The following is a 114,588-nucleotide window of genomic DNA, read 5'->3' as shown; positions in this document are numbered from 1 at the left end:
TCTTCTCCTAGAACACCATATAAGTATTGGATACTACATGAACTAATTGTAGTGTAATAAGAAAGAATAAAAAGAAAGCTCACATGACTAGACAAAGCGGATGCCCTACTTGGGTTCAGAGCTTCCAATCGCCTTTTCAAATCCTCAAGTCGAGCAAAATGGGAGTTACTACTTTCTTAAACCTATCAAATGAAAGAATCAATTTAGTACAGTGCAATAATGCAAGCTTATCCACCTCTGACAAAGAAGTATACCGATTTTTAAGTCCTCACATAACTTCCTTAAGTGCTTCCTCATCATTCAAAGCCTTCAATGTCGCTTCCCAAATCAAATACATATTAAAGAGCTGCAATAAAACTAAAGACACGAGGCACTATACTTGCTAGTAAAATGGATTGTAAAAGCGAAAAATTATTCAAGAGCAAGTCCCAAAAATCAATTTAAGCCTTAATTAATTAAAATGCAACCATAATTATCATGTATAAGTAAATTCCAGAATCTACCAGAGAGAGAGAGAAAATGCAACAAACCTTTCGTGCTTGTTCTTCCTTCTGCTTCGCAATACGTATTCTCTCAGTTGACATTTCGATTTTCTTTCTCATATGTTCAAAGGCTGATTACACAGATTCGTGGCCATTTTTCTTCTTTTTGCTTTGATTTGGAATTGAAATCGAAACTGGAAATAAAATGGAAAATAGTCTTTATGATCTACCTGGTATGATTTACAAACATTCCACATCGCATTACACAGATTAAGCAAATAATAAACATTCCAATAATGAAACAACACCATTCAAAAGATAAAAAGAACCAAAATTGATCAATCAAAATTCTCAAAAGCCACATGCAAACATATCTTCCACATCGCATTACAGATTAAGTAAATAATCATAACAAAAAACATACCCAGCGATGACAAGCGAAAACCACCTCGTACCTTTCTTTGAAAGACGACCGTCACGGGCCACCAAATAAGAAAACGATGGAAGAAGAAGCGAAATTACCTCGCAATATCGATGGAAGAAGAAGCGAAATCGATGGGGCGTAAAAAAAAGCGAAAATAAGAACGGGTAAGGAATCCCTAATCGGCGTTGAATGGGGGAATGCCTATTACGAGATGTGGGCGTATTAGGGACGGAATGGATTCGGGACGTAATAGCATTACGGGCAACCAAACGCCCGTTTGGTTGTGGGCCCGCTGCATGGGGGGAATGCATGCCTATTCCCCCAACCAAACGCCTTGTAAATGTTTTTTAAAAGCAATATTTTCTCCAAATTGGCTACACAATCCCCTATCCATTGCACGGTAAAAAAAGTGAAATTTAGATCGATATATATTCCGGGGTGGACCCTTTCTACCACGTGTCAAAAATGTAACTGATTTGACAGTGTTGTATATCCAAGGCCATATTTTCAGTTCCCTAAACCCTCGTGTAATTTTCCACGTCACTTTCCCGGTTTCCAAACAGAGAATTGCAGTACAGGTTTTGAAATGTTCTACGTTCCAACCTCCTCCTGAGAAGAAATGAAAGAGATAGTAAAAATGATGTTATCACTTTAAAATTGAAAGGAAATAGTGTTGAAAGCTGGACTGCAATGCAACATGGAGCCAGAAGCATGCTACTGTCGAGACCAGCAGCTATCGAGCTCAGCTCATCTTGCTTGGTGCGCACGAATGGTTTTCGGACCAAATGAAGCAACTGACATTGCTGTTTTGTTTTGATGTAATTTAGTTCAGTTTAATTGTAACTAGCTTTAATAGTTAGTAAGATTAAGTTTGTGATTAGATAGTTGATGTAAAAGCTGATATGTCAGCTCATTTTGTATTTGACTTAAGCTTACATTGGTTGTAAATTAGTGGAGGCAGTTAGATTAGTAGGTAACTGTCAAATGAACAAATTGTAACTCCTTTTATTTCAAATTTTAAAATGAAAAATTTGTAATGTTCAGTTACAACTTTGCTGAGTATTCAATTTTGTTCATTGCTTTGCTTTTTCTTTGCTTCGATTCTTCTTGCTTCAGCCTTGCAAATACAGTTTTGTAACTTTGTTTGATGTTTGCTGCTGCCATTGTTCCAACAAATGGTATCATGAGCCCGAGTCTTTGAGGGGCCTTTGTATGCAATTTGTTGTGTTCGAATCAAAACCAACAGCAAGTTCAAAATTTGGTAAGATCGAAGCATTTGGATTCAGTCTAGCAGGATGAGTTTCACTCCACCTCCTCCATCTGTGTTCACTGGAGAAAACTATCACATTTGGATAGTCAAAATGAAGACTTACCTCCAGGCACATGATCTCTAGAGTGTGATCGAGAATGATGCTGAACCACCTCTATTGAGAGCCAATCCCACTATTGCACAGATGAGGCAACATGCTGAGGAACGAGCCAAGAAGCACAAGGCTATGGCCTGTCTGCAGAATGGAGTGTCTGATGTGATATTCACACGCATCATGGCATGTGACACACCTAAGCAGGCTTGGGACAAGCTGAAGGAGGAGTTCATGGGGACTGACAAGACAAGGCAACAACAGGTGATCAACCTCAGGAGAGACTTTGAAAATTTGAGGATGAAGGAGTCTGAGACCATCAAGCAGTACTCAGACAGGATAATGGCCATTGTCAACAGCATTAGGCTCCTGGGAGTGGACTTCACAGAGAGTAGAGTTGTTGAAAAGGTCATTACAACTCTCCCTGAGAAATTTGAGTCAAAAATCTCTTCACTTGAGGACTCGAGGGACTTATCACCATTTCATTGTGCGAGTGATAAACTCCTGTATGCACTTGAGCAAAGGAGGGCAAATAGGCGGAAGAGAATCAAGTCGCTTTCCAAGCTAAAGCCGTGAAGGCTCGAGTGTGAGTGCAAAAGACAAGAAGCCTTGGCACAATAGAAGGGTCAAGTCGGGAAGAGATGAAGCAAAAGGGTGTTCCCACCATGTGTTCATTGCAAGAAGACAACACATTCGAAAAGTATTCTTGGTTTAGGCGGATATTGATGTAGAAAGTGCAAGCAGTTTGGCCATGTGGAGAAGGTGTCAAGGGCAAACCAAGGGAGGCTGCTCTGCAACAAGCTAGACCTGCTGAGGACATTCAAGCTCAGGAGGAGCAAGTGTTCACAGTAACTTGTTTTGTTGGCACAACCAAGGTCAGCAATGATTGGCTACTAGACAGTGGCTGCTCACACCATATGGCAGCAGGTGAGAAGCTGTTCAAGGGCCTAGACAGAAGCTTCCACTCGAGGATTAGAATTGGAGATGGCAGGCTGATTGAGGCTAAAGGCAAGGGCAGTGTGTTGATTAGCACTGGTTCAGGTAACAAGCTGATCTCAGATGTGTTTTTTGTACCTGACTTAGACCAGAATTTGCTTAGTGTAGGCCAATTAGTTGAAAAGGGCTATACATTGGTTTTTAAGGATGGTTGCTGTATTGTTCAAGACATGAATGGTCTGGAGTTAGTCACAGCCTCTATGACTGATAGGTGCTTCATGCTGGATGTTAGCCAAATAGAAAGAAAGGCATACACCAGCCTTGTTGAAAGCACTGACTTGTGGCATAGGAGACTAGGCCATGCAAATTTTAGATCCATCGATCTGTTACATAGGCTGAATTTGGTTGATGACATTTCAAAAATTGAAGTTAGTGGGAATGTTTGTGAGGTTTGTCAGCTTGGTAAGCAGGCTAGACTGCATTTTCCTGCTGACAGTGCTTGGAGAGCTCAAAACAAGCTCGAATTGGTGCACTCTGATGTTTGTGGCCCTATGAGAACACCTTCAATCAGTGAGAACAGGTACTTTGCCCTGTTTATAGATGATTTAACAAGGTTGTGCTGGGTCTACTTCTTGAAGCAAAAGTCAGAAGTGTTTGAAGCCTTCTGCAAATTCAAGGCTTATGCTGAAAATCAGTCAGGCTGTAAAATTAGAGCCTTGAGGACTGATAATGGCTCTGAATATGTGTCTGAGTGATTTGAAGCTTTGTGACATCTTTGGGATTCACCATCACCACAATCTATACTCCTCAATGAATGGAGTCTGTGAGAGAAAGAATAGGGCATGCTAAACATGGCCAGTGCCTCTTGTTTCAAGGCAAGCTTCCAAGTCAGTTTTGGGCTGAGGCAGTCAACACCTCAGTATATCTGCTCAACAGACTGCCAACTAGAGCAGTCAAGGATAAGACTCCTTTTGAGGCTTGGCATAGAGTCAAACCTGTGGTAACACACTTGAAAGTGTTTGGCTGTGTGTGTTATGCTCTTATTCAGTGGAAAAGAGGACCAAGCTCGAGAGCGGGCTACTCAGGAATCTTTGTTGGCTCTGGTGACAACAAGAAGGGTTATAGAGTGTATGATCCTCTGACAAAGAAGGTTTTAGTCGTGAGGATGTAAAGTTTGATGAGGAAAAGGTGTGGAATTGGAATGGTGTTGAGGTGACTTGTCGACTTGGACCGATTAGACTTGGTTCTTGAACTGCGGAAGAAGGACCAAGTAATGATCTTGTCGATGATACACCGGTGAGGGCACGAACTTTGGCTGATGTCTATCAGAGGTGCAATGTTGCTGTGATTGAGCCCTCAGACTTTGATGAGGCTGCCAAGGATAGAAGCTGGATGAAAGCTATGGAAGCTGAGTTGGAAATGATCAATAAAAATCAGACTTGGGTGTTGGTGAGCAGACCAGAACACAAGAAGGTCATAGGAGTAAAATGGGTGTACCGGGCCAAGTACAATACTGATGGCTCACTGAACAAGCACAAGGCCAAGCTTGTGGTGAAGGGCTACAGTCAGCAGTATGGTGTGGACTACTTGGAGACTTTTGCTCCAGTGGCAAGACTGGATACAATTAAGCTGCTGTTTGCTTTAGCAGCTCAGAAGCCGTGGAGAGTTCACCAATTGGATGTCAAATCAGCATTCCTGAATGGTTTTCTCAAGGAGGAGATCTTCATCGAGCAACCTGAAGGTTTTGAAGTTGTTGGACATGAAGACAAAGTGTACAAGTTGAGAAAGGCCCTCTATGGCCTGAAACAGGCACCAAGGGCCTGGTATGACAGAGTTGATGCTTACCTGACCAAACTTGGATTTGTGAAGAGCCTTAGTGAGCCTACTCTGTATGTTAAAAGGTCAGAACATGAAACCTTGCTAATTGTCTCCTTGTATGTGGATGATTTGCTTGTGACAGGGAGCAAAGTTGAGCTCATTGATGAGTTCAAGGTCCAAATGCAGCAAGTGTTTGAAATGACAGATTTGGGGATCATGACTTACTTCCTTGGCATGGAAGTTCACCAGTCTGATCGAGGTATCTTCATCAGCCAACACTCATTTGCTTTGAAGATCCTAGACAAATTTTGCATGCATAACTGTAAAGCAGTCAGCACACCTGTGGCCCAAGGAGAAAAGCTGACTAGCAGTGGTGATCAGCAGAGGGTTGATGAGAGGCACTATCGAAGCCTAGTTGGTTGTCTGTTGTATCTAATAAACAACCGGGCGGTTATCATGTTTGGTGTCACTGTTATCGAGATTTATGCATTGTTGCAATGAGGCACATTTGAAGGCGACAAAGAGGGTCCTTAGATACATCAAGGGCAATCGCTAGTTTTGGTGTAATGTTTGAAAGTGGGAACCAATTGAAACTAGAAGGCTACTCGACGAGTGGATCGGCGGGATCCTCGATGACATGAAGAGTACCTCGGATACTTCTTCACACTTGGATCGGGATGTTTTTTGGAGTTCAAAAAGCAAGCATTGCTCGATCCACGGTGAAGCGAATACATTCTTTGCAGGGAAGCGATTAATCGAGCCATTTGGCTAAGGAAGCTGCTTCATGACCTTAATGAAACTCAAGATGAAGCAACTGAAATTTGGGTGGATAATCAGTTTGCAGTTGCAATAGCCAAGAACCCTGTGTTCCATGGTAAGACTAAGCATTTTAAAATCAAACTGCATTTTGTTAGAGAGGCTGAACAAGCAAAGGAAGTCAGCCTTGTGCATTGCAGCTCAGGGGCACAATTGGCTGACATAATGACCAAGTCCTTAGGGGCTGCTCGATTTGAATCTTTGAGAAGTGCAATTGGAATGTGTTGCATACAGTCCAAGGAGGAGTGTTGAAAGCTAGACTACAATGCAACATGGAGCCAGAAGCATGCTACTGTCGAGACCAGCAGCTATCGAGCTCAGCTCATCTTGCTTGGTGCGCACGAATGGTTTTCGGACCAAATGAAGCAACTGACATTCCTTGTTTTGTTTTGATGTAATTTAGTTCGGTTTAATTGTAACTAGCTTTAATAGTTAGTAAGATTAAGTTTGTGATTAGATAGTGATGTAAAAGGCGATATGTCACTCATTTTGTATTTGACTTAAGCTTACATTGGTTGTAAATTAGTGGAGGCGATTAGATTAGTAGGTAATCATCAAATGAACAAATTGTAACTCCTTTTATTTCAAATTTTAAAATGAAAAATTTGTAATGTTCGATTACATAACTTTCTTTGAGTATTCAATTTTGTTCATTGCTTTGCTTTTTCTTTGCTTGATTCTTCTTGCTTGACCTTGCAAATACTGATTTTGTAACTTTGTTTGATGTTTTCTTCGCCATTGTTCCAACAAATAGAAGTAAGAAAAGGCCACGTTGATTTGTTTATCGATTCGTTTTTTCGCTCTTTATTCTTTAACTTCTCCTCTCAAACTCGCCTCTTTCAAACATTCTTTCGTTTCTTTGATCGGTCGGTGCTCACTCTTCACTTTGATCGATTTTTTATGAGCGCTTACGTAATTTCTGCATGCACGCATAGGCATGCATACACGTATAGGTATATGTTTATTGTATAAAAGTATGTTTTGGATAGCTTTTATAGGGCTGCTAGGGTGGATTCATTGATACTTTGATTGTTTTTCCAGCTGTCTGATAAAATGTCAATGGGAGTGCTTGGAACGCTCTGCCAAGAATAAAGATTGGTGTGGCATAGAAAGATGGATTTTACCTGTTGTTATAAGCATCCCACTATCTTTCATGGTGATGAAGGTACTAGATATAGGATACTGGATCCATTTAGGTGTAGAAACTTTAGTTACAATGTTTTCAATCCCAAGCATGGATCAAAAACTTGGTCCCTGAGAAAAATGAAGAGAAACATGGCGTATAGCAGTCGTTTGAGTTCAAATTTGGTTTTCAAAGGAAACTTTGATAGTATGGTACGTATTTGGCTACATCATTTTTTTGTGGTTTACATGATGTATCGAAAGTAAGAGGTGTTTGGTCGCATTGTCAAGGCAATGGTTCGTCACCGTATGCTGATGGGAATGATCACAATGCGAATTTGCTGAGAGTAGTAATGAGAGCTCAAGTGGTCTGGGAGAAGAAGTGAGAAATGTAAGTGGTGAAGTGGAAACACCTACCCTGGTTGAGTTGAGGGAATTGGTGCACAAGGCAATGGAGGAATTGAAAGTAGCTCGTCTTAACAGTAGGATGTTTGAGGAAAAGGCTCAGGAAATATTAGAAGCTGCAATAGCCTCGAGAGACAAAGCAACTAAAGCTTGGAATCATGTCAATAGCAGGCTTAATGTGATGCAAGACATTGTCAATGAAGAGTGCATTGCTAAAGAGGCTGTTCAAAAGGCAACGATGGCACTATCTTTAGCTGAGGCAAGGCTTCAGGTGGCAGTAGACTCATTTGAACTTCTGGAAAATGGAAATGGTTCCGTAGAAAGTTATGGAAAGAGTGATGCTCAAATGAATGTTAGGGAAGATAATGGAGTGCTATTGGATGCACAATATGAGATTAGAGAATGTCAGAAGAAGTTGGCAAATTGTGAAGTAGAGTTAAGGCAAGTGTGGGGTAAAAGGAGGAGTTGCTGAAAGAAGTGGAGAGATTGAAAGAGGTTGCAGAGAATGCACAGATGGATGCCTTGGAAGCTGAGGAAGATGTGGCAAACATCATGCTTTTAGCAGAGAAAGCTGTTGCTTTCGAAGTGGAGGCTACACAGCGTCTGAATGGTGCTGAGATTGCCCTAAAAAGATCTGAAAAGTCTCTTTCTAGTTTGACTGTTGACACTGCTGAATCCGCCCAGGGGCAGGTTTTGGGTGAAGGGAATATTGTCAAGGAGGAGAAGATCAGTCAAGGGGGTTATAGTGATGCTTTTCTTGAAATAAAAGGGGATGCTTTGAATAATGGTGATACTTTGATTGGTAAGCCTAAAGCAGACATTTTATCTGACGAAGCGAAAAAAAGATTTGAAAACCACAAACAATTCTTTGATTTCAGTAATCATGAGAATGTAATGTTGGGTTTAGATTCTATAAAAGAAGCTGAAGTTGAAGCAGAAAAGTCAAAAAATGTTAAACCAAAGAAGTCTGATTCTCCGAAGAATCTGACGACGGAGAGTTCACCCCTTAATACGCCAAAGTCATTGTTGAATAAATCTTCCCGTTTCTTATCTGCATCATTCTTTTCCTTAACTGTTGATGGGACAGAATTCACACCAGCATCAGTTGCCCAGGGTTTTGGAGTCTGCAAGGAAACAAATTCCTAAGCTTGTTGTAGGATTACTGCTCTTTGGAGCTGGTATGCTTTGAAAGTTGCTACCTTGTTTCATTAACTAATTTCATCATCACTTCTATAAATTTCCTGTATGTATTGGCTGAGCATTGTTGATTTCCCGCTTCTTGACTCAAACGACGTATTCAGTTAAGTTTTTGGTGGAAGATGTAGAAACAAGATGTGTTTCTTTAGAATGTTATGATCATGGCAGCAACAGTTAAAAGTTTAGCTATAGAAACTTCCCTGCTTGATCATAATGCAAACAACAAATCAAATCCTCAGAAAAGGGCCATTCTATTGACTTTGTTTATCAATAAATTTCCTTTTTGTAAGAAATCATGTTCAAAAAGTGTTTGCTTGCCTTTGATCACAGGGTTGCCTTCTATGCTAACCAGACAGAGAGGAGTGCTCAGCTGCTGCAGCAGCCAGATGCGATCACTTTTAGGGAAGAAGTTTCCCCAAATGCAAAGCCTATGATCCATAAAGTACAAAATTTTCCTAAAAGAATAAAAAATATAGTTGCAATGCTTCCTCACCAAGAGGTGTTTGATCCTGCACCATTTATTAATTTTCCATTTGATTGTTTTGATCTTAATCCTGCTCTATATGGCTGCTTGTCAACAGCTTATTTCTATGTTTGAATTTCCCAGATGAATGTGGAGGAGGCCTCTCTCTTTGATGTGTTATGGTTACTGCTGGCAAGTGTAATTTTTGTGCCTATATTCCAGAAAATTCCTGGGGGTAACTAAAATCTATCCTAATTTGAGTGTGTTCATCTTTAAAAATGTATGATCTTCATGACTTTTTGTGAAGATTTTTGGAGCTCATGCTTGAATTCTCTGTTTGCTTCTTATGATGTTTCCTCATGGTCCGTACACTACTATTTTGTGCTTTCATGTTCCTTATCATTATTTGTTCTATTTTTCCTTTTCCCCTTCTGGAAACCTTTTATATAACTGATGTTTGTGTTCTATCTGTTCCAATTTTTAGGCAGCCCTGTTCTTGGGTATCTGGTTGCTGGCATCTTGATTGGACCATATGGTTTGTCCATAATCCATCATGTGCATGGTACCAAAGCAATTGCTGAATTTGGAGTTGTTTTCTTGCTATTCAATATCGGCCTTGAGGTGGAATTTATTATTTAAATCCATATTTCCAGCTTTATTGAATCTCCATTATTGTGAGAAGATTGTTTATCTGAACCCTTATTTTTCTTTTGCAGCTATCTGTTGAAAGGTTAAGTTCCATAAAGAAATATGTTTTTGGATTAGGCTCTGCCCAGGTAACTGAGAAAATAGATTTTGTATTGTTGTCACTTTGTCTTTGAAAATTTTCTTCTAACTAACTATATAATACAGGTCTTGGTGACAGCAGTTGCAGTTGGCCTTGTTGCTCATTTTGTTTCTGGGCAGCCTGGTCCAGCTGCAATGGTGATTGGGAATGGCCTGGCATTATCTTCAACTGCTGTCGTCCTGCAGGTAACTAAGTAGACCAATTCCAGATTTCATTACTCGTAGCATTATATTACACCACTCTTATACGATATGAAGAAAGCGAATAAAAGTTTGTGAGATTAGATTCCTAGAGCTAAAGGTTTGAATGTCTTGCTCTTGTTGAATATGTTATGTATATCTGTTTTCCTCTTACATTCCTCTGCAGTATCTTAAAATCTTTGAAAGCTAGTAGATATCTTGGATTCTTTCCATGTCTCTACAAATCCATCTAATAGCAATATGACCCAATTGCATCAGACTTTAGCATTGGTTTGTATATATTTATATATATATATGCATGTATATTCTTTTATAGTAAAATACCTACCAGAGAAGATACTGAAACCTCATGGATCCATTAGACGAACATGCAATTGTTATCTTCATTTGCAGGTATTACAGGAGCGAGGTGAAAGTACTTCCCGCCATGGACGCTCTACATTTTCTGTCTTGCTTTTTCAGGTTATCCTATGATCTTGAGAAAGGGATTGGCTTCAGGATGTAATTTCTTATGAATTGAATTTTGCAGACAGATATGATAATTCTCTTGCAGATTATCCAAATGTATCTTGATAAATGATACATGTATCACTTTTTTTTTCTTTCCTTTTGGTTCTTTAATTTTCTTTCCCTCTCTCCATGTTTTAAACTGGCATCTGTACTTAAGTTAGCAAAAGATGAAATTAGAAATCTACTCAACATAAAGTTGTAATCTATGCCCTTAAGCCTTCCAGCTCCTGGAATGCTTAAAATAATTCATAAATGATTAGACTAAACCATCAATCAGGACAAATATAAGACCTGCTTGATGTGTTTGGAACCTCTTCTGTTAGTCTTTCAAGTTTTACATGGCATTTAGTTGATTTAGATGACTGTTGTTGGAAGAAAAAAATTTATTGACTGTTATCGGTTCTTCCAGGATTTGGCTGTTGTTGTTTTGCTTATACTCATACCTCTTATCTCCCCAAATTCATCAAAAGGAGAGGTAAGGTCTTCTAAATTCTAATTAATTCAACTTTACTTTTCCTTTTGTTTTCATTCGACATTGAAGATTCCTATGTTGCCTCACTTTGTGTTATGCAAATGAGAAATATGCTGTTAGGAGTCTATTAGTAGTCTGTTAATAGATGGTTAATTTGTTATAGTCTGTTAACATGTGGTTAATAGCAGAAACATGTGTTGGTGAGACTATAAATATAGAATTAAATGCAGATTGTAAGCATTGCTTTTCATTCCAGTAATTCAGAAATAAAGCTTAGTATCTCCAAGTCTTTCTATGAGTTTTATGCTTTCATTTACTATACTCTTCATTTCTATTTATCGATTTGTTGTATTTTCTGGTTTGATTACATGTTAGATGCTCGATCCATAGTGGTTTTCACTCTGATAGTATGTCTTTTACACGTATGTAAGTTCATTGTTCTAATTCTCCTATAAACCATAAAGATTACTTCCAAACTCAGATTTTGATGATTGGTTTCTTAATTTCTGTTTATGTTTCTTCCATTTAGCTTACTCCACTAATTTGCTTTAAGGGAATTTGTGCTTTCCCCAAAATCTTGGGTTTTGTGTTATTAGCTGGTACCTTCTTCTACATCTTATATTGGCACCTTTTAGTAATCTCATTTTTCTGGTTTTCAGATTGGTTTTAGAGCCATTGCGGAAGGCTGTTGTTAAGGCAGCAGTTTCCATCACTACAATTATTGCTGGTGGACGGTTGGCAAGTTTTATATCTAAGACATTCATAAATTTTGACTTCAGGATTTTCCGATAGCTTATGATTGTCTTATTGCAATTTCTGTCTTATTTTATCATGTAATATTGACTGATAAGAAACTTAAAAAAAAAAAATCTAAAGAGTGTAGAAATATATCCGGGTGGGGTGTAAGTGGTATCATCAAAGTGGAGGTAACTCAATTTCCGACAGGTTTGATGTACATAATGATGAATCTAATAGACTGATAGTATTGACTCAGAAGCATTTGACCCCTTAATCTTCTGAACTTTTACTTAAGATTGTCAATACCTGTGCCCAACTCTGAGAAATGAGTAATGCTTCAGAAACACAATATCTTCTGGTTCTCATATACCTTTAGTTTTTCTTGCAGTTGCTCCGACCAATTTATGGGAAAATAGCTGAAAATCAAAATCCAGAAATATTCTCTGCCAATTCACTCCTTGTTATTCTAGGGACAAGTCTCCTAACTGCTGGGGTATGAAAACTATACTTGTTCTTAATTTTTTTTTCTTCTTTTGTAGTAGTGATAATAATGCCTTAGATGCTTCCTTTTTTCTTTTACTCTTGTTGAACAGGCTGGACTTTCCATGGCATTGGGAGCATTTCTAGCTGGTTTGCTTCTGGCAGAGACTGAATTCTCTTTGCAGGTTGAATCAGATATTGCTCCATACCGAGGCCTCTTATTGGGTCTCTTCTTCATGACGGTTGGTATTTTATTTGTTGGTATCTCCATAATATGTAAATGATTCGGTGTTTGTTTCTTTGAATTACTTTCTGCTTTAGTCGTAAAACCTATTTGGTGTTCTTTTGTTGGATGTAAGGTCATTTTTGGTAGGTAAAAACGCAAGGAGTTTAAGATAGATATTTTTAAAAAATGACGCCATTTAATGCAAATATTATAGAAGTAATATCACGAAGATTCATTATTATGACTTTATAAGGTAGAGGATCATTTTATGCCATAGTTGAAGGTGACAAAGCTTTGGAGGGGTGGTTGTATCAAGTCTTCATATAATTTTTTACAATCCTGAGTTAGGAGAATGATAAGACATGCTTAATTGGCATGTATTAAGTTTTAGGTTATTGGTGCTTCCCCATATTGACGACCAAGACATCGAGGTATGTGCAACTTATGACAACTTTTTATTGAGTTTTCAGGTTGGCATGTCTACTGACCCCAAACTTCTTGTTTCAAATTTTCCTGTTATTATGGAGGCACTAGGACTGTTAATTGGTGGTAAGATTATATTGGTGGCATTTGTTGGTACACTTTTTGGTATTTCAATCGTCTCTGCCATAAGGGTTGGCCTTCTTCTAGCTCCTGGTGGAGAATTCGCATTTGTAGCTTTTGGTGAAGCTGTTAATCAGGTTTCTTTCCTTGTGAACAGACACCATTTCATCATGAGATTGTCTTATTTGTGTCTTTCTGTTTATCGTGCATTTTCTAAATCTTTAGTAGATCTTGGTTTTCACTTTCAATTTTCCTTTGTGCCCTAACGCATTGGGTGTGGTATATTCTTTCTCCGAAATAATAAGGGTCTTATATCGTAGCCTTTTAAGTTTTGCTAAGGATTACGTTTTTTCCAAATTCTCGACCTTAAGACACTAATTAATTAACTAGGTACCAATTTTGGATGTTACGAGGTGCTAATCCTTCCTAAATGCATAGCTCGACTCGAGATCCGTTTTTCTAAAACTCGTAGACCAAAGCTGTTTTTTTAGGTGATCTAATCACACCTCAATAAAAGATTGGTGGCGACTCCCATTTATTTTGTTTTTTTTAAAGTCGACAACCTAAAAATTTTGTTTTTCAAAAAAATGGTTTCGACACCATACATCTACACTCCAGAGTAGTTTATTACATAAGAACAAACATAATCTCAGAAAGATCAGCAAATTAAGATGATAATCTCGCTTCATTTTCCCCCCCTCTTTATATCACAGATAAGGGGCAGTCTGGACTGATTAATAGAACAATTTTCTAAAGGGAACCAAACATTAACAATGAATCAAAAAGGACTATAGTAGGTAGTCAGGAAAAGTTCTTGAGTTTGTAAACGCTCAAACACATGAATATCTTTTCCATTTTGATATGACACCCCCTTATCAATCCAATATATAACACAGTGATTGCAAAAATGGTCAGCAATAGAAAATTAAAAGCGAGCACACAATAATGAAAACCAATTTTATCGGTGACATGCTTATTTTAATGATTGTTCTAAAGAAGTTATCTTCTCCTAGAACACCATATAAGTATTGGATACTACATGAACTAATTGTAGTGTAATAAGAAAGAATAAAAAGAAAGCTCACATGACTAGACAAAGCGGATGCCCTACTTGGGTTCAGAGCTTCCAATCGCCTTTTCAAATCCTCAAGTCGAGCAAAATGGGAGTTACTACTTTCTTAAACCTATCAAATGAAAGAATCAATTTAGTGCAGTTGCAATAATGCAAGCTTATCCACCTCTGACAAAGAAGTATACCAGATTTTTAAGTCCTCACATAACTTCGCTTAAGTGCTTCCTCATCATTCAAAGCCTTCAATGCTTCCCAAATCAAATACATATTAAAGAGCTGCAATAAAACTAAAGACACGAGGCACTATACTTGCTAGTAAAATGGATTGTAAAAGAAACTGAAAAATTATTCAGTAGCAAGTCCCAAAAAATCAATTTAAGCCTTAATTAATTAAAATGCAACCATAATTATCATGTATAAGTAAATTCCGAATCTACCGAGAGAGAGAAAATGCAACAAACCTTTCGTGCTTGTTCTTCCTTCGCCCGCAATACGTATTCTCTCGTTGACATTTCGATTTTCTTTCTCATATGTTCAAAGGTGATTACAGATTCGTGGCCATTTTCTTCTTTTTGCTTTGATTTGGAATTGAAATCGAAGCGGAAATAAAATGGAAAATAGTCTTTATGATCTACGGTATGATTTACAAACATTCCACATCGCATTACACAGTTAAGCAAATAATAAACATTCCAATAATGAAACAACACCATTCAAAAGATAAAAAGAACCAAAATTGATCAATCAAAATTCTCAAAAGCCACATGCAAACATATCTTCCACATCGCATTACAGATTAAGTAAATAATCATAACAAAAAACATACCCAATGACAAAGCGAAAACCACCTCGTACCTTTCTTTGAAGACGACCCGTCACGGGCCACCAAATAAGAAAACGATGGAAGAAGAAGCGAAATTACCTCGCAATATCGATGGAAGAAGAAGCAGAAATCGATGGGGGCAGAAAAAAGAAACGAAAATAAGAAACGGGTAAGGAATCCCTAATCGGCGTTGAATGGGGGAATGCCTATTACGAGATGTGGGCGATTAGGGACGGAATGGATTCGGGACGTAATAGCATTACGGGCAACCAAACGCCTGCTTGGTTGTGGGTTCATTGCATGGGGAATGCATGCCTATTCCCCCAACCAAACGCCTTGTAAATGTTTTTTAAAAGCAATATTTTCTCCAAATTGGCTACACAATCCCCTATCCATTGCACGGTAAAAAAAGTGAAATTTAGATCGATATATATTCCGGGGTGGACCCTTTCTACCACGTGTCAAAAATGTAACTGATTTGACAGTGTTGTATATCCAAGGCCATATTTTCAGTTCCCTAAACCCTCGTGTAATTTTCCACGTCACTTTCCCGGTTTCCAAACAGAGAATTGCAGTACAGGTTTTGAAATGTTCTACGTTCCAACCTCCTCCCGAGAAGAAATGAAAGAGATAGTAAAATGATGTTATCACTTTAAAATTGAAAGGAAATAGTGTTGAAAGTCGGATCGCAATGCAACATGGAGCGAAGCATGCTCTTTGTCGAGACCGGCTGACTATCGAGCTCACTCATCTTGCTTGGTGCGCACGAATGGTTTTGGACCAAATGAAGCAACTGACATTCTTTGTTTTGTTTTGATGTAATTTAGTTCAGTTTAATTGTAACTAGCTTTAATAGTTAGTAAGATTAAGTTTGTGATTAGATAGTTGATGTAAAAGGCGATATGTCGACTCATTTTGTATTTGACTTAAGCTTACATTGGTTGTAAATTAGTGGAGGCGGTTAGATTAGTAGGTAATCATCAAATGAACAAATTGTAACTCCTTTTATTTCAAATTTTAAAATGAAAAATTTGTAATGTTCGATTACAACTTTCTTTGAGTATTCAATTTTGTTCATTGCTTTGCTTTTTCTTTGCTTGATTCTTCTTGCTTCACTTGCAAATACAGAGTTTTGTAACTTTGTTTGATGTTTCTTGCCATTGTTCCAACAAATGGTATCATGAGCCCGAGTCTTTGAGGGCCTTTGTATGCAATTTGTTGTGTTGAATCAAAACCAACAACAAGTTCAAAATTTGGTAAGATCGAAGCATTTGGATTCATCTAGCAGGATGAGTTTCACTCCACCTCCTCCATCTGTGTTCCTTTGGAGAAAACTATCACATTTGGATAGTCAAAATGAAGACTTACCTCCGGGCACATGATCTCTAGAGTGTGATCGAGAATGATCTTGAACCACCTCTATTGAGAGCCAATCCCACTATTGCACGAGATGAGGCAACATCTTTGAGGAAGCGAGCCAAGAAGCACAAGGCTATGGCTGTCTGCAGAATGGAGTGTCGATGTGATATTCACACGCATCATGGCATGTGACACACCTAAGCGGGCTTGGGACAAGTGAAGGAGGAGTTCATGGGGACTGACAAGACAAGGCAACAACAGGTGATCAACCTCAGGAGAGACTTTGAAAATTTGAGGATGAAGGAGTCTGAGACCATCAAGCAGTACTCAGACAGGATAATGGCCATTGTCAACAGCATTAGGCTCCTGGGAGTGGACTTCACAGAGAGTAGAGTTGTTGAAAAGGTCATTACAACTCTCCCTGAGAAATTTGAGTCAAAAATCTCTTCACTTGAGGACTCGAGGGACTTATCAGCCATTTCATTGTCTGAGCTGATAAACTCCCTGTATGCACTTGAGCAAAGGAGGGCAAATAGGCAGGAAGAGAATCCTGAAGCTGCTTTCCAAGCTAAAGCCAGTGAAGGCTCGAGTGTGAGTGCAAAAGACAAGAAGCCTTGGCACAATAGAAGGGTCAAGTCAGGAAGAGATGAAGCAAAAAGGGTGTTCCCACCATGTGTTCATTGCAAGAAGACAACACATTCGAAAAGTATTCTTTGGTTTAGGCGGATATTCATGTAGAAAGTGCAAGCGGTTTGGCCATGTGGAGAAGGTGTCAAGGGCAAACCAAGGGAGGTCGCTTCTGCAACAAGCTAGACTGCTGAGGACATTCAAGCTCGGGAGGAGCAAGTGTTCCTGATAACTTGTTTTGTTGGCACAACCAAGGTCGCAATGATTGGCTACTAGACGGTGGTACGTCACACCATATGGCGCGGTGAGAAGCTGTTCAAGGGCCTGAGACGAAGCTTCCACTCGAGGATTAGAATTGGAGATGGCGGTGATTGAGGCTAAAGGCAAGGCGGTGTGTTGATTAGCACGGTTCTGTAACAAGTCGATCTCGGATGTGTTTTTGTACGACTTAGACCGAATTTGCTTAGTGTAGGCCAATTAGTTGAAAAGGGCTATACATTGGTTTTAAGGATGGTTCTTTGTATTGTTCAAGACATGAATGGTGGAGTTAGTCACGACCTCTATGGTGATAGGTGCTTCATCTTTGGATGTTAGCCAAATAGAAAGAAAGGCATACACCAAACCTTGTTGAAAGATCGACTTGTGGCATAGGAGACTAGGCCATGCAAATTTTAGATCCATCGATCCGTTACATAGGCTGAATTTGGTTGATGACATTTCAAAATTGAAGTTAGTGGGAATGTTTGTGAGGTTTGTCGACTTGGTAAGCGAGGCTAGATTGCATTTTCCTCACGACAAGGCTTGGAGAGCTCAAAACAAGCTCGAATTGGTGCACTCGATGTTTGTGGCCCTATGAGAACACCTTCAATCGGTGAGAACAGTACTTTGCCTGTTTATAGATGATTTAACAAGGTTGTCTTTGGGTCTACTTCTTGAAGCAAAAGTCAAGTGTTTGAAGCCTTCGCAAATTCAAGGCTTATCTTTGAAAATCGGTCAGTTGTAAAATTAGAGCCTTGAGGATGATAATGGCTCGAATATGTGTGAGTGATTTGAAGCTTTGTGATCTTTGGATTCACCATCACTCACATGATCTATACTCCTCAATGAATGGAGTCTGTGAGAGAAAGAATAGGGCTGTGCTAAACATGGCAGTGCCTCTTGTTTCAAGGCAAGCTTCCAAGTCGGTTTAATGTGGCGATCAACACCTCAAGATATCTGCTCAGCAGATCGCCAACTAGAGCGATCAAGGATAAGACTCCTTTTGAGGCTTGGCATAGAGTCAAACTGTGGTAACACACTTGAAAGTGTTTGGTGTGTGTGTTATGCTCTTATTCGGTGGAAAAGAGGACCAAGCTCGAGAGCGAGGCTACTCCAGGAATCTTTGTTGGCTCTGGCAGCAACAAGAAGGGTTATAGAGTGTATGATCCTCTGAGAAAGAAGGTTTTAGTCGTGAGGATGTAAAGTTTGATGAGGAAAAGGTGTGGAATTGGAATGGTGTTGAGGTGACTTGTCGACTTGGACCGATTAGACTTGGTTCTTGAACCTGGAAGAAGGACCAAGTAATGATCTTGTCGATGATACACCGTGAGGGCACGAACTTTGGTGATGTCTATCGAGGTGCAATGTTCTTGTGATTGAGCCTCGGACTTTGATGAGGCTGCCAAGGATAGAAGCTGGATGAAAGCTATGGAAGCTGAGTTGGAAATGATCAATAAAAATCAGACTTGGGTGTTGGTGAGCAGACCAGAACACAAGAAGGTCATAGGAGTAAAATGGGTGTACCGGGCCAAGTACAATACCGATGGCTCACTGAACAAGCACAAGGCCAAGCTTGTGGTGAAGGGCTCTGATCGGCCAGTATGGTGTGGACTACTTGAGACTTTTGCTCCGAGTGGCAAGATGGATACAATTAAGTCATTGCTTGCTTTAGCGACTCGAAGCCGTGGAGAGTTCACCAATTGGATGTCAAATCAGCATTCCTGAATGGTTTTCTCAAGGAGGAGATCTTCATCGAGCAACCTGAAGGTTTTGAAGTTGTTGGACATGAAGACAAAGTGTACAAGTTGAGAAAGGCCCTCTATGGCCCGAAACAGGCACCAAGGGCCTGGTATGACAGAGTTGATGCTTACCTGACCAAACTTGGATTTGTGAAGAGCCTTAGTGAGCCTACTCTGTATGTTAAAAGGTCAGAACATGAAACCTTGCTGATTGTCTCCTTGTATGTGGATGATTTGCTTGTGACAGGGAGCAAAGTTGAGCTCATTGATGAGTTCAAGGTCCAAATCGACAAGTGTTTGAAATGATGATTTGGGGATCATGACTTACTTCCTTGGCATGGAAGTTCACCGGTCGATCGAGGTATCTTCATCGACCAACACTCATTTGCTTTGAAGATCCTAGACAAATTTTGCATGCATAAGCGAAAGCGATCGACACACTGTGGCCCAAGGAGAAAAGTCGACTAGCGGTGGTGATCGCAGAGGGTTGATGAGAGGCACTATCGAAGCCTAGTTGGTTGTCTGTTGTATCTAATGACAACGTGCCGGTTATCATGTTTGGTGTCACTGTTATCGAGATTTATGCATTGTTGCAATGAGGCACATTTGAAGGCAGGAAAGAGGGTCCTTAGATACATCAAGGGCACTGCTAGTTTTGGTGTAATGTTTGAAAGTGGGAACCAATTGAAACTAGAAGGCTACTCGACAAAGGATCGCGGGATCCTCGATGACATGAAGAGTACCTCGGATACTTCTTCACACTTGGATCGGGATGTTTTTTGGAGTTCAAAAGCAAACAAGCTGTTGTTTCGATCCATACCAAGCGAATACATTCTTTGCGGGGAAGCGATTAATCGAGCCATTTGGCTAAGGAAGCGCTTCATGACCTTAATGAAACTCAAGATGAAGCAAGCGAAATTTGGGTGGATAATCGGTTTGCGTTGCAATAGCCAAGAACCCCATGTTCCATGGTAAGACTAAGCATTTTAAAATCAAAGCGCATTTTGTTAGAGAGGTGAACAAGCAAAGGAAGTCGACCTTGTGCATTGCGACTCGAGGGCACAATTGGTCGACATAATGACCAAGTCCTTAGGGTGCTCGATTTGAATCTTTGAGAAGTGCAATTGGAATGTGTTGCATACAGTCCAAGGAGGAGTGTTGAAAGCTAGACTACAATGCAACATGGAGCCGAAGCATGCTACTTTGTCGAGACCAAGCAGCCTATCGAGCTCACTCATCTTGCTTGAGTGCGCATTTAATGGTTTTCGGACCAAATGAAGCAACCGACATTCTTTGTTTTGTTTTGATGTAATTTAGTTCGGTTTAATTGTAACTAGCTTTAATAGTTAGTAAGATTAAGTTTGTGATTAGATAGGCGATGTAAAAGGCGATATGTCACTCATTTTGTATTTGACTTAAGCTTACATTGGTTGTAAATTAGTGGAGGCGATTAGATTAGTAGGTAATCATCAAATGAACAAATTGTAACTCCTTTTATTTCAAATTTTAAAATGAAAAATTTGTAATGTTCGATTCTAACTTTGTTGAGTATTCAATTTTGTTCATTGCTTTGCTTTTTCTTTGCTTCGATTCTTCTTGCTTCAGCCTTGCAAATACAGTTTTGTAACTTTGTTTGATGTTTGCTGCTGCCATTGTTCCAACAAATAGAAGTAAGAAAAGGCCACGTTGATTTGTTTATCAGTTCGTTTTTTCTGCTCTTTATTCTTTAACTTCTCCTCTCAAACTCTGCCTCTTTCAAACATTCTTTCGTTTCTTTGATCGGTCAGTGCTCACTCTTCACTTTGATCGATTTTTTGTACAGAGCGCTTACGTAATTTCTGCGCATACGCATAGGCATGCATACACGTATAGGTATATGTTTATTGTATAAAAGTATGTTTTGGATAGCTTTTATAGGGCTGCTAGGGTGGATTCATTGATACTTTGATTGTTTTTCCAGCTGTCTGATAAAATGTCAATGGGAGTGCTTGGAACGCTCTGCCAAGAATAAAGATTGGTGTGGCATAGAAAGATGGATTTTACCTGTTGTTATAAGCATCCCACTATCTTTCATGGTGATGAAGGTACTAGATATAGGATACTGGATCCATTTAGGTGTAGAAACTTTAGTTACAATGTTTTCAATCCCAAGCATGGATCAAAACTTGGTCCCCGAGAAAATGAAGAGAAACATGGCGTATAGCAGTCGTTTGAGTTCAAATTTGGTTTTCAAAGGAAACTTTGATAGTATGGTACGTATTTGGCTACATCATTTTTTTGTGGTTTACATGATGTATCGAAAGTAAGAGGTGTTTGGTCGCATTGTCAAGGCAATGGTTCGTCACCGTATGCTGATGGGAATGATCACAATGCGGAATTTGCTGAGAGTAGTAATGAGAGCTCAAGTGGTCTGGGAGAAGAAGTGAGAAATGTAAGTGGTGAAGTGGAAACACCTACCCTGGTTGAGTTGAGGGAATTGGTGCACAAGGCAATGGAGGAATTGAAAGTAGCTCGTCTTAACAGTAGGATGTTTGAGGAAAAGGCTCAGGAAATATTAGAAGCTGCAATAGCCTCGAGAGACAAAGCAACTAAAGCTTGGAATCATGTCAATAGCAGGCTTAATGTGATGCAAGACATTGTCAATGAAGAGTGCATTGCTAAAGAGGCTGTTCAAAAGGCAACGATGGCACTATCTTTAGCTGAGGCAAGGCTTCAGGTGGCAGTAGACTCATTTGAACTTCTGGAAAATGGAAATGGTTCCGTAGAAAGTTATGGAAAGAGTGATGCTCAAATGAATGTTAGGGAAGATAATGGAGTGCTATTGGATGCACAATATGAGATTAGAGAATGTCAGAAGAAGTTGGCAAATTGTGAAGTAGAGTTAAGGCAAGTGTGGGGTAAAAAGGAGGAGTTGCTGAAAGAAGTGGAGAGATTGAAAGAGGTTGCAGAGAATGCACAGATGGATGCCTTGGAAGCTGAGGAAGATGTGGCAAACATCATGCTTTTAGCAGAGAAAGCTGTTGCTTTCGAAGTGGAGGCTACACAGCGTCTGAATGGTGCTGAGATTGCCCTAAAAAGATCTGAAAAGTCTCTTTCTAGTTTGACTGTTGACACTGCTGAATCCGCCCAGGGGCAGGTTTTGGGTGAAGGGAATATTGTCAAGGAGGAGAAGATCAGTCAAGGGGGTTATAGTGATGCTTTTCTTGAAATAAAAGGGGATGCTTTGAATAATGGTGATACTTTGATTGGTAAGCCTAAAGCAGACATTTTATCTGACGAAGCGAAAAAAAGATTTGAAAACCACAAACAATTCTTTGATTTCAGTAATCATGAGAATGTAATGTTGGGTTTAGATTCTATAAAAGAAGCTGAAGTTGAAGCAGAAAAGTCAAAAAATGTTAAACCAAAGAAGTCTGATTCTCCGAAGAATCTGACGACGGAGAGTTCACCCCTTAATACGCCAAAGTCATTGTTGAATAAATCTTCCCGTTTCTTATCTGCATCATTCTTTTCCTTAACTGTTGATGGGACAGAATTCACACCAGCATCAGTTGCCCAGGGTTTTTTGGAGTCTGCAAGGAAACAAATTCCTAAGCTTGTTGTAGGATTACTGCTCTTTGGAGCTGGTATGCTTTGAAAGTTGCTACCTTGTTTCATTAACTAATTTCATCATCACTTCTATAAATTTCCTGTATGTATTGGCTGAGCATTGTTGATTTCCCGCTTCTTGACTCAAACGACGTATTCAGTTAAGTTTTTGGTGGAAGATGTAGAAACAAGATGTGTTTCTTTAGAATGTTATGATCATGGCAGCAACAGTTAAAAGTTTAGCTATAGAAACTTCCCTGCTTGATCATAATGCAAACAACAAATCAAATCCTCAGAAAAGGGCCATTCTATTGACTTTGTTTATCAATAAATTTCCTTTTTGTAAGAAATCATGTTCAAAAAGTGTTTGCTTGCCTTTGATCACAGGGTTGCCTTCTATGCTAACCAGACAGAGAGGAGTGCTCAGCTGCTGCAGCAGCCAGATGCGATCACTTTTAGGAAGAAGTTTCCCCAAATGCAAAGCCTATGATCCATAAAGTACAAAATTTTCCTAAAAGAATAAAAATATAGTTGCAATGCTTCCTCACCAAGAGGTGTTTGATCCTGCACCATTTATTAATTTTCCATTTGATTGTTTTGATCTTAATCCTGCTCTATATGGCTGCTTGTCAACAGCTTATTTCTATGTTTGAATTTCCCAGATGAATGTGGAGGAGGCCTCTCTCTTTGATGTGTTATGGTTACTGCTGGCAAGTGTAATTTTTGTGCCTATATTCCAGAAAATTCCTGGGGGTAACTAAAATCTATCCTAATTTGAGTGTGTTCATCTTTAAAAATGTATGATCTTCATGACTTTTTGTGAAGATTTTTGGAGCTCATGCTTGAATTCTCTGTTTGCTTCTTATGATGTTTCCTCATGGTCCGTACACTACTATTTTGTGCTTTCATGTTCCTTATCATTATTTGTTCTATTTTTCCTTTTCCCCTTCTGGAAACCTTTTATATAACTGATGTTTGTGTTCTATCTGTTCCAATTTTTAGGCAGCCCTGTTCTTGGGTATCTGGTTGCTGGCATCTTGATTGGACCATATGGTTTGTCCATAATCCATCATGTGCATGGTACCAAAGCAATTGCTGAATTTGGAGTTGTTTTCTTGCTATTCAATATCGGCCTTGAGGTGGAATTTATTATTTAAATCCATATTTCCAGCTTTATTGAATCTCCATTATTGTGAGAAGATTGTTTATCTGAACCCTTATTTTTCTTTTTGCAGCTATCTGTTGAAAGGTTAAGTTCCATAAAGAAATATGTTTTTGGATTAGGCTCTGCCCAGGTAACTGAGAAAATAGATTTTGTATTGTTGTCACTTTGTCTTTGAAAATTTTCTTCTAACTAACTATATAATACAGGTCTTGGTGACAGCAGTTGCAGTTGGCCTTGTTGCTCATTTTGTTTCTGGGCAGCCTGGTCCAGCTGCAATGGTGATTGGGAATGGCCTGGCATTATCTTCAACTGCTGTCGTCCTGCAGGTAACTAAGTAGACCAATTCCAGATTTCATTACTCGTAGCATTATATTACACCACTCTTATACGATATGAAGAAAGCGAATAAAAGTTTGTGAGATTAGATTCCTAGAGCTAAAGGTTTGAATGTCTTGCTCTTGTTGAATATGTTATGTATATCTGTTTTCCTCTTACATTCCTCTGCAGTATCTTAAAATCTTTGAAAGCTAGTAGATATCTTGGATTCTTTCCATGTCTCTACAAATCCATCTAATAGCAATATGACCCAATTGCATCAGACTTTAGCATTGGTTTGTATATATTTATATATATATATGCATGTATATTCTTTTATAGTAAAATACCTACCAGAGAAGATACTGAAACCTCATGGATCCATTAGACGAACATGCAATTGTTATCTTCATTTGCAGGTATTACAGGAGCGAGGTGAAAGTACTTCCCGCCATGGACGCTCTACATTTTCTGTCTTGCTTTTTCAGGTTATCCTATGATCTTGAGAAAGGGATTGGCTTCAGGATGTAATTTCTTATGAATTGAATTTTGCAGACAGATATGATAATTCTCTTGCAGATTATCCAAATGTATCTTGATAAATGATACATGTATCACTTTTTTTCTTTCCTTTTGGTTCTTTAATTTTCTTTCCTCTCTCCATGTTTTAAACTGGCATCTGTACTTAAGTTAGCAAAAGATGAAATTAGAAATCTACTCAACATAAAGTTGTAATCTATGCCCTTAAGCCTTCCAGCTCCTGGAATGCTTAAAATAATTCATAAATGATTAGACTAAACCATCAATCAGGACAAATATAAGACCTGCTTGATGTGTTTGGAACCTCTTCTGTTAGTCTTTCAAGTTTTACATGGCATTTAGTTGATTTAGATGACTGTTGTTGGAAGAAAAAAATTTATTGACTGTTATCGGTTCTTCCAGGATTTGGCTGTTGTTGTTTTGCTTATACTCATACCTCTTATCTCCCCAAATTCATCAAAAGGAGAGGTAAGGTCTTCTAAATTCTAATTAATTCAACTTTACTTTTCCTTTTTGTTTTTCATTCGACATTGAAGATTCCTATGTTGCCTCACTTTGTGTTATGCAAATGAGAAATATGCTGTTAGGAGTCTATTAGTAGTCTGTTAATAGATGGTTAATTTGTTATAGTCTGTTAACATGTGGTTAATAGCAGAAACATGTGTTGGTGAGACTATAAATATAGAATTAAATGCAGATTGTAAGCATTGCTTTTCATTCCAGTAATTCAGAAATAAAGCTTAGTATCTCCAAGTCTTTCTATGAGTTTTATGCTTTCATTTACTATACTCTTCATTTCTATTTATCGATTTGTTGTATTTTCTGGTTTGATTACATGTTAGATGCTCGATCCATAGTGGTTTTTCACTCTGATAGTATGTCTTTTACACGTATGTAAGTTCATTGTTCTAATTCTCCTATAAACCATAAAGATTACTTCCAAACTCAGATTTTGATGATTGGTTTCTTAATTTCTGTTTATGTTTCTTCCATTTAGCTTACTCCACTAATTTGCTTTAAGGAATTTGTGCTTTCCCCAAAATCTTGGGTTTTGTGTTATTAGCTGGTACCTTCTTCTACATCTTATATTGGCACCTTTTAGTAATCTCATTTTTCTGGTTTTCAGATTGGTTTTAGAGCCATTGCGGAAGGCTGTTGTTAAGGCAGCAGTTTCCATCACTACAATTATTGCTGGTGGACGGTTGGCAAGTTTTATATCTAAGACATTCATAAATTTTGACTTCAGGATTTTCCGATAGCTTATGATTGTCTTATTGCAATTTCTGTCTTATTTTATCATGTAATATTGACTGATAAGAAACTTAAAAAAAAATCTAAAGAGTGTAGAAATATATCCGGGTGGGGTGTAAGTGGTATCATCAAAGTGGAGGTAACTCAATTTCCGACAGGTTTGATGTACATAATGATGAATCTAATAGACTGATAGTATTGACTCAGAAGCATTTGACCCCTTAATCTTCTGAACTTTTACTTAAGATTGTCAATACCTGTGCCCAACTCTGAGAAATGAGTAATGCTTCAGAAACACAATATCTTCTGGTTCTCATATACCTTTAGTTTTTTCTTGCAGTTGCTCCGACCAATTTATGGGAAAATAGCTGAAAATCAAAATCCAGAAATATTCTCTGCCAATTCACTCCTTGTTATTCTAGGGACAAGTCTCCTAACTGCTGGGGTATGAAAACTATACTTGTTCTTAATTTTTTTTTCTTCTTTTGTAGTAGTGATAATAATGCCTTAGATGCTTCCTTTTTTCTTTTACTCTTGTTGAACAGGCTGGACTTTCCATGGCATTGGGAGCATTTCTAGCTGGTTTGCTTCTGGCAGAGACTGAATTCTCTTTGCAGGTTGAATCAGATATTGCTCCATACCGAGGCCTCTTATTGGGTCTCTTCTTCATGACGGTTGGTATTTTATTTGTTGGTATCTCCATAATATGTAAATGATTCGGTGTTTGTTTCTTTGAATTACTTTCTGCTTTAGTCGTAAAACCTATTTGGTGTTCTTTTGTTGGATGTAAGGTCATTTTTGGTAGGTAAAAACGCAAGGAGTTTAAGATAGATATTTTTAAAAAATGACGCCATTTAATGCAAATATTATAGAAGTAATATCACGAAGATTCATTATTATGACTTTATAAGGTAGAGGATCATTTTATGCCATAGTTGAAGGTGACAAAGCTTTGGAGGGGTGGTTGTATCAAGTCTTCATATAATTTTTTACAATCCTGAGTTAGGAGAATGATAAGACATGCTTAATTGGCATGTATTAAGTTTTAGGTTATTGGTGCTTCCCCATATTGACGACCAAGACATCGAGGTATGTGCAACTTATGACAACTTTTTATTGAGTTTTCAGGTTGGCATGTCTACTGACCCCAAACTTCTTGTTTCAAATTTTCCTGTTATTATGGAGGCACTAGGACTGTTAATTGGTGGTAAGATTATATTGGTGGCATTTGTTGGTACACTTTTTGGTATTTCAATCGTCTCTGCCATAAGGGTTGGCCTTCTTCTAGCTCCTGGTGGAGAATTCGCATTTGTAGCTTTTGGTGAAGCTGTTAATCAGGTTTCTTTCCTTGTGAACAGACACCATTTCATCATGAGATTGTCTTATTTGTGTCTTTCTGTTTATCGTGCATTTTCTAAATCTTTAGTAGATCTTGGTTTTCACTTTCAATTTTCTCCTGTGTTAGGTGGTTTGAAAAAACAAAGATAATAATCACATATTTATTCCATTATAATTTGTGATAGTCATTACTTGTGTCACATGTTCCAGGTTTATGGCTGCATTTATTGCTAAAACACCATTCAAAGATTGCTAATCCAACTTCTTAGTGTTATATGAAATGTTTTGTCGCTTATGCAAGTATTAATGGTGTTTTTGTCAGGGTATAATGTCTTCTCAGCTATCTTCATTGTTGTTCCTTGTTGTGGGAATCTCGATGGCCCTCACACCATGGCTTGCTGCTGGAGGCCAATTAATTTCCTCTCATTTTGAGCTGCACGATGTTCGAAGTTTATTGCCTGTCGAAAGTGAGGTGCATGTCTAACCATCTGTAGGAGTTAAGAAATAAATCAAGAGATCACAGCAAAGTCTTGAGCTTGAAGCTACAGTGACTTGCTGAACAAACAAAGAAATCGGGCTTGAAGTAACAAGAACAGATTGCTTAACAAGAGCAAAAACAAGAAGAGGAATTAGCTGAAAGATTCATCTATCATTATTGAAAGCATTTCATTACATATAACAAGTAATCAACTTGTCTGAAAAAAAAAATGTGTTACCTAAACACATCTAACTCCACTAACAAAGTCTTTTTATAAAACATTGCTTGCACTCTTGGTTAAGCTAATTTATCAAATCCATCAGCACCAAATTACATCAAATACATTACATACTTAGTTCAAATGTAAGTAACTAAGTAGCAAAACATCAATTAAACAACAAAAGCAACAGCATGTTCTTCAGCTGCAACTTGCATGGCTTGAATAGAATGGTCTGCATGAAAGCCACATTTTAACACTCCTCCTTGGCTTCTATGCTGCAAACTCCCAATCTTGCTCTCTAATTCTCAAACCTTGATACACCAAGAGGCTTGACTGATTTCAGAACTGCAATGAACCAGTTTGATTTCTTGAGATTGTTTCACTTCTCTAACAAACTGAAACTTAATCTTAAAATGCTTTGTTTTGCCATGAATCACTAGATTCTTTGCAATTGCAACAGTAGATTGATTATTACTTCTAATCTCTATTGCTTCTCTTTGGTGTAAGTTCATATCTGCTGTGAGCTTTCTTAACCAAATTGCTTGATTAACAACTACTACAGCTGCAACCTATTCAGCTTCAGCTGTTGATTGAGCAACAATGGACTGTTTCTTTGAACTCCAACAAAAAACAGTTGATTCAAGGATAAACAGATACCCTGAAGTGCTTTTCATGTCATCAATGGATCCTGCCCAATCACTTTTGCAAAACCAAGAAGCTTCATGCTGTCAACCTTGGTGAACATAACTCTAAAGCTCAAAGTTCCTTTGATGTACCTCAGAACTCTCTTTGCAGCTTGAAAATGATTTACATTGCAGCAGTGTATGAACCTGGATAGAAGACTGACTGCAAAAATTATGTTAGACCTTATGGCTGTTAAGTAGAGTAGACTTCCCATTAGGCTTCTATAGGTTGATTCATTTACCTTCTCGAAATCACCTTGTCTAGTGAGCTTTTCTCCAACAGCAACTGGAGTACTAGTTGCTTTGCAATTTTGCATGGAGAACCTATTCAGAATTTTCAAGGCAAATGCCTTTTGGCTTATGAAGATCCCTTGTTGAGTCTGAGATACTTCCATCCTAAGAAAGTAAGGCATTTCACCTAATCAGACATCTCAAACATACTCTCCATTTTGCATTTGAAATCTGTCAGCATAGCATCATTCCCACCAATCATTAACAAGTCATCCACATATAATGAGACAATTAGTAATGTTTCACCACTTTCCTTCTTAACATACAGTGTTGGTTCACTAATGCTTCCCTCGAACCCCAAGCTTGACAGGTAGGTGTCAATTTTGTCATACCAGGCCCTTGGTGCCTGCTTTAAGCTATACAAGGCTTTTCTCAGCTTGTACACATTGGTTTCTTCACTAGCAACTTTAAAACCATCTGGTTGTTCAACATATATCTTTTCATCAAGAAATCCATTGAGGAAGGCTGATTTTACATCAAGCTGATGTATGTTCCATTGCCTTTGAGCAACCAACCACCAAAAGTCTGATGGTGTTAAGTCTTGCCACTGGTGCAAATGTTTCAAAGTAATCAATCCCATACTTCTGACTGAATCCTTTCACATCTAACCTTGTCTTTAGCTTGTTCAAAGTACCATTAGCATTGTGTTTGGCTTGAAACACCCATTTCACCCCCATGACCTTCCTGTGAACTGGTTTTGCAACTAACTCCCAAGTTTGATTTTTATGAATCATGCTCATTTCATCAAGCATGGTTTGCCTCCAGCCTTCTTGTGCCTGTGGTTTTTCAAAACAAGTTGGTTCAATAGTAGATACATCTTCCCTCTCATATATTTTACTAATCAGTCTGGTTCCTCTAATTGGAACATGATCAATGTTCAACTCTTGATCACACTAATCAACATCAATTTGCCCTATCACTAAGTCTTCAGTAGCACACTCTGGTTCACCTTTGTCCCAATTCCAGGTTGACATATCATCAAATACCACATCTATACTTATAAAGACCTTGTAAGTTGTAGGATCCAGAACTCTATAACCATTTTTAACACTACTATAGCTTACAAGGATGTCAGGTTGAGCCTTCTTTGCCAATTTGTCCATTTTAACTACATGAACATGTGCATAATAGATGCAACCAAAGACCTTTAGGTGAGCCACTGATGGCTTGAATCCAAACCAGGCTTCAAATGGAGTTTTTTCAAACAAGGCTATTATTGGTAGCCTATTTGGAAGATATACTGCAGTATTCACTACCTCAACCCAAAAACTTCTAAGCAAACTCCTTTCAAACATTAGGCATCTAGCCATATCTATTAGGGTTCGATTTTTTCTCTCATTGACACCATTTTGCTGAGGTGTGTAGGTGTTGGTGAGCTCGTGTTTAATTCCTGATTCTTCACAAAACCTTTGAAACACATCAGAGGTGTACTTTGTCCCATTATCTGACCTTATTATTTTGAGCTTGTAACCTGATTGAATCTTAGCTGCTGTCTTGAACTTCCAAAACAATAAGGCTACTTCTAACTTGAGCTTAAGAAAATAAACCTACCAGAATCTTGAGTCGTCATCAATGAAGAGAATGAAGTACCTACTGCCATTCAAAGATTGAGTCTTCATAGGGCCACACATATCAGTGTGGACTAACTGTGCCTTCAAGCCTTGTTTGCTAGAAATGGAAGCCTAACTTGCTTTCCTAGCTGACGCACTTCATAAACACTCTATTGTTCAGCTACTTTTGTGAAATTTTCAACCAAATCTTCTTTGGACAATTAAAGCTGTGACCAATAGTTAACATGACCTAACTTTTTATGCCACAATTTGGACTCATCTAAGACAGTTGTGTAGGCACTAATGTCACGGGGCTAGAGTTTTCTCTTGCAATCCGTGCAGCTTTAGGCGATCCGTTCGTCTAAACTCACCTAAGTCAGCCTTAACTCAAGTGAGGATTCTTTTAGAACTCCTCCAAGGCACCAAATTGAAGAGCGGAAGTGATTTATGCCAAAAGAAGCTAACCAAAGAACAACAGAAAGCCACAGAAAAGATTGCACACAAGGTGTTTGAGTAAATGCTCTTAGAATTCTATTACTCTTAAGAATTCAGAATACAATGGAATGAGTACAAATGAGGGGGAGGCTCTCTATTTATAGTTGAGCTCCCCCAAAACCGACGGTCAAGATACATTTACATCGACGGACGAGATTAACCATATCCCTTTATTTTAGGGATTTACAAGATAAAGCCATATCAAATCTAATCTAATCTTTACAAGATATGATTCACTCTATCTTCTAAGATTAGTTACCATATTAGCCTAAGTTGCCATCTCTTCATTATCGGGCCAACCAGGCTCCAATCTGATAGGCTTGTCCAATACCTCTTTGAATCGGGCCAATTTTTGTGGGCCAAATGATCCCCATCTGAGCAATAGACCTCTATTGGATGCATTTAGTGCGATGGTCACGGGCTTTGAACTTTGGCCCGTGACTTTTTCCCCATCCATTCTCGCAACGCCCTCGTTGCGACTTCCGAATGGCACTGACATGATTCGTCTTTGAACTTTCTCGTTGCTTTGGCTTCTCCCTGACTTGCGTTGCGATCAAGTTGTCCCTTCCTTCGGAACCTTTGCCTCCGCTTCCGTCGCGTCTTCCCTTGAACCGTTGTACTCGTTGGTACATCTTGTTGGCAAGAAGTCTCTGCTCTAACTTGCCTCGACTTTAACTTGTTCTCTCTTGAATCATCTTGATTCTCACATCTTGGCTTCGTATTGCCCACAGTCCCTTGGCCTCATTGCTCATGAACTTTGAAAGGGCCCCTACGACCTTGCCAAGCCAACAAGTCAGAATTTAAAACATTATCAAAATGTTCGTAATGTACCTTACTCGCAGCATTTACTCGTCCCGACTGTTTTCGCATCGCTCCCTTTTCCTTGAAGCCCGATGCACAACCCACATTTCCCAAAGGTGTTGGCTCCACAGTCAAATCTGCAGGTTTCATATCGAACTCTTGCGTCACTAACACTTTCGAAGGAGCTTTCGTATCTTTCTGTTCTATCGAGTCAATGTTCTTCCCATACGAAACATCCTCGACTAGTTGGATTGACGATAACACCTTTGCCCCCACCTTCATATCTCGACGCACCGGCACAACAATTCTTGTTAACGGACCGATGATAATATGAATTTGATCAGCCCATGGATATAGAACAGCTTGAATCTTGTCAAGGAAGTTTAAGCCAAGTACAAAATCGTAATCATCTAATTGGATTACCTCAAAGTCTTCCTTGCCCTTCCATTCGTTGATTTGTGGCTCCACATTCTGAACTACCCCTATAGTTGGGGCCTCCTCAGAATTTACTGTCTTGATCTTCTTATTCGATTTCCTAATCGGCAGACCAAGCTTCCCTGCAGCTTTTTCCGATATGAACAAGTCTGATGCTCCCGTATCAATAAGAACACCCCGCTTCTGACCCGCAATGTTGATGTCTACAAACATCAACCCTTCTTTACCATTCCTCTTATTAGGAATGAGCACCGTCGAATTGACCCTTGATGGCTTTTCCTCAATAGGCTTCGCCTCTTCCGGCTCATCATTTCTCTTGATAGCCGAAACTGAAGATACCTTTGGGCAGTTCCTCTTTATGTGCGGTCCCTTACAAAAGTAGCATCGTAACTTTCCCCTCTTTTTTTTCGGGCTATTAGGTCTCCACTTCCCATTTCGTGGTTTTCTATCACCATCGCTGCTACTACCGTTGCCACCATAGCTTTTTCCCTCTTCATCCTCCTCATGGTACCCACCATTGCCCATCCTGTTGGGCTTGGAAGATTCAAACCTGTCCCTTCTCGGAGCAAGTTCCACTATGGACTCCGCTACCATCATGGCATTGGTAAGTTCCCGAACTCCTCGACGTTGCAATTATTGCTTCGCCCATGGTTTCAACCCATCTGTAAAGGAGAAAAATGCTTCTTTCCCGCTTAAATCAGAGATCTGGAGCATGAGTTCACTGAACTCCCGCACATACTCCCTAACCGTGCCTCGTTACGTTAGCCGTCGCAACTTTGCTTGAGCTTCATCCTCGACATACTCGGGGTAAAACTGTGCTTTAAATTCACTTTGGAACTCCTCCTAAGTCCCAATTTCAGTCCCACCACGTCTCACATCAGTGGACCTACGTCGCCACCATAACAAAGCAACATCAGTGAAATACATAGCAACAGTATTTACCTTTGTGACATCATCCTCGATGTTCATCGCATGGAAGTATTGCTCCATGGCCCAAAGAAAGTTATCCACTTCACTTGCGGACCTTGCCCCTTTAAACGCCTTCGGCTTGGGCACATCTATCGTTTGTGGCTTCGGCTTTGAAGCCAACATTCCATTCCCTACGGCAACCTTGAAAATCTTGAGCTCCCCCTTAAGCTCATTGATCTCCTCCTTCAAAGCTATCACCATAGCCTCGAGAGCATCGTCCTTTCCAGCCAGCTTATTCTCCAGGAACCGATAGTATCCTACACAAATTCCCTAAGCTGCTCTTGCAATGTTCGCAACCCATCGTTGTGTCTATCATCGACATCGTCGATCCTCTCCTTGACGTCCCCCGTGGACTCCTCAAGAGTGACGACTCGATCCTCCAAAGCTGACAATAAGTCCCTTGATTGACTAGCTTTTTTGGCCCTTCCTCGGGTCTCCATTGGCTCACTCTGACCAACAACTTCTTTCGACATCCCAACAGTGCCTTCGAACCAAAAGCTTTGACACCAACTGTCATGAGGCTAGAGTTTTCTCTTGCAATCCGTGCGGCCTTATGCGATCCGTTCGTCTAAACTCACCTAAGTCAGCCTTAAATCAAGTGAGGATTCTTTTAGAACTCTTCCAACGCACCAAATTGAAGAGCGAAAGTGATTTATGCCAAAAGAAGCTAACCAAAGAACAACAGAAAGCCACAGAAAAGATTACAGACAAGGTGTTTGAGTAAATGCTCTCAGAATTCTATTACTCTTAAGAATTCAGAATACAATAGAATGAGTACAAATGAGGGGGAGGCTCTCTATTTATAGTTGAGCTCCCCCAAAACCGACGGTCAAGATACATTTACATCGACGGACGAGATTAACCATATCCCTTTATTTTAGGGATTTACAAGATAAAGCCATATCAAATCTAATCTAATCTTTACAAGATATGATTCCCTCTATCTTCTAAGATTAGTTACCATATTAGCCTAAGTTGCCATCTCTTCATTATCGGGCCAACCAGGCTTCAATCTGACAGGCTTGTCCAATACCTCTTTGAATCGGGCCAATTCTATCCCCATCTGAGCAATAGATCTCCATTAGATGCATTTGGTATGATGGTCACGGGCTTTGAACTTTGGCCTGTGACACTAACAGACCCCCTATTTCAATTGGCAATAAAGCTTCTGTCAGTCATGGCTACTGATATGAGCTTGGATCCCCTTGAATCACTGATCAATCACTCTTTGCCTTTGAATAGAACAAAATATCCCTTTTTAAGTAACTAAGCAATACTTATCAGATTTCTATCAATTTTAGGTGCTAAGAGAACATTGGAGACAAGTTTGGTACATGAATGAGTGTCAATCAGCACATCTCTTTTCCCTTCTGCTTTGATGTATTGACCATTGCCCACTTTTACTCTCGATTTGAAGTTTTTATCTATGCTTTTGAAGATAGCAGCATCAGGTGTCATGTGGTTGGTGCAACCACTATCAATTAACTGGCCTTTTGTGCTATTTCTTCTGATTACTGAACAAGAAACAACAAATTCTTACTTTTCCTGAGCATTGCTCTCTTCTGCCACTTGAGCTTCCGTTTTAAACTGCTAAGCTTGATGTTATTTTTGTTGGCCTCTATTTTTGCAAATCTTTTCAACATGGCCCAGCTGCTTACAAACCTTTCATTGCACATCAGGTCCATACCAGCAGTTTGCTTCTGGATGGCTAATCCTTTTAGAACGAAAGCAAGGTGGATATCTTTTTCTTGCTTAATCTCTTTTAAGCTTGTCTGACCAAGTTTTCTTCCTTTTGTAGCCAGAAGAGCTCGAGGTTGGTCTACTCTTGGCTTGAAATGCACCTTCATGATGCTCCTCCTGTCTGCTAGCTCTCCTTAGTTCCTGAGCATAAAGAGAATTAATTAGCTCAGGCAAAGAGATACTTGACAAATCTCTTGAGTCTTCTAGGGAAGATATTTTGGCTTCATATATTTCAAGTAAGGTTGAAATAACCTTCTCCACTATTCTACTTTCACTGGATTGGTCTCCAAGCAGCCTGATGTTGTTTATAATAGCCATAATCCTGTTTGAATATTGCTTAATTGTCTCTGACTCCTTCATTTTCAAATTTTCAAAGTCACTTTTAAGTTGATGAGTTGTTGTTGTCTTATTTTTTCAGTACTTCGAAACTCTTCTTTAAGCTTGTCCCAAGCCTACTTTGGAGTCTCACAGGCCATGATCCTTATGGAAATCAAGTTTGACACATTGTTTTGGAGGCAGGACACTGTCTTGTACCTCTTGGCTCTATAATCAGAGTGTTGCCTAATTTGAGCTACCGTGGGGTTAGCTCTCAAGGGTGGTGGTTCAAGATCAGCATTGACAACCTCCCATAAGTCAAATGTTTGTAGGTAGGTTTTCATTTTCACTGCCTAAATGTGGTAGCTTTCACCATTGAACACTGGTGGTGGTGTTGGAGAGAAAACGAATGAAGACATATTATTAAGAGTAGAAAAGAGAAAGGTTTTCTAAGAAGTTGGCTCTCGATACCAATTGTAGGAGTTAAGAAATAAATCAAGAGATCACAACAAAGTCTTGAGCTTGAAGCTATAGTGACTTGCTGAACAAACAAAGAAATCGGTCTTGAAGTAACAAGAATAGATTGCTTAACAAGAACCAAAACAAGAAGAGAAATTAGCTGAAAGATTCATCTATCATTACTGAAATCATTTCATTACATATAACAAGTAATCAACTTGTCTGAAAAACAAAAAAATGTTACCTAAACACACCTAATTCCACTAACATAGTCTTGAAACTTATAAAATATTGCTTGCACTCTTGGTTAAGCTGATTTATCAAATTCATCAGCACCAAATTACATCAAATACAGTACATACTTAGTTCAAATGTAACTAAGTAGCAAAACATAAATTAAACAACAAAAAACAACAGCATGTTCTTCAGCTGCAACTTGCACAGCTCGAACAGAATGGTCTGCATGAAAGCCACTTTTTAACACCATCCAACTCCATTAAGGTTTGTAGGTTTCCTATTTTTTCCTCTAAGCATTTTGTGAATAACTAAAGCAGCCTTACCATGGTTCTCTGAACCCATGTTTTGTTGCTTTCATGCAGTAATAGTTTGATATGGAAGATGTGATGCATGAGTGATATATGGATCCTCCATAAGTTATAGAAAGAAAGCTTGTTGGCACATAATTAAATTAATCTTGTACAAATAAATTATGAAAAGTTAAAAGAGTGAAGAGACTTGAATATGAAGAGTGAAGAGACTTGAAGATGAAAAGTTACACACATTATGAAGAGTGAAGAGACTTGAATATGAAAATTTATACACATGCATGAATAGTCATAACTCTTATAGTATTTAAGTTATGTAAATTAATAGTGACAACTCCTATCATTTAGTGATATAGATGAATAGTCACTTACAACTCCTATATAAAGAGTTGTATCGATGAAGAATTTAAGTAGAGTGATTGAAATAAAAGTTTATTATAAGGAATTTTATTTCTTCCATATAAATTTTTTTCTCTTTTCATTATACTTTTTTATAATTTTCTTTGTTTTATTTCTCCAAATATTGATCAATTTTCTACAAATTGGTATCAGAGCCTTGTTCAATCGAAATGAACAATTCTATTCCTCTTTCTTCTGTTCCCCAATTAACCAAAGAAAATTATGGCAAATGGAGTATTCAAATGAAGGCTCTTCTTGGATCCCTAGAAGTTTGGGAGATTGTTGAAAAATGTTATAATGAAGTTGAGGCTGAAGAGGAGGAAGGATTAGCACAAGTTCAAAAAGAGAGTCTAAGAAAATCAAGGAAAAAAATCAGCAAGCCTTATTTTGGATATATCAAGGAGTTCAATCATATGAAGCGGCTTGGGAAAAAACAGCTTGTGCCACCACGGTAAAAAAAGCATGGGAATTTTTACAAAATTTATTCAAAGGAGATGAAAAGGTGAAAAGAGTTCGGTTGTAAACTCTTCGAGGGGAGTTTGAAAGATTGCAAAAAGCAGTCGAATCATTTTCGACATCGTTCACGGGTTTTGTCCATAGTCAACCAATTAAAAAGAAATGGTGAAACTATGGATGATATTCGTGGTGTTGAGAAAATCCTCCGTTCTTTAGATTCCAGATTTGACTACATTGTGGTAGCCATTGAAGAATCAAAGGACTTGAGTACCATGACTATTGATGAACTCACAGGTTCGTTGCAAGCCCATGAAGAAAGATTAAACAAGAAGAAAAAGGAAGTAGATCTAGATCAAGCACTCCAGTCAAAGTTGTCTCTAAATGAGAAGAAGGGAGATTTTAAAAATCAAAGAGGGAGAGATCGTGGTCGTAGAAGAGGAAGATATTTTAGAGGAAGAGGCTCAAATGCTCATGAAAGAGGTGAAGATGCAAGCACAGAGAATGGATGGAAAGAAGCCAACCAAAGTCAAAATTTTAGAGGATCACAAAGAGGACGTGGACATGGAAATCAAAGAGGAAGAGGTCGTGGCTATTTTGAATGTTATCATTGTCGCAAACCTGGTCATTTGGCAAGTGAATGCTGGTACAAGAAAGAAGAAAAAAATGAAGCTAATATAGTACAAAATAATCAAGAGAAAAAGCAAGAAACTTTGTTGCTCGTATCTCATGGTGGAGAGATTGATGATGTCTGGTACATAGACAGTGGTGCTAGCAAGCATATGACAGGTAACAAAAATTTATTTTCAAAGTTCTTTGAATCTGATTGTGGAGAAGTAAAAGTAGGAGATGGAAAAGCTTACAAAGTTAGCGGTGTTGGTGAGTTGGAGTTCAAAACAAAGCAAGGAAGGGTAGAGAAAATGTCTGAAGTTTATTTTGTTCCTGGTCTTAAAAATAATCTGCTTAGCGTTGGGCATCTCTTGAAGAAGGGGTATGATATTCATTTTCGTGACATGGCTTGCTATTTGTCAAAGAAAAATCAGGTTGTTGCTAGAGTTAGAGTGGCATCAAATAATCTTTTCTCTCTCACCCTTCAAAATCAAAATATGTCTTGCTTTATTGGTGCTCATAAAGGAATTTCAAAGTTATGGCATGATAGATATGGACATTTGAACTATGGAAATTTGGAGATGCTTTCAAGGAAGATGATGGTCAGAGGTTTACCAAAAATCGATCGGCTTGATGATGTTTGTGAAGCATGTCAACTTGGAAAGCAACACAAAATTGTTTTTCCTTCTCAATCCTCGTGGAAAGCAAGAAGACCATTGCAACTTATTCATTCGGATCTTTGTGGTCCAATGACAGTTTCATCTTTGGGAGATAATCGTTACTTTATCTCTTTCATTGATGATTACTCAAGAAAGTTATGGGTGTATTGTGTCAAAGAAAAATCAGAGGCTTTTCAGAGATTCAAAGATTTCAAGGCAGAAGTGGAGAACTTTACTGGGCTGAAAATTAACACCTTACGGACAGATCGTGGAGGTGAATATTTTTCAAAAGAATTTGAGAAATATTACCGAGATAGTGGCACCCGACATGAAATGACAGTCCGCCATACACCTCAGCAAAATGGTGTGTGTGAAAGAAAGAACAGAACAATTATGGAAATGGCTAGATGTCTTCTTAAGAAGAAGAGGTTATCAAGAAGATTTTGGGCTGAAGCTGTTTCCTGTGCAATTTATCTTATAAACAGATCACCGACAAGAAGCTTGGAGAATTGCACGCCACATGAGGCGTGGTATGGTATAAAGCCTAGTGTTCGTCATCTTAGAGTATTTGGGAGTGTTGCTTACTCTCATATTCCAGATGCAATGAGAAGCAAGTTGGATGACAAGTCAGAGAAATGCATTTTCATTGGCTATAGTGAAAGAAGTAAGGCATACAAGTTGTACAATCCGGTGACAAAGAAGATTGTGATAAGCCGAGATGTTCGGTTTGATGAAAATTCCATGTTTGAAGAAATGAAAGTTGAAAAAGAAAATTTGCCAATTTTTCCTTTTGAACTTGAAGAAGAAGAAGAGGTAGTAATTGAGAATGCTGAAGATGATGCTCAAGTAGGAAATCCTCCTGCTTCCCCAAGTTCTTCATCAAATTCTTCTTCATCCAGCCCGATCCGAAAAACGAGAAGCATCCAAGAGTTATGTGATGTAACGGATGAAGTTGTAAAAAATGATGCTGTATTCTTTGCTTTCTTTGCAGAAGATCCAATTCCTTTTGATGATGCATATCAAGAAGAAATATGGAGGAAAGCCATGAAAGAAGAGATTTGCTCAATTGAAAACAATGATACATGGGAACTCACAGATTTACCGCCGCACAAGAATTCAATTGGAGTCAAATGGGTGTACAAGACAAAGATGAATCCGAATGGCTCTATCAACAAGTACAAGGCAAGACTGGTTGCAAAAGGATACAAGCAAAAGGAAGGAGAAGATTTTACAGAGGTATTTGCTCCAGTTTCAAGACTTGAGACAGTTCGGTTACTTATTTCTCCTGCTGCCCAAAACAATTGGAAAAGGTTCCAAATGGACGTAAAATCTATGTTTTTGAATGTTGTTCTCAAAGAAGAAGTCTATGTTGATCAACCACCAGGGTTTGTCAAAAAAGGAGAAGAAGAAAAAGTTTACAAGTTGAAGAAAGCTTTGTACGGGTTGAAGCAATCACCCCGAGCTTGGTACAGCCGCATCGATTCTTATTTTTAGAAGTGTGGATTCCAGAAATCTCCATATGAGCATACTCTCTACATCAAAGGAAATTCTCAAGGAAGATTCATGGTTGTAAGTCTCTACGTTGATGATCTTATTTTCACAGGAAATGATGTGAAGATGTTGAAAGAATTTCGGCACTCAATGATGGCAGAATTTAAGATGACAGATTTGGGAGAATTTCATCATTTTCTAGGCATTGAAGTTCATCAATCCGAGAAAGGAATTTTTATTTCACAAGAGAGCTACGCAAAGGAAGTTCTAAAAAAGTTCATGATGGAAAATGCGAATTCAGTCTCTACTCCATGCATTACAGGTCTGAAGTTATCTAAAGAGGGTGAAGGAAAGCTTGTCAATTCTACCATATTCAGAAGTTTGGTTGGGAAGTTGATGTATCTGACTTCGACAAGGCCTGACATCGTGTATGCTGTTAGCTTGGTGAGTAGATTCATGGAGAAACCTTACTCCAATCACTAGGAGGCTGCCGAGAGAATATTGAGATATGTGAAGGGAACCATTGATTATGGAATTTTCTATAAAGCTAATACATTAGTTGATCTCATTAGTTATACGGATAGTGATTTAGCAGGAAGCATTGATGATAGCAGAAGCACTTCTGGTTATGTTTTTCACCTTGGTAGTGGTGCAGTTTCATAGAGTTCAAAGAAACAATCAGTTGTGGCGCTTTCGACTATAGAAGCTGAATATATCGCTGCATCTTATGCAGGATGTCAATTGATTTGGTTACGTGGAATTTTGGAGAGTCTTAAGCAGAAGCAAAACAAGTCAACGATTTTGTTTTGTGACAATAGTTCTACTATTTCGGTCACAAAAGATCCAAGTTTCATAGAAGGACAAAACACATTCGCATTCGGTATCACTTCTTGAAGGAACTAGTGAATAATGGTATATTCAAGATGAATATTGCAAGACAGAAGATCAGATGGCTGATATCTTCACAAAGCCGCTTAGTGGACAAGTCTTCAAGAAAAATGTTGAAAGGTTGGGAGTTCGAAGCAAGTTTAATTTAAGGGAGGCATTGTTGGCACATAATTAAATTAATCCTGTACAAATAAATTATGAAAAGTTAAAAGAGTGAAGAGACTTGAATATGAAGAGTGAAGAGACTTGAAGATGAAAAGTTACACACATTATGAAGAGTGAAGAGACTTGAATATGAAAATTTATACACATGCATGGATAGTCATAACTCTTATAGTATTTAAGTTATGTAAATTAATAGTGACAACTCCTAGCATTTAGTGATATAGATGAATAGTCACTTACAACTCCTATATAAAGAGTTGTATGTGATGAAGAATTTAAGTAGAGTGATTGAAATAAAAAGTTTATTATAAGGAATTTTATTTCTTCCATATTAATTTTTTTCTCTTTTCATTATATTTTTTATCATTTTCTTTGTTTTATTCTCCAAATATTGATCAATTTTCTACAAAGCTAACTATTTTTCCATAAAATTATTTAGATTTTCATCAGTTCTAGGGTTAATTTAATGTGTATTTTATTAAATATTGGGGGCAATATAAAGTATCTGTATTCAGCAGAACTCTTTTTCAATATATTAAAGCATCTGATTCCTGATGAAGTGGGATAACTGATAATTACTTGCTGATCTGTCTCTTTGACTTGTTTTATTTTCAGACTGATGATTTGCAAGATCACATTATCATTTGTGGATTTGGACGCGTTGGGCAGGTGTTTATATATTCGTACCCTTGAATTTGAAATTTTGGTATAAATATGTTTGTAACAATGGCATATTCTCTTTTGTTTTTGTTGTTCTCAGATCATAGCTCAGCTTCTTTCAGAACGGCTAGTTCCATTTGTTGCACTTGACTTGAGGAGGTAACCTGAAATTTTATTTGCATTTTTACAGTTAGGTTTCATTTTTTGAACGTCAACCGATTATTGCAAACATCTAAATCCATCATCTTTTGCTAGAGCATAAATCCTAGTGCCCATGACTATGAGTTTTGTTTTCTTCACAAAAGGGGTCTAAAATGCCCTTACCAAAAAAAATAAAAAATCAATTCAGTCCCTAAAGAAATTACACCCAATTGAGCCTTCAGTGACAAAAAAGAAGAAGAAAATCTATTGGTGTTGTGAAACAGAAATGAAAACAAAGCAGAGTCTTGAGCAACAAGCTTCAATGACTTGCAGCACACAACAAGGAAATCAGGCTGTGAACTTAAATCAAATTGCTTAACAAGGACCAAAAACGAGAAGAAGAAATGCTAAAAAAGATTCATCATCTAGATAGCTGAAGTTTACAGAACTTTTAAACAAGCAAAACAGCTTGACTGAAAACAAAAACTGTCACCTAAACATACCTGACACCACTAATTTGTCTTGAAACATATAAAACTTAACTTGTACAAATAGAAAAGCTAATTTAATCAAGTCAATTAGCACCGAATCAAAACAAATACATTGTCAACTTAGTTCAAATTTAACTAAGCAGCAAAATACAAAATACAAAACATTAGTAGCATGCTGTCTAGCTGCAACATGCATGCCACAACAAAACCAAGCTACATGCAAGCCATTTCTTAACAAAATCAGTTAGCTCTTTCCGTTAATGAAAACTGTCATTGCCGATTTGACAAAAAAAGAAGTTGACGCATGGCATGATTTACTAAGGGCTCAGTTGATTTTTGGATTTTTTTTACTTAGGGCATTTTATATTTTTTGCCTTTTTTTACCCATTTTATGCAATGTATTGATATAACATTAAATATCCAGTTACTGTATATCTTGTATGTTCATGATTATGAGGTAGAAAGATTGAAGTAAATACATGAGGAAGTTGGCTCCTGGGTGAACGGTACCTGAGGCCTTACTCTTTGAGATGCTTTTCTAAAGGGAAAAAAGTGGGTAGCAGTACTTGCCCACAGTCGAGATGTCACTTGCCATGGAAATGACGCCAGACTGTTGTACTGTTATATGTAAGGGTAGCCCTATTTCCCGGCACATTTTTCCTTCTTTAATGCAAATCAATTACTTTCCTACTCCTATGTAATTGACATTTTTGTTGAAGAAGCTACGACATTCTAGGAAATGGACCTGACTCATTTTGGAAATGGTCGTAAAGTTATACTGTCCTAATCTATAACAGTGGTGGACATCACAAAGAATCATACAAGTAAACCCATCAATCCATCATGGTAAGATACTGATTTCTCTTCTTTCAGTGATAGGGTGGCCATGGGGCGCGCACTGGGTCTTTCTCTTTATTTTGGAGATACTGGTAGTCGAGAGGTACACGAAACTAGTTTGAAATTGGCTGAAGTTGTGGATCAATATTTGACATTCTTAATACTGGGAGACTAGGTCCTTCATAAAGTTGGTGCTGAAAGAGCATGTGCTGCAACAATAACCTTGGATACTCCCGGCCCCAATTATAGAACTGTTTGGGCTCTGAGCAAGTATTTCCCTAATGTGAAAACTTTCGTACAGGCTCACGATGTTGATCACGGCCTTAATTTGGAAAAAGCTGGGGCAATGGCTGTAATATTCTGATACCTTCTACTAAATTCTCCTCTGTGCGTATAATTGTTTTCCCTTCTTCTGGAGTTCCCTTGTAATTCTCTTCTTGCTTGTTGAGCATAGGTTGTACCAGAGACCTTGGAACCAAGTCTGCAGTTGGCAGGTGCTATTCTTTCACAGGTATTGGAATCTTGAACAACTTGTTTACCTTATGTTTTCCTTGGCAATGAAGGAACAGGTTCATAATTTTTCTGTAGGAAGAACCAGAGAGTTTAATTTATTATTTTTGTTATCCTGAACGAAAATGTTGCATATTCGTGGATCTGATGCTTCAGCTGCTATTCTGTTATTGATATGCTAAAACTTTTTGTCTCCCCCTATTTCTTTATGGTAAAGGCTAAACTGCCAGCACAAGAGATTGCAACAGCACTCGATGAATTTAGGTACCGTCATCTTGCAGAGCTAACAGAGGTACTGCTCCCTCTCACCCTCCTTTTGATGCCAAAGAATTTTAAATCACCAGACTATTAAACATTGAACCAACTAACTGATTAGATAGCCATTCACACTCTGACATCTCAAGTGTTTGAACAGCTATGCGAAGCTAGCGGATGCTCACTTGGTTATGGATTCGCTCGTGTCATGAGAAAATCTGAAACCCAGCCGTTAGATTATCCAGATGAAAACCACTTCACTGAAGGAACGTTGCCAATATGGCGAAGTAAGACGGAAAGAGGAAGTGTGCAGAATAACTACATGCGCCGTTGTTGCAAGTTGTACAATGTACATAAATAGAACAAAGGGGTAGAAGCAAAGGCATGGTGGGACATTTCACTGATAACAGTTACATTTAAGCGGTGGATAAACCTTCTTTTTAATTGTTTGTTTATTTGCTGTCTAAAGGGAAATTTTCCCATTATTTTTGTTACAATGGTAAGTTTAGGGAAAGCAACGACGGAATGTTGATAGATTAAATATATAACAACTTGAATCCTAATATTTGATGGATAAACAGATAGAAACGTCTAGTTTTTTTCCCATATCTTCTACAATATAGACACCATAATATTAGAACTACTCACCACTGAGGTATTGTAACACCCCTAAAATCACTATGCTTTAAAAAGTGGTATTAAGTTAAGATTGTACATAGTAAATTTCTTGGTAAAATGAAATAAGATATATAATTGATAAAAGAGAAGGTTGATGGATGCTAAAGGAAGTTAAATCAAGAAATATGTCGTGATATATTAACCTATGGCAGGGATTAAATTGTAAAAATATGAAAAATTTTAGGACTTAAGTATAATTATTTGAAATTTAAGAGGTTAAAATGCAAATATAAGAAAAGTTGAAAGATAAAAAGTGCAAATACCTTGAATATGGAAAAGGTAGTAAATAAAAATATAAAATTTTACTAGAGATAAAATGATCGAAAGAATTTTGGATAAATTACAAAAATATCCTTGACATGTGACCTAGAGATTAAGGAAAGAATATGGACCATTGGATCACAATGATGATGTTTGGTAATATATTGTTATTTAGAATTTTTATTAAGGATATTTATTTATGACAAATGAAGAATTTTCTTCATTCTTCTTCTCACTGGCATGCATGAGGAAGAAAGAAAGAAATTTGGCCTTTCTATCATTTTGGTCCTTGAAAACCTCAAGTTCTCATTAATTTTTTTGATTTCCAAGTGCATTTATAAGTAAAATCAAGTGGCTAGCAACATGAAATACTTAGTTTTCATGTTAGAGACCATAAAGTCATGAATGGAGAAGAAAGAAAGATAAGAGAAGTGTTAAGAAATTAAGGTTTCATGGTAAGTATTTGAAGAGAAAGAAAATAAAACTTTTATTATGTTTAGTTGAAGTAGAAATGTGGAAAAGAGATTTTTGGTGAAAAGTTTTGATTATGTTCTTAATGTGTTCTTGAAGAGAGAGAAAAGAAAAGTGATGGAAGTGTTGAAGAACAAATGAATGGAGAAGACAAAGGTGTGAAAGGAAGAACTGAAGCAAAGGAAGTGAAAATCTAGCAAAGATGGGTAAGTACTCATATGACTTCTATTTATTTTTTAAAGGACTAAATTGAGATAAGCGATGAAATGAGTGTATTACATGTGAAACTAATTAAAAATAATATTACCATAAAGGATTACATGAGAATTAATATCTAGAAATTATTAAAATTAAATTAAGCAAGTGATAGATTAAGCAACATGAAAGTTAAAGTATGAACAATTTTTATGTGTACATAACATGCAAGTTGTTTTGCAAAAAAAACAGTAGTAGCGGTTCAACTTCAAAATTTTCCAAAAATCGTATAGAGTGAAATAGAAAGAGAATTTTATATTCTCGGAAATCTTGATGAGTCTAGTTTTATACGAGACAAATGGAATTAGCTTCTGAATTTTATGGTAAGAGAATATCAGAATTTAGTGAAGAAGACTCAAGCTGCCAAGTAGTAATGATACGGGGTTGCGCACGGACCAAGATCGAGTTGCCAAGTCACGAAAAGCTCCTACGAAAACCCTAAACAATCAGATCTGAAACAAAACAGAAAATTAAAAGATTAGAACTTTGAATTTCCAGATCTGAAATAAAATCCCCAAATCAGCAAAGAATCAAATTGAGAATAGAAATAAGTATTAATAAGGGTTTTTGAAACCCTAAAGGAGGTTGCGATTCTGGCCAATTGAACACCAAGATAGTTTTCCCCAAATTTCGGCAATCTAATTTCACCCAAAAAGAGTATGGATGAGTCGACAAGAACCCTAGAAATTGGGGATTTTTTTGGCTGATTCTTGAGATAGAAAAAAGGCTGGAAACACAATAAGAACAACAAATAAATTAGATAAAGATTCGGCACAAGCAGAAATAAAGAAAGAATCGACAGCAAGAAAATTAAAAGATAAGTCCTAAGAAGCCTTGAAATCCCGAAAGATTTCACAACTCCCTTCAAACGGCTCTAATCTCCCCTCCAAAGAATAACGATGGCAAGAAGAAGGTTGAAGATGGCTCCCACAATCAAAAGATTGTTAAAACAACTTCTAAAGAAAGCTCAAGAGAGAATTCTTGGAGAAAAACCTCAAAGAAAATTCTGCACTTTAACAAAACTGAAATTTCAATGTATATGAGAAGTAGTTTACAAGGTGGCCAGCCATGCCTTTAAATAGGCCTTATAACTAGTCCTAATCTAATTAGAAAACTAAAATAAAAAAAACTCCTAATTATTTTAATATGGAAATTCGGCCAATGGTCTTTATTTGAGACTCTTGGACTGAATATTTACATAAAAATTAAAATAAGTAAAAATAAATAAATAAAAATAAAACTTTACAACTTGGGCCACTTTGACAATTTGGCCTGATTTTCAACTAAGTATGGGTGGATTTCTTGATTGGGCTTGGAATCTTCTTATTGGGCCTTGCCTTTGTGACTCGTATCATTCCCCCCTTCCTCAAAAAGATTCGTCCTCGAATCTGAAAAATAAAATGGAGATAAGTCAACCACATTGAAAGTAGAACTTGTAGTCCAAACATAAGCATAACAAAATAAGTATAACGCATGCGAATGGACAGATTCGGATTACCATGCAAACAAGCTAATTTACTCGCCAATGCCTCGTCAAATATTCGAAACAAAGATGGACATGTTTTAAGGCATTCAATCATCTCAAATTGTTTTCACAAACTATGAATAAATCGCGAGTAATAAATCAAATGGTAAACGTAATCATCACAAGTAGGTATTTGAAAAGGTTCACACGGTTCACAGAGTTGCACAATCATACCATGCATTAATCGACGGTCTATAGATTCACTCAGACATGCATTATAAAAAATTATCAAAAACAATAATCTTTTTACCAACCATCAAAACAGATAGATCATCAATAAATAAAATAGGACAGTCAAACATGTTTCGATCTAAGTGTTTTACAAAAATTAAATCATCAACATGATCTTTGTCACTATCCGAGGAGTACAAAGGTGTTTCAAAAGTTTCAAGCATCTTACCTTTATAATGAGAAGAATAAGGGTCGATTTTACCTTTTCCATTTAATACAAACCTTCGCTCATCGGGGGCATAGTGTAGTCGAAACTCCGTTGTTGAGTTAACCTTTGTCAAATGCAACTCAAACTTCATGTATAACCACGTAAACATTTAAGGCACGAATATAAATTGAAAACAAATTTGGTAAATTTCGTTACCTTATTCAAAAACCAAGTATCAAAACAATAGAAAGTATTTGCACACAATAGATGATGCTTGATTTTCCAACAAAATATACCAAAATAGATTCGTGTTTAAAAACTTGATTTTGATTAGTCATGCAAGTGTAACAAAGATTTCATTAAACCAATCAAGTTAAACCATGAGGGTTTTCACATACGTACCAACTTACATTCAAAACTTTTTATTCACCAAAATAGATTTGCACAAATTGCAGATTTTACACAAGGCAAATCAAGAGAATAACAACTCACGCTTCCTTTCTTAGTTCGTGGCAATCCTAGAATAAAATCCATGGATAAGTCTACCCATGGTGAAGTAGGAATCGGCAAAGGAGTGTAAAGGTCATGAGGCATTACCTTAGATTTTGCTTGTTTACATTTGATGCACTTAGAACATACCTTTTCGACATCCTTCTTCATATGTGGCCAATGGAAGTGTTCTATCCCACGTAAAGGTGGTAAACCTTTAGGGGACTCACTAAAAACATCCACATAATCCTGCAAAAGACATTGAAACACACTAGGCAAATATCCATTAATGTTAGATAGAGATAAATTATTTTGCCTAAACCTCACAAGGATACAAGGCTGTTCATTGAATAGGTCTCTCCGCACATCTTTTTTTGTGCAATTAAATTTTTCACTCTATTTTTACCACTTGCGGATTCACTCACCTTTGGGCCATTTAAATTTTGATTTTTTTCACTACTAGCCTCTTTTCTCTCTGTCTTTTTTATTTGTCCTTTCTCCCTCACCCCCTCACAAAATTTCATCATTTTTAATTGATCTTTATATACATCACTGGGATTTAAAGGAGCAAGAGTGAATTTTCGGCCTTTAAACACAAGAGAGTATCTATTAAGCTTGCCTTGGTATGTAACATCACGATCAAATTGCCAAGGCCGTCCAAGGAGCAAGTGTGCCGCATGCATTGGGACCACATCACACCATACCTCATCCTCATAATTCCCAAGCTTAAAAGTGATCAAGGACTGTTTTGTAACTTTAACTTTTGAGCATTCATTAAGCCACTGAAGGTGATACGGCTTAGGGTGCTCGATACAAGGTAACTTTAAGGAATCCACCAAATAGCTGCTAACTACATTCGAACAACTCCCACTATCAATAATAAGTGAACATAAGTTACCTTTTATAAAACACCTAGAATGGAAAATATTGGTCCTTTGGTTATCACAATCGTCTCCCATTTGGATGTTAAGGGTGCGGCAGACTACCATCTTATTTTTTTTTCTCTTTTTTTTTTTTTGAAATACCTGTAAAACAAATACTCAACACTCAAAAGAAAAACTAGCAAAAATCACCGTTAGTCACTCAAAAAGAAAAATCAAATTCTCAATGAGGTAGAATTCAGTCTTATGAGTTCTTTAGTAGAGTCTATATCAACCAATTAGAAAGTGTATGAACCGAAACTACCAAAGAGTCCTAATTTGCACTAGGATGCCAAAAACTGACGAGACACCAATTGATTTGTGTTGCACCGAGGAAGGATTGTGCACACGTTTAAATCCTACTAACACAAGAAACAAGAAGGTGTTAGATATTGTAAAGGGAGAATAAAAAGCAAACAAATGAAAACCTACAGCTAAGAATCAATAAAAATTGTTGAAAACAGAAAACCCGAAAAACTACGGAGTAACTTGACAACTTCGTTCGAGGTGTTCCCGATCTCAAAAAATCACGAAATTAAATTTGGAATGTCTTCAAATATTTAATTTTTGATCTGGAAAATTTGGGCACCAAATTCAACCCGCTGAATATTTTTTAAATTTTTTATTGGATTTCGTCTTTTTTCGATTTTTTTGACTTTTTCGACTTATTTTTTTGCGGAAATATTTTTGTATATTCAATAACAGTGCCAAAAATATGTATGTAAAATTTCAGATCAATCAGAAAATGTTTACTCACTCAAATGAATTTTTTTTCGAAAATTTTTCTGGGTAAAACTGCTGTTTGTAATTTAAAAAATAGAGATCAGTTTAGAAATCAACCAAGAACACCTAAAACGCCCAAAATCTAATACCAAATGATACGGTGTTTCCATATTAAAATAATTAGGAATTTTTTTATTTTAGTTTTCTAATTAGATTAGGACTAGTTATAAGGCCTATTTAAAGGCATGGCTGGCCACCTTGTAAACTACTTCTCATATACATTGAAATTTCAGTTTTGTTAAAGTGCAGAATTTTCTTTGAGGTTTTTCTCCAAGAATTCTCTCTTGAGCTTTCTTTAGAAGTTGTTTTAACAATCTTTTGATTGTGGGAGCCATCTTCAACATTCTTCTTGCCATCGTTATTCTTTGGAGGGGAGATTAGAGCCGTTTGAAGGGAGTTGTGAAATCTTTCGAGATTTCAAGGCTTCTTAGGACTTATCTTTTAATTTTCTTGCTGTCGATTCTTTCTTTATTTCTGCTTGTGCCGAATCTTTATCTAATTTATTTGTTGTTCTTATTGTGTTTCCAGCCTTTTTTCTATCTCAAGAATCAGCCAAAAAAATCCCCAATTTCTAGGGTTCTTGCCGACTCATCCATACTCTTTTGGGTGAAATTAGATTGTCAAATTTGGGGAAAACTATCTTGGTGTTCAATTGGCGAATCGAACCTCCTTTAGGGTTTCAAAACCCTTATTAATACTTATTTCTATTCTCAATTTGATTCTTTCTTGATTTGGGATTTTATTTCAGATCCGGAAATTCAAAGTTCTAATCTTTTAATTTTCTGTTTCGTTTCAGATCTGATTGTTTAGGGTTTTCGTAGGAGTTTCCCGTGACTTGGCAACTCGATCTTGGTCCGCGCGCAACCCCGTATCAAGTAACCTCTGAGTTGACTTAAAAAGAAACTGGTATTAATCTCCTTTAAATTAAATTCAGAAATTTTGATGGTAAAAAAAATTATTGAGTCTATTTCAAAAACAACAAACGCATCTTAATTTAAAAATTTATAGATCAAGATATAAATAATTTAGCGATTGCTACTCAAGTAGACAACCCTGTTCTTTGTATATGTGAAAGCGCTTGTTATGCCTACATGTGAAGATAATGAAAGATTAAGGTTAGTATCTGTGAAACTAAATAAAAATAATTGTGTGAAAGACTTCACGAAAGAATCTTGTGAGAAATAACAAGAAATTAATTGGGAAAGTGAAATAATAAGTGTCATGAAAAGTGGGCATGAAAAATAAATTCATTAGTATTTGATAATCAAGCTCGAGGTACTAAATTAAATAAAGCGTAGAAGTGTAATCAATCAGACTAAGTGTGAAATAATATTCGTGTAATAGTTGAGAAATGTATTCGCATTATGCTAAGATATAATTGCATTATGAAATAAGATCATGACATGATTTAAAAAGAAAAGTGAACAAGAGAGTAAAATCATGTAATATGCATATATGTATATATGTATATATTTTGGAATATAAAGTACAATTGAAATATGAATCATAATCATGAAATATAATAAAGTATCATGCTTAAATAAATAAAATCGTGCAATCATATAAAAACCTTGGTAAACTAGGCAGGACTCGTGGAATATATTTGGCATGCTATAGGAACTTGATCGCTTTCATGTTATTCGTGTTACTCGTGACACTATGATGCAAATAGTGTTATTCGTGATATTCATATTTGTTCTGTGTATCCTTCGTGGTTCTTCATCGCTTATTCAAGGTATTTGTGTAAGAAAGAAGTAAAATAAAGGTCATAAAGTGAATAAAAAATGAGTCGTGAATAAATTAAGTAATAATATGTGGTAAGTAAACCTCTAAGATCATGTATTATGTTTATGGTATTAAGTGATAAAAATATTTCTTGGTAATTCATCTATAAAATGACATATCATGAATAATCGTGATTATAAAGAAGTAATGTATTGAAAAAATTTTATATTAAATATCTAATTAGAATCAGAATTCATGCAAATACTTACTAACTATCATGAACGAGAAATAAATGATGAAATCCTTGAATAAGTGCTCAGGTAAAAAAGGGCTTTCTCACTAAGTTCTATTGAACTTACCCCTCTGTGTTTTATGTCTCAGGTAAGGGAGACATTAAGAGAGACAATGACAGGGTTGTGCCAAAGGAGTGGCGAAGTGGGCACTCATGCATACAGAGTGGGGGCTGCACGGGCGTGTTGAGTCTGATAGAAATGTTATTGTACAAGCCTCAAAAATTGATTTGTAGGCTTCATGGAGTGATTAGACTGTGTTAGGCAATAAATAAAATCAGCAATATTATTTAGAGGTTGAATAAGAGGGAACGGTACAAGCCAATATGATGTGTAACTATATTTGCAAGTTTCAAACATAGAGTACGCCCAAATGTAACCTTGACAGGAAATATTATTAAGTAAGATGTATTTTTTTGGAAATTCAAATTTTTTAAGCTTGTATAATTCTGTAATAGTAACGTAACACCCGAGATTAGGATTCAATGAATCAGGTCGGGTTGAGGGCGTTACAAGTTTTGATATCAGGGTCTAGGTTTAGGCGATCCTCAGACTATGAAAGATGAAAGAGCCATGTATCCATAGTGCGCCAAGCTTGGCTTAATTCCTTAGGTATGGTAGACTTTTCTTACCATAAAAATTGATGTTGTCATAATAGTTAAATGATAAAAAGGCTAAAGATGAAATTAAAGAATAGAGTAAGAACAACGGACCATTCTATCTATAAAAGATGTCCTACTAAAAGAGATGTACAAGGTAAGATTAAAAAAATATTATTTTCCTCCCTCTACGGATTGATTATCAGGCCCAACCGAAGCCTCATTTGGTGGAAGATAACCTTCAGGATCCACACCACACCCACTAAGTTTTCTTTCTTATCATTAATTTTGGGCGTAGAAGGGGTAGAGAAGACAATAAATTTCTTCCACATCTCCTGAAAGGCCTCTCACTCCTCACCTTCGGGATTGTAAACATCGAAGTCGATTGAGTATCTGGAAACACCCTTTAAATGCTAGAACTTACCTTGCTCAGGTTGACCGGACCTATGGCCACTTAGGCATACAGAATCAAATTTTCCCTCCACTTAGGAAAGACCTTGACAAGGTTTCACTGAGTATCTTCCTGGTACTTTTTAAGGACCTCGTCATGAAAATGGCGCTGGCTGTCTAGAGTTACTTGATGACTCATATCCATGAACTTAAGTTTCTCATCAAAGGTGAGCTTCTCATTCGTCAAGGAAATGACCTCCTTTAAATGTTCAATTTCAGTCTGAGCCTCTTCGTGTTTCTCTGTCAAGATTGAGAGTTGTATATCCATTTTTCCAATAAGGGAATTGGCCTCCCAGTGCCTCTAGCATAGTTCAGCAAATGAGTCTTCTCTAACTTTCACAACCTTCTCTAAGTCAGATAGTATGTTCCTATAACGCTGGCTAGCATTTCTGTAAGCCCTGCCCCAAAGACTTTTCTTAATGGATGAGATTTTAGAAACTTGGGCCATGACAGCGAAAGGATCCCCGTTTGAAACATATGAGAAATAAGAGGAGAAAGCATCCTCAATTGTGGGGGCAACGAACTTAACTATTGATGAGAAAGAACGTTCAGAGGCGTTGAGCTTGGCACAGACTCCAGAATGGCATGCCAATGAAAGATACTACTTGGCCTAACAAGGGAAACGTTAAGGGTTTGAAGAAATAACATGGTTGGATGGAACGCAGGAGTCTCTTCCATAGGACTTGAAGACCGGAAAAGACCTAAAGGAAGTATAAAAGAGCCAGGGCAAGGAGTAAAATCCCCTGGAATCGATGAGACCTCAAGAAGGGCAAGGGATAATGCCTTACTAAAGGAGGACACCCACTACTTTTTAACTTTAGGGTGCTCTCGTCTGATCTAATCCTCTTCTTTGATTTTTGTACTGCTGATTTTTTAGGCAAAGCAGCAGGAGTCCTTCTTGAACTATGAACTCGCTTAAGAATTAAGGTGACATCCATCTCTTGAGAACTGGAAAAAGAGAAAGATCTTGCACCATCAATGGGAGAGTTAGCCCGAAAAGAAGAAAAAGTAGAATCAGAAACCACACTAGTAATAATATTCCAGTTTCGTGCTGAGAAACAACAGATGCGGTAAAAGTAGGAAGGAGGCTTTCTTTTATGCCCTAGTAGTATTTTCACTAAGTCGTCATCTGAGTTATACAGCCAGGCCTCGTAAGCAGAAAGCACCCTCTGACCATTCAACTTTACACTAGGTTCATTCCTTTGTAAGCCATTTGGGCTAAGTTCTTAAAGGCAATATTGAAACATGTTTCTCACCGAAACCAGTTTCACTAAGTCCAACACCTATCCTTTTTTCAATCGCTCAATCTAAATCTTGAAGAGTTTCAAATCGATCGACTAGCATTATTTACAAGTGCTCTTCTTATGGAGAGACCACTTAATAGGAAAACCTAAATAAGACCTAAAATTACTGATAAGACATATGTATTTGCCCTTCTACTAATGAAGGTTTGAGATGTGGTTTTGGATGATTAGCTCACACCCCGAATGCACGCTAAAGTGAGCGCTTCCAGCAGAAACACCCTATCTAGTCAATTTTAGTTGATAAAATTTTTGGAAGACACGTAACATTGGTGGTTCCTTATGTATACAATAGTTAATGTAATAAGCCACCAGAGTCCACCAAGATGTAACCGATAGTTGCCCCGATATGATACAATATTCATTTAAAATGACATAGTAGAAATGATTTAGAGGCAAATGGAATCCAGCTTCTAAAAGGATCAAGGGTAAGATGAACCCTCTGGAATTACTACTCAAACAATTATGATCGAGTATTTGGAAGGTCTAGGTAAAGTTTGGGGTTTTGATGCCTCGAGCCTCTAAGTAACAGGTCCTTTCATCTCGGGTAGTGCTATAGGTAACTGGTGAGGTTTTTACCCTAGGAAAAGTAATTTTGAGATTCTGACGACCATACGGATTGAAGCCAGCCTGAATAAGGGTTTAATTAGTTTGGTTATGGCTTCTCTATCATGTGGTAGTGCAAACCATTGTGATGACAAGTAACGTAAAAATGAAAAAGAGAAAGAAATGATAAATGATACCTTGAACTGACGAAGACAAATAAGCAAAAAATGGGTTGAGCAGACAAGAGAATTTTAGGGATTTAAAGTATTTGCTAAAAATAAGGAGAAAAGGATATTGAAATGATGGGATTAAATAAGAGAAATCTTACACAGAAAGTTAAGGTGAGACAAACAATTTATATGCTCCAATAGGGTGACGACATTTGTCAAAAAAGGGGGTACAAAAATTTGAAAAATCAGGTGAGACCGCTCCAGTTTAAGTTTGCCAATACTACAGAAATTTCAAGGTCAATATTTTCTAAGAGAGGAAGAGTTGTAACATCGAGCCTTGGCAAAGTCCTTAGTTTGGGTGTGTAGGTCAAAGGAAATTTGGTTGGCGTGATCCTACTCACCCAATTAACGTTTTGGTGTGCTAGTGAGGTGTATAGAAAATAATGGAAAGTTAAAGGTAGGAATGTCCTCCGTAAATTATGTGTACATGTAGAAGGAAAAATTGGCAAAAGATGTCAAGGGTTTGTGAGTGGTATAGGATGTCGCCAAGATTAAGGTGCGCCTAGATAGTTTAATTGATATGTAGGTAATACACTGACAAGATAGTTAGAAATGAACAATTGGTTAAATTAAAAATATAAAAAGATTTTGGATTCTTATACACAGTTCCTCATAGCTGTAGGCCACCAATGAGAACATATTTGAAAGTTGAATGACATGTGTCAAGTCTCACAGTAAAAACAATGATTTTTACTAAGAAAACTTCTGAATAAAGGAAGAAAGGTTATCTTCTTCCTTCTATTTAAGGGAGCACGATGGCTACCTTCATATAATTGTTGATTAGGAGGTTTTCCTGCGACAGTAAGACTAGCGATTAGAGTTCAAGTATAGGGTTGTTTGTTCATCCAGGGTAAGTGTTCTAGACTCACATGAGTTTTTCTTACGGAAGTGAGCTTGCTTGAGTGTATATAGAAATATATAGAAATAAGGCCTTGCATAGATTTAAGTTTTGATAGCATTCTTATGTCATACGAATAGTGGCCTTCAAGAGTCCGTTTGTGGATGTATGAACTTGGAACCTAAGCTGCTATTAATGTTACCAGGTGGGTCTCTAGACTGACATTTACATGTATATTGTAGTCTAGATATTTCTGTGCTAATTAACTAATGTATGAAACTGGAACTAGTAAAGCATGACTCTATGACTCTGAAAAGGAAAGGAACGGTATACGTGTATGTATGTTTGAAAGCATAAATATCTGTTATGAGTTAGTCACTGTTTGAACAAGTCTGTTGTAAAAGAGTCTATTATGAGTAAGTCTATGCATGAAGTTTAAGGGAATGTGTTACATGTATGTAAGTATGAATGCATCTATTATGAAGAAGTCTAAAAAAAACAAGTTTGTCAAGTATGATTATGTATGATGAACATGTATATGTCTCTAGAGTCGTCTAAAGGAGTCCACCGAGACTAAAATAGGAATCTCTAATAAGAACAAGCCTATGGCCATGGAATTCTGAAGACCATATAGTGTAAGACATTGGCTGGGTCACAACATCATATGGAATATGTAAAGAACGGCTGGGTGAATACTATCAATAAGGGGCAAACCTCACGACGATAAGTATAGGCGAATACCTATCATTAAAAAAGTACCAATTTTTGTAAAAGGACACCTTTTTGGCTATCTCAATAAAAAGTGAGCCTTTGTGGTTATCTCTACTAAAGAAGTGACTTTGTGGCAGTTTCTGTAACAAAGTCTTTGTGGCTATATTTGTTAAAAAGGAAGCTCTTGTGGCGAACTCTATTAAAATGGAAGCCTTTATAACCATCTCTAATAAAAAGAATGCCTTTGTGGCTTTCTTTGTTAGAAGGATGCCTCGTGGTAAGACTCTAAAAGGAAAGCCTCCGTGGCTATCTTTGGAAGGGAATGCCTTTGTAGTGAAATCTGAAGAAAAGAAGCTTATTTTGACCATCTAAAGACAACGCCTTCGAGCGGACTCTGAACGAATGGCGAACATGAAATTTTAAGAATTGGCAAGTTCGGATTGCTTTGAAAGAAAAGCTAGTATGGAAGGTTATGGCGAAGTCTGTACAATCAATTGGGTCAAAGTCTTGAAAGAGAAACAAATAACGAAATCTTTGAATAAGCACTCAGGTACGAGTGCGCTTTCTCACTAAGTTCTATCTAACTTACCCCTTTGTGTTTTATGTCTTAGGTAAAGGAGACACCAGAAGGGCGATGCCAGGGTTGTGCCAAAGGAGTGGCAAGGTGGGCACTCATGCATACAGAGCGGGGGTTGCATGAGAATGTCGAGTCCGATAGAAATGTTATTGTACAATCCTTAGAAATTGATTTGTAGGCTTCATAGAGTGATTAGACCGTTTTGGTCAATAAATGAAATCAACAATATTATTTAGGGGATGAATAAGAGGGAATAGTACAAGCCAATGTGATGTGTAACTATATTTGTAAGTTTCGAACAAAGAGTACGCCTAAATGTAACCTTGATGGGCAGTATTATTAAATAAGATGTATTTCTTTGGAAATTCAAATGTTTTAAGCTTGTATAAGTCTGTAATAGTAACGTAACACCTGAGATCCGGATTCTGTGAATTAGGTTGGGTTGAGGGCGTTACATGAAAATTCTATGAAATGTGTAAAAAAATCTTTCAATTCAACCCAAACATAATAAAACATTTAATCGTGCTTGTTATTAATTGATAAATATGACATTTAAGACAAAATAATTTAATTAACTTCATAATTGCATCCCAAATAGGTTATTTTGTCATAACAAATTTTCTATAGTGTTTCATCCAAAAACAATACTATTATGCCCATAAATCATATCATATCCAACTCCTCATTCTTTCTTCAAAGTCTTAAGCCCCAAATCTATATAAGGTTTAGCTTTCGAGTCACATCAAGGATATTTATGCTTTAACATCTTCTCCAAAATTGGTAAATAACCTTGGTTAAAGCAACAATCAACATTTTACATTCCAATGCTATATAGATTCATCATGCATGAAATAAGTTTAAGAGTCTTTAATTTCATTTCAATGCCTATTTGTATCTTTGACTGGTCGGCTAAATAATTCATCTGATTTGGAGTCTTATCCTACCATTAATATTTAAACAAAATAAAATTATAAAACTATTTCATAAGGTTAAATTTAGTTCAAAATATACCACAAACACCTCAATGAAACAAAATAGTAAAACAATATAAAATTTCTAAATTTAAATGAAAATATAAACAAACATTATTATTAGAAGGTTTTGGGACGAGAAAGTTCAATATGGTGCAAAATATACCACACACATTAACGAAAAATGTCATACAACAATGAGAAAAAATGCGAATAACAATGAAAAAACCCATATAAGATAATATAGTGAAGCTCAATTTCCTTCTTTTGATTAGTAAGTTGAGTTTTGAAATTTATCCATTCATTAGACGGTTTGATATTTCTAATTAATTATATTTATTCATTTTCAATATATTTCATTTCATTAGTTCCTAATGCATTTAAGTTTCCTTCTATAGGACTCACTTACATTTCTCTCTTTATTAAGTTGTGTAAAAGGAAAAGTGCAATGATAATTGCATTTTTAGGTCTTAATGGGGTAGAATGCAAGACTTGTTAATATCATCCAATGTAGTTTCATCAAGTCAAAGTATCTTTCTATTATATTGCATGCAAAAGCATGCCTCATATTGAAAAATTGTGCAGTAATAGCAAGTTGACAGTCATACTTACACTCACTTAACCTATAATGTTGTCCCTTAAAAGTGGCTAAAAACCATCATATTTGGTATATCCTGCATCAACGAGGTAATTACAAATTATAAGTCTTACATTACAATTTAAGTTTTTTACACTACAAAATTTAATGTATAATTATCTTACCTTGTGGCACTTTTAAACCATTGGGCCTATTATTTGCATCTCGGAGGACTCTACTATTAGCAAAAAAATCTTCTCAACCAGGAAGAACATACACAAATTGCATATCAAGAATACAAACGCTTCTATAATAGGCCCAAATTTTTTAAATCACAATAATAATTAAACAATGTAATAATTAGTAATATAAAACTTAATATTATCTTGCTTTTATTATTAAACATACGAAAATTAAAACTTAATATTATCTTGCATTTATTATTAGATATACCAAAATTAAACTACCTTGAACCACTTCCATCTTTTATCTGTAATAGGCCCAAATCTTTTAAATCTAATTTTCCTTATCCAAGGTTGGTCCTCCTCTGGTGTTTTTGCTATGCAAGCAACTGACAACTAGGCCAAACAATCTACCTAGTCCCCCTTTTCACAACAACTACCTTTCTTACCCCTAATCTTGTGTTGGGTGACCCATTTTTCTTTCCTTCTTATTGTGAAAATAATTGAGCTTTTTTTTCCCTTTTCCTTTGTGTTGATGGTTCATCCTCCCTAATGTCTTATCCGACGATCACACAATTAGTCTCCCCATTGGGGTTTTCTCCCTAGTGATAGACTTCATTTTCTTGGGCTTTGGCTTTTGTCACGTCCCAAAAATTGAGGGTTAGTAAAATCGGATTTGTGAATCGAGAAAGAGAGTGGTCATGCCCTAATTTTTGAGATTATCTATGCCTAAAAGAACTCCATGGCCTCCTCTATCTTCTTGCTTGAGTAAGTGTCATTTTCTTTAATTTTTCTTGATGGATCTTTTAATAAAATACACAATTTTCCAGATCTGAAATTGCGGTGATTTTTAAAGATTTAATGAGCAATTTTACAACCTTTAAAGTAATTTTTAAATGTGATTTTAAATCTGCCCCAAATTAGCCACAGTTGGTGGTGGTGTATGCACCTAAAGGCTAGAAAGGGGGCTGTTGTTCCTTTAATTTGTTATCATCTTGACATCAACAATTTGAAGAAAAATTGAAGAGACATATCATGGTGTGTGAAGAAAAAAGTAGTACCTCTTGATTACTTCTGCCATTGATGATGTTAAGTGGAAAGACCCCTCTCTAGTCTGAATATGATGATCTAATAAATTAAAGAATATAATAATATTTTCATAGGCTTTTAGAGACATATATAGGCAATCCTTAAATACCATAAATAATAAGCTAGAAAATGGTCCCTACCCTTCAAACCAGTTTGTGGTACCTAAGAATCCAAATTCAATCAACAAGACGCTTCAAATCAACCAAATCCCCACGTAGCCGCCAACTGCCTTGTGGGGGCGTTTGGCACCAAATTTAGATAGCTCAGTTAAGCCTTTATGAATCACAGAAGTGCAAACAATCTGTAATAATTGAGTAAATTTGTATTATTTACTTTCTGAGTTTTATTATTTATATTTCTTAAAAGATTTATCACTACAAATTTAACTTTAAAAAACACACTAAAAATTAAAATTTTATGGGAAATATTTAATGCAAGATTCGTGATAGTCTCATGCACCATTATTTAATAATATAATGACACATTATTATCAATGTAAAACAAAAAAATATTAAAGAGTTTAAAATAAATATAAATAATTTTATTTTAAAAAATAAATATTAATTATAATTATTAAATATAAATAAATATAAAAACATCCAAAATTCGAAATCCAAATCTAAAAACATCAAATATTAATTATAATTATTAAATAATCCTATTTTAATTAATAATTATAATTATTTTTGAATGTATACGATTTCTTTTTTATTTTAACTAATATTTTTAAATTAAATAATACAGTTATTGTTAGATGTCCAACACCCGCACAAAACCGGCATGTGTGGGCAAAAATGTCAATTTCTAGCAGCGGGAAAGGACCTGCAGAAATTTCTCTTTTGTTCATAAAAATCAACTCCCACTAAAAGCAACCATCTTTGAGATAAAACTAAAACTAATATTGCCATATATATATATATATATATATATATGTGTGTGTTTAGGTTCAAAAGTTGGGCAATTCCCATATATTACAACTTATAACAGAAAATTTCAGATATAAAGTGGGAATTTACAGAACAAATTTGCATTTCGCAACCAGATTTGTTGTCCATTGTCATTTTACTGTTGCATTGCATCTAAGTTGAGATTGCATTGTTGCCGTCGTCGTGGTGTCGATCATCAAGGTTCCGGAGTTGCAGGCTCACCCTTCACAAAAAAGAGACCAGAAGGGCCACCTTTAGGCAAGAGTGCCAACTTAACAGGAGTCACAGCACCTTCTTCAGCAGCTATTGTACCAGTGTTGAGGTTTATATCAGTTTTGGCATATCCAGGGCAAACAGAGTTGATGCAGAAATCTGGGTACTTGCTTGCCAGAATCCTTGTATAAGCATTCAATGCTACTTTTGAGACAGTATAGGCAGAGATGAAGGTTGGCCATCCTTTACTTCCATGTAAACCCTCCTTAAAATCTTTTAGATACTCGGTTATTAAGTCATTCAGTTTCTCCTCTGTTGTAACACCTGTTAACACTCCTTTAAGCTTTTCACCTTTACCCTGTAACAAAGAAACTTTTCCATCAACCATTTTTGAAGCTTATGATCTGAAATGGGATTTTACAGGAACTCGGGATTCTACCTTCAGCATGACTATAGAGGAGGAAACGTTTACAATCCTTGGTAAGTCGGATAGTTGCAGCAATGGAATAAGTGCTTCGGCAGTTCTTTTAGCGCCATTGTAGTTTGTTTTTAGGCATTCTTCGGCTAACTCGTAATTGTCATCAGTCGCTTTACTCCATATATCACGCGAATTTACCTACATTTGTAACAAGCTATCATGACACAATCCCATCCAACTACGTCTTTATTGTTTCTTCGAGTACCTATAAATCTATCAAAGTTTTACCACTCTCATATGTACGAAGACGGGTTTTTACCACCCTCATATGCACGAAGACGGGTTTGATTCCACTCCATTATTTTTTTCATCTATTAACATTCAATGCATGTTTAATAGTACATTACAAATTGAGAGGGATGTCATAGCCAAAACTTGAATCCTAAACCTTTAATGCCAACATAGAGTTCTTAACCACCATCTCCTTTTGAGTTAAAGAGAAATAATAAGACAATTAGGTATCCATGACCCAATAGGTTAGGTCCTGACAAATGCTTTCTTAATAAAGGTAGTTTAGCCAACACACCTCAGTACCAGGAGCAATTGAAAAGGTTGCACCTAATATCCCAGCATTGTTAACCTGCAAAAGATTAATTTATTAAGAAAATCTTATCATAGAAAATTAGGGTTCAGGTAATTATGGTATTTAAGTTGGATAATTGGTACCAAGATATCCAACTTCCCAAATTGTTTCTTCACAAAATCTGCCAGAGATGCAATGCTTTTAGGGTCTGCTACATCGAGCTGGTGAAAAACTAGATAACCCGAGAGACCAGAGTGTTTTAGACTTTCAAGAGCTTCAAGACCTCTTTTCTCATCTCTAGCTGTTAACACCACCATGATCCCATTTTGAGCTAATTGCTTACATATTTCAAGTCCAACACCCTTGTTTGCCCCAGTGACAACTGCATACCTGAAATAAGCAAATTCATTTCAAACCATTAGTTCAAAGAGGAGGCAGTTAATACCCAAATAAAATGGACCTATATCTATGTAAACCTCAAAGATAATAGTTTATTTGTTTAACATAAATATTGTCAAATGACACATAATGAATTCATTTTCTTCAATAAATAGAAGGTGCTAAATAAGTAACGAAAACAAATGATAAATGTACTGCCAACATTGTTAAAGAATAAGAAAAGTTGCATAAACCATAGAGTAATATTTAGATCTTAGCAACCCGTAAATCTATTATAAATGTTAAGCCTATGACCACACACAAAAACACATTTTTACTCTATTATCACTTTTGTTGCAAAGTAGTCATCCGTGAGCACAAATCGCACATCTACGAGCTCATCCAAAATTGTAATTTCACCAAAGTTGCGAGCTTTGTTAGACGCAAGCCCTTTCTCTGCAAGTTGCCAACTTGCCAAATTGCTCTGAAACGATAATATTTTTTGACAAAATGTTTTGGTTGCTGATTAGACTAAAATCAGCCAATAGAGTGGCAAGTTGTACTGTACAAGTTCCAAGACTTGCCAAGTTGTAATTATTTAATATTATTTTCAGCTTATTTAAGCATGGTTATACATGAAAACTACAAGCCAAGTAATGAAAAAGAAGATCATAACTTGATTGCTTCATTTTTTATATGTTTTTTTTGCTTTCTGTCTCAATCCATTTTTCATCAAATATCCAATAGCTTTTAAATTTGTTTCTCTCTATGCTAAAACATTGATTTAAGTATCGAAAAATATATTGGAGCACAAGTTTTGATATCTCTTAACTCACTCATGTTTTATACTGAGCTCAACTCACTCCATTCTACAAGTCTAACAAAAAAATGAATCAACATTTGGCGCCATATATGGGCACTGATAAAAAAACTCCATTGCTAAAATCTTTCAAAGTTATTTCTTCTTCTTTGGATTCTTTATCTTTTAATATTTCTCATTCTATTTTTGAATTTCTTACTTTTTTCCATTTTGGGTTTCTTAAACTCAAAAATCTCATTTCAGTTTTTGGATTTCTTCAACTTTACCAACACATTACACCCTCATTTTATTTCTTAAAGTTTCATTTTATGAGCTTCCTCAACACATTCAATCTCCATATTTGGAATTTTCTAATTATCCCCAACACTTTAAAGTCTTTTTTTTTTTTATCTTTTGAAGCTTCTTCAATATTTATGTTATTCTTGGGTTTGCTTTTTAAGTTTTCCCCAATTTTGGCTCATTAAAATTTTGAAAATTATTAAAATTATATTAATCTAATAAATTTTAAATTGTTTATTCTTCAAATTATTTGATTATTTTTACATTTAACACTTTTTTAAATTTAATAATAAAAAGATATATATTTTTCTCTAAATCATTTTATATAGCCTAAAAGATATAAGTGCAGTCAAAACATTGATACACATCTCAAGTTGTTAAAGAACAATATTTTTTAAATTTTATATATTAATTGAATTTATAATGTCCATATTCTGGACTTAAATTTTAAATGATTTTTATAATTTTATTTTTGAACTTTTGAGTTTTACTCAATATTTTTATAAATTTTAGTAATTATTTTTAAAAAATTTAAGTTTAGAATGAATGATGGTCAAAACTCATCCCAAACATAAAAATTTAAAATATTTTTGAAGTGTTTAACTTTTAATTAAAATTTAATGCATTTCAAAGCTTTTTAACTTTTAATCTACCGTTTTACACCATTCAAGAAAACACATAAGAAATGGGTTGCTAACATCCCTAAATAATAGGAAATTTTGAATTAGCCAATTATGGAGTAGTATTCAAATTTAGGCAGCTAAATTTTAACATCTTCTCAATGACCTATTTTACATGTATTTTCAAGCTTCCTTTTTTTTCCTATCAAAATACTAAACGTCTTAAAACATAAGCTCTGATGCGTCTTAATTCACCCTATTTTGTAGTTTACATACAACAAAATCCAACTCCATATCCACATAACCCAGCCCACCAACCAAAAAACAGACAGTAGCAGCACGGAATTTGAAGAAAAAAGTAGTACCTCTTGGTTGCTTCTGCCATTGATGATGTTGAGTAGAAAGACCCTGTCTGGTTTGAAGTCTGAAAAGCTGATGATATAATAAATTAAAGAAGAGAAAAATGTTTTCATATGTTTTTAGAGATACATAGACAATCCTTAAAATGCAAAAGTTCCTAGAAAAGGCTCCTTATATTTCGAACGAAGTTGTGGTATCTAATCATAGTCCAAATAAACCAAATCCCCACGTAACCTACAACTGCCTTACGGGGGACGTTTGGCGCAAAATTTTGACAGCTCAATTAAGCTTTTATCAACAAGATAAGCCTAAAAGGTTTAAATGTGCAAAAGGTTTCTCTATTTTTTTTTTTTTAGATTTAGTCTTTATACTTTAATTTTGAGAGATTAAATTTTCGTATTTTTTTTAATTTTAAAATATTGATTCCTCCATTTAATTTTTTCGTTAAAGATAGAATAACTTTTAAGCCCTCAACAATTATAATTTTTGTTAATTTGATCTTTGTCCTTTAAAAGTACATAAAATTTTTAAAAAAATCATATTTTAAATAAAAACTTAAAGCTTAAAAAATTATATTTTTTTAAAATAAAAAATTATAAAAAAACTCCTTAAAATTCAAAAAAAATGAAAAATATTTTAAAAATATAAAAATTCCAAAATTCATTGTTATCTAAATTGATTGGTTGCATTGAGAATCGATATGAATCGGTACAGGCTGGTTAAGCCGAGTTAACAATCAATTGAATCGACAGTTGAACCAATTTTGAATTGGTCTAACTAATTGGTTCTGAAACAACTGGTTCGATCGATTCAAAGCAAATAAATTATTAAAAATAAAAATATTATAAAAATTATAAAAATCGGTTCAATTGATTTTTTAGCCCGGTTTAAATTATTTGTGCCAGTTTGTGGGTCAACTAGTTTTTAAAAATTTTAAACTATTACAACCCTCAACATTTATAGTTTTTTCTCAATTTGGTCATTATCCTTTAAAAGTATGCAATTTTTAAAAAAAATATTTTTTCATATTAAAAAAAAAATTAGCAAATTATATATATTTTTAAAAAATTTTGAAAAATAGGAACTCTTTAAATTTCAAAAATAAAAAATATTTTTTAAATGATATAAAAATCCAATGTTATCTTAGCCAGACCGAATTGGTTGGATTAAGAACCGGCTAGAGTACCGGTCCGATGAGAGGTAAAAAACTAGTTGACCTGCGAACAGATACGGACTTGTCAAACCAAGCTAAAAAAATCAGTTTCGTTTGTAACACCCCTTACTCGACCCGTTTGTCGAGTCATGATACTGAGATGTCACATTCATTACTGAAGTAACTACGATCACTCCAAATCAATTTAACAATTTTTTAATTCAAGTAGTTAAGCTTAAAATATGATTTAGACATTTATTTGAGCTTAAAATGAGCTTATGAAAGCTCCTAAGGTGAACGGAGGTCGTTTAGGGACCAAATTGTAAAGTTCAAACTATCGAGTGCTTGTCGCAACTTTATGGATTCCATGTCGCAATGTCACTCTCTGAATTGAGCTCATCACAACCTCACGATGGTACCATGCCGTATCTCAATCCTGCACTTTGAAAACTTAAGCATTTTACTTTCTATCACTTATGCAATTTTAATTCATAACTCCACAACATTGCTCCTATCAACCAATTCAACCAACATAGCATTCTTTTAAGCCAAATTCCAACCTTAAACATTACCCAATTTAACATTCAACTTAAAACAACATCAAACATATCCATGGTACAAAATTTACAAAGAAAATAAAAAGCCATCAATTTCTTCCATTGAATTCATCCACAAACATACTTAACATATTCCTATGTACATGCCAAAAGCTATAGCCAAAAAATTAGAATTCATACACTCTTCCAAGCTTGATTTGTGATGAGATGAGTTGGAATCGATCTTCACTCTAAAGCTTCAAACGATCTTCACCTACGCGTTTGAAAGAAATGCATTAAGTTCACGAGAGCTTAGTAAGCATATCAAGAATTAAACTTTGCATTTGAAATTAATTCATTACACATACACATATATAAACATATATATAACTATCATGAATCACTATCATCATACACAATTTGTTTATATAATAACTATAGTAAGGTACTAATTCAACAAGTGACAAGCTACTTACCAATGTCATTTTTAAGTTCACTTACCTTGTAATTCTGTTTCAAAAATGTAGACTCAATAGAACATATATGATATGCGGAATTGTCGGTAATTTTCACCGGAGTGTCACTATTATTTGCACGGATGTACGGATGTCACTTTGCACTGAAGTTCCATAAACACTTGCAACGTAGTGTCATCATCACTTGCACCATAGTGCCACAATCACTTGCACGCATTGAAATTTTCCTAATGGCATGTCGTTTATATCCTACTAGTTCTCATTTTGTCTACTTGGGCATTTAAAATATCCAATTTATTTACATTTTCTCAACATAGAAGACAATTCAAATTTTCCTATTTTTACAAATTAGTCCTTATCCATATAAAATCAATCATTCATCAAATTTCACTTGACATCTATTTTGTCAACATTCAATACTTCACTTAATTACTTCATGTCAATATCAATTTCACCTATCTAACTTTTACACTCTTTGCAATCTAGTCATTTCTCTAATTTCACTACACATACACTTTTCAATTCATTGTAGAAATACCATTTTACTTTCAAATAATTTCCAAAATACATATCATCATTTTCAACTGCAAATATATCTCATAAATGTTATTAAACCAAATTATCATATTCTTGTTTAGGGTTTAAATTAGATAAAGTAAAATTCTTGATATTCTTAAAACAAAATTGCTTGGAATAAACCCTACCTTCTTCTTACTTCCTTCACTCCTTGTTATTTCTTTGCTTTTATCACCAACTTTGTTAGAGATTGACCCGATTAAGTAAGGAACAAGTAAAAATAGCAAAAGAAATTGAGAAATTGAAAACGCAAATTTAATATGGAAAAACTCCTCCAAAGAGGATAAAAAAACCACGGGCAAAGATAATTTTACTACAATGGCAAAAGAAACGAATAGTACAAAAAGATGGAAATAAAAACTAAACCCCGAAAACCTGAAAACAAAAAACCCTCAAAACGTAAACACAAAATCCTCTAAATGTGTTATGAGTTCTAATATCTAATGGTGTATTTTCTAAGGTTGTAAAAGAGCCTATTTATAGGCCTAATTCATATATCAAATAATAGTAAAATAATCTAAACTAATCAGTGTTTGATTGAAACAAATAAACAAAGTTTAACTAGAAGATTATTTCTCAAATTTGACTGAAATAGGAGTCATACTTAACAAACTTGATGTTAACTCTTCTTCTCCTTCTCTTCATTAACACAACACATATACAAACATTGAATATCAAAACAAAAATCTCATACTATTTCATGCATTTTAAATGAAATAAACATGAAACCCCTTAAGGAAATCTTATCATCCTTACCTTAACCTTTTGAATCATTAACTTCTCTTTTCTCTCTCCTCAAATATGTATTCTAGCTAGCTCTACATAAAATTTAGCTTGCCATGAAGTTACTATTGTGATTTCACTAATATCTATGGTGAAAATTTAGAAGTTAAAGTTTAAGAGAGGTGAAAATGGTAAGAGGTAGGGGTGAGCAAAACTCAATTTGATTCGAAAAAATAAAATAAAAATTCAAATTTCGAGTTAATCGAATCAACTTATTCGAGTCAACTCGAATAACTGATTCAAGTTTCGAGTTTGAGTTGAGTTGAATTTCACAATTTGAATAATTCGAATAACAGATTGGTGTAAATACTCTTTTGGTCCCTGTCAACTTTGAAAATAAGCAAATTGGTCTCTCTCAACGAAAAATACAAAAAAAAATCAAAATAATTTTAAAATTCAAAATATTTATAAAAAATTTAAAATTTATATTTTTTAAAAAAATAAATTTTTAAAAAATTCTAAAATATATATAAAAAATTTAAAAATTTAAAATTTTCTAAATTAATAATTTGGGGACCTAATTAATGATTCAAATTTATCATACTCAAGTATTTTTTTTGTTTGCTTTAAAATTTTTTAAATATATATGGTTTCAAATTTATGTGCTCTAACATGAAATTAATTATCTTGTAACAATATTTTTATTTGATATATTTAATTTTTAAATTTTACTCAATTCGAAAAAATTTCAAATTAAGTTAGGATGATAAAATAGGACTTGTGAACTCGATTAACTCAAAATTTTTTTCACTCTATTCAATTCTACTCGATTGAACGCTCACCCTTAGTAGGAGGAACTAAATTGAAAGAAAATGAAAAATGAAACAAGAAGGGAGATGAAAGACTGTTTATTTTGATATTTTTGTTTTGTTTTATTTATTCCAAAGGTCCTTGTACTATTTCAAATTTTAACATTTAGTTTTTATACTTTAATTTTGAGAGATTGAATCTTCGTACTTTTTTTTTTGTTTAAAAATCTTGGCCCCTCTATTCAAGTTTGTCATTAAAGTTAATGGTGTCAAAGGCAAAATAATTTTTTTAGCTCTCAACATTTACAGTTTTTGCCAATTTTGTCCTTACCCTTTAAAACCCATAAAATTTTTTGAAAATTTTAAAATTTCTTTTTTTTCATATTTTAAATAAAAAAATTTTAAAAATAAAAATATGAAAAAATAAAACTCTTTAAAATTCGAAATATAAAAAAATATAAAAATTCTAACATTCAATATTATCTAATCATACCAATTAGACTAAGAACCGGTTGGAGTATCGGTTCGATGAGAGGAAAAAAATCGATTAATCTGAGAACCGATATGGATTGATTGAACCGAGCTAAAAATCTATTGAACTAAATTTGAATTAGTCTAATCAATTGGTTCCCAGAATAACTGATCTGACCAATTCAAAGAAAATAAAATATTTAAATAAAAAATAAAAAATTATAAAAATTGGTTCAACTGCCAATTCAATTGGTTTGTTTAGCTTGGTACAGCAAGTTCGTACCGATTCATAGGTCAACCAGGTTTTTACCTCTCATCGGACAATACCCCAACCAATTCTTGATCCACCTGATCTAGTTTGATTTAGATAACATTGAATTTTATATATTTAAAAAGATAATTTTTATTTTTTTATAAAGAGTTCTTGTTTTTTCATATTTAAATATATATATATAATTTACTATTTTTTTTTTGTAAATATGAAATTTTTTACATAATTTTAAAGGGTAAGAACCAACTTGACCAAAAATTGTAAATGTTGAGGGAAAAAATAGGTTAAAACTTTTAAAAATTGGTTGATTAGTTAGTGAACCGGTACAGACAGTTTGAAACCAAGTTAAAAAACTAGTTGAACCAATTTTTAGAATTTTTTAATATTTTTATTTTTAATATTTTATTTTCTTTGAATTTGTTGGACTAGTTGCTTTGGAAACCAATTCGTCAAGCCAATTTGAAATCAGTTCAATTGCTAATTCAATCGATTTTAGCTCGGTTCAACCAATTTGTATCAGTTCGCTTATTTACTTTCAAAGTTTTATTATTTCTATTTCTTGAAGATTTACCACTATAAATTTAAATTAAAAAAACTAAAAATAATTGTTTTTGGAAGAAAATTTTATGTACGACTAGTGTGCCAAACTCATGCATCATCAGTTAATAATAAGATAATACATAGTTATTGATGTAAAACAAAAAATATTGAAGAGTTTAAAAACAAATATAAATAATAAATTTATTTTTAAAAATAATATCGACTATTCTTTGTCTTTACGGAGACCTTGGTGTGATGGAGGGATGTAATTGAAATTGTTTAAACATTTGATGCCTATAGGCTTTGCACTTTAGTGTCTTGGTATGGTCTACTTTAATCTCATATGAGCCATCTTGGTGTGGTTTAGTTCACTCACGTATCCGAGTCCATTTTACTAGAATTCCATTGGACGAAACAATGTAATCAAATCTTGAAATCGAAAAATGAAATTAACCGAATTTTGGTAAGCTATTATGACATATGCATGGAACTAGGCTAATGAACATGTATAAGTAGATGATGTTTGACTGTTGAATGTGGTGCCTTTGAATGGCATATTTCCTATTTTAATTAGGATATTGAAATTGGCATTTTAATGTGTGTTTTGATGATGCTTAAATCTCTTTAAAGTGTGCTTAAATGGGTTGAATGATTGTGCATGAAATGGTATTGGAAATGGTTTGATTTTAGGTGAATTTTGGGTCTACACGACCTAAGACATGGGCGTGTGACTCAGCTGTGTGGGACACATAGCCTAGCGACACAGTCGTGTGTCATTTGAGGGTTCTTTTGTATGCAAGTCAGTGAGTCACATGGCCTAACACACAGCCTGGCACACGGGAGTGTGACACGGTCGTGTGACCATACTCAAAGAGTTATATGGGTGAGGACACGGGATGGGACACAGCGGTGTGTCCCTAGTTCGAAGGTTACACGGCCTGAGACATGGGCATGTGTCTTAGCCGTGTGAGGCACACTACCGTGTGACCTCTGTTTTCTAATTTTGCTACTTTTTCCCAAATTTTCTAAATTGTTTCCAATTGGTCCCGAATTGTTTCTAGGTTATTTTTAGGGCCTAGAGGGCTCGACTTAGAGACATTATCATGTTTATGAATGATTTATGTTATGATTAATGTAATACCCAATTTCCGCCCGGGCCCAAAATCATAGATAAATAAACACCAAATTAAAACAAAATAAAAAAACCAAATAAATGTCCAGTTTTTATTACAACAGTAGGCCCAATTAATTTATCCAAACCCAAAATACATCAGACCCACTAAGCCCCAATATCATAAATCCAATTATTAACCCAACTACCTAATTACAGCCCCAAAACCTAAGATTTACCCTAGCCCAACAAGATAACCAGAAAAAGAAAACAAAAGAACCCTAAGCCGCTGCAACAGTTTCAGCCACCATCGCCTCCGTCCGTCTCTCGCACGTGCCGCACCTTCCACGTGCGCCTCTAGCTGGCGTCTACCTGCATCACAACAAACCAGTAACAGCAAAAGAGAACGCACTAGAAGCAATAACAGAAAGGCCAGCGATTAAGTAGAGGATTATTTGTTTTATTATTTTTATTTTGCTGTAAATTGATAGATTTTTGGCTATAAAAAGCCGATTCATTTTCTGTAAAAAGGGATCTCCAAATGAATAAAAAAGGAGAAAAGAATACAAATAGGAGGAAAGGAAATTGAATAGCAGTTTTGAAAAAGAGGTGATTTTAAACTTTTATTCGCTTTTCTTTGTTTTTTCTTTACTCATTTTGTTCATTAATGGTACTAAAATAAAAGAGAAAGAGAGGTGAGAGAACAAGGAGTTTACCTGGCGATCGATTCCTTGCTTACTCCGTTGCAATCGGAGATCGAGTGAGGGATCTTAGAATGGCCAGTTTGAGAGCATGATTTTGAGGCAGAGGCATTTGATTTTGTTGATTCACTGGCGGCTGCTAACTTAGGGTTTCAAAATAGGTTTTGTACAGCAAAAGAAACGGCATCATTTAGGGCTTGCATCAGTGGCCCCAAAATGGCGTCGTATATGCTCAACCGTGTGCGACCCGACTTAACCGGGGGAAAATTTGCGCGTTTTGTTTCAATGGCCTATTTGTGTGCTTAGTCCTTCTCTTTTCTCGATTTGTTTGAATTTAATCCTTTTTGTTTTTTTAATTTTTCCACTTAATTTGATCTTGTTTTCAATTTCGTCCTCCGTCAATTGAGGAGACAAAAACGGCGCTGTTTCCTGTGATCTGACTTGATTATGAAACTTGTGCGTTTATTTTCTGTTTTAGTCCCTCGATTTTTAATAAAATACAAATTTGATTCTTCTTTTGTTTTATATTTATATTGGCTGCCTGTTTAATTTTGTTTTTATTTCAACTTAATCTTTGATCGATTATTTTATTTCATTTTGTTTTTTTTCCTCTAATGATGTTTCAACTTTAATTAAACTTTTATTAACTTAATTTCAAATTAAATTAGCTCTTATTTTGACATATTTATTATTTATTTTAGTATTATTTTAATATTTCAAATTAACATGCTTTAAATTTATCATACATTATTTTTTTAAAAGGTCTATTATATACTTTTATTTTCAAACTTGACATGTTATTATTTGATAAATTACTTATTAGTATATATGTTTTATGAGAATTTGATGTAATTTGTATATATTTAAATGTTTTATTTTATGTTATAATTTAAAATTCTTTTTATATATTTCTATATGTTAAATGTTTACATAATAATATTTTTTAGAAATACAATTGTTCTTATATATATAACTTATTAAATTATTCTTTTCAAGTATATATATTAATGTTTTGATTTTATTATGATTATTAATTTTAAGTGTTTTAATATATTTGAATAGGTATTTTAAATTATTTTATTCATATGTAATTATTTTCTTTTAAAATTTACTAATGTACGTTATATACCCCATTTTTCATGTATATTAGTATATATGTATTATTACTATTATATATATATATATATATATGTATATGCTTTGTTTGAATTTATTTCAATTCATTTTTAATAGTTTTTTCCTTAAGTCTATTTTGAAGTCTGTATGTAATTTATTGTAAAATTTTTATACATAGAACATATTTATCATATTTTTTGTCTTAGTATATCTTTTAAAATAGATGATAGATTTATTTAGTTTTAGTTTTGATATTGATATTTATATAATGTGATTAACATTATTGTTGCTATTCTTATTTGTATTTATTTATTTTTTGCTTATTTAACTATCTTTTACATCATACATTGATATTCAATCATATTACATTTGTTTTAAAATGGTGTTTCATTAAAGCATTAAAATCATTTTATTTTCATAAATTTTCAAAATATTCGGTGTTCATGATTTTCGAGAGGATTGTGCCCTAACTTACTGGGCTTCAATTCTTTACGATGAATTTAGATAGTCAAGTATTTATTTTACAATAAAATTATTCAATTTCTAAATAAAGTTTTTCAGAATTTCGAAATGTCGGACCCTAACTCACTAGATCTGACAATTTTGCTATCTCGAATTAAGGGTTTTTAAAATAAAGGCAATATTCGGTGTTTTGGAATTTCGAGAAATTGAACCATAACTTATTGTGTTCTAATTTTTCATTTGACCTAAATAACCAAGTATCCTTCTCAAAATGCATGAGTTTTAAAAGTTAAAAGATACACTTAATTTTGAAGATTAAATTATTGCACCCTAACTTACTGAGTGTGATAACTTATTTCTTTGAAATGAGTGCGTCTTATCACTCAATTTGATTTATTCAAAATTTCTTTTCAAAGGATCGTATTTTCGTATCTTTTCAAAATTTCAATATTAAGAAATTAAGCAATCAATTCGGTGCCAATTTTTGGGCGTCGCGAGGGTGCTGACCCTTCCTCGAACGTAACTGACTCCCGAACCTGTTTTCTCACGTTTCAAAGACCTAAATCGATATTTTAGTAAATCAATATGTTTTATTAAAATCTCAAGGTGACCCGATCGCACCTCGAAAAAGGGTTGGTGGCGACTCCATTTTCATTTTCAAAGTCGATTCCTGTTTTTCAAATAAAAAATGGTTTCGACAATTAAATTATTGAATGATTTAAAGTTTAAATGTTCCTGATTGTACGGTAATGCTCCGTAACCCTATTCCAATGATGGAAACGGGTTAGGGGTGTTACAATGACCCAAGTAGAATAGATCCTAAAATCTTTTATGGATTTATTCACTTGTAACATTCATAGTGAGGCATACCTAAATCCTGAGTGGATGGTGGGCTATGTATGCGTGACTCATACACTTTGACGTAAGTAAAAACCTAAGTTAAAATAGATAAGAAACCGAAAGCTAGTGCGTTGGGTGCACAACTTCTGTAGTATGTAGCGTTATTCACAACAGTGGAATTCATAGCCCAAAACATGAGTATATGATTTTCTCTCATTGGCATTACATGGTTGATGACAAGTAAACGTGGTCACAGGTCGTCCGTCTTTATGATGGATGACTTGATCACTATTTGCTAGTGGTTGACTTTTCATGAAGGAAGATGTATGGTTACCATGAGATAAAATAGGATCATATTAGGAGAAAAGATTTTATCCCAAAGAGATTAAGGATATCTTATGAGGGTAACACACTTATGACAAGGTCATTGGATGAGCACTGAGTAGTCACTTTTGTAATCGTATGTCGTTGGCAGAGCTTAGTCATGATACTATAGTGGAATGACTTTGTAACTAAATGAGTTTATAATTAATAGGAGAAAAGCTGAAACTTAATTATAAATCATTTGAGCCTCAACTACATCTGTCCAATCGGTCATTCTGCTAGTTTGTTGAAACCAAAAATGAATTGTTTGTTTTGAATAGAAATGAACAGAATGAATAGAAAAAAAGAAATGAGAAACATTTAGGAATGATTATGACCTTCGAAATGGAGAAATAGAATCATATGGAAATGAATGTAGGTTTCCAAAAATGGAAATGAAAATTTGCAATCTTATATGGATTACTTAAAAATGATCAGAAGAATGAGTTTATGTTTTTGGACTATTTCGAAGCCCAAAAAATGAAAATAAATCATTAGGTCATAGTGAACATGTTGAGTTGTGAAACGTTAAACATATTTTCTCGAATACCAGGGCAAATTCATCAAAATTTTATTGAGGGTAAAATCACCAAAATTTTGTTAGGGTAAAATAGGGATGAGAAAATTATTTTATATATAAATATTAAACTTTTTTTTGGGAAATAAAAAAATTAAATCGGGTTGGATCAAATTATAGAGTTCTCAGTCAAAAAGGCCCAAGAAGTACTCGTAATTGGACCCGATGTGAGAGAGTCCCAAAAACCTGATGTAATATGAAAGGGGCGGCAACCTTCGGAGGTATACTAGGGTGTGTCGTCCACCCCTCTCCTACTCTAAGAAGGAAGTTTTTCTATTTGAAATAAACCACTACAACTCAACAAGAGCTCTACTTTCTCCTCCTATAAATAGATGGCATCGGTAGAGCTATTTACAAAATTTTTGAGAGATTGTTATTCTGCTAAAAAATAGAGAGAATTAGTTCTTAACTATTAAGTATATTTTTCCTAAATAACAATTCTACTAGTTTCTATAAAGAAGAGAGAATTTTTGCTTTCACCCCAAAGGGAGAGAAAACTTTTTCTAGTTATGTATTTTGATTCAATTGGTTCAAGCCTACACTCGAAGTAGTTCGTGGCACGAGAATAGCAGAGAAGATCGTTTGGTTGAAAGTTAGTAAAAATGAATGTTTATTAAGCCGAAAACACATGTATGAATTTGGTTAAGGTTTATTTCTATAAATATCACAAACCGATTCAGTTTTAAAAATTTTAATTTTCCTCTCAAACCAAATTTTTACAATAGAGAGACCCAATGTCGATCATTGGTTAGCTGACATTTACTTCTTTGGTTTTCAAATTCTTATCCTCCCTATTTCCTGGCAAACTGCCTGCCATGGTTAGTCCTTAGTGGACTCTCTTTTTTGCTAGCACGAGTGATTTAGCCCCCGTATGACCTCGGCGGGCTTAGCCGCCTCTAGTTTCCCTTTTATCCCCAAACCCTTAAGTTTCGTTCCCTCATCTAGTACATCCTCCATTACAGGATTATTCGTTAAGATCTGTAACCTCATACCCGCGTGTACTTCATAATTTACATGGTAAATCCTCATAAGGGGGTTCACCTTATTCTGTCAGCCTTAGAGTTCATTCCAACTTCGCAACCTTTACCAATCCATCACCGAGTTAGGATCTTATGCCTTATGATTCTTATGTTCACCTTACCGGTTAATTCTTCATGATGCCATAGCAGAGTTATGGTATCTCACTCTTTTTCTTCGTATTAAATGTCTTGGCGGACGTTCCCCTGTCTTCTGTCCTGGTGGGATTTATCACACCTTCAGTCCTGGTGGATGTTACTCGTGCTTACTGTCCCGGTTGACTATTCCATTTTCCATAGCATAGTTATGCTCTTACACATTAGACATCTTTAGAGGTGTCATCTCGAAGGACCTTACCTGTAACACCCCTTAACCTCAAACCGTCGTCAGAACAGGGTTACGAGGCATTACCGAACATATCAAACAATTTACAAATAATTCTTCAATAAATAACCAACATATTAAAATAAATCATAAATTCATATAAATTTTACTAATTGACTTCATTCATTTTTTTTATAAATTTCGGCAGCATTTCTGCTTATTTTTACATAAAACCCCCTGCAAATTTTAAATCGCAACCAAACCAATCCCAGTAATTCAACCAATACATTTATATACTTAAATTATACTTGACATATTGACATAACAACTTAATTAATGAAAATCCTATTATCATTTCTAATTAATTCATAAAACTAATCAAGCCATTTCAATTCGATACCAATGCTATAAATAAATTTTACCATTTTACTAATATAATCATCAAAACATCAAATACTTTTTTTTACAACAAAATTATATAACATACCAAAATAATCATTATAATTCTTATGTACATACCACTTTCATTTAAGGAAGAAAACATCACCGAAATCTTTATGTCGGAGTCGGGATTGTCCTGGATGTTGAACCGAGACTCTGACTCCTTTTTAACCTGCGCACGGAAACAACCATACGCTAAGTATTTTATACTCAATGGTATTACCATAATTCAAATTATAATAGCAAAAAAGAAATAGAATTACCAAGCATGTAACTATCCATCTTCTTAATTATCAATTAATTCTTAAACTATCATCAATTAACAATAACAATAAAATATATAACTATTCTTCAATTTCAATCACATATCACATGTAACAAATTCATTTGATTTTCTCATTTCAATTATTCACCCTATTAACAATCTGGACTTTGACGGATACACAGATTCCAACCCAAACACACCAGTACGGCATATTGTGCCTAAAGCGGTACATAGTACACGATCAAGATATCGACACATAAGTGCACAAACGACACACGAGGTGCCTGATACGACACATAAAGTGCCTGAGATACGACACATAAAGTGCCTGATCGGCAAAGCCGATAAATCCCGTACTCTTCCAAATCCTATGGCATGCCAATTATATCCGACTCAGTCTGACTAGTTAATAGGTTATTTCAATTTCACAATCCAATTTTCACCTTTATTTCAATAATTCATTTTCAATATCAATTATACTTTTTCATTCACTAATCAAAACACAATTCAATACCAACACATACTTTTAAAATTCACATTTCATTTAAATTTTACTTTTCCATTTTCAAGTCAATATTCATTTCAATTCCACACATATATCCATTATTCAATTGAATTTCTTTCAACTTAATAATAATACTTACCTTATTATTTGCTTACCATACTTATAATTTAAATTTAACATTAAAATAATAAATAATTTGAATTATAGTAATAAAAACCCGAATTTGCTCGATTATTCCTCAATAACCTTCTCTTTTTGTTTGTGTGCCGATGCCTCGAGTTCCGTGTTAGCTACGAAAATAATAATTTACACTATTAATTACAACATTAATTTATAATAATAATAATAGAATTTCTATCTAATTTATACTTTAATTCCAATTTAATCCTAACTAAACTTATTTACTTTTCTAATTTAATTCACACTCTATTTCTATTCAAATTTCTTCTAAACTCAAATTTATCTACTAATTTTTCAGCATTTTCACTAATTTCGAATTTTCCTCAATTTAGTCCCTACAACATAAAACTTATAGCTTACTTTACAATTTAATCACTTCATCAATTCTAACTTAAAATTCATTCAATTAAATCCCTAATTCAACAATTTATTCAACATGAACCATGCTTAAAACCTATGAACTTACAAAATATCAACTTAATTCCATCAAAACTTTGTTTTAAAGCTTCTAAATCATCAAAACTAAATAAAAGGGCTTAATTGACTTACCAATCAAAGCTTTAAACCTTAAACCTTTAGTTTTTCCTTTTCTTTTCTTTCTTTCTTTTCTTGCTCTGTTTCGAATTCCGTTCTTTCTTTCTTTTTGTTTTCTTTTATTTGTTCACTAATTTAATTACTTTAATATAATAATAATTAAAACAAATATCTATTTAGTAATTAAATATAAGTATTACAAATTTATGTATTTTATTAATACACTTGTATTAAATTATCACCATACATTTGTCTTTATTTAATTTATTTCTTAATATAATATTTATAATATAGTTATTTAATAATATATTTTATAATTAATTTATATATTTATATACATAAATAATATAAAAATCTAAGATTTTACAATCTTATGCCGCCTCAACCTCCAAATGTGGCTTAATTGCCCATTTGGTCCCTATTATTTTCCTTTAATTTATAATTAAACTTTTACCCTTTATTTAATTTAATCTTTTTTGCTAATTACCCTTAATTAGGCTAAATTCACCTATCTAAAACCTAATTAAACACACAACTAGTCTAGTAAATATTTCTAATAATTATTTTCGAACTCAATTTACTAAGACGGAGGCTTGATATTATACTTTTCCGATGCTCGTGAATTTTTGGGTCATTACATTACCGTCATCGCGGTGTCACCCCATAGAGTCTGCTGACCGCCGTCACGGTGATGCTTTATGGAACCTAAATACCATCATCATGGTGTTGTCTCGAATGACCTATTTCACGTATCACATTGATGCTTGAACACCGAAGTGTCTCCCTCGTAATGCCCGGATCTTCGCGCATCGCAATTTACTCCCTACGATCTTAGATGACAGTATCTTATCGAAATTTCACTTTCCTTTTCCTTATTCACCCGTCCATTTCTTCATTTTTCGTCTAACATTGATGCTCGAACACCGTAGTGCTCCATCTGCAAGGCCCAGAGTTTCGCACATCACAATTTGCACTCAACAATACTATATGGCAGTATCTAATAGAACTACCCCTTTTTCCAATCCTAACTTTGTCTAACCCATCAATATTTCCCATCGTATTTCACAATTTAACACTAAGTATCAGCATAATAAACATAATAACGTGGAGCACGCCAATCTTATACATGGGTTAATATGGCCATTTAATGCATACTGACATACATGCGATGCTCTATTACCCATACAACCTTATACATGCATAGCATTCTCAGGCAACAACGATATTACAACATTGTAAGACTCATCCTAGACTCAACACAAATTCTTTCCATCCATACAACATCAAAAAATGGAGTATAGAATCTCACCTAAATTCCTTTATTCTTATCAATATAGCTTGTCCATACGTTAGAGCCTCATTTGTCCTAACAGCTAAGCATAACAATCATTTATCAATTATCTTAAAGGCATTCAAACCTTAAAACCCAAAATCCACAATTTCATAGAAGTGTTAAGAGTTTTACTCTACTTCTTCCCTCAATCCACAAGTTCCTAGTTTCTTTACTTCTAGACTCCAAATCACACGATGGCTACAACATGCAGAGCTTCTACACATACACACATATATATACTCCAAAAGCATGGTCTCCATAGACCATTTCCACCTCTAAATCCTAATCATTTTGTCCATACTAAGATTGGAATCTAATCATTCCCAAACCAGCCACTTAAGTTTCTAAGTATCTCATTAAAGTCCAATAATTTCTATTCCTATACAATCGACTCCCCTGCTCTTCCTTGAGTTTGGGTCCTTATGAGATCCAAGTGAGACACTCACCTAGTCGGATGGATACGGATCACACACTATCATCAAGATGGTAGAAACATGTTTATCTTGGTACTTAGAATTGTGGAATGTATATAAGGTCTTTGGTTATGTAATGGTCATTCCCTAAATGTGAATGTCAAGGTTGAATGTGTGGTTATGGTCATGATTGTATGTTAAGCTTGATATGTGGTCTAGCTAAGCTTAGATTTGTCCATGAGTTGTATACCATTTGAATAATTGGTTGCAAAGGTTGCATATGATATTATTGCATAAATTCGTATGCCATGATGAATTGATTAATTGAGATGAACCTATGTTTTGTGAGGATTTCCATTATAGGTCACAAAAATTGCCAAACTATGTTGGATGTTATGTTGAAATTTAAAAGGGTTATGAGTTGTAGTGGTCTATCGACCAAGTCACAACACCATTATATGGATGTCGATATGGATGTCGCGACACTGGTTGAAAAAGCAGATGAACTTGTAGTATACTATTTGCAAAGTCGTGACACCATCCCATGGATGTCGCGACACCAATTATCTTTATCATGACGTCCCCTGTTTGAGATCACCATGCCAACTCAGGTCTTCAATGTCGCGAAATTGCACCTCGGTGTCGCGACGCCAACTCGGTGAAGTTTAGAAATTTTACATTTTAGTCCCCAAGTTGTGATGCTTGCCCACTATTTTGGAGGTTGCAGCATCATTCCCATGATGTTGTGACATCAACCCGAGACATTTTGAAACTTTGCATTTTAGTCTTCCAATGGTCTTGAGATATTAAAAAAGCTTTTGTATGCTTGCATAAACCCCTGTTCAGATTATAAGTTATGATATAATGATGTAATGATCATGTTATTGATTATAAATTGTTGAATTTATATAAATTATGTTATATTTGAATGTAGTTGCTCCGACTGCGAATGTGACATATTGTAGCTCAAACCCGACAATCGGGTCGGGCAAGGGGTGTTACAATAGACAAAGCTTTTTTTTTTTAGATTTTAGATGAATAATCCAATTTCAATTTAGGTCCCTATAATATGCTCAAATTTTAAATTTAAATTTTATACTTTAATTTTTTTTATTCATCATATTGACACCTGTCCAAATTACAAACTAAGATTTTTTTCAAGAGATTTTAAATGAATGGTCCAATTTCAGTTTTGGTCCTATAATATGTTCAAATTTTTAAATTCAATTTTTATACTTTAATTTTACTTCTACTTTATAATATCATAGTTAGTCTAAATACTTCATCCGGATTAAAATGTTGACATACACATGTCTAAATACACAACCTTTTACTTTTTTTAGATTATATAATAATGATCAAATTTTAGTTTTGGTTCATATATTATGCTCAAATTTGAAATTTAATCTCTATACTTTAATCTTTGACATAATTTGGTACTCAACTTTTATAATGTCATTGTTAGTCTAAATACTTCATTCGATTAAATTGTTGATGTACATATGTCTAAATACATACCCTCTTACTCTTTCTTTTTCTTTTTTCTTTTTTGAGATTATATAACAATGGCCAATTTTCAATTTTAGTTACCATACAATGCTCAAATTTGAAATTTAATCTCTATACTTTAATTTTGACATGATTTAGTATTTCAATTTTAATGTCATTAGTTAGTCTAAATATCTTCTAATAATTAAAATATAGATGGAAAATTTTAAGAATTTCCAACACTTTTAAATTTCTTTGTTAAATTGAAGTTATTTTATTCTCATTTTTTTGTTACATGGCTATTAAATGAGTTTTTTTTTAATTTCCACATGTCCAACCAGTGAAATTAACAAAAAAAAATAATGACGTTAATGATTAAACCTAATTTTTTTTAAAATCTAAAAAGTAAATGACTAAATTTCTAAAAAACATATTGAGATTAATTAACCCTAGTGGAATCTATACTAGTATATTATTATAAGAATGATAGAAATAATAATATTTAAAGAAAGGAGGAATTGGTTTAAAACAATCCAGACCGTTCATCATAAACTTTGTAAGTTTGTTTAAAAATAATACCAATTGTTTCAAATGTTTTTAAAATAAAACGATGTGTTGATGCAATGCATTAAATAATATTATAAAATGTGAAAGTATTTTACATAAAAAGATATGAAATAATTAAATAATTAAATATGTATTAATAATATTATGGAATTAATTAAATGTATGTTTTAATTAAAATACAATAAAATACTCATACATCTGTATATAAGTATTAATTAATGACAAATAAATTATTTTATAACTACAATCATTATTACTATCTACTCGCATTATATTATTTAAATTTACTTATTAAATTCAAATTTTGATAGATTTCCATAGCACTAATTTTATTTTTTTACGGGAAATAGTTGGATTGCATTTATTAAACTGTTGTAGGAACAAGCATAGCATCCAACGTAATGAATGAGCTGCACCCCTCCTGAGTAGGTATCAAACATGGCAGAAATCAAAAACCCATTCAGAAAACACGAACCGCCTCTTCCATAGACGATCAAACTTGAAGCAACCATCTCCTCCGCCGTTAGTCCGACGATTCTTGCCATTGTTTATCTTTCTCCACTTCTGCAACAACGAACAAGGGGACTCCTACTATCAGATAAGTGTTCTCCCCTCTTCTAAGCCTCTCTGCAGCAAGAAGATGTACCAAACCATTTTATTTCCTGGATGCATGTTCAAAAATACACGTGTCAGAAGCCTCACTCAACGACTTTGAATCTTTAATATAGGCACTAATAATAGATATGTCTTCATGATCTGCATGCTGCTTTTTATGATCGAAAGGGCATCACCTTAAATCACCACGCTCCTGATCCCCAGATCCAGGCCCATTTGCACCGCCTGGAGACATGCAAGTGCTTCAGCCGCAAAAGGAGAAGGTATGTGAGAGTTGATGATCATTCTCGAGCACAAAACCATCCCTTCTGAGTTTCTACTCACACGGGTAAGAAATCTAGTAACTTATACTCAAATCATCCTAAAAATTAAAGTTGCGCCAATAAAATAAAGTCATGACATACAATTTTCTCTAATTAAATTTTTACAAAAATTAGATAGAAATCCAATTTTTTTTTCTTTTTTAACTCAATTTAAAAGTAAATAATATACAAACTTAATTAGATATTCGGTTATCAGATAGAAACACTTCTTTCTTCCAACCCTCTCATGCTTTTACTCTCTTCATTAGAGCTTTTCCTATGTGCAGCCACACGACGAAGAAGAATTATGGAAGAAATTCAACTTAAAGAACTCGAATTGCAAAAAAAAATCACTGAATCCCAAAAAATTGATGATATAGTTTTAATTTAATTTATTAAATTATTAACCTAAAAATCAAGTGTTCATATGCTAACAAATCCGTAAAAATTATGTTTATTTGCTAATAATTGACCTAACTTTTTCATAAGAATCAAATTTAATAAATTAATATAAGATGCCTACTCATCAATTTTAAAATCCATAATTAGACGATTTAAAGTCCTAACACTTTTGATATTCGAAGTTTACAAAATACCACTACTTGATCTTATTCAACTTTCTGATGTAACGTAGAGAAGTAACGAAATTGCCCACATAAGAGGAGGAATTTACGCAACAATTTTTTTCAGAGAAAATTACACTGGCACCTGCACCTGCACCTGCACCTGAAGACTGGATTATGAAAGCCACACATATTGCATCTATGATGAGACTGCATTATCCTCCTCCGATGTATCGATCATCAAGGTTTCGGAGATGCGGGCTCACCCCTTACGAAAAACAGACCAGAAGGGCCACCTTTAAGCAACACTGCTAACTTAACTGGAGTTGCAACACCTTCTTCAACAGTTAACTTACCCGTGTTGAGGTTTATATTTGTTTTAACAAAGCCAAGGCAAACATAGTTGATGCAGAAATCTGGGTATTTGTTTGCCACAATTCTTGTGTAGGCTGTTAGAGATGTGTGACTCAAATTCTAAGAAATTGATTGCAAGTTAAACTAAAAAAAATATTTTTTTTTCTAAAAAATTTAGTATTTATTAGTATAATATATTTAACATTTATTAGCATAGTTTATTTGACTTATTAATTTAGCCTACAAATATGTTCTTCTACAACCTTAAAAAATACATACATTAGAGATTAGAACTCATAACGCATTTAGAGAATTTTGTGTTTACGTTTTAAGGGCTCTTTGTTTTTGAATTTTTCGAGGTTTAGTTTTTTATCTCCATCTTTTATACTCTTCGTTCATTTATTATTATAGTAAAATTATCTTTTATCGCGGTTTTTATCCCCTTTAGAGGGTTTTTTATGTTAAATTTGTGTGTTTAATTTCTCAATTTATTCCGCTATTTTTTGTTACTTATTGTTTAACCAGGTCGATCCTAACAAGTGGTATCAGAGCTAGTTTAATTTTTATACATCAGCAGTTTCAGAGATAATAGCAACAAAGTTTAAAATTGAAAAGTTCAATGGTGAGACAAATTTCAATCTGTTGCAAGTTCGGATGAGGGCAATTTTAGTTCAAACCGGCTTGAAAAAAGTTGTTATTAAGAAAAAACCTGAGAATCTAAATCAAACAGAATAGGAAGAGCTTTATGAAAAGACCTTATATGCAATCCAATTGTGCCTCGCAAATACAGTATTGTAGAAGGTATTGATAGAGAAGACCTCATCTGCGTTTTGGAAAAGGTTAGAAACTCTTTATGCGACTAATCTTTAGCTAACCATTTAGTGTTGAAACAACTTTTATTTACATTTCGCATGAACGAAGGTGAGCTTCTTAGAAATTACATCAGTCGATTCATTACTCTTTTAAATAATTTAAAGAACGTTGAGTTTTATATTGACGATAAAGATCAAGTTATGCTATTATTGTGCTCTTTACCCCATTCATACAAGTCTTTCAGGGAGAGCCTTATTTATGGCAGAGACAAACTCTCGTTCGAAGATGTGAAGGGTCATTTGTTGAATAGAACTCGACAATGAGTTTGGTTTGGATAGCAAAGCAAATAGACAAGCTTTCGTTTTGGTAGCATCAAATAAGCGAGACAAAAGGTGTCGCTATTATAAGAAGTTAGGTCACGTCAAAGCAAATTATTATAAACTGCGAAATAAAAGAGCTGCTGAGAGTAACGAGGAAGATATAGCTGTTGCTAATTTGGCCGATGAAAGCGGTGATAATTTCTTGTTAGTGTCAACTAGTGATAATTCCAAACTTATGTATAAGTGGATTCTAGATTCGGGATGTTCTTTCCACATGTGTCCCAATAGAGAATGATTCTCCACATACAGTTCGGTAGAAAGTGGAGTTGTGCGCATGTGAAACGATTCATCTACTAAGATAATTGATATTGGTACTGTTAAAATTAAGATACACGATGAGACAATTAGGATACTCTCAGATTTCAAATATTTACTTGATATACGAAAGAATCTTATCTCAAAGTAGTTAATGTCATGTTAGAGTGTTATTATGGCAAATATAAAACCTCGATAAAGAAATTGCTACCTTTGCATGGTGTCTGTCATGTTGAGATGGCCAGATGGAGTTGACTAGCTAGACTGAAACAAATGGAAACCATAACACTATTTTCTTATGCCAATTATTGCACTGATGAACTGAAGAAGGAAACTCCTAATGAACATGGCTTTCATTGTCAAATTAAAACTACTTTAATGTGTGCAGTTGAGATCTCTTTTCAGAATTCTCTTTCATTTTCTCCGTACATGAGAGTCTATGTTACTAGTATTTGTGTCTAACAGTCGGATACACGTGTATATTCCATATAGATATGTTAATGTTATATGGGTAAACTACATTTAAAGTCATTAAATTATTAGTAAATTTACATTTTAGTTACTCAACTTTAAAAAGTTACAAAATGATCATTAAAGTCAACAAAACTTTTCATTTAAGTCATTGGGCTGTTAAAATCGTTGTTGTATAGCCTACTTTGTTCACACCACTTGCACCTATCGAAAGCTCTCCTTTCACTTTTCTTCTACAATCCAATTTTTTTACATGAAATAGTTTGATCGTCACAAATATATAAATTAATATCCAAACAATTTTTTTCTCAATCACTGACACTGACCGTCAGATTAATTTAGATCTAAGGTATATACTTCTACTCATCGATGGTACCAATTGTTGAATCATCTTTGGAGCTTGCTAGTCGAACCTATCCATGTATAATGGAGCAGGTTAGTCAAAACACATGTATTTAAAAAAAATTTGAGGAGTTTGGTGATGATGCTCTTTGATAATATTATTTCAATAGTTAATGTATCAAAATTTATCAACAACTCCAGATTATTTATCAGGTTTGTCCCACTCAATTGTGTTTAATCAGCCAGCTTGTCCCTCTCTTGTTTATGAAAGCAGGCCCTTGTTTGCATACAAAAAATGGAGGCATCAACATTTTGTTTCTTGTCCTTAATTTTGCTTGAGACATTGACGTATGCTCATTTAATTTTCACCTAATCTTTTAGCTTTCCAAATCAGAAATGAACAAAGAAACAATTATAGCATCTCATAAAATATTGTAGAACTTTCCCACGTGAAACATTATACCCTATCCGTAGGACCATGTTGTAACATTGTTATTGTAATCGATGATGAAGAGAGAATTGTGAACTAAGTTCCCGACCACTTTGATGGGATTTTATTTTTTTTTATTTTTTTTTTTTTTGTAGTTTCATTCAAATGGTATAGGTTCACCCTGAACGAAAAAGAGGCCGGAAGGGGCACCACCGTTCGGCCAAAGTGCTAACTTGACTGGAATCGCTGCACCTTCTTCGGGGGTTGAATGACCGGTATTGTAATTTATATCGGTTTTGACAAAACCAGGGCAAACACAGTTGATGCAGAAATTTGGATGCTTCTTGGCCAAAATCCTTGTATAGGCATTCATAGCTACTTTTGACACAGTATATGCTGAGAGGCAAGTTGGCCATCCTTTACTTTCGAGTAAACCTTGCTTAAAATCTTTTAGATACTCACTTATCAAGTCACTCAGTTTCTCCTCTGTTGTAAAGCCTGTTAATACTCCTTTGAGCTGTTCACCGACCATATCCTGTTACAAGAAGTTGAGTCGATAAGTTCCTTTTTGAAGTTTATTATCAAGGTTTTTAGGGTACTATATATTTCATATATCTACCTTTAACATGACTGTAGATGAGGAAATATTTACAATCCTTGGTGATTCAGATATTTGCAGCAATGGAATAAGTGCTTCTGTTGTTCTTTTAGCGCCATAGTAGTTTGTTTTCAGGCATTCTTCAGCTAACTCGTAAGTTTCAGTCGCTTTACTCCATATACTCGAATATTCCTGTATCTTTAACAAAAGAACTTAGGCTATCAGGCTATACTTTATGTCCCCAAAAGCTTTGATGAGATGACTTACCTCAGTACCTGAAGCCACTGAAAAGGTTACACCTGATATCCCTGCATTGTTAACCTGCACAAGATCATTGTTTTTAAGAACATCTCTTTTTTTTCATAGGGTTTTATTAATATGGTATATATGTTTTGATAATTGATACCAAGATATCTAACTTCCCAAATTGTTCCTTTACAAAATCTGCCAAAGAAGCGATGCTTTTGGGTTTTGTCACATCAAGCTGGTGAAAAGCGAGACGATCCGATAAACCGGAGTGTTTCAGACTCTGAAGAGCCTCAACACCTCTTTTCTCATCTCTAGCAGTTAATATCACTATGGTCCCATTTCGGGCTAACTGCTTGCAAATTTCAAGCCCAATACCCTTGTTTGCTCCAGTGACAACTGCATACCTGACAAAAATAGTTAATGTCATGTTAGAGTGTTATTATGGCAAATATAAAACCTCGATTAAGAAATTGCTACCTTTGCATGGTGTCTGTCATGTTGAGATGGTCCAGATGGAGTTGAGTAGCTAGAGTGAAACAAATGGAAACTATAACACTATTTTTTATGCCAATTATTGCACTGATGAACTGAAGAAGGAAACTCCTAATTATAAACATGGCTTTCATTGTCAAATTAAAACTACTTTAATGTGTGCAGTTGAGATCTCTTTTCAGAATTCTCTTTCATTTTCTCCATACATGAGAGTCTATGTTACTAGTATTTGTGTCTAACAGTCGGATACACGTGTATATTCCATACGGATATGTTAATGTTATATGGGTAAACTACATTTAAGGTCATTAAATTATTATTAAATTTACATTTTGGTTACTCAACTTTAAAAAGTTTCAAAAATGACCATTAAAGTCAACAAAACTTTTCATTTAAGTCATTCGGCTATTAAAATCGTTGTTGTATAGCCTTCTTTGTTCACACCACCTACACCTATCGAAAGCTCTTCTTTCACTTTTTTTGTACAATCCAATTTTTTTACATAAAATAGCTTTGATCATCACAAATATATAAATTAATATCCAAACATTTTTTTCTCAATCACTGACACTGGCCGTCAGATTAATTTAGATCTAAGGTATATGCTTCTACTCATCGATGGTACCGATTGTTGAATCATCTTTGGAGCTTGCTAGTCGAACCTATCCATGTATAATGGAGTAGGATAGTCAAAACACATGTATTTAAAAAAATTTGAGGAGTTTGGTGATGATGCTCTTTGATAATATTCACTACACCAAAACAGGCTTTTAGCGGCGTCTTTTTAGACCTTTAGCGGCGTTTTTTAGCGTCGCTAAAACTATTTGCGGAGCTTTGAGAAGCGCCGCTAATGACAGCGCCGCTAACATTAGCGGCGTTTTTATAAATAAATGCCGCTAAAGACCAAGACCTTTAGCGGCGCTTCTCCCACAAACGCCGCTAAAGACCAAGACCTTTAGCGACGCTTCTCCCACAAATGCCGCTAAAGACCAAGATCTTTAGCGGCGCTATTCCCACAATGCCGCTAAAGACCATGACCTTTAGCAGCGCTTTTAACACAAACGCCGCTATAGAATAGATCTTCAGCGGCGCTTTTCTAAAAACGCCGCTAAAAATATATCTTTTAAAAAAATAATTTTTTTTCAAATAATATTTATTTCTATGATAAATATTATATTATGTTTTAAGGATAAACAAAAATATTATTTAAATTAAATTTTCTACGAAAATTTTACTTTTAAAACTAAATATAAATATAAAAATTAATGAATTTAAATTTAGAATTTAAAATAATAAATTGATAACACAATTAAAATCCAAATTATTAGTAAATTTATATTTTAGTTATTCAACTTTAAAAAGTTACAAAATGATCATTAAACTCAACAAAACTTTTCATTTAAATCATTGGGCTATTAAAATCGTTGTTGTATAGCCTTCTTTGTTCACACCAACTACACCTATCGAAAGCTCTTCTTTCACTTTTTTTGTACAATCCAATTTTTTTACATAAAATAGCTTTGATTGTCACAAATATATAAATTAATATCCAAACAATTTTTTTCTCAATCACTGACACTGACCGTCAGATTAATTTAGATCTAAGGTATATACTTCTACTCATCGATGGTACCAATTGTTGAATCATCTTTGGAGCTTGCTAGTCGAACCTATCCCTGTATAATGGAGCAGGGTAGTCAAAACACATGTATTTAAAAAAAATTGAGGAGTTTGGTGATGATGCTCTTTGATAATATTATTTCAATAGTTAATGTATCGAAATTTATCAACAACTCCAGATTATTTATCAGGTTTGTCCCACTCAATTGTGTTTAATCAGCCAGCTTGTTCCTCTCTTGTTTATGAAAGCAGGCCCTTGTTTGCATACAAAAAATGGAGGCATCAACATTTTGTTTCTTGTCCTTAATTTTGCTTGAGACATTGACGTATGCTCATTTAATTTTCACCTAATCTTTTAGCTTTCCAAATCAGAAATGAACAAAGAAACAATTATAGCATCTCATAAAATATTGTAGAACTTTCCTACATGAAACATTATACCCTATCCGTGGGACCATGTTGTAACATTGTTATTGTAATCGATGATGAAGAGAGAATTGTGAACTACGTTCCCGACCACTTTGAAGGGATTTTATTGTTTTTCTTTTTTAGTTTCATTCAAATGGTAGAGGTTCACCCTGAACGAAAAAGAGGCCGGAAGGGGCACCACCGTTCGGCCAAAGTGCTAACTTGACTGGAATCGCTGCACCTTCTTCGGGGGTTGAATGACCGGTATTGTTATTTATATCGGTTTTGACAAAACCAGGGCAAACACAGTTGATGCAGAAATTTGGATGCTTCTTGGCCAAAATCCTTGTATAGGCATTCATAGCTACTTTTGAGATTGTATAGGCAGAGAGAAAGGTTGGCCAACCCTTGCTTTCTAATGAACCCTCCTTGAAATCCTTTAGAAACTCGGTGATTAACTCGTCGATTTTCTCTCCTGTATCAGCATCTCTTAATGCTTCTTTGCGCTGTTCGCTGGGTATGTACTGCGACAAATTTGAGAAAGTATGGTTTAGTTAATCCAGGTTCCAGTTTAACTCGGTTCTTATTCTCAAGCTGGTCTAAAACAGATCAATGTATTTACCTGTAGCTTGCCCATGCTAGAGGAAATATTGACAATCCTCGGAGAATCAGATAACTGGAGTAAAGGAATGAGTGCTTCGGCCGTAGTTTTAGCACCATAGTAGTTTATTTTCAAACATTCTTCTGCTAGCTCGTACGTTTCAATCAGGACTTTGCTCCAAACTGCTTCCACATCTGCCTGCATTTGTATGGTACAAACTTTTGTAAGGGGCCTTGGATTACATAACAATAACACAACCCCAAAACTACAAGTAAAACCCCTTGCGTATTTGAGTCCTCATGTATGTGACACGATTTTCAAACTTGGTTCAGGCCAAAAATAAGAACTTCTAAGCTTTTACAAACTGTTAAAAAGAGAAAACTGCTTCCTAATGGCTTATAAATTTACCTCAGTACCGGAAACTTTTGCAGCTTTTAAAGCCTCATGGTTCATTGTACTTCCGCCTATACCAGCGTTATTCACCTGCAGAAATATACTTATATAGCTACACACATTGTGAAAAAGTTGAGCAGGTAATTGACTATAGTAGTAACTCATACCAGGATATCAAGCTTCCCAAATCTGTTTTTGACAAAGTCTGCCAGACAAGTGATGGTAGCAGGGTCGGCGACATCGAGCCGGTGAAAAACTAGATGATCAGAGAGACCGGATTCTTTCAGCTTTTCAAGAGCCTCGAGACCCCTTTTCTCGTCTCTAGCAGTTAAGACCACCATGACCCCTTTAGAGGCCAACAACTTACATATGGCCAGTCCAATCCCCTTGTTCGCCCCGGTGACAACAGCATACCTGATCGAAGAAGAAGTCAACAAATGTTAAAGCTTTAGGCAGGGATTTAAATAGCGGTCCATTACCGAAGTAGCGGCCGTTATATAACTGTAGCGGCACCGTCTAAAACCGCTATTATATTTTACGTTGTGTGAAATTTTTTTAAAATTCACTATCGCGATACCCGCAATAATCGCAATAACATCCATTATGTCCGCAACTGCGATAAACGCAATGTGACCAAAAACGTGGCCGCGGCCGCAATTTAAATCCCTGGCTTTAGGGTATAACAAATGCAAAACCGCCATCAAAGAAACAGAAACCTTTGGAGGGACTCCGCCATGAGAAGAGAGCTGAAGAAAGAGCACAGCTAGCTAGTTGGTTTATTGGAGGTTTTTATCTGATGATCTGTTGGTTAATGTCTTCAATTACGCCGCCATTGGAACTTGTTTGACACCAAAAAGAACAAAAAAGGCAACTTTATGTTCCTTGTACTTTTAGATTCAGCTGTTTGTTTCGAAGTTGACAAGGAGATACTAGTATTTTTGTTACACATTTTTCTTTTTTCCTGTGTTTACTTCTTCGAAATCAAATGCTGGAAACTTTGGCTGCTTCGCTGTCTCATAGCATGTTGGAACAAGAATATGAACGGCAGCCGTGGTACAATCAAAGCCTGTTTGGTTGGCATGTTTGAGTTTAGTGGGCCTTGGTTGCATCTCGACCGTGATTGATTAGGTTGGATTAAAAAAATATATATGAAAATAAAATAAAAATCCAAAAAATTACTAAAATTCGATTGAATCGGTTCAAATGATTTTGATTTCTAATTTAGTAACAGTTTTTAAATGGTTCAACTCAAAAAACAATTTAACATTATTGTTTGGACCGATAATCTAACTAATTTAAAAATCACACATCTTTATTAACAAAAATCACTTGCATTTTACTTATTTGATTCAAGCATATTGCTTACTCTATTAATAAATCTTTCGTTCTATTCTCTTCCAACAAAAGATAAAATAATAGAGTCAGAAAAATAAAAGTACACTAATATTTAATTAAGTCTTCCAAAATACACCAACAAAAAGTTTATTATAAGATAAACCATGAAAAACAATAACATTTGGCTGTAATTTTGGGATAATTCACCAAGTTGTAATGTATTATTTTGTTTAAAAACTTGAAACTTGTTGGCAATTGTAGAAAAGACCGGAAGAGGCACCAATGGGTAGCAACGCTACTCTCACTACATTCTCTGCCCCTTGAGCAGGGGTGTAAAATCCAGTGCTGCCGGTAATATCGGTTTTGACAAAGCCAGGGTGCACGCAATTGATGCAAAAAGTGGGGTAATTCTTGGCCAGTATCCTAGTGTAGGCATTCATAGCTGCTTTGGAGACAATATAAGTAGATGGTCCAATATAAGTTGGCCACCCATTGGTTTTCAACGCTCCGTCTCGAAAATCTTCAAGATACTTGTTCAGCACTAATTCCACTCTCTCCTCGCTCAGCTTTTCCACATCGCTTAGCACTTCTTTCGCCCATTTACACGTCATTATCTCAATTCAAAATGCAAAAACATTTAATTTTTTGTAAATTAACAGAATTATCTTATTTTTATATATTTTTATTTCATTATTCCATTTAAAATTAGAATCTAAATGATATTAATCCTCGTTAAAATTAATAAAATTTGAATATACAATTTTATAAATCATAAACATTAATTAAGTTGTATTTTCATTGATTATTATTTATGAAAATTCTTATTTAAAATTTTGATAAACTAATTATTTAAATTATAATATTGTAATTCCTGATAGGATTAGATTTAAGAATCAGAGGCTGTTTTTGTTTGTTTTGAAAAAAATGTTGTTGAAAAATTTTAAAATATTTTTTATAAAACAAAAATATGTGAAAATTAGAAAATAATAAAAGTTAGTTGCATTGTTTTCATTGAAAAAATTAACTTTAAATTTAATCAATAAATCAACCTTAATTCTAACCCATTTAAGCAAAAATATTATTATCATTTCAATAATTTTTAAATGTAAAATCTCATACCTTAGTTCGAATATAATAACTTTAGTTTATTTTATGTTTTCATTATGAGAAAATAGTTTACTAAACATGTTTTTATATTTTATTATTGAAAATAAATTTTATTTATTTATCAAACCCATTTTTCAAATTTCAAAAATTAAAAAAAAGAAGAAGCTATTTTCTAAAAAATGAAAATAGAAAATATTGGTTAAAATCAAAAGAAATTTTAAATTTGAAAATATTTTTATTTTTTTAATTTAAATTCGATTTGAGATATGAATATCCTTGTTGGAACCCGATACAACGCTCCGAATCTATGAACAATTGTAGTAGCAAGTTCAGTAACATGGTATGTGGAAGGTTGTGTAGTAAAAGTTTACCTCCAGTAAACCAAGAAAAGAGGAAACATTGACAATCCTGGCGGAATCAGACAAGTTGAGGAGGGGAAGTAGCGCTTCAACCATTGCTTTCATACCATAGTAATTGGTTTTTAGGCAATCTTGGACCATATCATAAGTTTCACTTGTAATAATCTCATTCCACACTTCCTCCCCTACTGGCTGCTTCCACAAAGCAGATTCTTTTAAATTCCATAAAACAACTCAAAACAAGGATGGAATCCTAAGACTTACCCAATCACTCGCTTTTTCAACAGCGGTAGTTAAAATCTCATAGTTCAGATTGGCTCCAGCAATTGCTGCATTATTGACCTACAACACTTTTGATCATTACCATTACCATCATTTTATGTTACTTTAACCCCATTTTTTGGGTAATTTCTATCCAACGTCATTAAACTATTACTAAGTTTACATTTTAGTCACTCAATTTCAAATATGATAAAAAACCACGGGCAAATATAATTTTACTATAATGGCAAAAAAACGAAGAGTACAAAAGATAGAGATAAAAACTAAACCCCGAAAACACAAAATTATTTAAATGTGTTATGAGTTCTAATCTCTAATGAGTGTTTTTTCTAAGGTTGTAAAAGAATAATAATAAAATAATCTAGACTACTCAGAGTTTGATTAAAACCTAAAAGATTATTTCTCAAATTTGACTGAAATAAGAGTCATACTTAACCGATTAAGTATGTTGTTTTACATACCGACAGTTACTGATTCGCCGTACTAATCATCAAATTGCTGCTTAGAGCTCACTAGTTCAGTAGTTCAGTCCAGTGATTTAAATGAAAACTTTTAAATAATCCATTGATATTTTGTAACTTTTTGAAATTAAGTGACTAAATTATAGGTGAAATTTTTAAAATAAAAAAAAAAAAGGAAAGAAAAAGGAGGAGAAATTACATACTAAGATATCAAGTTTCCCGAATTGGGTGTTGATGAAAGCAGCAAGAGAAGCAACGCTAAGAGGGTTAGTGACATCGAGCTGGTGGAAAACCAGATTATGAGAAAGACCAGATTCCTTGAGCTTGTCAAGAGCTTGAAGCCCCCTTTTCTCATCTCTAGCAGTTAACACCACGGTGACACCTTTGGAAGCCAACTGCTTACATATTTCCAATCCAATTCCCTTGTTTCCTCCACTCACCACTGCATATCTGTGAAAAAGAGATATTATGAGGAAGATATGTGAAGAATTTAATTCAATGGGTTTACCTCTTTGTCGCGAGGAAGTCGCATGTTTCCGCCATTTCGTTTATCTCTGCCTTCGGGACTTTGATGGGAGGTGGAGAGCGCTCTTATAAAAGTTGATGCCTTCTATGTGGACCAAATTCTTGAAAATGCAATCTTCAACTTGTCAACTTGTCTTTAGATTTTAAGTTCAATGAATTGTGAGTTGTGTTCGAATCTTTAAAGAGATTAGATAGATTTTTTTTTAAATTTAAAATTAAATATTCAAATATATATATATATATATATATATATATATGTGTGTGTGTGTGATTATACATAATTTTAAAATAAATGCATCCTGTAGGAAATGATCTTGAGCCAGAGAGGAAGAATGATGGAAATTTCCTTCTATGTGGACCAAATTCTTGAAAATGCAATCTTCAACTTGTCAACTTGTCTTTAGAATTGTTTATTATTATTATGGAAGAGTGTGTTTAGATTTTAAGTTCAATGAATTGTGAGTTGTGTTCGAATCTTTAAAGAGATTAGATAGATTTTTTTAAAATTTAAAATTAAATATTCAAATATATGTGTGTGTTAAAATAAATGCATCCTGTAGGAAATGATCTTGAGCCAGAGAGGAAGAATGATGGAAATTTACCATAATTTTAAAGAAATAAATTTACCTTTTGACCTTTCTTTTGCAAATGGAACCAATCAGGGCGAATCAGAATAATTTTACCATAATATTGTTTAATGATGGGTGATCAAAATAGTAGTGTTTTATTTTTGAAATTTATAAAAGTTGAGCAGCTAATTGTCTAGTCTATCCTATAATTTATTATTATCGAGCACTTAATCACCTACAGAAAATTGCACTAAAATTGTTTTAAGTCCGTATACTTTTAATAGATTTGGAATTGAGTTCATTTATTTTTATTTTAAGGATTTTAGTTCATTACCTTTTGAATTTAAAAATATATAATTGTTAGTATTTTTATTTTTATTTGTTATTTCATATGCATTAAAAACATCATTGTTTCTATTATATGGTTATTATCAGGCCATACTTAGAGTAATGAACACCTTTAACTATCGGGCCATCAACCCGATTAAAAAAATTAATGATTATTATGATAGTAAAAGTTTAATAATTTTATATGTTTTTTTTTAAATATTAGTGACACATGAAAAGGGATGGGTGTTATTGAAATTGAATAAAATGAGTTGTTCAAAAGAAATAATTACGAAAATTAAAAAGAAAAACATAGGCCGCAAATGAAGAAGAAAAATATAGGCAGCAGCTGATTTTCCTTCTATGTTTATGGAAAATTAAAAATACCGTTTCTTTTTATGGTTTTGGAAAACTAAAGAATAAAGATACTCCACTTAACCACATAAATAAAATTTGATCAATCTTGGTAAGAGTATTATTTGTCCATGGCTTATTTTTGGAAAATAGAAGATTTCTTTCTTTCTTTTTTCCACAAAAGTTTTACTCATTCTTTTAATTTCAAGTTAAAATTTGTACTAGTTATTTTTATGTCTAACTATTGTAATACATATGTATTAAATAAGATTTTTCTTTATATTATTACACTAGTAATCAAACGAGTTATTAATATTACAAAACAATGATGCTACATTTTATAACATCCTACACCCGACCTAGACGTTATGGCCTGATATTGAGGAATTATATAAACTCGTTTAGAAACTCAAAAATAACCCTTGAAAATCGAGTGATCTTAAAAGTTTTTTTTTTTTTGCAAATACCTTTCTAGTTTATTAGAAAATTTGTGTTTAAAATTGTTCATTTTACAGAAAATCATTTAATTGATTACTTTGTTTTACAGCGAAAATTTCAGAGTGTTAAATTTTGAAAATCATGATTCTAATTTGGCAAATCGTGAGCTTTTGTAATTTAACGATAAAATACCAATATCTGTCTAACATAAACCAAATCGTAAAGCAAAGTTCGAAAATAGATTTAAAGTCCCAAAAAGTCCAGAATTAAATTAAAACATAAATCGTCTTGTTTTATTAACCAGAAAATCAATCCAATCTCCCGTGCGTCACCCGATCCTAAGTTTGTTGATTACCTAAGAAGTCAGAAAATTTGGGTGAGCCTACAAAACTCAGTGTGTAACTCAACCCATACAAATAAATCAGATAGCAAATTCACACAGAAATTAGAAATCGAACAAATTACACAACATGACATACTATGTGATGCAATATGACAGACAGATCATCTCTGTTCATCTCTATACACTACTTAAGGTAATAAATACCCATCCAACCCTACACATCAAAATAGCGAGCATATGTCACTTTTCAAAATAGTGCAGTTAAGCTGCCAAAAATATTGTGCTAATCCGCCAAAATCAAATAGGTATGGTCAAGCGACCAGAACAAATATATGGTTTAAACCACCAGATAAGGCATATAATTAAACTGCCAACACTTCCTCCATCACATCATTATCCCACCCCCAATGCATATGCCAAAATATAGAACATACTCATATGCACATAGATGAATCATGCTTAAGCATATCACTACATTTACTCAGATGCAAATATTATATACAAACATGCTATCGAAAGCTACACATACAATGTTGGCATTACAGATGTAACGCCCTAAATAATTTATTTCTGATTCTGTAAATGTTTGACACAAATATCTGTTTGCATCAGTGGTTAAGTGTTCTGGATGTGTGTCTTGGGTTCAAGTCCCACACTTGTCAATTTTGTTATTTTTTATCCAAGCCTTACCCTTAATGAATGAGCTTTTATAAAATTGTCTGTTATTCCATATCAGAATGAGGTTGCTAGTTTGAGTGGTAAGGGAGTTAGTGTGTTAGAGGTCTTGTGTTCTTGCACAAGCATGGAATTTGATGTCAAATTTCTTCTGTTTTCCCTCTTTCTGACGTTTCTTTTCTCCTTCTCTGCAACCCTCTATTTTGGTTCTTTTTCAATTCGGCTCGTGAATCCATTGTTCGATCGTGCTGTTGGAATTGTCGGGTTTTCCTTTGGGTTTGGTAAGTAAAACTTTGTTTTCGTTAACTTTTGGTTTGGGATTTTTTTTAGCGATGTCAATCTGTAGTGATTGATTAGTGGTAATTCGTGTTTAGGAGCAGATTATGGAGTAAGGAAGTGCACTTCAACGGTTTAGTACACATTAGAGGTGGTTTGTCATCAGTGGTAAGTCGGTTCCGTGTCGATTCTTGTGTTGAATTCGTTAATCAATCTACTAAATTGATGTTGGGTACTCTATTTTTAGGTTCCGGAAGGCTCCGGATTATTTCGCCTCAAAATTGTACTAGGTGTATACCCCTTATGCAGAAAACTAAGCTTTGGCAAAAGCCGAAAAACCTTACTACTGATGCCACACGGGTGTGTGGGTTTTGGGTTAGCCCGTGTAGGCCACACGGGTGAGACCAATCTGGGCATGTGGGCCACACGGGCATATAGGCCCATAATTCTAAAATTTTTCCTAGGGTCAGACAAGCCATTCTGATCGATTGTGGGCCTACTGTAGGGTCAGTAAAAGATAACCAAACCCTAGATTATGTGATCAAATATTCTGAAAGTTTGCTCTGAGTAGGACACTCTTATTTATGTCTGATTATTCTACTATATATATATTTGATATCTGTATGCGAGCATGTTAAACATGACATTACTGTATCTGTTATTTTGTATATCTTTTTGGGGTGGGATTTATATATGTGGAGAAAGTGTTCTGTATGGCGATCATTGTCTATATTCTGGCAACTTGGCTGTACATTATCTGATATGTGTCGTAATGGCAAGGTTTGGTGTGTAGGGATGGGTAGGTGTTTTTTAACCCCACATAGTGTTATGGGATGGTCGGAGTTGGTGTGCAGGGGATGAGGGTAGGATTCTATATATCTGTTTCTGTTATCTGAATTTGTAAAGGCTTAAGTCTGAATCTGAATCTGAATCTGACTGTGTATGTGACTTCTGTATGTACAGCATGTTTATTTCTGTTGGGTTACACATTGATACGTAAACTCACTTTTGTTGTTTGTTTTGTTCAGGTAATCTACAGACTTAGGTGGATCGGTGCAGCAGAGTCTCGTGGTGACCACTAGTCTATGAACTGAATTCAAATAAAGGTTTTTATTTATTTAGGAATTATTTTTTGGGAGTTTTGTAATAATTGGACTTTTCGGGCTATTTGGTTTAACTTTTAGGATTTGGATTTTTCGTTTTATACTTTAGTTGCGACGGTTATCTAAAAACATGGTTTTTACTAAAACAAAGGTTTTCCAAACTTACGAATAAGATTTTAGGAAAATAATGATTACTATAACTTCCGCTGTAAATTACGTTTTGGCAAATAAATTAATTGAATAACATTTTTGACAATAGATATAAACAAATATGGATTTAAAATCTGGAATGATTTATGCAATGACATCGTTTTCAAAACCCTTCCTTGTGACATCTTCGGATTCGGCCATAACGTATAAGTCAGGAACGTGAGTCAATAGAAAAGAAGGGAACGTGATTTCAAATATTTCTATTCTATTCACTCCCTCTCTTCGGATTCGACATTACAACAGATTTCAAATATCAGTGTCCTACATATTGCATAACAGACTCTATGAGGTAGCTAGCATCAAAAAAACACTTAAATCACGACCCTAACTAAAATTTATGAAAAATAGGCCTACACGACCTACTTGGCCAAGCCCGTGAAGCCCACATAACCTGGCACAAGGCCTAACACCCACCCATGTGTCCTACATGCCCGTGCGGCTCACACAGCCTACCTGACCCAGTTCGTGTGGCCCACACAGTCATGTGGCCCACATAGTCGTGTGGCTTACATGGCCTGGCATACGACCGTGTGGTGTCAATAGAATGTTATTTCGGCTTCACATTGTTCACTGTTTTTTGGTACAGAAAGTACATACCTTTTCGTTTTTTTATGTCGACACAACAGCAGCAAAACTAGCACCTAAAACAACACCCACTTATTGAATTAGTGAATAAAACAAGAATCGACCTTTGGTTTCTAAAACAAATTGACCAAAAACTAAGTAATCATCAACATAATTCCTGGATTAACCAACTAGCCCTCCAAAAATCGAGTATTCAACACTTACCCCAAAAAAGAAAAACAACAGCTAACAGAGTTAATTCACTAGAGGATAAGGTAATTCACGCTCCTCACCTAACCACAATTACAAAAGATCAATTAACCCCAACAACACAATGATAATTAGTACCTAAAGTAAAATTCGAAGAATTTTCCCACAACGAATTTATGAATCCTACTCTGCGATACTTACCACGTACGACCGAAACAAATCAATTAGCAAAGAGGTGACAAGATAGAACACAACAAAACAAGAGAAGAAAAATCAAGGGAAATGGTAGAATAGAAGTAAAAAAGGGTGACAAAAAAGAAAAAGTCAACAGAATGACAAGAGAAAAGATAAAAAAAAACATGAATAGAGGGAGTGAGAAAAGAAGGGAACGTGAGATTTACTTAGCAGTTGAATTTAATCGAAACTCTAACTTTAGGCGACAACAAGTGACAAAGTAAAAATATTTCTATTTTGCACACATAGGATTTGAACACGAGATCTCTAAGTAAGCTAAAGCCTTACCACTAAACCAACAAACTCATTCTTGTTAACAATTGAGAAAATATAATAGCTAAGGTAGATATTCCAAAGTCAGAGGTTGGAACAAAATTAATAAAATTTCAAGAGAAAGGGTTTGAACACAGGATCTCTCACACACAAACACTACACTTACAACTGAACCAAATCAATCCACTTAATATGTTTTAACAATTCAAAAACAAGAATTTTAGAGTGTTACACATTTATTTGACCAATCAACTTGCAATCTGGTTAATGTACACTTACATTTATGTCTCGTAGCATGTTAGAATAAGAATTAGAACAGTAGCCATGGTACAATCAAAGTCTATTTGGTTAAGTCTATTTGGTTGGCATGTTTGAGTTTAGTGGGCCTTGGTTGCATCACGACAAACCTTCAAAAATTTTCAATGGGTTGGATTAAAAAAATGTATGAAAATAAAATAAAATACAAAAAATTACTAAAACTCGATTCAATTGATTCAAATGGTTTTGATTTTTAATTTACTATCAGTTCTAAATGGTTCAACTAAAAAAAACAGTTTAACATTATTGTTTGGACCGATAATCCAACTAATTTCTAATTCAATCGATTCGAAAAACCATGCATCTTTATTAGCAAAGATCACTTGTATTTTCTTTATTTGTTTTTGCATATTGCTTACTAAATACAATCATTGTTCTATTTTCTTCCAACAAAAGAGAAAATAATTCAATTGGGAAAACTTCAAATCAAGTTATTTCAATCCAAATCAATGTAAAGCTGAAAAGATATACTAATATTTAATTAAGTCTCCCATTAAAACTTAAAAGATATTCAAATCAAGTTATTGCCAAGGTTGGTTGGGCCCTCCATGAAAACGAAATCTATTTATTTAGTGTTTAGGGTTTAAGTTTAGGGTTTAGGGTTAAGAACATAAATTCAGTAGCCCAAACAAGATGTTCAAATAAGAACATCCACGCCTAGACTGACAAACTATTCATACAAAATGGATTATGCCTCTTGATAAGTTGTGAAGAGTTTAACCATAGATAATCTCTTAACCATCCCATCAAATAAGTAGAAGATTCATTAAACTGTCAGACGTTACCCTGCCATAATGTGATGTGTTTCCAATGCCAATAAAAAGTAACCCATCCAATGGTATTTAACTTCGAGAGTCATGCGTGGTAGCAATACCAAACCAAATACGACGAGTAGTGGGGCCTGAGCTAATCCTTGGTTAAACCTTGGAAATCTTAAACCCTAAACCTTTAATTTTTTTTATTTTCATTTTGGCAACTTATACTTCTATATTATTGACCCTAAACCCTAAACCTGAATCCTCTTTTTTACAGTCTTATTTATTATGATAAGAAAGCGCTCTTAGTTTAGTTTGATAGAACGCAAATAGACATCCACGGGAATTAGTTTATCGACCCCCCAATAGTACTATAAGAATCAATATTGAACATCCCTCCTGTAATTGTACACGCTCCCATAGCATTAATATATTTAGGTTTAGGGTTTGAATCCACAAGTGCCGGCGGAGGACCAAGAGATTACCCGACCACAATATTATTCCATTATTCAATCTAGTTGCCTAACCTTCTCCTATTGGATTATATTTTTGGTTCAAGGTAACCACTCTTTTAAAACCAATCTTATCTTAAACTCTAGCCTTTTCTTTTAAACATCTCCACATAAATGATTGAGTTTGGCATACCTAAGCATTCACAGGATTTTGAATAAAACAAAACCTAGAATACAATTGTACAAGCCCAATTTTTAACCCCTAACCCAAACTAAACCTTACCCACCAGCCCAAGAACCCAAAACAATTAAACCCAATTAACCCCTAACCCAAACTAAACCTTACCCACCAGCCCAAACCCGAATGGCCCAATTCCAAACCCACCTGACCCAATACAAACCCGAAGCCCAATAACCCAATAGGCCCAACTTCTCTAAAAACAGCAAAACTATGGTTTCAGAAACTGAAACCCTAGGCACCGCACACCAGTCGCATCTGCGCCTGCCCACGATCACGTCGGCCAGGCCCACTTGCGCCGTCACCTGCAAGACAAGCAAACAACAACAACCAGGCAGAGAAAAATATAGCAAAGTCACATGTAATTTTAGGCTATAAAAAGCCGAGTATCCCTACTATAAAGGGGTTCAGCTTCTTTGTTCCTCTTTTGAGAAAAACATTTTTAGAAAATAAAAGCAAAAGAACATTTCAAGGTGATTTTTCAGTTCAAGATTTATTTTTTCTTTTTCATTTTTACTATTTTTCTTTATTTCCTTTTTATTTCATAAGCAAAACAATAAAAAAAGGAGTAAAAAAGGTACCTAAGCAGGATTTACGTCGTTGGAGTACCTAAGCAGGATTTACGTCGTTGGAGACCCCTCGTCGGCGTCGAGTTCGGGCACGGGGGGGTTTTATGTCACCTTTTTCTGGCGACCCTTGGTTTCAAAAGGGCTTTGCCTTCGTGCGCGCCGAAGACCGGGGCTGAATTGCACCTCTTGAGCAACGCCCGCCAACTTGCACGGTGGCGCTATGGCGGCGCTAAGAGGGCTCAAAGGTCGGGCGTTTGAAAAGGGGGAGAAAAGTTGGTTATTTTATTTTTAATGGTTGAAATGTTTTTTTTGGGAAAAAATGGGTTTAAATACCCAAACGTAACAGCGCCGTTTTGAGGCCCTTGACCCGCGCGGTGACCCGACGCAAGGGGAGGATCCGCGCGTTTTTTAAAGGGGGATATTTGCGCGCGCAGTCCCTCTAATTTTGCAGTGCATTACAATTTGGTCCTATTTCGTTATTTTCTTTTATTTTGATTTAGCTACAATGTTTTATTTTTGTTTCAATTTAGTCTATTGAAGTGCTGCGTTTTGGGGCTTTGGTTTCTTTGCAGTTTTGGTCCCCCCTCTTTTAGCGCGTGTTGCATTTTAGTCCTTTTCATTTTTTTATTTTGAATTCGCCCAGTATTTTTGTTTTTATTTCGATTTAGTCCGTTTTTCTAGAAATTTTATTGTTGAATTAATTATTATTATTATTATTATTATTATTATTATTATTACTGTTATTATTATTACTACTATTATTAATTATTATTAGTTTTATTTTCATTTTATTTATTCGTTACTATTATATTAATATGTTAATTAGTTTTATATTGTTTTCAACTTTATTTTTATTCTATATATATATATATATATGCATTATGCTTATCCATATTTTATAATAGCTTATTTTTATATACACATAAATGTATATATGTAAATATTTTTTATATTCTATAACTTATATACATATGTATTTGTACATCTATATGTATCTATACACATTTTTATAAATACATGTATATAAAATATATTTTCATACACCTTTATTATATATATACACATTTATATACTTACATACACTTCATACTTTCAAAAATATACATTTTGTTTATATTATTTATATTTCATAATTTTACATACCTACACCTATATGTACTTTTTTATATATACATACAAATATATTCTTTATATTTTAAAATATATTCTATACATAGGTATTTTCTTATATTTTATAATTCACATATGCATACATATTTTTAATTTATATTTCTATACATATACATATATATATATATATCTTTCCATTTTAAATTGTATTCACTATTTATTTATTTTATTTTCATTATTATTTGAATGAATGCTTTAATTTTATTCATTTATATGCGATTGTTATTTTGTATGTTGTAGATTTGACCTTTTATTTATTTTATATTGTGCCATTGCTTGTATCATTTTCATACTTTCGTATTCATTATGGTTCTCGCTATGCATAACAATAATGTAATTAGTTTTCACATTCTTTACTACGACTTTGTGTTTTATTTTACTCGATATAATGAAATTTATTTTAAATAAATAGCATTTCGTGTTTAGATTCGAGAAAGTCGTGCCCTAACTTACTGGGTTTCGATTTTCACAATAAATCTAAATACGTGAATCTTTTCAAACTCAAGTTTTAAATTATCTCGGGAATAAAAAAGATCGTGTCCTAACTTACTGGTCGTGATCTCTTTTTTTAAATCCGAGATAGCTAAATACCTTTTAAATTTCTGGCATTCATTTGCGCATCGGGAATTCGAGACATTGTGTCCTAACTTACTAGATATGATTCTCTTCCTCGATTAACGTGAAATATGCCCCCTTTTCCCAAAAATTTTTAACATTTTAATACAATGATCGTATTTTTAAAATTCTTCAAAGTTTTCAATTTTCGACATTAAGACATTAACTAATCGACTAGGTACCAATTTTGGGCGTTATGAGGGTGCTAATCCTTCCTCGTATGTAACCGACTCCTGAACCTATTTTTCTGAATTTCGTGGACCAAACTCGTTGTTTTAATAAAATTAAATTGTTTATTAAAAACAACCACTTTTACGAGGTGGCCTGATCACACCTCATCAAAAAAAGATTGGTGGCGACTCCCACTTTCGTTTTCATTTTTCAAAACCCAAGTCGAACCCGTTTTCATCAAAAAAAAATGGTGTCAACAACAATCACCAACACAATTACTGTCTTATATATAAAACACCAAAATAAGCTTTTGATAAAACAATTTTAATAAAGAAACTACTTTACAAGAATTAGTTTGTTTATTTTTAGTAAATGGATCAAAATAATAACTTGTGTTCTATTTTTCTATTATTTTTTCTTTGCTTATATGTTTGTGTGATAAAAGTTCGTCTACTTCACTCGATTCAAGTTTCAAATTTTCAGAGTTCGTTTATTATTGTAACTCTTTTGCTGGTTCCCTAATTTTCCATAATTTAAGTAAAAAAAAAAAAAAAACAGATGAAATTTCCAAATATTTTGGAATCAAATTTTTGTATGAATGGTATATGTAAAGAGTAAACCAACTTCTAGAATTGAAACAATAATAACTCGTCTAAAATCGAATTCCAGCATTCATTTTACACCGGAAGAGAAATTCAGAATATGAAAATGGAAATCAAAATATTGAGCCTAATCTGCTCATCCAGTCTGTGTCATCAGAAGCATTTCACTTTACAAAATTTGACGAAGGCGGCTTGGAGAAAAAGTCATTCTTGACCCATATTTGTTGCAAAATGCTTGGGTTAGGGGTTACAAAAGGACGAAAAACGATGGATAATATATCTGCTGCAATTCCAGATTTAAACAAAGGGTTGAATTGGAGATCAACATAAATCTTGAACTCTTAATGATTAATAATTCAGTTTTATTTATCTGAGAAAAAAGAAGATAAAGTTAATAGTAAACAAAAGAAGGAAGTTAACACGCTTGCTTCGCAGCTCTAGTTTGGGGGGCCGTACCTCCTCGGTCCACATAGAAATGGCCTCCATTCCCAAATTGTGAAAGAAATAATAAAATAAAATAAAATGGAAGCCTACTTTTCCTGAACAAGTGGACTGTAAATGGGGTACCACATATTTCGAAATACGTATTCCACCGTCTCCTCCTGCACCCATTTAAGTTATAAAATTTAGATGATAGAGATTTAAGTTGTAATTCTTTTACCTTAGGGTTACTAAAATGTGAATATTTACCGTGAAAATGCTTTTCTGAGGGGATTAGAAAAAGAAAGGTGAAATAAGTTTGGTATCTTACTTTCGACATATGAGCCAATTCTTTAGGACCCACATCTCCATGCCCTTCCGCCACTTCTTCCGCAACAGCAGCTCGCAGAACAGATGCTCCCACCTCGGCTGTAATATGCCGAATACTGCATTGTGCACAAAGCATAATTAACTTCTTCATGATGAATAAGAAGAAGAAGAAGAGCATTAGAAATTAAAGGGGAAAAGAAAAGGTGATGGAGTATTCTTAAAACCATAGATCCTCCCAATGATCTCCAATGGTCATGAGTGCTTCATTCATACATGCAATACAATCGGAGCAACACTAACGCGACAAGTAAGCTAAAAAATCTACATCTATTGTGACAGGCAAATGATGTATTGATAAAATGCCCTGCTAAATCATAAATTGTTTATGATTGGGTGTCTATTGAACTAACGTTTACGATACCACTTTAGACAACAAGGAAAAGTCACAGGTGAATGTAGACAATATTACCTGTCGATAGATGGATACAAGATGCCCTTCTGAATTTCTTCATCAGTCATATAAGATGCAAGGCTGCAAAGATAGCATCACAAGCGACACAAGAATTATAGGACCCATTGTGTTCATACTCATGTGAAGCGCAAAAAGGTTACTGTAATCAGTGTCTAATAGAGTTTATGCAACCAAAACTTCAATAATGCACACAATAACATAGGGATACAAAGGCCTACACCAACATTTCACTCCTTTTAGGGTCCTAGTTTTGCATCACTAAGAAATTATAGCCTCCCGTTATAAGTAGGGTCTGAGAAAGGTCCCAGTGTAAACAGATTTTCTCCTGCTTATAGAGAAAGGTTTTCGATCTGTGACCAAGCGGATAGCAAGTAGACTTGTTCTTATCAGGTGCTTTTCTTGTAGTCTTGGTCCATTCAAACGCTTTGTATTTATATATATACTCAATGAATACATTATAGTATACTAGAAATAATAAGAGCGTAGTTTTCCAAACATTCTACACTGTGAATTCAGGCTTTATGAATTATTGGAAGAGAGAGAAAACAAGAATAATAGGAACTATATGATAATACTCATATTCATACCATTCAGCAGCAGCTTGCAACATTCCATCAGTTATAAAGCGAGCACCTGAGACCAAACTTCCCAAACCAATCCTGGATTAAAAAGCAACATTAGTTAAATCTGAGCAAGTTCTAAGTATGTTAAGAAAAGAATAATAACGAACTGCAAAAACAACACATACCCTGGGAACAGGTACATGTTATTTGCTTGATTTACATAGCCCACTTTTCCATTACCTGTCAGCAAGCAAATGCTTATCAAAGATGTAATAACCAAAACCTAAAAACCGGATTCACATGCAGGAAAGAAGCACTAAATTCTTGTAAATTTATGATGCAAAATCTTTCAAACAAGATGAACTTCAACTGGTATGGAAAATACCAAGATTGACATTTTCGAAAGGGCTTCCACTGGCGAACACTATGTTTTCTCCAGCATGCTTAAAAGCATCTGCTGCAGTGCATTCAGCTGTCCAATGGGAATGCAAACAGAATATTAAAATAAAACATCTAGTTTTAAGGGGAAAAAAAATCCAAATATGCATGACGGGTGAAAAAACAAACCATTCATGGTGGGATTTGACATTGCAAAAATAGCAGGTCTAGTTGAACCAGATTCACGCAAAGCCTTGAGCACCTGTTTTTTTTGCCAAGACAATAGTGAGGAACTCGAAACAATGCACAACGCAAGCAGTAATCAGAACATAAAAATATGCATAAACTACTCTGAACAACAAAACAAAGGTTAGTGACTATATATGCCATAGAAATAATTTGAAAAGTATGAACTTCCACCTCTTCACTGAACACACCGCCAACTCCAGACAAACCAAGAAGCACATCAGGTTTGACCTTTTTAACCTGGATAAAATTAATTTTACAGCAATTAGTTCTTACATATGCAAATTCTGCACTAGCTTCTTTTGTTCTTAGCACAATTTCATATACACCAGCCTGGCACTTTTATGGCAGCCCCTCAAGCCCTGCCATTGGACTTACCACTTCAAGTAGAGAAGCCCCCTCTCTAAGTCCCACTATCTGTCCTGGATCCTTAGCAAATGGAGCAGCCGCTGGATCAAGATTCTTCCTCTCTTTAGTGATGAGACCCTAAACCGGCAACAACAATATTTGAAGCATTACCCACCATGTGGAGAATGAAATTAAAAATTACTAGATGGTCAATCTGACATATAACTAGAATGAGAGTATCTAGGTTCCCAGTATCAAACCATAATCATTTTCTCATAAGAAATAACAATATTTTAGAGAGACAAAAAAAAGAAACTATGAATGATGTAAATCATATAAAAGCCCTTAAACCATTTTCAAGTAAAACTTTTTTGCGTGTTCTGTGCATATAAACCTCATATTTATCACACATAGAAAGGATATATTACATATCAAAGTATGAACTACCTGGCACAAATGGAATGAAGAGTACCATAGTGGAAGTATAAACATAAGTATAAACATACATCTTTATCAAGTAGGAAAAAGTTTTGTGCAGCAGTTTCATTTTTTCCTGTCATTCTTGCAACAGCTTGCACAGCCATGCTAAGGACACCAAGCCCTGCACTGGAAGACAGATAGAAAGGTGGATATGAGAAGTAAAGCCAAGAATGGGCACAAAATCTTATGGTGAAAGGCTGAAGGCCAAGCTGTTATCTATAAGCTAAGTCAGTACCTCCCAGCTCCCACCACAACTATTTTCTGGTCTGGAAAGTCAGCCAATGTTCGGCCTTGTGCTCTTACAGTTCCTAACAATCCAGCAAGCGCAACTCCAGCAGTTCCCTGCAAGACATTGAGTAGGCAAAACTTTTTAATAATGATGGCATTCAAAGTGATTCCATAGCAATCTGTATTATACTAGACAATAGTTCATAAAAGTAGCAAGTAGCTGCACCAAGTGTTCACCTGTATGTCATCATTAAACATGCAAAACTTTTTCCGATAGCGGTCCAAGGTTTCAAAGGCCCACTTCATTTGAAAATCTTCAAACTAAATGGTATAACCGTCAAATAAATAAACTCGGTATGAACAAGTAATAATACAAAGGTCTCCCCTCTGAAAGAAATAAACCTGCACAATAGCCTTAGGCCAACGAGTGAAAACTGCTTCCATGAACTCATCAACAATTTCTAGATATTCTTCCCCTTCTAACCTAGGTTGTCTTAATCCTAAATCTGTCAAGCCAAAGAAAAATGTCAACATCAGCCCAACCTGTCAGGAAATAAAATCATATGCAAGCATATCATACAGTCCACTCTGCAAAGGTAACAGCTTCTTAAGAACAAGTAATTAAAGCACATCATATACTTACAAAGCCGGTCTTCAAGTAGCTTCTGATTGTTAGTACCAACATCAAGCATAACAGGGAGCACCTGTCAGAGAAAGAAAATTGATTGAACAATTGAGGTTAAACGCAAGAATGTACAGGTAGAGTTATAAACAACAGACATTTACCTGCCTGAAAATAAACAGGCTGGAAGGAGGAAGAAAGAAAAGAGAGATAATAGTTCTTACACGTTGTGGGTTGATACCAGCAGCAGCAACATACATATCAAGTTTTCCAATTGGTATTCCAATACCCTGAACTCCAAGGTCACCAAGGCCAAGAATTCGACTGCCATCAGTCAGGACTATCATATCAACCTGCGAGACCGGAATTCAACATAACATAAATGAACAAAAGGCATATGACATACAATCTTTGACACTCTTAAGATCCAAAACTTACATGTTGAGCTGGCCAATTATATATCATAGACATCATCTCTCCTTTGTCCTTCGCACTGAAATACATACCTCGTGGGCGTCTAAACAATCCAGAGTAGTTTTGACATACTAGCCCCACAGTCGGCGTATAAATTATAGGTGCAAAATCTTTGATGTTGTCCATAAGGACCTGAAGCAAAAAGCAAAGCAGAAAAACTTTAAATGATATGAGAAGTAAAAAAATTTGTGTAAATGCCATAAATTGAAACAATCAACCAACTTACTCTGTAGTATAGTGTTTCATTCCTGTCATGCAATCTATTTAAGATCCTCCATTTGGCTAATGCAACAACACCATCAGGTTGGCCCTTAGTATTTTTTTCCAAGGAGTGATATGATTCCACTACCAATTAGAAAACAAAGTCAAAATCGAGGCTATTGTTTGAGACCAAGATCAACAACTTGGTAAAAATCTCCTAAAAGGCAAATAAACAACCATACGATTTTAGCAAGCTATACGTATATTATACCTAATTTGGAAAACAAACTTACTGAAACGATCATATTGCTGTTCGAATGATATCACACGTGGCGGAAGGAGACCACGGAGCCCAAGTCGATCTCTTTCTGTTAAGGGAAAGCCAGTATCCTGCACTTAAGGGGAAAAAAAGTCAAACGTTTTCGTATCGACTGAAATTCGGAGCTTACGTTTCAAAAGCACGATCTAAAAAAATAAATTTCCGAGTCAAAATAAAATTCATTCTCAGTAAGCAGAAAAATCACTGCTTCAAAGTGTAAACAAGTCAGCCAAATATCATAGTAAGAAAAATAAGCCAACCTTATTAAACCAAGGATCATGAAGAATATCTGTTCCACGCTTGTGAACAATACAAGGACCAGGAATCACCGACGAGAACAACCGTCGTGTGCGGCTCAACCTCGACGATGCAAATCGCGTCAGGTTCCACATTCCGTGCCCTAGATTTCCAGATCCAAAACCACCACTGAGTAAAACGGAGACAACAACACAACTTCAGTTAAAAACACAACAGTTGCTCTTAGTGGTAGTACTACTGTCTTAACATGTTGCCGCAAATATTTTAGGAAAAAAAGAACACGAAGGACTGGTAGAACTGGTGTGAAAACGTGCGTTTGGTTTCAATATATAGTAAAAAAGCTTAAAGGAATTGACTTTATTTTATTTATTTATTGTCATTGTTGACGATTTTCACTGGTCTACAGTAGTGTTAAATACGTCTGAAAGGGGCAAAACAGTTGAAGCTGTTTGGGAAAGAAAGTGTCTGAAGATGCCCGGGATGTGCGGGCAGCGAAGAGAATGTGGTTTGGTCAGTGGATGGGTGATAGTGATTGAAATTTGAAGGGGATTGGTTGCCCACGGGCAACGAGGGTATATTTGGGAAGATAATAATGATGGATGTGGGCCCAATGGTTTTGATGCTTTCACTGTGTCTTAGGAACTTTCCCTTTTGATCTTTGCCACGTGTAATACTACTGTTTTGCTGTTGTACATTTGAAAGTTGATGAATTAAAAGAGATTTAAATGGGTGATTGGGTTTTTAGTTTATTTTTTTGTTTTATGTTGTGATATTTAATTTTACCGTTATGTTATTTTTATATTAATAATAGATAAATGTATCGTTCATCTAAATTTATTTTTAATTTAGTTTTTCCATAAATTTTGATTTTTTTTAACCATGTAACTTCTTTATTATAGTTATTAGTAAAAATATTCTTTAGATAATTGATGATTTTCTTGGAAATGGAAAATAAGAAAAAATTTATATCATAAAAGTATTCTTACTTTGTGTTAGGTTTTAATTTAACTTTTCATAATCTCAAGCACTCATTTCTTTTCATCAATGTTTTCGTGATGGTATTGTAGACGAAATTTTTGAATTAATCACAAAACACCATGCATCAATTTTAAAATATCATTCTTTAAATTGAAATTATTACAAATAAAATGATGACATCATATATTATATCATAATTATTTTTCTTTAATTAATTTATAAATAATAAATATATATATTACTACTAATTAAATTAAAATAATTAAGTGACAATATTAAATAATTATTTTATCTATAATTAATTAAATTGGTAAGAGATAAATATTAAATTAAAGAGTTTAATTTTTGTGGAATACTTCAAATGAGAGTTTACATTCCAAAAAAAGCTCTCTTTTACTTAAAGAATTGGTAATATAAAAGGGGTCAGTCCAATCCATTTTACACACTCACAAGTTCAAAAGTCTAAAAGTTCTTTAAAGAAACTGAAGAACTTGAAAAAAATTCAAAAGAATGTCGTATCAATTTTAAAGAAAAATCACCTTCTGATCCAGTTCAACCAATTAGAGGAAGTCAAAAGTTGTTTATAAATAAAGTCACATTTCGATCCAATTCAACTGAAAAAATAGGTTCAAATCCGTTTCAAGAGCACATCACAATGGCACTTGAAGCAAACTGCATCCTTCCAAGATCAAGTTTAGACAACCTTGGATCAAAGCTCAACTGAAGAAAATAATTAAAATAGTTCTCTTTGTAATCAAAGCTTCTTTTCAAAGTTTATAAATAAATTGTCTCCAAATTTTTCAAGTCCATTTTTGACTCGAAATTTGTATATACAAATTTTGAGCACGCCTCTATTGGAAAAATCTGGTTAAGAAAATAATTTATTGTAACAACAGAAGTTTAAAATTTTTCTAAATTAAGTCGGTTTATGATATTTATAGCAATAAACTTTTACCGAAAAGTACATATGCTTTATATTTGAATCGTTCCCAACTTTTAACCAAATGACATTCCCTATTATCCTCATACCCTAAATTGCACCGAGTGTGCGCTTGAGCAAATACGAATCCAACACAAAACAAGAAATTAAATTATCACTTTCAATGGGAAAATAATTTCTCTCTTTATAAACTGAAAAAGTTTTTTTATTCTTGAAAAATAGAATTTCTCCCTATTTTTCAGTAGAATTACATTTATTTTTCTCTACCAGATGTGTCTATTTATAGAGAGAGACAGGAGAATTCTAGTTGAATAAGAATAATATAAATAGTATTTATTTAATAGTAAACACCTTAGATAATAACACTTGGGTTGTCGCCCATCTCATGTAATATGTGGGGATTTGGACTTCTCCTTTATTAGGCTAATTATATGTGTTTCCTGAATTTTTGACCCAACACTTTATAATTTAATCCAACCCAAAACTTATTTTTTATTTTCTAAAATAAAAATTATTTATTCAATTAATTTAATTAATTGAATTTTCATAATAACCTCATAGTAAAGAATCTATAAGAAAATATATATTTAATTTCCTTATTTAACTAATTTATAATGACTAATTAATTTAATTCTATTTTTGATTTTAATTATTTAATTATAGTTAATTAAATAATAATTCAAAAACCTTAAATTAATTCTTAAGTAATTTCTGTACTTAGTGAGAAAACACATTCATTTGTGAATGTAACTCATTTCTCTTCATCATTTCCACTCATTTCTATCCATCTGGTTCTACATGTAATTCAATTCTTGTTTCAACGAGTTAGCGAAGGGATCGATTGAACATATATAATTAGGGCTTAAATAATTTATATTTAAATTCTAGCTTTTTGCCCATTAATTATAAACTTATTTAGTCACGAAGTCATTCCACTATAGTATCGTGATTAAGCTCTCCCTAATTATATACCATTATGAAAGCTACTAAATAAGTGCTTGTCAAATGACCTTATCATGAGTGAGTTACCCTCATAGGATATCCTTAATCTCTTTGGGATAAATCCATTCTCCCAATATAATCCTATTTTAACTCATGACAATCATTACACCTTCCTTCATGAAAAGTCAATTTCTATCAAATAGCAATCAAGTCATTTTCACAAAGACAAATGACTCGTGGCCATGTTTACTTTTCATCTATCATTTAATACCAATGAGAAGATATCATTTACTTTTTAGTTGGCCTATGAATTCCACTATTGTGAAATGATGTTATATATTGCAGAAGTTGTATACCTAACGTACCAACTTTCGGTTCCTTATATATTTAAACTCATGTTTTTACTTACATCAGAGTATACGAATCACGCATACATAGTCCATCATCTACTCAAGATTAAGTTATGTCATACTATGAATGTCACAAGTGAAGAAATCCATAAACAGATCTAGAATCTATTCTACTTGGGTCTTGTTCGATGTGTTGTCAATCAAGTCAGTAACATTTATTTTTCTATCTTTTGGGAATCATCCACTTCAATGCTCAAGACAAAGCATCACCCCAATTAAACTTAATAGATGATATATTAGTCTTTCAATCAATTTTCTCATTTTCTGATTAGACTAATGATATGTTTAGGTTATCTACTAATAAAAGTTGTCTTTCCGTATTACAATCTGACCACATAATACCATGTAATGTTAGATAACCTGTGAGCCAATATTTACTTCTATTTACGTGCAAAAAGCGTTGAAGGCTATATATAAAAAATATTAATGTAGTCAATAGATATTTTATTAAACCAATTTGTTCGAAAAATATAAATATGTAATAGCAGACATTATTAGTTGATCCCATAAGAATAAGATTACAAACGATCTTTTGAGATCACAAAGACTTTCAGACTCAAACTTTGAACCGTTCTTCATTTTCGCATTCAGAGTTCTTATTCCTTGCTTAACATGAAAAAAGATAAATATATACCTATAATAATATCCTTTAGCTGGAATAAGGTCTGAGTCTTCCACATTTTAATACTATACTATCTGGATGCAAATATTAAAAAATTGATAATTAT

General features: G+C 34.7%; 5 protein-coding genes, 2 long non-coding RNA genes and 2 pseudogenes across 9 annotated transcripts; 3 read left to right on the top strand and 6 right to left on the bottom strand.

Moving 5' to 3' along the window:
* The first annotated feature begins 4,017 nt into the window (after positions 1–4,017).
* Positions 4,018–15,297, top strand: LOC128042538 (K(+) efflux antiporter 2, chloroplastic-like; annotated as a pseudogene).
* Positions 15,298–20,890: 5,593 nt separating this feature from the next.
* Positions 20,891–44,258, top strand: LOC105797191 (K(+) efflux antiporter 2, chloroplastic-like; annotated as a pseudogene).
* Positions 44,259–50,242: 5,984 nt separating this feature from the next.
* On the bottom strand, positions 50,243–59,638 carry LOC105797200 (uncharacterized). 2 transcript variants are annotated; one of them, XR_001134683.2, is made up of 3 exons: positions 59,414–59,638; positions 58,206–58,267; positions 50,243–50,442 (listed from the first exon to the last, which is right to left on the bottom strand). It is a non-coding gene; the product is annotated as an uncharacterized LOC105797200 (long non-coding RNA). The 2 variants fall into 2 exon arrangements; XR_008197470.1 differs by lacking the exon at positions 50,243–50,442 and having other exon boundaries at positions 58,108–58,267.
* A 680-nt stretch (positions 59,639–60,318) lies between these two features.
* Positions 60,319–64,279, bottom strand: LOC105797205 ((+)-neomenthol dehydrogenase). The gene is made up of 5 exons (XM_012627160.2): positions 64,044–64,279; positions 61,725–61,971; positions 61,585–61,638; positions 61,020–61,196; positions 60,319–60,938 (listed from the first exon to the last, which is right to left on the bottom strand). The coding sequence occupies exons 1-5, from the start codon at positions 64,061–64,063 to the stop codon at positions 60,564–60,566; spliced, it is 873 nt and encodes a 290-aa protein (XP_012482614.1). The 5' UTR covers positions 64,064–64,279; the 3' UTR covers positions 60,319–60,563.
* On the top strand, positions 60,665–61,356 carry LOC105797215 (uncharacterized). Its single transcript, XR_001134696.2, has 2 exons — positions 60,665–60,813; positions 61,004–61,356. It is a non-coding gene; the product is annotated as an uncharacterized LOC105797215 (long non-coding RNA).
* Positions 64,280–86,324: 22,045 nt separating the features above from the next.
* LOC105797221 ((+)-neomenthol dehydrogenase) lies at positions 86,325–87,892 on the bottom strand. Of its 2 annotated transcripts, none has more exons than XM_012627171.2 (5): positions 87,680–87,892; positions 87,360–87,606; positions 87,221–87,274; positions 86,975–87,151; positions 86,325–86,890 (listed from the first exon to the last, which is right to left on the bottom strand). In XM_012627171.2, exons 1-5 carry the CDS (start codon positions 87,826–87,828, stop codon positions 86,513–86,515), a joined length of 1,005 nt encoding a protein of 334 aa, XP_012482625.2. In that variant the 5' UTR covers positions 87,829–87,892; the 3' UTR covers positions 86,325–86,512. The 2 variants fall into 2 exon arrangements, with proteins under 2 accessions (XP_012482625.2, XP_012482632.2); XM_012627178.2 differs by having other exon boundaries at positions 86,975–87,145.
* A 1,658-nt stretch (positions 87,893–89,550) lies between these two features.
* Positions 89,551–92,035, bottom strand: LOC105797257 ((+)-neomenthol dehydrogenase). Its single transcript, XM_012627210.2, has 5 exons — positions 91,433–92,035; positions 90,884–91,130; positions 90,732–90,806; positions 90,345–90,521; positions 89,551–90,246 (listed from the first exon to the last, which is right to left on the bottom strand). Exons 1-5 carry the CDS (start codon positions 91,450–91,452, stop codon positions 89,869–89,871), a joined length of 897 nt encoding a protein of 298 aa, XP_012482664.1. The 5' UTR covers positions 91,453–92,035; the 3' UTR covers positions 89,551–89,868.
* A 147-nt stretch (positions 92,036–92,182) lies between these two features.
* Positions 92,183–94,935, bottom strand: LOC105797244 ((+)-neomenthol dehydrogenase). Its single transcript, XM_012627195.2, has 5 exons — positions 94,769–94,935; positions 94,464–94,710; positions 93,782–93,859; positions 93,530–93,709; positions 92,183–92,665 (listed from the first exon to the last, which is right to left on the bottom strand). Exons 1-5 carry the CDS (start codon positions 94,801–94,803, stop codon positions 92,282–92,284), a joined length of 924 nt encoding a protein of 307 aa, XP_012482649.1. The 5' UTR covers positions 94,804–94,935; the 3' UTR covers positions 92,183–92,281.
* Positions 94,936–105,596: 10,661 nt separating this feature from the next.
* Positions 105,597–110,971, bottom strand: LOC105797262 (NAD-dependent malic enzyme 2, mitochondrial). Its single transcript, XM_012627223.2, has 19 exons — positions 110,593–110,971; positions 110,307–110,403; positions 110,039–110,157; positions 109,777–109,944; positions 109,563–109,691; positions 109,360–109,420; positions 109,119–109,222; positions 108,954–109,037; positions 108,724–108,830; positions 108,515–108,614; positions 108,039–108,146; positions 107,835–107,900; positions 107,604–107,676; positions 107,422–107,508; positions 107,222–107,276; positions 107,061–107,132; positions 106,471–106,533; positions 106,003–106,117; positions 105,597–105,853 (listed from the first exon to the last, which is right to left on the bottom strand). Exons 1-19 carry the CDS (start codon positions 110,722–110,724, stop codon positions 105,782–105,784), a joined length of 1,812 nt encoding a protein of 603 aa, XP_012482677.1. The 5' UTR covers positions 110,725–110,971; the 3' UTR covers positions 105,597–105,781.
* Positions 110,972–114,588: the final 3,617 nt, after the last annotated feature.

The sequence above is a fragment of the Gossypium raimondii genome, chromosome 7 (genome assembly GCF_025698545.1).
Source record: "Gossypium raimondii isolate GPD5lz chromosome 7, ASM2569854v1, whole genome shotgun sequence".
In the NCBI taxonomy this organism is placed as follows: Eukaryota; Viridiplantae; Streptophyta; class Magnoliopsida; order Malvales; family Malvaceae; genus Gossypium; species Gossypium raimondii.
Note: the sequence above shows the minus strand (reverse complement) of the source record. Positions and strands in the feature narration are given on the sequence as shown.

Coding starts and splice junctions, on each gene's coding strand:
- LOC105797205 (XM_012627160.2), bottom strand. CDS start 64,063: ATGGCAGAAGCAACCAAGAG. Junction 61,197..61,584: donor CAATTGCTCCTGGTACTGAG/GTGTGTTGGCTA, acceptor TTACAAATGTAG/GTAAATTCGCGTGATATATG. Junction 60,939..61,019: donor CCTCTATAGTCATGCTGAAG/GTAGAATCCCGA, acceptor TCTTTGTTACAG/GGTAAAGGTGAAAAGCTTAA.
- LOC105797221 (XM_012627171.2), bottom strand. CDS start 87,828: ATGAAAGCCATGTTTATAATTAGGAGTTTCCTTCTTCAGTTCATCAGT. Junction 87,607..87,679: donor ATGACAGACACCATGCAAAG/GTAGCAATTTCT, acceptor TATTTTTGTCAG/GTATGCAGTTGTCACTGGAG. Junction 87,275..87,359: donor TTGGGAAGTTAGATATCTTG/GTATCAATTATC, acceptor GATCTTGTGCAG/GTTAACAATGCAGGGATATC.
- LOC105797257 (XM_012627210.2), bottom strand. CDS start 91,452: ATGGCGGAGTCCCTCCAAAG. Junction 90,807..90,883: donor TTGGGAAGCTTGATATCCTG/GTATGAGTTACT, acceptor ATATTTCTGCAG/GTGAATAACGCTGGTATAGG. Junction 90,247..90,344: donor CTAGCATGGGCAAGCTACAG/GTAAATACATTG, acceptor AATTTGTCGCAG/TACATACCCAGCGAACAGCG.
- LOC105797244 (XM_012627195.2), bottom strand. CDS start 94,803: ATGGCGGAAACATGCGACTTCCTCGCGACAAAGAG. Junction 93,860..94,463: donor TCGGGAAACTTGATATCTTA/GTATGTAATTTC, acceptor AAAGTGTTGTAG/GTCAATAATGCAGCAATTGC. Junction 92,666..93,529: donor CTTTTCTTGGTTTACTGGAG/GTAAACTTTTAC, acceptor TTTTGAATTGAG/ATAATGACGTGTAAATGGGC.
- LOC105797262 (XM_012627223.2), bottom strand. CDS start 110,724: ATGTGGAACCTGACGCGATTTGCATCGTCGAGGTTGAGCCGCACACGA. Junction 110,158..110,306: donor ACAGCAATATGATCGTTTCA/GTAAGTTTGTTT, acceptor TCTAATTGGTAG/TGGAATCATATCACTCCTTG. Junction 107,677..107,834: donor GCGGTGTGTTCAGTGAAGAG/GTGGAAGTTCAT, acceptor CAAAAAAAACAG/GTGCTCAAGGCTTTGCGTGA.